The following is a 135,231-nucleotide window of genomic DNA, read 5'->3' as shown; positions in this document are numbered from 1 at the left end:
TATATCGGGGTAAAATATTGCTGTAGATTGGGGAATAAGGGTAATGCTAGCTTAGCATGCATATTAATAACTTTTGTTTTTGTTTGCAAAGCTTCAACTGGACCAGTACTTCCATCAGATGGAGAAAATAATAAGGGAAAAGAAAACCTCATCCAGGATCCGCTTCATGCTCCAGGATGTTCTGGATCTTAGACAGGTACTGATACTTCCACCTATTTTATTCACTGTCTGTGCTAAATTGTCTAGCATTCTTCTGTTTTGCAATGCCTTCTGGGGAAATAAACTTCAAACTTTGATAGTGTAAAAGAAAGTTGAGCTGGTACATTATTAAATGTTGCATTCCAGCCTTTGTTCTGTGTTGCACTTTGGCTAATCACTTTCTCTCTGTTTCTGTTTTTAATAGAATAACTGGGTTTCCAGGAGGGCAGATCAGGGCCCCAAAACCATCGACCAGGTCCATAAAGAAGCTGAAATGGAACAGCATGTGGAGCAGCTTCAAGTCCAGCAAAAGCTGCTCTCCAAGAAACACTGGAGTCAAAGACAAGGAGGCCAAATTAATAAGACTCAGTATAACAGATGGAACACGGCGCCCTTCTGCAACAATGACAAGTCACACCATAGCAAAATCACCAAGGTACTAAACAGCAGAAACAAATGCTTCTATTCTTTCACTGGGTTTAGGATTGGAATGACACAGTTCACAATCATTATTTTTCTCACACACAGCCTGGTGTATTACAGCCTCTGGTTCAAGCTCACAGAGGAAATCGTTCATGGGGAAGTCAGACGAGCAGATTCAGCAATGGAACTAAAGACACCAAAGGAAACGTTCCCTTCAGTAGGAAGCCTGAGGTTCGATCTCAAACTGGGGAGATGCGGGGTGTCTCCAACATGATGGACAAGAGAGGAAACGCCACTCGAGACAGCAGAGAACACACAGGTTAGAGGAGGAGTTTATACTTACCTTACACATGACAAGTTTTCCATGTTTGAGTAGACCAGTAATTATTTATTCCAAATAAATCTTTTTTTTAGTAATTGTGTATATATACATCATATTTAATATATTTAGTATTTATAAAAATGTTTTATATGTTTCTAATGCACCTGAACTGCCATGAACAAAGAAAATTGATGCTTAAAGCTGCAGCTCTGAAATTTCTAATGTATTTTTGTTGCATTTCTGTAGTAAATCATAAATCAGCTCCAGCACCACCTGCTCCTGCCAAACCTGCTCTGAATGAGGAGCAGGTAGAGAAAAAATCAGCTGCTATTGTCGAGGAGTATCTCCACATCAATGACCTGAAGGTAAAATCAAGTACACAGCAAACAGATTCCATGTAGGACATGAAGTCCAATTTTTATTTTATCTAGCTTAAAAGAATAATTTAAACAGTAATAAAAGAATGCTATCATAGAAGATTGCTATCATAAATAACAGCACACACTTATTCACAGTGCAGTTGTAGAACAGAAGTATTTAAGACAGTACAGCTTTAGTTTTTTCCCTTTTCATCTCCCAGTCTTGAAATTTTTTATTTCCAACTGTGAATCCACTGCTGCGACAACCTCTGATCTCTGATATTACGAGCATCTAGATTCACATGCACTAGACTTAATCTAGACCGAGATGTTGAATTCATGAATTGAATGATGAATTTATCTCATTGCTGTGTGTATCTGTGAATGTTTTGCAGGAGGCGCTGCAATGTGTGCAGGAGCTGAACAGTGAATCTCTGCTGTTTGTGTTTGTACGTCACGCTGTGGAGATGACACTGGAGCGCACCACCACTGCTCGAGAGCACATGGGTCTGCTTCTTCGACAACTAATCAGTGCTGGCGTTTTACCCACTGAGCAGTATTATAAAGGGTGAGTGGTGGGCTGATCTATCAGATCTATCCTGAAGAAACACACACACACACACACACACACACAGACACTTATATGTTTAATCATCTGGAAAAGACTAAAATACTCAAAAGAAGCCATTACAGACTTTAGGAAAACTACTGACCAAAAGAAGGACCAGAGCCCAAAAATAATACCCAGGTCTTCAGTACCCATGTTGCTGTGTGGCACAAACACAGTCTTGTAGAACTTTGAACATTGTTAGCAGATCTTTAATTCCAGAGCAATTCATCATCACATTTTGAGGGCACTGAGTTTATTAATATGATATGCATGCATGTGTGTGTGTGTGTGTGTGTGTGTGTGTGTGTGTGTGTGTGTGTGTGTGCTTTGCTCAGGCTTCATGAGATTTTGGAGGTTGCTGATGACATGGCTATTGATATTCCTCACATCTGGCAATACCTAGCAGAAGTAATAACACCGATGCTGCAGGATGGAGGGATTCCCATGGCTCAGCTCTTCAGGTTGGCTTTAAACTATACTGTAGATGTATTTATTAAAACTACATGAACTAAACTTAACCAGGTGCTGGTATAGTACACTTTAACTTCATTCTTGTTTTTGTCTTTGTTGGGACCCCGGCCTGGATTCTTATAATTGGGTGAGATAAATGCTGTTTCTGTCTCCACTAATGTTTATGTAGGACTGTTGTCATGTATTAAAAATATGGTAGTTAATGCTCTCTTTAAGGGTCAGCTACTCTCTGATGTCGTATGTGATCCGGTGTTTCCAAGTGGAACCGGACCTGCCACGATCCTGGCCGTATGGAGGGGTTGTTGAAAATGAAATGAAAAAACGATCAAGGTATTACATAATATTACTGCTTCATTTGCTGTTTATCTGATGTTATTATGTTGTTTCTGTAGAGAGGTTGCTAAGCCGCTGCTGCTTATAGGAAAAGCTGCTGCCCTTCTGGTTCAAATCCTCAACCGGCTTTGTCAAAAAACAGTAAGTGGTGCAATCTACACTTAATCACCCATAATGAACATTATTCAGCCATAATGAACATGAATGAACATTATTTATGCTTTAAAGTTTTACAAATACATATAACCATTTTTGCAGAGCTACAAAAAAGCCAGAGATCTGTGGAATGAAGCTGGACTCAACTGGAGGGACTTTCTTCATGTGGATGAGGACGTCAGCAAGTTTGTGATGAAACACCTGCCTCCAGCATGGAACAAGATTTAAAACAGCAAACAGAAGCCCCAAATTTCAAAATAAATAAAAATAAAAATTCTGCTAAGTAGGTGCCTGTGAAGTTTGTGCTTGAAACAAGGAGCCTGGTTCTCGGGCGGCAGGGCTCTTGCACCCCCTGCTGATCTCGTCCTGTCTCTGAAACAACATTCCTCCAGGACCAGGGTGCAACACAGAACACAAGTGCAAAACAAATCAATACACACAGTGCAGATAAAAAACAGACCTACAATAAATACAAATGACATTTCTAATCTAAAGTAATTGAGAGAGACGAGACTAGAGACAAGTGTAGCGTTGGCCAGCACATGGTACTGAGTAAATGATAAGTGAGGTAAAAAACATATTCTGATATACAGTTTGCAGCGTAGAGTTTATAGCAAATAGCAATATTTCAAGGATTCAAGTAAGTGCAAATATTCAAGTAATATAGTCACTAGGTAGTTGTGTATTTAAGTCCAAGGAACAAAACATTATGACCACTGACAGCTGAAGTGAATAACACTGATTATCACGGCACATGTTAGTGGGTGGGATACATTAGGCAGCAAGTGCATCAAAAGTAGTCCAAAAAAGGAACAGTGTTAAAGCGGCAACAGGGTCATGGGTGGCCAAGGTAGCTGAAATTGCTGAAGAAGTTAATGCTGGTTCTGATAGAAAGGTGTCCGAATACAGAGTGCATCACAGTTTGTTGCGTATGGGGCTGCATAGTCGCAAACCAGTCAGGGTGCCCATGCTGACCCCTGTCCACTGTTTGTGTTTATAGCAAATGACACACAAAGATATGCTCAAAAACAGTGCCCGTTTATTGAAAGCTCATTCCGCTCCAATACCTCGCAACCAAGCGCAACCTGATGACCTCATCAACTTGTGTCACTGATCCACAACTCATCTGTAACATCTCCCTTTTTTTATTATTATTTTTAATTTTTTAATTTTTATTTTTTTATTATTATTTTTTTTATTGTAGAAACGTTAACAATGATAACCTTAATAAAGATAACATTAAACTCTTTGAACGGACAATGATATGAGGTCAATACTCAGCCCTGAGCAACAATCAGTCACTTATAAGTCCATTCTTTGAGGTGGTCGTGACTGACGACCAGAGCGGGTAATGATTGTCTTTTCCTGGGGTGTTGCGCCCCCGTGTGGTAACACATATGGAGCTTGCAGTACCTGGTCAGTAAACCGTTTTAGGTCATTGTTTTGCAAAGAATCATGCTGCCTGCTCTTTCTGTGCATGGTGTTTTCCTCACTGAGCTCTAAAGCATCCGTGTACACCGGTGGTGCTAGTTCGCTATGGTCTTGTGCTGCTCTAGCATGTGCAGGGGAATAAGTATTCAGTTCTGCCTTTCTCAAGTCCACTCGATTACGTCTATAAAACGTGCCTTCCACATCCACCATGTATGATCGTGGGCAAACTTTGGCCACACATAGTCCCCTACGCCACCTACCAGTACGATCCCCTGGGAGAGGTTTCATTCTAATTGGATCACCAATGTTCAGTTCTGGAAGATCTTTTGCTCTAGTGTCGTAATAATGCTTCGCAGTCTGTCGTCTCCACCTCAATTTTTCTGTAACTCCATCAGCAACTCTCGGGAGGAGCAAACTGTCAGCCACCGGGAGCGATGTTTTAAGCCGTCTAGACATCAGCCTTTGTGCAGGACTACTGTCTATGCCTTGTGTAGGCGTGTTGCGCCAGTGGAGAATGGCCATCCACAGATCCATGCCATCCAGTCTGGCCCTTTTGCACAGCGATTTCACTATTTTGACAGCTGATTCGGCCTTCCCATTTGATTTTGGATGCCTAGGAGAGGATGTGACATGTGTGAACCCCCACTGCTCGGCAAATTTTCTGAACTGCTCACAAGCAAACTGTGGGCCATTGTCTGAAATTACCTGAGCCGGCTGACCATAACGTGCAAACTGGACTTTACTGCGTGTGATAACTGTGTCGGCAGACAGATCTGGCAACTGGTCAATTTCCCAGTAATCAGAGTAATGGTCCACAATTATCAGGAAGTCTTTACCGCCATCCGTATAGAGATCCATGCTCACAATCTGCCAGGGTCGCACAGGAATGTCATGGGACATCATAGATTCTTTTTGCTGCGTTTGTGCATACTCGTTACAGGCCGAACAGTTTGACACAAAGTCTTTGATCTCGCTCCGCATGTTTGGCCAGAAAAGTGTATCTTTTGCATGTCTGTAGCAAGCCTCACCCCCGATGTGGGTGGCGTGAATTCGTCTCAGCATTTCTGCTCTCAAAACTTTGGGTATAATAATACATTGTCCTCTGTATAGCATGCCATTTTGCACATTTAGTTCATCCCTGTATGGCCAATACTCACGCACCATGAGAGGTGTATCTTCCTTGCAATCTGGCCAGCCTGACAGGACCACAGATTTTAACTCTTGCAACGTTTCGTCATCCCTTGTTAGTGAAAAAATCTGACGTAGCCTGGAATCAGTCACGTTGAGATGTATGGCCTGGTCAATGTGCGCGAAAGCTGCTTCCCTACCGTCTATGGTGCACACACTATGCTGCGTTTTGTTACACTCTGTGTATTTCTGCTTGTCTATTGTCGCTCTGCTCAACATGTCACTTATGAACATCTCAGGGCCTGGCTTGTAAACAACATCTAGGTTGTAGTTTTGTAATTGCAGCAACATGCTCAGGAGCCGCTTCGGTGCACTGAGTAGAGACTTCTTGAAGATAGTTACAAGTGGCTTGTGGTCTGTTTCAGCTGTGACCAGTTCTCTTCCATATAAATAGTGATGAAATCTCTGGCATGCAAATACAATGCTTAAACATTCCTTTTCGATTTGCGCATAGTTCTGTTCTGTCTTTGTTAGTGCGCGTGAAGCAAATGCCACAGGCTGTCCATCTTGCAACAAGCAGCATCCCAGTCCAGTTTTGCTGGCATCACTTTGCACCATTACCGGTTTCCCTACGTCATAATATTTCAGGACCGGTGCCATGGAAACCATACGTTTAATTTCCTGCATGGCCTCATCATGCTTCGGTAGCCAGTGCCACACAGCCTCCTTGTCCAGAAGTCGTCGGAGTGGCTCACACACCTCAGACAGTTTTGGTAGAAATTTGGCCAAATATGTGACTGAACCAATGAATCGTTGGACTGCCTTTACATCTCCTGGAATTGGCATTCCAAGAATAGCTTGTGTTTTATCTGGGTCGATTTTCAAGCCTTCAGCTGTCAGTATGTGCCCATGGAAGTGAACTGCTTTTAGTTTGAACTGCAGCTTTTTTTCGCCAAGCCGAAGTTTCACAGCTCTGCAGCGTTCCATCAGGGCCCAAAGATTGCTGTCGTGGTCAGACTCAGCCTCAGCGTCCGAGTCACCGCAGCCCACTACTAGTATGTCATCGGCTATTGGTTCTATTCCACGAAGACCCGACAGTAGCTCGTGCTGTTTGCGCTGATAAATTTCTGGTGCTACAGATACTCCAAAGGGCAATTTTAGCCATCTCATCCGTCCCCATGGAGTCCAAAATGTAGTCATATAACTGCTGGCTTCATCAAGCTTACATTGTAAGAAAGCGTCCCGTGCATCCACTAATGTGAATAGTCGTGCTTTAGGAAGTTTGTAAAGAACGTCCTCCAGGGTGGGCATGATGTAGTGTGACCTTTTCAGAGCCTGATTTAGAAACTTTGGATCAATGCAAATTCGCACTTTCTCTGGTTTTGCGATAACCACCATGTTGCTAATCCAGGGAGTGGGTTCAGTGACTGGTGTGATGTGTCCGTCCTGTTCATACTTGTCAAGCTGTGCTTTCACCCTCACTTTCAAAGCCACTGGTACGTTTCGAGGTGCACACTGTACTGGATTGATCTTGTCATCCAGCACAAACTGAACGTCTCCTGGCAAGGACATCACTGGGTCCTTGAAAACATCTTCGTACTTGCTTAACAGCTGCTGTTTCGACAGGGGAACACTATGGCACAGGTCCAATTTATGAAGCTCCTCAGGTATGGTGAATTTCATAAGGCCCAATCGCTCACATGTGGCACCAGAGAGCAGTGGTTCTTGATCTGCATCCACTATCTCGAAGGTGAGCCTGTGTATTATGTCTCTGATAGTGCATTCTGTATGTAATTGTCCAAGTGAGGTCATCAAAGCACCAGAATACAACTTTAATTTTGTGCTGCTCTGCTGTATCAAGCTGTTGGGAAACAATTTATTCTTAGTTTTCCAGCTCATAACATTGCATGTGGCCCCAGTATCCAGCTGACAAGGCTGCTTCCTGCCATTAAGAGTTAAGTTAACAAACCATTTGGGGCCAGGGGACTTAATTGTACCCACACACTCCATAACTGTAAAAAGTCTATCATCAGAGTCTATATCAGAATCTGGCTCTGATCTGACATTTTCCACCATATGCACTTTTCTGGTTATGTCTTTGTTTTTCATTCTGCACACTTTGGAAAAATGGTTGACTTTGCCGCATGACTTGCAGATCTTACCAAAAGCAGGACAGTGATCTCTACCTTTTCTGTGGCTGTATCCGCAGTAACCACAGTTCTGTGTTCTAAGTGACCCGTGTTCGTTGTCCGGGTGTCTTGGCCGCTGTTCACGTGCAACATTAACGCTGTCCATGTGCACACTATCCATCGTTTTCAGGCGGAGATCGGTAGCTTCTGCAAGCCGGCATATTTCCACAGCTTCCACGAGCGTCAGATCACGTTCACGGAGAAGACGGCGTCTGGTGTGCTCACTGGCTATGCCTAACACAAGTCTGTCTCGAATCATTTCATCTTTGAGTCCTCTGTACTCACAAGTAGTTGCTCTCTCCCGTAGCCTGGTAAGAAAGTTGTCTATCGGCTCATCTGTCTCCTGCCTGCAGCAGCCAAACATGTATCTCTCATAAATCACATTTTTAGATGGTTTGAAATAGTCGCTTAATGCATTCATAATAGCACCTGGGTCTTTCTTTTGATCTGCGCTTAATGAGAGATTGTGATTATAAATGTGGCGGCATTCGCTTCCCATCAGCCGCCGTAGCGCGGCCGCTTTCACCACATCAGGCTTATCCTGTAGCTCCGTCGCTAACATGTAGTCCTCAAACTCGGCTTTGAAAATGTCCCAATTCCTCGATAAATCACCAGTCATACGCATGCCCTCAGGGGCGGGAATGTTGTTTAACGCCATCGTTGTCTATTTAATCTTCTGACACCATGTTTGTGTTTATAGCAAATGACACACAAAGATATGCTCAAAAACAGTGCCCGTTTATTGAAAGCTCATTCCGCTCCAATACCTCGCAACCAAGCGCAACCTGATGACCTCATCAACTTGTGTCACTGATCCACAACTCATCTGTAACATCCACCGCCAAAAGCACCAACAATGAGCATGTGAGCATCGGAACTGGACCACGGAGTAATGGAAGACGGTGGCCTGGTTTGATGAATCACATTTTTTTTTACATCACGTGGGTGGTCGTGTGTGTGTGCGTCGCTTACCTGGGGAACACATGGCACCAGGATGCACTATGGGAAGAAGGCAAGCCAGTGGAGGCAGTGTGATGCTTTAGGCAATGTTCTGCTGGGAAACCTTGGGTCCTGCCATCCATGTGGATGTTACTTTGACACTTACGACCTACCTAAGCATTGTTGCAGACCATGTACACCCTTTCATGAAAATGATATTCCGTGATAGCTGTGGCCTCTTTCAGCAGGATAATGCGCCCTGCCACAAAGCAAAAATGATTCAGGAAAGGTTTGAGGAGCACAAAAACTAGTTTAAGGGGTTGGCTTTCCCAGATCTCATTCGAGCCTCTGTGGGATGTGCTGGACAAACAAGTCTGATCCATGGAGGCCCACCTCACAACTTACAGGAGTTAAAGGATCTGCTGCTAACATCTTGGTGCCAGATACCACAGTTCCAAAAATCACAGATCGAAAAATCAGCAGCTCGTTTGCACTCCGTGTCTGGAATATGTCCGGAATTGCCAGCCAGGCAATCGCAATGCGCATGCGTAGAACGTATAGTAATATTTACTAGTAGTTTTTAGTTCTGCTTTGCTTGAATCCAAGAAATAAAAAAATCATATTACATTTTACTTGGTATTTAGAATAAAAATTACGAATGTATTTGATAACAAATAGTTACAAAGAAACACCAAGTAACACACTAAATTATGTGTGAATTTCTTAAGTAGCAAGACTACTTGTATATTCTTGTAGTGTACTGTGGTCAACCTGGACATATTTTGAATCACATTGGGAAGAGGACATTTGTAAATATTGGGTTTATTGTGTATATATGACTTTATTTTTTCTGTTTTGTTTTCAATACACTAATACCGGGTTTTTTTTAACGAGTGGTTTTTAGGAAGGAGTGTTTATTTAAAAAACTTAACACAGGATAAGAAGTGCAGGGAACCTCATTAAGTTTATTTTCTGTGTACACCTCGAAAGGAGGAAGGTTACACAGTCTCTGCTGCCTTTTTTTTTTTTTTTTTTTTTTACAAATTATGCCAGTATTCTCATTAAAGATCAGCTTTTGATCAATAGTTGTCCCCAGGTACTTATAACTATCAACAAGTGCAATATCTGTATCATCAATCAACACAGGTGATGGACACTGAGGTGCTTTACAAAAATCAATTTTCTTTTGTTTTTAAGGTGTTTAATTTTAAGTTTATATTTGTACACCACTTGACAATATCATCAACCACCGTGACATCATGTAGCAGACTGACTATCACTGTGTCATCTGCAAATTTAAGAATATACCTATCATGACGCTGACTTCTACAATCATCAGTGTAAAGGATATACAAAAAAGGAGACAAAACACAACCCTGTGGTGAGCCAGTGGAAAGTCCATGATCCAGGTTACTATAGGCTAGAGCTAATATTAAATTGAGTTACAAGTTTATTGACTAAAATTCGAGGTGTTATTGTATTGAAAGCAGATGAGAAGTCCACAAACAAGAGTCTTGCATGTGTCTTTGGATAAAGAAGGTTCAGCAAAGTAACAGTAGCATTATCTACCCCTCTACCAGTTCTATATGCAAACTGCATAAGATCCAGACGCTCCTCCACTAGACGCAAAAGTTCCTTTTTAACTTTGTGTATTGTAAATTAATAGAAATAAAAGTGTTCAGGTCATAGCTGATGTGGTCAAGGTAAAAAGAACAGTAGAGCAAATTAAAAAAAAGCACGAAAGGAAGAAAAATGGGCAAGGAGTGGTCGGAGCAGTCGTGATGGCAGCCGACCTCACCAGCACCATCTTGAATTGAAAAAAAAAACTCCATTAAACCATTCCAGACAAAAATTGGAATAATTATATATATATATATATATATATATATATATATATATATATATATATATATATATATATATATATATATATATACAGTATATATATATATATATATATATATATATATATATATAACCCGCAACGCACGCAATGGCTAAATGTTCCAGCCAGCTTCCTGCGTAGTGAATTGGCGCTGATGATTGTAACAGAGCGGTAGAGAGAACAGAGTGGCGACACTCCCATAGGGAACCGTTGTAAAGGGGGCGGGACATTTTTTCTGCACAGCTTCCGGCTTGTGGAGCTCTGTATAGTTCCAAACATCCCATAGAGCCCCATTCATTTCCACTACTTCCACTGCATTTTTAGCTGTATGTTGATTTGTTTTTAAAATAATAATGAATTTAATGTCATTAACATACTTAATATTTAGCAATTGTTTAGCATTTGCTCAGCACTAAATGTTACATGTTTATCTTAATTAATAGGTATAACCCAATTTAGCTTAGTCAGTTAAGCTAAATTAATGACACACGAGTCTTTTCACCTAAAATGAGTTGATTAATCAAAAGTCTTGTTACAGAAATTATCATAAAACATTAGAGCCATAATAAATCATGCTACTTTTACTTTCATACTTAAGTACATTTGAAGGTAAATTTAGTTTAGTACTTTAGTGGAGGTAAAAAGTATTTTTACTTTTACTACTACTTTTACTGGAGTAATATGTTACCTTGGATATCTCTACTTTAACTCAACTACATGGTTTGTGTACCTTGTCCACCACTTACATTAGACAAAATGAACTAGTGCATATTCATAATGAATTCATTAATGTCTTACATGTAGGAATCAATGATTAATCACTCATGAAATAAGACATGAATGAATGCTTTTTCATGTACCTGCACTATAATGTTAAAGGTACGGTAGTGTGTTTATGAATCTGTTCATTCAGTGCAGGTAAACCTTATGAATCCAGCACATGACTTAGTGTTTAACCAAAATGATTATTATTATGAATCCTCAGGAAAGTGAAGGGAGGTTAGTTTACGTAAAAAACAAAACATAAAAAACTTTAATCTCTGCACTGTATATTGTCTCTACTACTTAATGATATCGGATTATGTAATGTATGCAAATATAATGTACTGTGTTAACAAGAACGACCTATTAACAAGTCATTATAAACATCAATCTTCCACTTTATATACCAAATTGACATTAAAGCAGATGCAGTAAATGTAAACGCAGTTGAAAATACCCAGAAATTGTACAAATGTTTATTATTTGCCGTTTAATATTTCATTCACTGCTGCCTGTCCCATATGAGAACATGACAGCGCCGGGTTTGTTTGGAACTATTGGAGGGTTACATGAACCACGTGACCGCGTAGCGGCGAGATCAAGGAGTGTCGCAACTCTCTCTATCTACGGCTCTGGATTGTAAGAACTGCTTTCTGAACCAATCAGCCCTTCTGATTTTAATTGTTAGTAAGAAATGCTGTTATTTGCATGTATTTAGTTTGCAGCGTCACACAGATGATGTGTCAATGAAACGCTTGATTGGCTTTCTAACGGGGTCATGTTTTACTTCACAACCGGGAAAAGTTTGGAGGTTTTTAATTATAAGCACATTTACAAAAGAATGGATTCTATTCCTAATGAGACACACGCTTATAAATATAATAGCATCTGGAACAACATAAGCTAAGGTAAGCAGTGGTTATGGATTTTTTGCTGTGTTTTGGATTTTGGCCGCTGTGCCAAAATTTGCAATGAAATCAAAACATCAGTTTAGGCTTTTAACTGGTACCTAGGAAAGTAAAGGCACGAAGTAAAACAGCAAAATACAGTCGCTAATCTATTGTTGCTTTTTATCTGAACTTACATATTATTTGTTTATTTCTACGCTACATTTCCAATTTCTAGCCTAAAGACTTGTGACTTGACTCAGACTCTAGCCTAATCTCTGCTGTGTGTCCTGTTCTTAAAGTTAAATATTTATGTCAATTTTGATGACTTCAGGTGAAGCTTTGCAAACATAAACAGAAGTTATTAATATGCATGCTAAGCTAGCATTACCCTTATTCCCCAATCTACAGCAATATTTTACCCCGATATACAACCATCTTCAACTTGTAAAGTTCCCCCATGAATTTGATGTTACCCAGGGAACGTGTGCGAGCTTTGATCCTCAATTCTTCTAGCTCGTTTTTAAAGTGCTGACGGTCTTTCTCCTAAAGTTAACATCAGCATTTAGTCACTACTCATTCTGGACAAACACATTTCTTGATGTGTTCATACTGTAAGTGCTAAGATATGAGAATTTAGCACCTCTGTAGCTTCATCCAGCTCTTTTTTTGCTTCTGAGCTTGTCGTCCTTTTTGTTCTTCTTAAACTCCTGTTGGCAGCGACTGAGCAGCACTTTATGGAAGCTCCATGTTGATTCTGATTTATCTGAGGTGGGCACTTTGAGCTAAACAAGAACAAAAGCAATGATAATCTACCTCATAAAATATCTAATACTTCTAGTTTTAGACAGGTGGAGTCACTGCTCTTACTTTCAAAAGGCTGTGGCACATGTTTTAATGATTAATTTAATGAATAATTATTATTATAATAATTTCTACCGGCTTAGCCCAGCGGGTAAGGCTGTCGCCTTTGAGTCCGACAACGCCCATGGGGATCAATAAAGGAATCTTATCTTATCTTATAATATTACACTAATAACTGGCTTCTCATAGCAAAGTTCAAGCATAGAGTTTTAACAGACTGAGCTTTAAAACTGTAGGTAACCTGTAGATCATTACAAAATATAAAAAATACTGCTACCAGTATGTTCTTACAGTTGGTGCATTAGTAATTAGAGCATTATGGTAGTAAATGTATGAAATCCCAGCAAAAATAACAATAAGCTGTTTAAGAGCATGGAAAGATCTTTCCACTAACGGACCAAATTCTCGAGTTTAAGTTCAGCAAACTAAAAAGGAAAATATGATAAAAATGAATAAACAATCAAACATCTAAAAACACATTCATGTTGCACCTGTTGCATTAATTCTTAGTCTCCTTTGTTGCCTTGTGTATTGCTTGTTTGTTTTTGTTTTTTTTAATCTGTCTTACCTCTTCTCCCAGTCCAGTGTTACACTAAGGTACAGTGTACTGGAAGTTTTCACAATTAGCAGTTTAACTGGTCAGGTCATCAAGATCGAGTATAAAAGAAGCGTACTGCAGAGGTTTAGTCTTAGCAAGCAAGGAAAGTTCGTGGTTAACCATGTTGTGCCAAATTTTGTAAAAGAATTATCAGTCAGTTTAAAGACAATGTTTCTTAGTGCAAGATTGCAATGAATTTAGGTGTTTCAGAGAAGAATTATAGGCAATGTGACTGGACTGTTGAGCAGTCCAAGTCTTGTATACAACAAGAATGTCTAAAACTTCCACTTGCAAAACTGTAACAATTAGTATCGTCAAGTCCCAGACAATTTAAAAGTATAATTATATATATAATTAGAAGAAAGGGTGACTCAAAATTTTATCCACAGATGTGTTTCAAACTTTGTATGGACACTTCTCAAATATTCAAGTAGGAATGAGTGATATGATAAAGCATTTGGACCACCTGCATAGAACAATAATATACATTAAAAATATTATGCAACACACAACTGATACAAAGTATCAAATTTATTGACATATTATATAAAATACAATAATGTAAACAGAAGATTTTACTGATGACTACACATTGGAGTAAAAAGCAAAAACGGTCTGATTATACAGCCAGCAAACAAACTGAAGAGATCATATAAGGCACATGAACTTTTTGCAAATGTGTGCAAAATTCAATCTAGCATGACAACAGCAGGAATCCATAACATTGTATTTTGGTTTAAACATAAAAACATGTAAACCTGAGAATAAATGGTTAAAATAATAGAATTTTAAATGAGTGCAGTGCAAAGATCATCAGGATGAGCTGCGGCAAGTGTGTTACAAAGTGCAAATGCATATGCAAATGCATCCACACAAATTTGGCTAATTTATGGGAGGGAAGGTGATACAGGGTCTGAGTGAGTGAGGGGGAAGTCACATGGAGCTTAGTGTGGATCTCCATACACAAAACGACATTGTGTGGGAATATTGGCAGGTGATAAGAAGCGGTCACAGACTGGAGATGTGTCGGAAGGTGATTCTGCAAGCAGCAGCAGATTCACTATTGGGAATTGGAAATGACTAGATTGTAAAATAAAGGTGGAACAAAATCCAGAGATAATACAACAACTGAATAGATGTACAAGGCACTATATATAGTCAACTTAATTTGTCCTATATTTTAAATATATAATTTATAATAATAAAATACAGGACAAATAAAATTTATTAGGTACTCTGTGGAGGACAATCTTAACACTAATCTGCTGGACATTTGTCTGCTGGTATTAAATGACAGTTCAGGTAATGTATTGAAACCCACTTTTCCTGCTGTTGGTGCCTTTGAGAATTCACTTTGGTTCATGCAGCTTTTTCATCAGAATTACCTCAACACACACACATAGACACATGCTGTTGAAATCACTCTCACTCCCTCACACACACTTTCACCTTGACGTCTTTATTTAGAGATGCCCAGACCAGTCTTCATGTACTCATACACAACATAGCTGATGCTGACTGCAGGGATGACTTTCATAAAGTTTGGCAAGATACCACGGTAGAGGCCAAAAAAGCCTTCTTTCTCCAAAATCCTCTTGGTCAGTTTTGTCATAGACAACGGCTCTGAGCCTTCCATAGACGCTGCAGACGAGGAGAAAAATCAAAGATCAAATTAATTACTCTACTTGTTTTCTGTTAAAAAATGCAATCGATGAACTAACTGCAAACTTTAAGATGTAACTGCTAAGTAACACTTGTGACACTGAATTTATTGACATTTACATTTTCGGCATTTAGCAGATGCTCTTATTCAGAGCGACTTACAGAAGTGCTTCCATAGTGAACATTACCTTACTCTAGTTTAAGTGGACACCATTACAAGAACACAAATCTGTTTAAACCCTGTTAGAACCAAAGTTAGTTTTGTTTTGTTTGTTTTTTTTGCAAGAAATGAATGAGTGTTAGTAAGTAAGTAAGTACAAGTCAGCTTAAGTGCTTAGTAAAGAGGTGACGAAGGTTTTTAATTGTTTTTTAAAGACAGCAAGAGACTCATGCTTGGACAGACAAAGGAAGTTCGTTCCACCACTTGGGTGCAAGTACAGAGAAGAGCTTTAATGCTTGTCTTCCTCGAGTTCTGGGAGGATCAAGTCGAGAGAAACTAGTGGCTCGGAGGTTGCGTGGTACAGAGCAGGGCATTAGACCATGAGGGTAACTTGGGGCTGGTCCATTTTGGGCTTTGTAGGCGAGCGTCAGTGTTTTAAACTGAATGTAGGCAGCTACAGCAAGCCAGTGAAGAGAATGCAGCAATGGGGTGATGTAGCAGTGTTTAGGTTGGTTAAAAACCAGACGGGCAGCTGCATTTTGAATATAAGCTGCTTTTTATAAACAAAGCATTGAATATTAATGATCTATGTGTGCTCGGGTGGTGCAGAAGTAAATTACGCTAAACCACTACCACTGGGATCGAGGATTCATATCCCCAGCAGTGTTAACAGCCTGTCGGACATGATTGACTACGTCTGATGGGAAAGGCTAAGGCTCAGTGATGGATTGCCGTCCTGTTCTGGGTGTGTTACTGTATAAAACAATTATTCATAAAATGTATGAAAATGAAATTAAAGATGTTAAATAAATGATCTCATTGTAATTGGTTTACTTAAAGAGGGATTTCAACTCCAGGTCTTATATTTATCTATTAGTATTCAGATTCCTTTGAATAGATGAGTGAGGAATGGAAATGGGGAAAATATTGGAAGCTTGGCTGAGATGTTTACCTTGGGCCTGCATGCGGGTACGGATGAGGGCAAGGGGATAACTAGCCAGCTGACCGCAAGTGCTGGAGATGGTTCCACATCCCAAGAGAACTAGCAATCCAGGGTTAGCTGAGTCTTTAGCATAGCGTGACAACCAGGCGTTCTTTAGGGTCTGTACGATGAGAGATATACAAAAAAACAGTTAATTATGTAAATGCTACTAAAGATATTTTAGTGAGTTTTGGTCTCATTCATTAAGAGGTCCAGAAACATTCCTAAATATTAAAGTATAATTATTATTACTATATAGACACAAATAAATCGTGAAATGACAAATGGTTCCAAATATTATAATATGGTAAGGCACTCTCTTTATCTAAGCTTTGACACAAATAGATAAGACTGCAAATGCTGAAATTCATACAATTTGGTGGAAATTTGACAAGAACCCCTGACACATAAAAAACAGTGTAACACCACGACATGACAGAAATTTGACAAAACGCAAGCATGACTTATCAAAACACATGTCAAAACTACTACAGTACCTGCTAAAAAGTATAAAGTTTTTGATCTGTTGGTCCTGGATTCTGTAAAGTTGATTTGAGACAATGTTCATTGTAAAAAGCGCTATATAAATACATTTAACTTGACTTGACTTGATACACATAACTTATTCTGTACAATACCTACACATCTGGACATTATCCTAAATTATTCTAATTCTAAATTGAAACGTTGTGAAATAATACTTGAAACATTTACATTAACGGACTCACAGTAGATTATACTTTAATGCTGTATATCTGTACATTTATAACTTTACATGTATATATTGAACAGACGGTGCTAGTTTTATGTAAAATTTATGTAAGCAAATGTGTGTTCTGTATTTAATGTGTGTTAAAACTGTGAGGGACTATGCACCCAAGATTCACCTTTCAACCCTGTGTTTTTGTGAACGTTTTTTTTTTTTAATGCATTTTCTCCCCATTTTCCTCCCGATTCAGTGCACTCAATTTTGTCTTCTGCTGCTGACGGATACCTGATTGCATCTGAGGAGAGCATGTCGCTGTACACGCCTCTCCCGTGCACAGCCCTCCTCTTCTCGCCCATGCATTCTACACAGGCGTCTCTTCCTCCAATCAAGGTCCTTACACAGCGTATGAAGACCCACCATCCCGAACGTAGTCCGGCCCCCACCCTGCAGATACGGTGGCCAATCAGTATCTGCTGCAGGCACTGCCAATTATGCCCGCCAGATGGCGCCCAGCCGACCGATGGCAACGCTGAATTTCGAACCGAGGAGTTCAGAATCCCGGCACTGATGTGCTAGCGGAACATCTGCTGCGCCACCTGGGCGCCTGTGGAACTGTTTTTGACAGAAGTTAAGAAGGTCAGTAGTAGTCATATTCAGTATAAAATTTAGGGCCTATTTGATTTATTGTGTTACTTGAATTTGTTGTATAAAAGCAACCGTAAGTAACCTTTTCAAATGTGCATTTTAATATGGAGTCTGAATACTTCTTTACTGTTAATGTATTTTTTAAAGTACAAAGTCTAATGACATTATGTCTGTAGGTTTGAATGGTAGGTGTGCAGTAAACGAATATTAAATGACAAAAACAACAAGTAAATACTTATTTTCCCTATTTGTATGTAGAAATTGTATTGACTTGCCTCATAGACAGCCAGATCTATTCCAGCATAAGGAATAATACCAAGGATGTTGGGAATGTAGCCTTTGTAAAAAGCCTTCACTCCTTCCTTCTTCAAAATCTTCTTAGCACAGTCAAACATTCCCGAATACTGACCCGTCTTCCTGAGAGTTAACCTGGTCTTCATCACCTGAGGAATACAACACAAAATGTACTTTATTTACAGTGCAAAAAACCCAAGCAGTTACTTGGTTCTAATTCTCTATGCTCGTACCTCCATGGGGTAGATGGAAGTTTGTGCTGTAGCTCCAGCCAGAGAACCCGCTATAAACCTTTCATGGGTCTGAATTTTTCCTCCCTCTGAGGTAAGCAGCTTCTTATACTGACAAAACAGAGAAGATTATAGGTGTTAATCACAAACACGAAAGTTCAACTGTTCCTTAATTCATTACGGCTCTTTCACCCTAAATAAACAGCAAATTCTGATCATCATTTCAGTCTTATTTTAATGGTATCCCATCCCATACACATATGATGACAAAACATATTGTGATAGTGTGAGCGTGGTGTGATCATGTAGGATAAAAATGTTTCAAGAGTGCAGCTCTGGGATTATGTATAGTTTTATAAGAACAGGATGGGTCACGCCATGCTACAGCGGCACCAGGTGGAACCCTGTACCTGAAAGATATTTCAAGATTAACCGCAATGTGCATGATGGCTAAACAAGGCGAACGTTTCGAACTCGTGAGTTCGAATCTCAGCTCTGCTACCGGCAAGCTGGACACCTATGAACAATGATCAGTATGAACAATAATCGGCTTGTTCATAGGGAGGGTGCCGGAGGGAATTCCTTATAACTGATGCACTTACGACCTCTGCTGGCTGATTGATGCGTAATCAGGGTGCGTCTCTCCGTGCGCAAAACTGATCCACATATGAACTCTCTTCGTGCAGGTGAAAAGATGCAGTTGGCTACTGCACATGTGTGGAAGGGGGCGTGTGTTAGTCACGGCTCTCCTCAGTCAGAGTGGAAGTCAACATCAATAGAGAGGAAGCTTAATGCAATAAGATAATTGGATAGGACTAGATTGGGAGGAAGATTGAGGGAAAATGTGAAAAAAGGGCAGAACTGGATAGCCACAGAGCCACAAAATGGACACTAATATCACAGGTGGCCAAAATATGAAAAACTAAGAACATGACAGATTTTCATCTTCCAAAGGGGAGTATGACAGAAAAAGTTTGAGAACCACTGCTTTAAAGGGTGCTATGAATGAAAAAAGGTTGACGCTGGTCTAAACAGTTAATCAAATGATTTGACTTACCTGTTCATAGGCCATGAACTTGATGGCTGTTTCCGGGGCAATTTTTATCACATTCACTCCATTGCCCCTCCACAAAGATGCGACGCCACCCTCCTTAATCATCTGCTTAAAACCATTGACCAAACTGATCTGGTTTGATTTTGAAGCATGAACCTATAGTGTAGCAGAGTAGATAGATTGATAAATAGATTTAATCATTTGTTGACTAGTACAATGTTTACTTTCAATTTTTATTTATTGCTGTTTCCCCTGCTGCAACATCCCATGCACAGTTTCTGTAATAGCGGCATTTATATAGTGCATCTTTCCTTACTGCTTAGCATAAAGCATGGTACTATATAAATAATACTGCCGCCGTCTATTAGACAGCATGCAAAACTGACTATATATGTGAACATGTCCCAAAACAGTACTGCATAACAGAAACATCAATGTTATTGTTATTCATTACAACAATAACCCAAAACATTAGGACCATTTGCATCATCTGCTGTCAAAACAGCTCTGACCCAGCAGGTCCATCAACTTCTGTATGTTCCATGGTGAATTGTCCAACAGTCCATTCGGCACATGTCTGGCTATCCACATGATTAACCTGTTAACCTTCTTCCATTGCTCTGATGAGCAGTTTCGGAGACTGTTCCACCCACTTGCCTGGCCATAACAAATTGGCTTTATCAAAGACACTTAGGTCTTTTTGTTGATCATAGCGGCTGCATTCAACACATGTACTATGAGTAACTACCAGCAGCCTGACATTTAATGTAACCCTGACTGTCACATGCACAACTGTTAAAAAACATGAACGACAATGCAGATTCTTGGGGCATGGTCCTAATGTTTTGGCTCATCTGTGTATAAGAGTAATAATAATAATAATAATAATAATAATAGTGGGCGTGGGTAGTGCAGTGGTAAAACAAGCTAGCCCAACATTGCTGAGATCCTCAGCTTCTTAGTTTGAATCTCAGCTCTACTATCGGCTGGCCAGACACCAACCCAGACATGATTGGTGTCTGAGGGAGTACAGGCCAAAGGGATTCCTCATTGCTACTGCAAGTGCAGCTTCTGCTGGCTGGTCGAATGTGCCTACATGGAGATGAATAATGGAGAGCAGTGCATATTCTCGTGAAACTGCTCTTTGTATGAACCTGATCATGCAGGTGAAAAGCGCCTGAAAAATGCACACATCTGAGGAGGCATGTGTTAAATACTGCCCTCCTCGGTCAGGGTAGAGGAGAGAAAATTGTGTGACTGGATAAGACTAATTTGGGAGAAAAAGAAAAGAATGCATAAACAGAATAATATTAAATTAGTGTTATTTTAATTATTATTACTATTTTAATTACTATATTAGCATAGTAAATTATTGGGTTTAGTGGACAAGGTAGAATGGTTTGCCCTGGGCATTAGGTGGGCTAGAGCACCACATGCATTGAAATGCTTTAAACCAAATTGGGAACTGATGAGAAAACTTGCTTTGATAAAAAAAAAAAGTTGTAACACTTTAGCAAAAAAAAAAAATCCTAAAGATATGTGTGTTTAATTTATAGTATTAACAGTTGTAGAGTTTTATACTTTTTGGTAATGTTAATACATTTACTATTAAATGTTTTAGAAAACTATTCAAACATTAATTAAATGTGAATTAATACCTCCTAGAGATTTTTTGTACATGCACTATATGACAAAAAAAGTATGTGGACACATCCATAAGCTTGTTGGACATCCTCTTTTGAAACCACGGACAATAATAAGGGGTTTGCCCTTGTTACTGTATAATACTGTACACTATATTCATATTACCGTAAAAAAAAAATTACTGTACTGTACCTGCATAAAGACTTTCATTCGGTCCAGGGGAGCCGTACCTGTGCGTGAAACTGCACCGGCTACCGCACCCGCCACTAGCTGCCTCCACCACTGGCCGGTCTTCTTCTCCTTCTCAGTAAACTCGTCTGGGATGGTAAGACTGTCACCTATATCCAACACCTGCAGCACAATGTAAAAAGTGAGGGCTGGAGTTTTTTTTTTTCAGCAGGATGACTAATGTACCTGCTGCTAAAGTTACAGTGTATCCAATTCTGTAAAGCAGAACCAATATAGCTTTACATTATTAGAACTTAGTTACATTACCATTTGAACCTGAGAGCAGAACACTGGTCAACTATACAGCCCCAATTCTAGTCTTCAAGACTAGCACTATACAGTGCAGGTGACATCATCAGCTATATCTTAGGCACAGGTTGGCCGAAGCCATGCGATGGATTGGTGCGCTATATACGTATATATGGACCTGAAAGCAGAACACTGGTCTGAGATATAATATATGTCTAATGATGGTCTAATGATCACAGACCAGACATGTGTCAGAGAGTATGTGTGGTGATCGACTCTCTTTGATCAGATGGGGGTTGTTCAGGTGGCATTGGATTCTCAATCAGGAACTGAAAATGACTGAAGATAAATTGGAAGATAAATTTGATGCACCCCAACCAATTTCACAAGAAAAAGTGCAAATTCGTAAACATGGCATATAATACTTTACTCTGACATTAGTTTCTCAGTATCAGTGTCTCAACAATTGTTTTTCAGTCTTTATTTGCTAGTCTGTTTCAGGGTTTTTTTAAACCCTGGGTCACGGCTGAAAAAAATGTGTAGCAAAAAAAATAAAATAATAATAATTAAATAAACTTGTATGCAAACTCCCCCTTGTGGAGGCTTTATGTTACATCTTGTATAGAGAGAGTAAGATGCCTGGGTCGCATAAAAAATCATGGACAAAATGTGGGTTGCTTGAAAAAAAGTGGTCTATTTGACACCTAGCATTTTTTACAAATCCAATAGTGTAACACTTTAACTCTAGTGACTGTGTCTCTTTAGTGTATAGGGATGTACTAATCCCCTTTTCACAGTTTAAATACACTACCGACTCAAAGCTCTGAAAAGCGTGTTACACAACATGTGCATCTTCTTATCAACAGAGCCTGAAAGTTTAACATTGTTAGTTTTGCACTCCCTTTTAGCTTCTTGAAACAGCAGTTTGACAGTCCTATGTTTTTGTCTGACACCGTAATGGCATGATTAAGTGTCAATCTGACAGATCTATAAAATCTTTAATTCTATCTAGCATTTCATGCCAACATTGGCCCCAGAACCAATGTTCAGTTCTGGATTAGTGCATGCTTCTCAAAGTATTCAGCCTTTATATGGAATTCTTACATAATAGTTCTATACTACTGTTTCATTTTAAAAACAGAATCAGTTTAACTGTAGATCACCTACCACATTCACCTTCTCTTTAGACTCATCCTTTTCAAAGTCTATGAGAAACCACTCCACTTTCTCCATTTGCTGCTGCTGCTGTAGCAAAGCCATTCCAACCCACCGTTTCAAACTTGTCTGATACGCTGGTTACATTGAATAGTTGTGGTAAAGCATTCTACACACTCTCTTTCGGTGTGTAATCCCATAACAAGAGGCCCTTAAATTAGCTGTGCTGTGATTATCCACACTGTTCTGGTTAAACTTACAGGGAGCAAAGCTTCAGACGTCTAAGGGTCAGCCAGGGCTAGATGTATGTGCATGGAAGGTAAACAGTGTGGAAGGCATTGATTTTCCTGCTGTGGCTTTAAAATCCTGATGACCAAAACCAGGTGGGATTAAACGTTGTACCTAAGCATAGATTAGATTTCCAACCATGATTACTCATACTCACACGACATTTTAAAAGAAAAGTCACTACCTTTTCCTACAAACCCGCTAAATTTCACTAGGCTTGTGTTTGCACACAGGTGGAGTCTATGGAGTCATTTAACTCTCATTTGTTTAACAAATGCATTTTATTTTGAAAAAAGTAAAATGAACAATACAGAGGTCTAAATGAAAAGATAAAAAAAAAAAAATACCCAACTACATAATTAGATGAGTGACAGCTCAGCACTAAGCGCCATTAATAACTGTAGTGTTTATATTTATATGAGGCGCTTGGGTGGCACAGGGGTAAATTATGCTAGCCCACTAAGGCTAGGGATCCACTGTACTGGATACTGAAAAAAGTATCAAGGATCCCTGACACATAAAACAATGTAACACTATGAGATAACAGAAATTTACAGTACAATGACCTAAAACATCATCACTGATGCAAAATGTCAGCGTGATTGATCCGAAAACATGTCAAAACTACTACAAAGCCTGCTAAAATGATAAACTAATACATATAACATCATTTAACCACTCCTTTTTTAGAAAGCAGTTTTGAGCTATATTGGTTGTATGTCAATGAACCGCTGACAGGCTGTTGGGTGACCAGACTCATTGGTATGGATATATACATAATTTGTATATTATGACTTAATTAGAAAAAAAAGGATTAGTCTTTTAAACCTCTAATCATCTAGGTTTATAAATGGCTAGCCAAGCTGCTTAAGAGGTCACTTACCTGTGAGCCTGCCAGAGAAACACCCCCTCTCTCCCTCCATCCACCCATTAAGAACATTTTCTTTCCTATAAATACTTTCTTTTCAGCTATCAAATTAAAATATGGGTAGTACACACTTTCTAAATAATGTTTTTAATAATATTCTTAGCTGGCCAAAAGATACACAATATGGACAAAAGTATTGGGATATACCACTTATTTATCGAATTTAGGTGCTTCATCCAGTACCACTGCCACAGGTACCACTGCTAGTGTAGCCATGCACTTTGCCTTTACAAACATTTGTAAATATAATTATTATTACAACAAAAATAAGCTACCTACCTTCAAGTGTGGTAAATTTCTTCCTTCCTAGATATTTCACATTCAAAAGTGGAAGTTTTTAGGACCCACAGCAACTCAGCCACAAAGTGGCAGACCGTGTAAAGTTACAGAGTGGGGTCGCCGAGTGCTGAGGTGCATAGTGCATAAAAGTCGCCAGTGCTCTGGCAGAGTGCAGAGTTCCAAGCCTCCTTTGGCATTAACGTCAGCACAAAAACTGTGTGCTGGGAGCTTGACGACAAGCCCTGACCTCAGCCACATCGAACACCTTTGGGATGAACTAAAACAGAAATTGCAAGCAAGGCCCTCTCATGTAACATCAGCGGCTGACCTCACAAATGCTTTTCTGGATGAATGGGCAGAAATTCTCACAGTCACACTTCAAAATCTTGTAGAAAGCTTTCACAGAGGAATGGAAGCTGTTGTAGCTGCAAAGAGAAGACCAACTGCTATAGATGTACTATAGGATGTCATAAACGCTTCTGTACGTGTAATGTGTAGGTGTCCCAAAACATTTGTCTTAAGTTAAGTTAATGTGTTTTAAGTTAGGTTCCTTGTTTTTATGTTTTATTGTAGATTGTACAGCACTTTGTTCAACAGCTGTGGTTTTAAATGTGCTTTATAAATAAATTGACATTGATTGACTTTCTTTGCCAAATGTCAAACCAAACTGCCCATTAGTGAGCCCAGACAGCTATCAACAACATAGTTTGATGGTAGATGACTGAGTGTGTGATGAGCTTACAGTGGAGTGTTTCCAGTAGTGTATTATCTCCTGCAGGTCAGTGGCAGGGTTGAAGAGGAAGTGCTGCCTCCATTCATTCCACTCCACTGTCATGGTGCCATCTGCATCGATGCTGGAGGAGACATGGAAGGTGAAATACAAATCCACAACATACATTTCAAGCATCTTTTATTTTGACCTTACTGTATAGTGGCATTTCCAGCATTGACCATAAGGTGTTAAAAATGGACTGAAATGACCTTTTTAAACCAAGCATTACCACAGTCAAAACCGCTGGGACAGAGGTCAAATAAGAGTGAATATTTAAATGAATCAGATTTCTCTCAGTAGTGTGGCTACATGTAGTAAGGCTGGATCAGTAGCTTACAATGAGTTACAGCTATTTAATCATTTAAAAGAGTCACACTGGTGGCTTTATTATAGTATATTGTTTACAACAACATTTAAATATTTGGGATATTTATTACACTTTCACTGTGTGTTTAAACACAATCAGTTACTCTCAATAAAAGCCCTTAAAGATAAAGTACAAGCTGTAAAAAAACAAAAAGATTTGCTCCTTCCCTATTTTATATAACCCAGGTAAACCCAAAATGTACTGAAAGAAAAATTCTGCTTGACCCTCCCTGGCTCTATGTGAAGAACTAATTGCCATCATGTGAAGTTGATACTTATTATGGTACCTTAACAAAATATTTGTAATAATGTAACCTATCATGTATTACCTTTTGAGGATCTTTTCAGCATGTGCCTTTGATACTTTCACTCCCAGCTCATTAAGTGCTTGTTGAATCTCTTTGTAATCAATGCGGCCTATGAAGGAAATTGAAAAAAAAAAAAAAGACATTATATACAGTGGTGGTTCTAGACCATGTGAGGTGGGGGGGCCAGGCAGGGGCCAGAGGCTATGTTAGAGGGGCCAATTACTTTCTGCCCAAATGTGCACTGTTAATGCCTAACAGGTAACAGTCGATATTCGACAGAATTCAACATTTTATTTATGCAGTTTTCAGTCTACATTTTCTTGAGTTTGATGTAAACAGATCAACAAAGAATCACCATTTAAGGCATTTGCTCTGCTTAAATGTCATTTATTCAGTCCTTTTCATTTTCATATTTAATCTGAGTTACATATACCGTATTCCTAGGGGGGGCCGTAGGGGGGGCCAAGCTGGTTGTCACTGACCCCACTGCCCACTACCCCCCCCCAGAACCGCCAATGATTATATAAACTATATGGCCAAAAGTATTTGGCCACCTGACAATAAGGTTGTTAGACGTCCCATTTCAAAAACAAAATAAAGTATTAAAATCTTACCGTCATTGTTTTTGTCCAAGCTCTTGAAAGTCAAATTGAGTTTTTTTTCATGTTCTAACAGGTAGTTGGAAAACTCCAGAAAGTCCAGTTGATCATCCTTATCCGAGTCCCCAGAGGAAACGATTTTCTGGTAAAAGAGAAGAGAAACAGAAATAAGTACTTATGAATCACTTTAGGCTATAGGTGCACCGAATCAAATTCAGTGTGTGCATTTTCTTTTTACTTTTGCAAGGCTGCCCTCATCTGTTCAGAAGTCAATGCTAAAATGGACCTCTGCTCTAATTGTTTCATATATTGAGAGATTAGGTTAAGATTAGTTTTAGTTGTTTCAGCCACACCCATAGCTAACAGTGTAGAACATTGTGACAACAGTGCTGTTCCAGTATGACTGTGCTGCTGTGCACAAAGCAAGGTTATGAAGACGTGCATGGTGTGAAGGAGCTTCAGGGGACAGCAGGCCTGACTTTAACCCTAGTAAAAACCTTTTAAATTGATTGATAACATGAAAAGCCTTTCTGAGCAGCATCAATTCTTGACCTCTATTCTTTAGATGATGGGGGGGGGATTCAAGCAGTAAATAAAATAAATAAACTTAAAAAGAGCCTCACAGTGAAGATAAACCGGAGCAGCGCGCGCGTGTGTGTGTGTGTGTTTGTGCCTTTAGAAGATACGCTTTGTTCACAGTATCGCTATAAGTGATTCATTGATTCACGAGTCGATTCATTTTTCGCCAAGCGTAAGTTTCTCTTCTCAGTTATCTCTCCGTGTTTACTGTTATTAATTAAATGTCGTGGTTTTAAATAAACACCAGCTACTACAGAACATTCTGTGTGACTCTCTTACATTAAAAAGCTTAATTAAAAAGCTTAATTAAACTGCTATTACCACAGATCTGTAACCGAGTCAGACTCGTTCCGTCTAAGGAGCTAAAAGTTTTCTAAAAGTTCAGCAGATGATCCTGAACTAACGAATTTGGTAATGAATAAACTTTTGCCTCGGATTGGCTCTGTAACGTTTTCTGTTCTCATCTAGTACATCACAAGTAAGAACCGCTTACGATTTACCAAAGTGAACCAGGAGTTTATATAACGTGCTGATAGAATCGACTCAGATGTAAGATGTGAATTATCTTTTTAAAGTAAATATTACAATCAGCAAAATTACATCGTATGTATGATGCACAACGTTAATGATGTTATTTTAGGTCATGAAGAGCTTTCACTGTGGTTTCTGTACAATGGTTGATGAATGGTGATGTGATGGTTGGCGCTTCGTAGCTCAAAGTCTGGATCAATCCACTGAGCTGTTAACTTAACATGGTCTTTATATATCACACGATCGGATCGGCTACTTTTAGGAAATATCGGCCGATCGCCGATAGCATATTTTGATTAAAAATCGGCCGATACCGATTCATAGCCGATCAATCATCCCATCTCTATTTATTAATGCCAATAGTTTGGAAATAGGATCCCTTGCAGTAGTGGTTCTCAACCAGGGGGCTACGGCCTACTGGGGGCCTCAGTGAGCCTAGACAGGGGTCCCATTGCATTGAATTAAGAACAGTAAAAATAATCACTTGTGAGGGGATAACAAAATCAATGGGTTATTAGCGTACAGCAGATCTACTGTGATGTCATTAATCTATTTTAAACTACTTATAGCCTTTGAAAATGGAAAATATTTGATTCGTTCACCTCAAGTGTCGGATGGGCACTACGAATGATTCTGATTTAGTTGATTCAAACCACAACAAGCTAAAAGCTTTTGCATGAGAAGAATAGATCTTTGCCCTCATATCGTTATTGTGCTAAGGTTGTCCAAGTCTAACTTCTGTTTTCTACTTACATTATACTGTAGATTTGGATGTCTGTTTATAACATGTCTCGACTTTGAAAGCATTGATTACTTAGTTAGTTGGTAAGAGAACCCAACGGTTGAGAGTTAGCATAAGAGTGTTAGCACACTCTACAGTTGGCATCAGCTAAGAATTTCTAGCTGAGAAGATCTAAGTCAATTAAGGTATACTAAATTAGCTTAGTTATGAAAACTTCTTTTTGCACATGCCATAATTACCTTTTTTATTTTAAGCTTAATAGAATGCATTAACATTTGCAGGTAAATGAAAGCAAGAAGGACCTGGGTTCAATCCCCAGGCGGGGTTGTCTGGGTCCTTTCTATGCGGAGTTTGCATGTTCTCACTGTGTCTGTGTGGGTTTCCTCCGGGAGCTTCGGTTTCCTCCCACAGTCCAAAAACATGCAGTCAGGTTAATTGGAGACACTAAATTGCCCTATACGTGAATGGGTGTGGGTGTGAGTATGTGTGTCTGCCCTGCAATGGACTGGCTCCCCATCCAGGGTGTTACTGTGTGCCTTGCGCCCATTGAAAAGCTGGGATAGGCTCCAGCACCCCCACAACCCTAGATTTACATTTACATTTTCGGCATTTAGCAGATGCTCTTACCCAGAGCGACTTACAAAAGTGCTTCCATAGTATTACCTTACCCTAGTTTAAGTAAACAACAGTCCAAGAACACTAATAACCCTAATAACGCTAATTGAATAAGCGGTTAAGAAAGTGAGTGAGTGAGGTAAATGATATGTTTTATCATTTTTATTACATTGCTATTTTTTAATAATAGATATACAGTATGTGTGCACTGGTATATGTGCATGCAGGGGAAAACAGGGCTTAGGGGTTTGGGGCCCACAGCACTTCTATCAATGTAGGATCCATTGTTGTAAGCTGTATGCATGGGTTGTATTTTCGATCTTGCATTATTCCATATTTGGATAATAACTGACTAGACATTTTGTCAAAAAAAAAAAGAACCTTAACTTAATGAATGAACTGGTGTGTCACTCTTTATGCAGGGAATTATGTGAGTTCAGCTGAGTAGTTCAGAGACCACACAGGGTGTGGAAGGAAGAAGGTGTACTGAGGGAGTGTCTTCCTCACATTCCTCACACTAAAACCTCACCTTTCTGGTTTCACACTAACCATATTTAGTCTACAGTAAAGGTGGAAACATTCAGCACCCTCAAGCACATGGCTTCTGGGCTGGCATGTGTTGGTGTTGTCACTAACAGTTTTGCTATGTGAAAAATATTAGCCAATAAACTTTCCCATTTTAAGAGAATAATGGAAAAGGCAAGGGAAAATCCAACAAGTTTCTTTGCCATGTCCATTGTTTTATATGGAGTTTTGAATATGTCATCTAAGTTATACCACAGCTAGTTATCAGCATTTACATGGTGTTTGTATATGATTTGCTTGCTTATATATGATTTCCTTGCTCATAAACAAATGACATGAAAATGTCTTTACCTGTATAAGCTTCAAGTTCTTCATAACATCCCATTATTGCTGTTTTTGTTCTAGTTCTATTGTTTTGTTCTTTTTTGTTCTAGCGTTTGAGGGGTGTTTATATGATTTGCTTGCTTATAAACAAATTACATGAAAATGTATTTTCCTATGTAAGCTTCAAGTTCTTCATAACATCCCATTTATTGCTATTTTTTGTTCTAGTGTTTTGTTCTAGTTCTACTGTTTTGTTCCAGCATTTGAAGAGTGTTTGTATGATTTGCTTGCTTATAAATAAATGACATAAAATTGTATTTTTCTATGTAAGCTTCTAGTTCTTCATAACATCCCATTATTGCTATTTGTTCTACTGTTTTGTTCTAATTCTATTGTTTTGTTCTAGTTAGAGATGGGACGATCGATCGGCTACGAATCGGTATCGGCCGATTTTTAATCAAAATATGCTATCGGCAATCGGCGATATTTCCTAAAAGTAGCCGATCCGATCGTGTGATATATAAAGACCATGTTAAGTTAACAGCTCAGTGGATTGATCCAGACTTTGAGCTACGAAGCACCAACCATCACATCACCATTCATCAACCATTGTACAGAAACCATCGTGAAAGCTCTTATGATGTAATTTTGCTGATTGTAATATTTACTTTAAAAAGATAATTCAACACGGTCACATCTGAGTCGATTCTATCAGCACGTTATATAAACTCCTGGTTCACTTTGGTAAATCGTAAGTGGTTCTTACTTGTGATGTAGATGAGAACAGAAGACGTTACAGAGCCAATCCGAGGCAAAAGTTTATTCATTACCAAATTCGTTAGTTCAGGATCATCTGCTGAACTTTTAGAAAACTTTTAGCTCCTTAGACGGAACGAGTCTGACTCGGTTACAGATCTGTGGTAATAGCAGTTTAATTAAGCTTTTTAATTAAGCTTTTTAATGTAAGAGAGTCACACAGAATGTTCTGTAGTAGCTGGTGTTTATTTAAAACCACGACATTTAATTAATAACAGTAAACACAGAGAGATAACTGAGAAGAGAAACTTACGCTTCACATAAAAACGAATCAACTCATGAATCAATGAATCACTTATAGCGATACTGTGAACAAAGCGTCTCTTCTAAAGGCACAAACACACACACACACGCGCGCTGCTCCGGTTTATCTTTACTGTGAGGCTCTTTTTAAGTTTATTTACTGCTAATCCCCCCCGATCGGAATCGGCTATCGGCCGATGTCCCTGAAAGGAGATCGGAGATCGGAATCGGTGCCAAAAACCCCGATCGGTCCATCTCTAGTTCTAGTGTTTGAGGGGTGTTTGTATGATTTGCTTGCTTATATATGATTTGCTTGCTTATAAACAAAAGACATGAAAATGTCTTTTCCTATGTTAGCTTCGAGTTCTTCATAACATCCCATTATTGTTACAATGAACTTTGTAATTCTTTTGTCTAATTTGTGTTCTTTTGTCTAATTGTTTTTTGTTCTAGTGCAAAACTGCTACTTCTCATTTAAAGGTTAAAGCTTTCCAAGTTAAAACTGATGTTAAAAGTCAACATTTTTAACAATGCAGATGGTGTGAGGTCCTGGGTTTAAATCTCGCCTTGAGCCACGCTCTGTGATGTGCATGTCCATGTCCATGTTTCATTTGGGTACTCCAGTTACCTCCCACCCTCCAAAAACATGCAGAATGCAGCCTGGCTGCCCTACATTACCCTTAAGGGGGAATAAATAAGTAGGTGAGTGTGCAATGTACTACACTGGACCTTTACAGTGCCTTGCAAAAGTATTCAGCCCCCTTGAACTTTTCAACCTTTTGCCACATTTCAGGCTTCAAACATAACGATATGAAATTGTAATTTTTTGTGAAGAATCAACAACAAGTGGGACACAATCGTGAAGTAGAACGAAATTTATTGGATATTTTAAACTTTTTTTAGAAATAAAAAACTAAAAAGTGGGGCGTGCAATATTATTCAGCCCCTTTACTTTCAGTGCAGCAAACTCACTCCAGAAGTTCAGTGAGGATCTCTGAATGATCCAATGTTGACCTAAATGACTGATGGTGATAAATAGAATCCACCTGTGTGTAATCAAGTCTCCGTATAAATGCACCTGCTCTGTGATAGTCTCAGAGTTCTGTTTAAAGCGCAGAGAGCATCATGAAGACCAAGGAACACACCAGGCAGGTCCGAGATACTGTTGTGGAGAAGTTTAAAGCCGGATTTGGATACAAAAAGATTTCCCAAGCTTTAAACATCTCAAGGAGCACTGTGCAAGCGATCATATTGAAATGGAAGGAGTATCAGACCACTGCAAATCTACCAAGACCCGGCCGTCCCTCTAAACTTTCAGCTCAAACAAGGAGAAGACTGATCAGAGATGCAGCCAAGAGGCCCATGATCACTCTGAATGAACTGCAGAGATCTACAGCTGAGGTGGGAGACTCTGTCCATAGGACACAATCAGTCGTACACTGCACAAATCTGGCCTTTATGGAAGAGTGGCAAGAAGAAAGCCATTTCTCAAAGATATCTATAAAAAGTCACCTGGGAGACACACCAAACATGTGGAAGAAGGTGATCTGGTCAGATGAAACCAAAATCGAACTTTTTGGCCACAATGCAAAACGTTATGTTTGGCGTAAAAGCAACACAGCTCATCACCCTGAACACACCATCCCCACTGTCAAACATGGTGGTGGCAGCATCATGGTTTGGGCCTGCTTTTCTTCAGCAGGGACAGGGAAGATGGTTAAAATTGATGGGAAGATGGATGGAGCCAAATACAGGACCATTCTGGAAGAAAACCTGTTGCAGTCTGCAAAAGACCTGAGACTGGGACGGAGATTTATCTTCCAACAAGACAATGATCCAAAACATAAAGCAAAATCTACAATGGAATGGTTCACAAATAAACGTATCCAGGTGTTAGAATGGCCAAGTCAAAGTCCAGACCTGAATCCCATCGAGAATCTGTGGAAAGAGCTGAAAACTGCTGTTCACAAACGCTCTCCATCCAACCTCACTGAGCTCGAGCTGTTTTGCAAGGAAGAATGGGCAAAAATTTCTGTCTCTCGATGTGCAAAACTGATAGAGACATACCCCAAGCGACTTGCAGCTGTAATCGCAGCAAAAGGTGGCGCTACAAAGTATTAACGCAAGGGGGCTGAATAATATTGCACGCCCCACTTTTCAGTTTTTTATTTCTAAAAAAAGTTTAAAATATCCAATAAATTTCGTTCCACTTCACGATTGTGTCCCACTTGTTGTTGATTCTTCACAAAAAATTACAATTTCATATCATTATGTTTGAAGCCTGAAATGTGGCAAAAGGTTGAAAAGTTCAAGGGGGCTGAATACTTTTGCAAGGCACTGTATATAGTCAACGCTGTATTCCTGCCTTGTGAATAAAAGAATGAACCAGAAATGAAAAAATTTGTAAAATGCAATGCAAGGGCCAATCAGGTGGCGCAGCGGTAAAAACACACGCTGGAACCAGAGCTGGGATCTCAAATACATCGTATCAAGTCTCAGCTCTGCCTGCCGGCTGGGCTGAGCAGCCACATGAACAACGATTGGCCTGTTGTTCAGATAGGGGTTGGATATTAAAAAGCCGGATAGGGACTCTCTCATAACTAATGCAGTTACGACCTCTGCTGGCTGATTGATGGCGCCTGCACAGAGATGAGAAAAGAGTGCTGTCAGGGTGTGTCTCTCCGTACACAGTGCTGATCTGCACTGCACTCGTCAAAGTGTAGGTGACAAGATACATACGGCATGCTGCCCATGTGTCGGAGGGGGGGTGTGGGTTAGCTTCATTCTCCTCAATCAGAGCAGGGATCGGCATTGGTGGAGAGAAAGCATTATGCTATTAGGCAATTGGACGCGCTAAAAGGGAGAGAAAGGGGGAGAAAATGCATAAACAACACCAAAAAAATGCGGCTTTGCCGGTGTTACTTTTTTGCGGAAGCATTTTTGCACGCAGGTGTTTCCAAGTAGTTCTCCACCAAAACAGTGCAGTAATACACTCAACATAAACGTCAACCACCAACACTATTACAGAAGTAATACTTCTACTGAGTACTAATACCAGTTATGAATATTACTTCTTATTAGTTGTGGCGCGCTACGAGTAAAGGCACCAACGGGATATTCGCGTTCCAGTGTTGCCAGATTGGGCGGTTTTCCTCCTAATTGGGCGGGTTTTCTTTTTCAAAAACAATTTAATAGCATTTAAATAACACTTCTATTGAAAATAGAATATTCAGTTTTAAGAAGCCCCAACGTTGTAGAAGGATATTAAAAGTAAAGTCAATTTTCAGTGCTGATTTGGCTTAATAGTGTTGGTCAAAATGTATTATATTTTTGAAATTAAATTAAAATTTCTTTTCCATGCATTCACATGATGATCAAGTATTGCAAAGGAATATCTTTAAAATTCTGTTAAGGTTATAGGCTATATTTTTGTTTTTCACAGGGAAAATGAGAAAAAATAAAAAGCTTATTATGCTAGGCTCGATGTAATTCTACATGGCACTCACTGCCTGTATAGGTAAATGAGTGTGTGACCAAAACACTACTAGATCAACAGCTACTAGCCACATACAAAAAATAAGGTATCAGACAGTTTCTGTGCCACCCCTGTGTGAGCAATGGTCTCAGTTTGGCCACCCCTATGAAAATTGTCTGGCTTTGCCACGGTCTACAGTTGAAAAAGAAGCAGATGAAATAGCTGATAAGAGATGAAGGACTAATTCAGTCGTGTATTCAGCTTGTATTTCTTGCCAGCAACCAGAAAAGAGGTTTGCAGGTAGCGCCATCCAATTTTGGTGTTTTTAGCAGTTTTTCTGACATTTGTATTATTCATATCGATATCGGAATTATATCGTATCGACCGAAATTAGGAGTTATATCGTGATATAAATTTTAGCCATATCGTCCAGCCCTACTTGTAATAATGAAATGAAATGTTCTTTTTTAACTAATTGGCTCTTCTGAAGTTTGGCCCAAGGCGGTGAGCCACCCATCATTGCCTGTAAAGACTGATCCTTTGGTGGATCCACCTTTTATACCCAACATAAATCTCTCACCTGTTACCAATTTACCTGCTTATTGTGGAACACTTTAACCTGAATATTCTATAAAGTTCTCACTCTATTTTCCCTCTGTTCCCACTTGTTCGGAGAGTGTTGCAGGCATTAAATTCCAAATGTGTTTATATTTACAAAATTCAGTGAAGTTGCCCATTGAAAACACTGGAAACCTTTTATTTCTACTTTTGTCAGTTACATAAAGATTCAGTAAAATTAACATATCACTGATTTTACACAATGTCCCAACAAATAAGGTTTGTAAATACTGATATAAGAGATCTAATTACCATGAGCTATGACTGAGAAACAAGCAAACCAGTGGCAACACTGTATCTGTGTCACACAAAGTAGGAACTTAACTATATAAACCTCTCTGTAAATAACCCCAAAGGAGTTACAAAGACACCCAAGTTGTTTTTTGTATTTGTATACAAAGCAGTGCTATCTATATTTGGTATTTAATTGCCTGTGAGTTGAAAACAAAACATACAGTGGGGAAAATAAGTATTTGATCCCCTGCTGATTTTGTAAGTTTACCCCCTTACAAAGACTTGAACAGTCTATAATTTTTATGGAAGGTTTATTTTAACAGAGAGAGACAGAATATCAACAAAAAATCCAGAAAAAAAACATTAAATAAAAGTTATAAATTAATTTGTATTTAATTAAGGGAAATAAGTATTTGATCCCCTACCAACCAGCAAGAATTCTGACCCCCACAGACCGGTTATGTGCCCATGAGGCACACAAATTAGTCCTGTCCCTGTATAAAAGACTCCTGTCACAGAATCAGTTTCTTCCGTTCAAATCTCTCGACCACCATGGGCAAGACCAAAGAGCTATCAAAGGACGTCAGGGACAAGATCGTAGACCTGCACAAGGCTGGAATGGGCTACAAGACCATCAGCAAGAAGCTTGGTGAGAAAGAGACCACTGTTGGTGCGATAATTCGAAAATGGAAGAAATACAAGATCACAGTCAATCACCCTCACTCTGGAGCTCCATGCAAGATCTCACCTGGTGGGGTAAGAATGATTCTGAGAAAGGTGAGGTCAGTCCAGAATTACACGGGAGGAGCTTGTCAATGATCTCAAGGGAGCTGGGAGCAGAGAAATGCTGGATAAGACCCCAAGAACACCATCCCCACCGGGCATTTCTTTGCCTCCAAACACGGCGAGTGGAGTTGATGCCAAAGAGCTCAATTTTTGTCTCATCTGACCATATCACATTCTCCCAAGCTTTCTCTGAATCATTCAGGTGTTCATTGGCAAACTTCAGACGGGCCTGTACATGAGCCTTCTTGAGCAGAGGGACTTTGCGGGCACTGCAGGATCTCAATCCATTACGGCGAAGTGTGTTACTAATGGTTTTCTTGGTGACTGTGCTCCCAGCTCCCTTGAGATCATTGACAAGCTCCTCCCGTGTAATTCTGGACTGACCTCACCTTTCTCAGAATCATTCTTACCCCACCAGGTGAGATCTTGCATGGAGCTCCAGAGTGAGGGTGATTGACTGTGATCTTGTATTTCTTTCATTTTTGAATGATCACACCAACAGTGGTCTCTTTCTCACCAAGCTTCTTGCTGATGGTCTTGTAGCCCATTCCAGCCTTGTGCAGGTCTACAATCTTGTCCCTGACGTCCTTTGATAGCTCTTTGGTCTTGCCCATGGTGGTCGAGAGATTTGAACGGAAGAAACTGATTCTGTGACAGGAGTCTTTTATACAGGGACAGGACTAATTTGTGTGCCTCATGGGCACATGACCGGTCTGTGGGGGTCAGAATTCTTGCTGGTTGGTAGGGAATCAAATACTTATTTCCCTTAATTAAATACAAATTAATTTATAACCCTTATTTAATGTTTTTTTTCTGGATTTTTTGTTGATATTCTGTCTCTCTCTGTTAAAATAAACCATCAATAAAAATTATAGACTGTTCAAGTCTTTGTAAGGGGGTAAACTTACAAAATCAGCAGGGAATCAAATACTTATTTTCCCCACTGTACATGTTTGTATGAATTAAGGACCTTTATTGTCAAATAATGTGGACTTATGGTGCATAAAAAAGGGGTTAGATATTTTGGTGATAAGACAGAAGCTGTCAATCACACACCTAAAAGGCAGCTCATATAAAATCTAAGCCCCCTTTAAGAGGCAGATAAGTTATAAGATGTGTAAATTGAAAGTTATTGTCAGATAATCTGTCATAATCCTCTTTCGAAAAATGGTGGTGTTCATTTGTCAAAAGAATCAGCGTGTCGGTGCAAGCACTAAAAGCTATCAGCGGTGAAGGTATTTGACTAGTAATCAAAAGGTCCTGATAAGTTGCCACCGCTGAGCCTCTGAGCAAGATGCTTAACTCTCGGATTTGACTAAGTATATTTACTTTCTATTGTAAGTTTTATACTGGTGGGGAACAAGACTGTAAATACCTTATATTCCTTCCCCCATGTAGACAGGTATGTTTTCTGCCTTCAGCCTAGTGAGTTCTTAACACAGACAGCATTTTAAGTCATCCTCTGCCCGCTCCAGAGAAGAAGTCTAAATTCTTAGATACCTTAAAAGGCTGCCTACTGAGGTGCCTTAATTCTAAGTGATAATTTGACACATAAACTTTTCTCACAAAAAATTACAAATATGGCGGACGATTAAGGAGCAACAAACAGAGTTCTTTTTAAATGTAAATAAATTCTCATTGATTTTTAATTTGTATAAAGGTGTACGAGTGTAATTTCTTTGCAAATTTGTGCTTGTCAGTGACAATTTAACTGTTTTCGGTACACGGAGGGGGATGTTAGCTGGCATGCTAGCGGGTTGTGTTGCCTCAACCCATTGGTTTGAATGGCCTGATGCTAGCTGTGTTAGCTTAGTAAACGAAAACTGTGGCGACGTAATCACTGTCTACGTTGTGGGTCTACATCAATGGTGGGCAAATTACGGCCCGCGGGCCACGTACGGCCCGTTAGGCTTTTTGATCCGGCCCATTGAGTATTTACAAAATTGTGCTAAAGACCGCATTCATTTCGCCATTTTCCTTCAATACCCTGCATTTCAGTTGATTCCACTAGATGGCACACTCCAAACACTACCGACCCTTGTTAAAGTCGAGTCTATTGTCTATACACACAGACAATTAATTCTTTGATTGATAATTTATATTAGTTCACCCCCCATCTGCTACTGGCCCGGCCCGTTTGTCAAATTTTAAAACCCAGTGTGGCCCTTGAGCCAAAAAGTTTGCCCATCCCTGGTCTACATAATCTGCCTTATGAGTTTGATGTCTTATTAGAATCCTCTCTACTTAGGCAGCCGCTTATGCTTGTAGAGATGGATCCAAAAAGACTTGCAGCTGTAAATGCTGCAAAAGGGACTTCTTTACAGATAAAGTGTCATAAAATAAAGTGTCTGATTGCTTTAATAATCCCCCACAGTTTGTTATTACGGGGGATTAAATATAAATTAATGCGTACAAATGGTTATATTCCAGTTTTTAATTATAAGCCAGTTTCCTTCTTCTTTTAAATGGTTTGGAAGACAAACAATAAAATTTTTTGAAAGACCTTACATTCTTCATTTAGTTATTGTCTGTTTTACAGCCACTTTATCTTGGATAGGGTTGAGATGGGTCTGATTAATTGGGAGAAAGGTAGGAAACACCCTGAATATTCCAGGGTAGACACTCGCACATTAACACACACTCACACAAGGCATGATTTCTAGTGGCCCCAATTTGCCTAGCAGCATGTCTTTGGACTTTCCTCAGAAAACCCTGAGGAAACCCATGCGGAAGGAGAACATGCAAACTCCACGCAGAAAGAACCCTGGTTGCGGCACTTGTCTGGAGCAGCAGTAAAACACGCCAGCACACCAGAGCTGACATCTTGCACACGAGTTTGAATATCAGCTCTGCTACAAGCAGGCAGGGTGGGAATGCTGGAGGGGATTCCTCATAACTGCTGCAATTGCAACCTCTAATGGCTAATCAATGAACGAAGGCTAGTGGAGATCAGTTTGTGACTCTCCATGCGTGATACGGATCCCCATATGAACCCACCTCGTGCCGTTAAAAAACAGGGGTTGGCTACAGCATGTCTCGGAAGGGGCATGTGATAGTCACAGCCCTCCTTAGTCAGGAGTCCAGGTCTGCAGTAGTAGAGGAAGCGAAACGTGATCATGTGATTGGATAAGGGAATCGAACCCAGGCCCTTCTTGCTGTTAAGTGTGCCATCAAACCTTACATTTTGATTTAATTTCTCAAATTAGTTTATCAATATAATGTAGTTTCTTGTGATTGGATAAGGTATTCTTTTTATTATTTCACAACCCCAAATCAGAAAAAGTTGGGACAGCATGGAAAATGCAAATGATAAAAAAGCACATTTACTTTGACTTTTGTAGATAGTATGAACCTGAGATATTTTATGTTTTATCTGCTCAACTTCATTACATTTATTAATCAACATCCATTCCTGCATTTCAGGCCTGCAACACATTCCAAATAAGGTTGGGTTCGTAAAGCATTTACCACTTTGTAATGTTGCCATTCCTTTTCACATGTAACTCGTGTGCATGTAACTCTGTATTGTAGTGCTGGACAAAGGTTTGCCAAAGTAATCCCTCACCCATGCGGTTATACCAGCTATTGTTGAGTGGCGGTTCTTGATGCAGTGCCGTCTGAGGGACCGAAGATCACGGGCGTTCAGCTTAAGCTTTACGCACTAAAATTCCTCCCAATTCCTTAACTCGTTATGATATTATGCACTGTAGAGGGAGAAATATGCAAATCTCTTCCAATCTTTCTTTGAGGTACATTGTTTTTAAACATTTCAATCATTTTCTCACGCATTTGTTGACAAACTGGAGATCCTCTGATCGTATTTGCTCATCAAAGACTCAGCCTTTCCTGGATGCTGCTTTTGTACCAAACCATGATTACAATCGCCTGTTGACATCATCTGTGAAATCACATCATTATTTAGTTTTTTCACCCCATTACTAGCCCTAAATTTGCCTCTATCCCAACTTTTTTTGGAATGTGTTGCAGGCCTTAAATGCATGAATGGATGTTTATTAATGAATGAAATGAAGTTGAGCAGATAAAACATGAAATATCTCAGGTTTAAACTGTCTGCAATCAAATAAAAGTCAAAGTAAATGTAAGGAACACTGTGTTTGGAATTAATTTGCATTTTCCATACTGTCCCAACTTTTTCTGATTTGGGGTTGTACTACAGTGGCATAACCATGGGTTATATTCACATTAGCTGACTTTTTAAGTATGTTTAATGCAAGAAAGACAGAAAAATATATTTGTTCCTATGACTGACTGGGCCAGTCTGAGTCTTGGTAAAGGCAGTAATAAAATAAACTAAACGGGTGCGGCAGACCGGTGCTTGACGGTAAACCTGGCATGAATTATGGCACACTTCTTATTTCATAATAGCAAGAAAAACAAGAAAATGTTCGACATTTTGTATGAGGTTTACCTGAGCAGCGTCCGGCCCCAGAGTAAAGCCCATACTGGCCAGGCCCGCTCGCAGCTCGGCGATGTCCACCTTCCCATCCCGGTTCACATCCAACATGTCAAAAAGCTCCGCGAAGTTCTTGCTCGGCTCGTCATTTTGACACCGAGCCCCGGAGAGAAAGAGGTTTCGCACAGCAGAATACATTGTTATTAAAGCTTTATAACAGGAACAAGCTGCCGCAGAGGAAAATGAAAGATAGTAACCGCGGAAGGGAAAAGCGCTGGGGTTTGTGGTGGCTTCAAGTTCTACAACTGCAGCGCGTCATCCAGCTCTGTTCACTTCCACTTCCTTCTATTGACATTAACTTATCGGTTAGCAAGATGCTAATGGCTGTCACCAGAGCTGCTATTGATTAATACACACACAGCAGTGTAACTGAGGAGAGAGAAAGTGGGCGGAGTCACTGCTGTTTTTTTTCCTTAAAAATGCCTCCTGGCCTCAGAGGGACACACCCTGCGGAATCGACACACGCATCGACTCACTTTCTGCTCAAAGCGACACCGCAAAAATTCTATTAAAACACAAAATGATCGACTGTTTCTTTTCTTCTTGCTCGAATTTAACTTAACTAAGTTTTCTGCACTGTGAAGAATTCAAACCTGTGTATTCATGCATTTACCTCAGTGGTATTTAAGCTGTAGGGGTCCCATGGGGTGCAAATGCTACAAGCTATGTGTGTAAATATTTGGAAGTCAAGGACCCATTAATGTGCAAAAAATGTAAATGAATTAAAAAAAAAAAAATCTCACAAATCCCCATATATTTATTTTATAAAAATAGGTGTATACAAATTATATAAGGTAAATCACATGGTTTTAACATTGTGGAAACAGTTTGGGGAACTTCCCTTATTCTTTTACCATGATTATGCATTTGATCACAGCTGGAGGACAACTAAAAACCTAATAAACTAAAACACGATTGAAGAAAAAAAACCTTTTGGGACCTTTTGTAGAATATATTACTACAAGTATACGGGTTTTATTTTGTTGATGTTGTTATTGGAGTACCATAGCTACTGTGAAGAACCCAAACCTGTGTATTCATACATTTACCTCAGTGGTATTTAAGCTGTAGGGGTCCCATGGGGTACAAATGCTACAAGCTATGTGTGTAAATATTTGGAAGTCAAGAACCCATTCATGTGCAAAAAATGTAAATGAATAAAAAAAAAAAAATCTCACAAATCACCCTATATTTATTTAATAAAAACTATTATTCGTGTTAGGAACATGCTTTTTATCGATTCATTTTAAGGGCAGTTGTAGCCTAGCGGTTAAGGTACTGGACTAGTGATCGAAAGGTTGCTGGTTCAAGCCCCACAACTGCCAAGTTGACACTGTTGGGCCCTTGAGCAAGCCCCTTAACCCTCAATTGCTTTAATGTACTTCGATCACACTATGCCTATGTGTTCTGTGTGCATTAATGTTAATGATCAGTTTGAGTATCTAGCCAAACTTTTATATTGCTATTATAATAGCAAATAACAGTAGTTCATTTAAAATCCTAATTAGTAAACTTTTTCAGACTAGTAACATTCTTAGCACAGTGGGCTACAATATTTTGGTATCAAATTGTTAACTGATATTAAATGAATGAGTTAGCCTGTCTTTCAGTGTGACAGCAATGACGAATAGAATTCACATCTCCTCTCTTTGGCAGTTTGAAATAGTTTCCCATTATTGCTAATCTGGCTATTTAGAAAGAGCAGTGACTTTGCTTGGGTCACACATTTGGCTGAGAGTCATGAGAAAAATATTCGTTTGGCTGCTGAGACGCTTTGGGCAGATCAGCAAGCATCACGTTGAAAGAAAGACAAGCACTGCACAACACCTAGCTAAAAACGTCCCTACGGTGAAAGATGGTGGTGACAGCCTCTACTATACTACTGTGTTGCATCTCTGTAGTAAGGACATAGAAACTAAAAATTGAGGGAAGAATGAATGCAACCAAATACATTATATGACCAAAAGTATGTGGACTGTTTGTTACTGCCACATTCATTGCTAATAGATGTATAACAATTGATTTATGTAAATCAAATGTTTATTAAACATTGTGGCAACAGTTTGGGGACAGTTTACCATGATTATGCCTTTGATCACAGCTGGAGGACAACTAAAAACCTAATAAACTGAAACCACAGAGAACACTAAGGACCTTATCTAGAATTTTCTGAGAGATTTGTTTGAATACAGATATGTTGAATAAAGCCACAAAAGAACTTTTGGGATGGTAATATATTAAATGTATAAGGATTTTATTTTGTTGATGTTGTTTTTATTGGAGTACCATTGTTACTGTATGTCTTTAAGTAATATTCCTAATTATCTAATCATATTATACTAAAACATCTAAAAATAAATGTTGTTTAACTTGGTTGAACACATAATTAATGTCTTTTATATGGTCACATTGTCTTATATAGTTTTCTTTGAATATTAACCACTTACTAAAAGATGATTTTAATATCTGTATCTAGTTCATTGTAAGTTAATAACACTTTGTCACATGCAGGCGCTGACAATTGGTGGGTCAATAGTTACTAAGTATCATATTGTGAAATTGTTTAGCATTTTGCTGAGCAGCATGGTGCAGTGGGTAGTACATTAGCCACACAATAGCAGGGGTTAATAAAACAGACTAGCTAAATTAAACATGGATTTTTGTAATTTTATAAATGATAACATAAAGTCATAACATATACAAATCCCTTTTATCATACATTTCCCTGATAGCCCTAAACACATCTCCTGCTGCGATTGTAAATGCTTAGAGATATGCTTTCTGTTATAAATTAAAATACTTAAAGTAAAAGGACTGGAAATAATTAAAATATCTGTGATAAAGGTCAACTTTACAGAACACAGTTGCATGGTATACAGGGTATACATAGTAATCACTGGGAGCCAGCTGGATTGTTACAGAATAGCCTATATATAGACCTTGAATTAAAAGCACAGCTGACACCCAAAATATTCTCAGGCAGACTACTACTACTACTACTACTACACAATGTTTCTAACACCAGTGTTTATTTTGGGCATTATTTTCTTTACTGATGATATAAGGTAGACTTTGGCCATGTTAGTATATCTACAGTATGTGTTGAAACTGACTTGGAAGGAAAACCTTTTTTCCATTGGCTTAAATAGTTTTGCTCTGAGTCATCTGCTTTATGGCATGTAGGAAAGGCCGTGGTTAAGACTACACAACTGTAGGCCATACTGCATGCCCACACAAAAGTGTGTAATGAATGTTGCATTGAGTGTGTGCGTGTGTGTTGCAGGGGGGTTGAGTTCTAAGGGATAGTAGCAAGGTTGCATACAGGATGGACTGGTTATTAGTAACACTAATTAAAGTTGGTAATGGCTAAGTTATAATATTTATAATACATTTTAGTTGTTTAGTGGTCTATTACTAATTTGTGAATGTAAATAGATACATGAAACAATGAACAGTGAATTAATACATGTGCAGGGTGGCACAGCATGAAGTGTGAATCACACTGGTGCAGGGTCCTGGGGATCTGAGTTGAAACGCATTTGAACAGTGTGTGAAGAGTTTGCTATTTTCTTCTCAGTCACTTTTTTCTGGTGGGTTTTGTGCTCACCATGAACCTAATCAGTATAAAAATGCTGTATAATGTTGCTGGAGCCTATCCCAGCTTTTCAATGGGCGCAAGGCACACAGTAACACCCTGGATGGGGCGCCAGTCCATCACAGGGCAGACACACATACTCACACCCACACCCATTCACCTATAGGGCAATTTAGTGTCTCCAATTAACCTGACTGCATGTTTTTGGACTGTGGGAGGAAACCAGAGCTCCTGGAGGAAACCCTCGCAGACATGGCGAGAACATGCAAACTCTGCACAGAAAGGACCCGGACCGCCCCACCTGGGGATCAAACCCAGGACCTTCTTACTGTGAGGCAACAGTGCTACCCACCGAGCCACCGTGCCGGCTATGGCCAACAGTGAAATGTATTTTCTTTGAGGTAACTGTGAAATAGGCAATTTGGTTTCTGCCGATTACATTGTTTTTTAATTTGATAGCACCTATGGCAGATACTGATGAAGATAAGCGTTAGTGGTGTAGTTGAAGGAGTAAGTTTGGCACATCATGGGTTCTAAAGACCTGGGTTTAATGCATGGCTTTGGTCACTGACTATGAAAAGTTTTGTATGTTCTCTCTTTATCTGTATGTGTTTCCACTAGTTATTCTTATTTTCTTTCTACATCACAAAATATAATTATAGGTGTAACTGAGTGAGCGAGTGTATGAGTATATGGGTAAATGTTTGTTGCCCTATAATTAACTGGCACCTTGTACAGGGTGTATTCCAGCCTTGCGCCTAGTGTTTCTGGGTGGCATTGGACCCACAACAATCATTGGACAAGGTTAAAATCCTGACTATTAATTAAAATTAAGTATCTTTATTTGTTATTATTTTTTTTTCTTTCCATTTTTTTCCCACTTTAGCGCATCCAATTTCTGCCCGTCAATCATCCTCTCATTAATGCTGGTCCCTGCTCCTGATTGGGGAGGACGACGCTGCTCCACGCCCCCTCCAACACGTGCACAGCAATCAAACATCTTATCACCTACACTTGACGAGTGCAGTGCAATACAGCGCTGTGTACGGAGAGCCACACCCTCTACCGCACTCCTTTCCCACCAATCAGCCAGCAGAGGTCGTAATTACACTAGTCTGAGAGAGAGTCCCCATCCGGCTTAATCCCGCCCCTATCTGAACAACAGGCCAATCGTTGTTCGTGTGGCCGCTCAGCCTAGCTGGCAGGCAGAGCTCAGCTCTGGTGAACAGCACCTGAGCGGCTTTGTTATTACTATTTATTTATAGATCCTGGTAGTCATGATTTGTACTTTCTTAAAATGTCTAAAAAGGTTGTTGGTGGCCTTATCTCAAACTATGTAAGTCCCTGCAATGGACTAACATTAATTCATAAAACAAACAAACAAAAACCCTAGGAGTTTGGAATGTTCTCCTCATGTTTCTTCTCCTTATCTCAAAACATTCGATCCTATTCTACGTGTGAGTAAGTGAGTGGATTTTGGTCCTAACTGCCGTCAGCTCAGGCTTTGCGACACTCCGCTGCTTGGCGGTATAAAGCATGGTGACGCTGGTACAGTGGGATGCTAACAGTTTAGCTGTGTTTATGTAGTCTTATTTAGTATTTAGTTTATGTTTTTACAACCTAATTTTTGAAGAAAAGGCTTCTGCTCTAACCCGCTACCAGAGTCAGGATGGGAAAGCCAAAGAAAAAAAGTAAGTACCTCTTAAAGTCGACAAAACTGTAGTGTTTACTAGCTGTAGAGCTAACCTGTCAGCTAGCTGCGCAGTTTTGTCGTGCTGTGTTTTTATAAAGTAGTGTCTCTTTAGTTTTGGTGCTGTGTCAGTTAACCACCTGCTTGTAAAAAGCCCCGATTCACTGTCATTTTTGCTGAGGCTGGATGGCAAAATGTTACAACACCTTAGTGTATAACAGTTGAAAGTACTTTAAAATCTATGCATTATTACCATGAGTGAATGAAAGAACGAATGTTAACAATATGTCTGATTTTATCAGGTGATCATAGTCGAGCTGAATTGATGATGATGACGATTGCAGATGTTATCAAACAGCTGGTCGAGGCTCACGAACAGGGCAAAGATATCAACCTTAACAAGTAAGTTCCTAAACCGTCTGTAGTGTATGGGTTCGGTCCACCTTTTCTGCTGTGACAGCTTGAACTCCATTGGAAAGTCCTTTCACTTGGTTTTGGATCATGACTGCATGGAGTCACAGGTTACGTGAGGTTGTATACTGAAGTTGGACAATAATACCTGTTTGCTGTTAGTGTTTTAATTAATTATTGGCTGTTGGGTAGAGTTGAGATTAGTCACTATTTTCACACGAAACTCTGCAATCCATTTTATTATGGGTCCTGCTTCGTGCATAGGGCATTTAATGCTGAAGAAGGAAAAATTTTTTTCCCAAAAGTTCTGTGTAGGCTTTTTATCAGCTCCACTTACCATATAGAAGCACTTTGTAATTCATGACTTATAGACTGTAGTCCATCTATTTCTCTACATACTTTTTTCACCTGCTTTCACCCTGTTCTTCAATGGTCAGGACCCCCACAGTACAGATATTATTTAGGTGGTGGATCATTCTCAGCACTGCAGTGACAATGACATGGTGGTGGTGTGTTAGTGTGTGTTGTGCTGGTGTGAGTGGATAAGACACAGCAGCGCTCCTGGAGTTTTTTAAAACAGTGTCAACTCACTGTCCACTCTATTAGACACTCCTACCTAGTCGGTCCTCCTTGTAGATGTAAAGTCAGAGACGATCACTCATCTATTGCTGCTGTTTGAGTTGGTCATCTTCTAGACCTTCATCAGTGGTCACAGGACGCTGCCCATGGGGTTCTGTTGGCTGGATGTTTTTGGTTGGTGGACTATTCTCAGTCCAGCAGTGACAGTGAGGTGTTTAAAAACTCCATCAGCATTGCTGTGTCTTATCCACTCATACCAGCACAACACACACTAACACACCACCACCATGTCAGTGTCACTGCAGTGCTGAGAATGATCCACCACCTAAATAATACCTGCTCTGTAGTGGTCCTGACCATTGAAGAACAGCATGAAAGCAGGCTAACAAAGCATGTAGAGAAACAGATTACAGTCAGTAATTGTAGAACTACAAAGTGCTTCTATATGGTAAGTGGAGCTGATAAAATAGACAGTGAGTGTAGAAACAGCTGTTAAGTAGTAAATGTTGGAATTTAGTCCTTTGATATTTTACACTACAACGTTTGTGACCATCCTGCACAATGAACTGCAAGTGGAACAATACTTAAAAGAAGCCAGTAAATCACTTTGTGCATAAACTTTAATGTTTGCTTTGATAAAACACTGTATGTATGATTAACAAATCCAGAAAATGGCACTTATGGGATGCTGTCGCAACAATTGATTCATAGCAAGCATTTTGTTATAATACATGCTTGTTATAATAGTGGACAGAAAATGATTATGTACATTTGAAAGAGGTTTGGTGTGGATTGACCGTTGAGTCGTGCTAAACATTTTTGAAATGTAAAAGTAAGTTGTATTCTGTCTCTTTAGATTGAAGACAAAGACATCAGCAAAATACGGCCTGTCAGCACAACCCCGTCTGGTTGACATCATTGCTGCAGTGCCTCCCCAGTACAGACGTGCCCTTGTGCCGAAACTGAAGGCCAAACCCATCCGTACAGCCAGTGGGGTATGATGACAGAATATCATTGCATTTGTTGGTTGTTTTACAGTGTTACCACTCATTTTGGTGTTGCACTGTGTGTGTGTTTGTTTTTTATCAACCTTAAATTTATAGGTACAAAAAATGACAAGTGTTTAGTGCTTTTGTAAATACTTTTAATCAGTTTAACTAGATAATGTAATAAAAATACTACTCAAAACAGTGGCTAGAAGAGGCTAGAATGCATACTTACTACCTTATTATTTATTGAAAAAAATATTTACATTTTACATTTTCGGCATTTAGCAGATGCTTTTATCCAAAGCGACTTACAGTTGTGACAGTAAGCAATCTAAGCAATTGAGGGTTAAGGGCCTTGCTCAAGGGCCCAACAGTTGCAACCTGGCAGAGGTGGGACTTGAACCGGCAACCTTCTGATTACTAGTCCAGTATCTTACCCACTAGGCTACAGCTGCACTATCAGTTTAAAACCCAATTTATTTATGTCCAGCACAAAATTATTTAAAATAGTAACACAATTAATTTATGTTTATTTAAGGTGGTAGCAAATTGATTCATGTTAAGGCAACATAGTGTTTTGTGCCCTGGCTTCCAGTTCTCCATGTCCACACGTATTGACTTTGGACACTTTAGTTTTCTTTCAATCCTCAAAACTTGCTTATAGGTAGATTGGCTATGTCAAATTGCTCCTATGTATGAAAGAGTAATTAAGGTAAATTATTGATGCCCCCTATTACACTGATGCCTTGTTCAGGGTGTTTTTTGCCTTTGGGCCAGGGTTCTTGGGATACCTTTTGTCCTCATCACTGCTGTCCTCACCAGGTTACTAAAGATAAATAAATGTCTTAAAAAGGTAAATTCATTTTCTTTTACTGCTTCTGCATAGCTACCTGAAACAAAAAGTGAAGACAGTTTGTAAACTTTCGGTGTTGCAGGATAGTATTTGGTTTTGAGGGCGCTCTGGTGGCACAGCAATAAAACAAATTAACCCTAAAATGTCAAAATTATCAATTTTAGTAATGCATTATTTATAACTTAACAATAAATACCACACGCTTTTTTCATATTTATTATGTCCATATTAAATATGCTTGTGATTTTTAAACTATTTTATTTGGCACATCCTAAGCTCATCCAGCACAAATGAAACCTATTCTGTAACATTTTTATCAATTTTTCTGTTTATATAAATGCTTTGTAAACACGGCATAACACAACTAAATAAATAAATAAACTAAGTTTTTAAAAATAAGTAGATTTTGATTCTCTGTCCAGATTGCTGTTGTTGCTGTGATGTGCAAGCCTCATCGCTGTCCACATATCAGTTTTACAGGCAACATCTGTGTGTAAGTGCATATTTCCACTTCTAATTTACACATTGTTTTTCTTTGACTCTGTACTTATAAAAAATGATCTACAAATGTATAGTGCAGTGGAAAGAAAATTAGCTGATCAACTACCGCTGAGTGTAAAAGTGCATATTCTTCTTTAATAGATACTGTCCAGGTGGTCCTGATTCTGATTTTGAATATTCTACACAGTCGTACACAGGCTATGAGGTAAATATCAACTCACACACCCTCCACATTCCTTTTCTTTAACTTAGGATATTTCTGATGTTCTGTTTTCTGTGTGTTTGCTTATTGTTTTTCATTTAGCCCACATCTATGAGAGCCATCCGAGCACGTTATGATCCCTATTTACAGACCAGACACAGGGTGGAACAGGTAAGGCAACCGCTATGTACACATGAGTTTTACCTTTGTTTATTTATGCATACAGTGTATCACAAAAGTGAGTACACCCCTCACATTTCTGCAGATATTTAAGTATATCTTTTCATGGGACAACACTGACAAAATGACACTTTGACACAATGAAAAGTAGTCTGTGTGCAGCTTATATAACAGTGTAAATTTATTCTTCCCTCAAAATAACTCAATATACAGCCATTAATGTCTAAACCACCGGCAACAAAAGTGAGTACACCCCTAAGAGACTACACCCCTAAATGTCCAAATTGAGCACTGCTTGTCATTTTCCCTCCAAAATGTCATGTGATTTGTTAGTGTTACTAGGTCTCAGGTGTGCATAGGGAGCAGGTGTGTTCAATTTAGTAGTACAGCTCTCACACTCTCTCATACTGGTCACTGAAAGTTCCAACATGGCACCTCATGGCAAAGAACTCTCTGAGGATCTTAAAAGACGAATTGTTGCGCTACATGAAGATGGCCAAAGCTACAAGAAGATTGCCAACACCCTGAAACTGAGCTGCAGCACAGTGGCCAAGATCATCCAGCGTTTTAAAAGAGCAGGGTCCACTCAGAACAGACCTCGCGTTGGTCGTCCAAAGAAGCTGAGTGCACGTGCTCAGCGTCACATCCAACTGCTGTCTTTGAAAGATAGGCGCAGGGGTGCTGTCAGCATTGCTGCAGAGATTGAAAAGGTGGGGGGTCAGCCTGTCAGTGCTCAGACCATACGCCGCACACTACATCAAATTGGTCTGCATGGCTGTCACCCCAGAAGGAAGCCTCTTCTGAAGTCTCTACACAAGAAAGCCCGCAAACAGTTTGCTGAAGACATGTCAACAAAGGACATGGATTACTGGAACCATGTCCTATGGTCTGATGAGACCAAGATTAATTTGTTTGGTTCAGATGGTCTCAAGCATGTGTGGCGGCAATCAGGTGAGGAGTACAAAGATAAATGTGTCATGCCTACAGTCAAGCATGGTGGTGGGAATGCCATGGTCTGGGGCTGCATGAGTGCAGCAGGTGTTGGGGAGTTACATTTCATTGAGGGACACGTGAACTCCAATATGTACTGTGAAATACTGAAGCAGAGCATGATCCCCTCCCTCCGGAAACTGGGTCGCAGGGCAGTGTTCCAGCATTATAATGACCCCAAACACACCTCTAAGACGACCACTGCTTTATTGAAGAGGCTGAGGGTAAAGGTGATGGACTGGCCAAGCATGTCTCCAGACCTAAACCCAATAGAACATCTTTGGGGCATCCTCAAGCGGAAGGTGGAGGAGCGCAAAGTCTCGAATATCCACCAGCTCCGTGATGTCGTCATGGAGGAGTGGAAAAGCATTCCAGTGGCAACCTGTGAAGCTCTGGTAAACTCCATGCCCAGGAGAGTTAAGGCAGTTCTGGGAAATAATGGTGGCCACACAAAATATTGACACTTCAGGAACTTTCACTAAGGGGTGTACTCACTTTTGTTGCCGGTGGTTTAGACATTAATGGCTGTATATTGAGTTATTTTGAGGGAAGAATAAATTTACACTGTTATATAAGCTGCACACAGACTACTTTTCATTGTGTCAAAGTGTCATTTTGTCAGTGTTGTCCCATGAAAAGATATACAGGGTGGGCCATTTATATGGATACACCTAAATAAAATGGGAATGGTTGGTGATATTAACTTCCTGTTTGTGGCACATTAGTATATGGGAGGGTGAAAACTTTTCAAGATGGGTGGTGACCATGGCGGCCATATTGAAGTCGGCCATTTTGGATCCAACTTTAGTTTTTTCAATGGGAAGAGGGTCATGTGACACATCAAACTTATTGAGAATTTCACAAGATAAACAATGGTGTGCTTGGTTTTAACGTAACTTTATTCTTTCATGAGTTATTTACAAGTTTCTGACCACTTATAAAATGTGTTCAAAGTGCTGCCCATTGTGTTGGATTGTCAATGCAACCCTCTTCTCCCACTCTTCACACACTGATAGCAACACCGCAGAAGAAATGCTAGCACAGGCTTCCAGTATCCGTAGTTTCAGGTGCTGCACATCTCGTATCTTCACAGCATAGACAATTGCCTTCAGATGACCCCAAAGATAAAAGTCTAAGGGGGTCAGATCGGGAGACCTTGGGGGCCATTCAACTGGCCCACGACGACCAATCCACTTTCCAGGAAACTGTTCATCTAGGAATGCTCGGACCTGAAACCCATAATGTGGTGGTGCACCATCTTGCTGGAAAAACTCAGGGAACGTGCCAGCTTCAGTGCATAAAGAGGGAATCATGTCAAGTCAATTTCAAATATCCAGTGGCCTTGAGGTTTCCATTGATGAAGAATGGCCCCACTATCTTTGTACCCCATATACCATACCATACCATCAATTTTTGTGTTCCAACAGTCTTGGAGGGATCTATCCAATGTGGGTTAGTGTCAGACCAATAGCGGTGGTTTTGTTTGTTAACTTCACCATTCACATAAAAGTTTGCCTCATCACTGAACAAAATGAACAAACTGAGGGTCCTGTTCCAATTTTTGTTTTGCCCATTCTGCAAATTCAGTGCGCCGATCTGGGTCATCCTCGTTGAGATGCTGCAGCAGCTGGAGTTTGTAAGGGTGCCATTTGTGAGTAGCTAATATCCGCCGAAGGGATGTTCGACTGATGCCACTCTCCAGTGACATGCGGCGAGTGCTACGCTGTGGGCTCTTGCTGAATGAAGCTAGGACAGCCACTGATGTTTCTTCATTAGTGACAGTTTTCATGCGTCCACATTTTGGCAAATCCAACACTGAACCAGTTTCACGAAACTTGGCAAGCAGTTTGCTAACTGTAGCATGGGAGATGGGTGGTCTCGTAGGGTGTCTTGCATTGAAATCTGCTGCAATGACCCGGGTACTGCGTTCACCAGACATCAACACAATTTCTATCCGCTCCTCACGTGTTAACCTCTGCGACATGTCAATGGCTGTAAACAAAGAGAAGCTTGTAAATAACTCATGAAAGAATAAAGTTACGTTAAAACCAAGCACACCATTGTTTTTCTTGTGAAATTCTCAATAAGTTTGATGTGTCACATGACCCTCTTCCCATTGAAAAAACTAAAGTTGGATCCAAAATGGCCGACTTCAAAATGGCCGCCATGGTCACCACCCATCTTGAAAAGTTTTCCCCCTCCCATATACTAATGTGCCACAAACAGGAAGTTAATATCACCAACCATTCCCATTTTATTTAGGTGTATCCATATAAATGGCCCACCCTGTACTTAAATATCTGCAGAAATGTGAGGGGTGTACTCACTTTTGTGATACACTGTAATTGCCACATTTCTGTCTAGAGGTATATGATTAGACAAAGTGTATTAAATACGTAATATCATATGCAAGACAGTACCTATTTGCGACGAAAGAATATCATTGTACTGTACACCTGTATATGTATATATGACAAATAAAATATATCTTCTTCATTTATATTTAGTTTCAATAAAGCATTATAGCCACATTATGTCAATGTTTAAATGTGAACCATAATGAAGGTTCAAAATTTATTTATTAGGATTTTAATGTCATGTTTTACACACTTTGGTTTAGGGATGTCCCGATCCGATCTCAAAGATCGGAATCGGGGCCGATCAAGGCATTTTTAACTGATCGGAAATCGGCTTTACTAATGCCGATCATAACCCGATCTTTTGTTTTATGTCAGCATGTCCGCTGTGTGGAAATACTTTAAATTGGAAAGTGAAACGAGTCCAACAGCGGTGTAATGTCTGCAATGTGAGCGTTTCACGAGGCGGTAGGAGCAGAGCTGCGTTCATTACTGTAGAATTTTACTGTTTATACGGTGTGTGAGTCGAGGATCACTCCGGTTTACTAAACAATAACTTTTAATCAGAGTATGAAAACTTCAGGACCATAACATACAGCTTTTACGAGTTTACGTGTTATTACAAGACTGAACGACATCTCAGTATCAAGCTCTCTGATTGGCTTAGTTATGTAACCGAGCGTCGTAGTGATGCACTTGCTTAATAAAGAAATAAATACACGGTATATTCACAAATTGTCGGGAACAAAACACTTTATTAACTTCTTCTGTTACTATACTGAATCGCGGACAGCTAGAGCCGAGCACGCTATCCCATGCACTATGGAAGCCCCAAAGGGTCAAAACACACTCACTTTGCGTAGAAACGTCCATCAAACCATTGTCACAATACAAGCACTTTAAGAACTGGCTTTCCTTCATAACAAAAGAGTGACTTTCCATTTTATTTTGGTATTCAGGTTTTACTGTAATGCTGTTAAGTAACTTATTTGTTTTCTTATATTCAAGTTAAGCTGCTACACCACTTGTGAGTGGAGATTTTTGTTCATTTTTAGTGTATCACTGCATTAAACAGAATTATGTTCTTTGAATATAAAGTTCAAAGTGAAACTGTAATTATCTCACTTCATTTTTACTACAATGCTGCACTAGGTTTGTTTACTTTTATTTTGTCAAAGAACATTAAGCAATAGCTTGGATGCAGGCAATTTTTTTCCTACAGCACTGCAGAGCTATTCAGTTGTTAAACATATACATTGGATTAATTTAAATAACTGTAATGTACTTGAAGTGTGCACTGTGTGAACAGTATTATCTAGTTCTTATCTAGACAATATCTAGAAAATACAAGTATCGGTTTGAGAATCGGTATCGGATCGGGATCAAAATTAAAGATCGGGATCGGGAACAAAAAAACGTGATCGGGACATCCCTACTTTGGTTACATTCATGACAGAAACGGTATTACTGGTTACACAAGATTCATCACTTTACAAGTTTAATGTCAAACACAGTCATGGATCATTTTGTATCTCTAATTTACCTCACTTGCATGTCCTTGGACTGTGGGAGGAAACCGGCACCTGGAGGAAACCCACACAGACACGGGAAGAACATGCAAACTCCACACAGAAAGGACCCAGACCACCCCACCTGAGGATCAAACCCAGGACCCTCTTGCTGTGAGGTGACGGTGCTACCCACTGAGCCACCGTGCCACCCCGAAGGGTCAAAAAAAGGACTGCTCATAGGATAATTCATCAGATGTGTCATGTACATGTGACTTTGTTTGATTTCAATTTTCAAATAGTCCTGAATATGTACACTGTACAGGCGGCTCGGTGGGTAGCACTGTCACCTAACAGCAAGAAGGTCCTGGGTTTGATTCCCAGGTGGAACGGTCCGGTTCTTTTCTGTGCGGAGTGTGCATGTTCTCCCTGTGTCTGTGTGGTTTTCCTCTGGGAGCTCCGGTTTCCTTCCACAGTCCAAAGCCATGTAAGTGAAGTGAACTGAAGATACTAAATTATCCATGACTGTGTTTGACATTAAAGACTTGAACTGATGAGTCTTGTGTAATCAGTAACTAGCTGTCCTGTCATGAATGTAACCAAAGTGTGTAAAACATGATGTTAAAATCCTAATAAATTAAAAAAACATTACCCAAGGGGCACTATGTGATGCTCACCTGTTCCCATTCTCTCAACAAGCCTAGTACAAGACAAGTGCCTAATGCTTATATGCTTATGCTTATATGCCTATGTAAACATATGTACATGTACAGTACATACATATATACAAGTTGATTGGTTGACACAAATGTCAAGTGTTTGTGTTGTTTCACAGGTCAAAATTGTTTCACTGGACATTTTTTCTACTGTACCATCTTTTTGGAATTATTTTCACCAACTTTGTGTATGACCGTGTGTGTGCAGCTGAAGCAGCTAGGTCACAGCGTGGACAAGGTGGAGTTTATTGTGATGGGCGGCACTTTCATGGCTCTGGCAGAAGACTACAAAGATTACTTCATCCGCAACCTTCACGATGCTCTGTCTGGACACACTTCAAACAACGTGGCTGAAGCTGTCAGGTACAAATGTCTCTTGGATGACAATCAAATCTAGTCAGGCCATCAGGTTGCTGTCATAAAGCAGCCAAGACTCATGAGGTGTTTAATGCCACTAGAGGGTAGTATACACCAAGCTGTGTGCTGCACTGAGGGATTAGAGAACGTTAGGAGGAATTACACTTTGTACGGGCTAGAATTTGGCCTGTGCACTCTATAGCTTTTTGGAAAACCAATGACAAGTCTATTATAGCAGATTATATTGGTCTAAAGGGTGTCTGCATACTTATGACCATAGTATGCATTTTCTAATCCCAATGTAATATTTCTAATTACTGGAACAGTGGTAGCCTAGTGGGTAGGGCTGTCAACCGGAAGATTGGCGGTTTAAATCCAGGCTCTGCTATGCAGCCACTGTTGGGTCCTTGAGCAAGACCGTTAACCCTGTCTGCTCCAGGGGCGCCGTACGATGGTTGACCCTGCGCTCTGACCCCAGCTTCCAAACAAGCTGACATATATGAAGAAAGTATTTCATTGTACTGTACACCTGTATATGTAAATATGACAAATAAAGGATATCTTATTATTATTATTATTATTATTAAATCTAACAGGTTTGATTATCCATCCATTAATTTAGTCATTTCTAATAACCACTGTGGTGGGTCTGTCGCCACTTGGCAATTAAGGGTTAAGGGAAGAAACCTACCCTGAATATAATCTCACTTATATTATACTTATAGTTATACTTTCTAGTGCACTATGTAGTGAACATGAATGGTTATCTAATACACTATTTAGTGCACTATGTAGGGAACATAAATCCGTGATCTGATATACAATCTAGTGCACTGTGTAGGGAACATAAACCAATTGTCTAATTCACTGTCTAGTGCACTATGTAGGGAACATAAATTCCTATCTAAAATACTATCTAGTGTACTATGTAGGGAACATAAATCCGTTATCTGATATGCAATTTAGTGCACTATGTAGGGAACCTTAATCCGTTAACTAATACGCTACCTAAAGCATTATGTAAGAAACATAAGTCTATTATCTAGTACACTATCTAGTGCACTAAGTAAGGAACATTAATTATTTTCTTATATACAATCTAGTGCACTGTGTAGGGAACATAAATCTATTATCTTTCACACTATCTAGTGCACTATGTAGTACACATTAATGTGTTTGTGACGCGAACAGTTAGCTTAGTAGCTCAGTTAGCAGCTCCTAAAAGTTCTGTTATCACCCATATCCTTTGGTGTGTGCGAGAGGTTTTTTAGCTTTTTTTTCGAGGTCCGGGTCCAGGGGTACCTCCCTGAAATGAGTTTTTGCAACTTGGGATGTCTGTAAGAATGCAAGCAAAGTCTCTTTCTGATGGCTCTTCCATGCAGATCACGCTAGACTAGCAATCATCATTGAAAAGTGGCCTGATGTGCCATAAATTTTGTTGTTTGTTTTACTGGTTTTCCATTTCCAAATACCATTTTAAAATGTGGTAAAGCCAACTGTAACTGCTAAGCTAATTAACATAGCCATAGGACCTCACGGTTGTGTTAGCACAGATTAGATTTTGGAATTGTCATGTAACAGGTTTAATAAAGTCCATGTGCGTTAAGAAAATACTCTCTGGGCGGTCAAGTGGCGCAGCTGTCTAACGTGCCAGCACAACACTAGTGTAGATATAAGGAGAGCCACTTTCCCGAACAACGACAGAGGCTAGCATTGAACTACCCTACACTATAGCATGATGCATCCACTAACTAACATCCCTCTGTGTTGCCACCGGTCGGCTGGGCGCCATCTAGCGGGCATAATTGGCAGTGCCTGCAGCAGATACTAATTGGCCACCGTATCTGCAGGGTGGGGGCCGGACTATGTGTGGTTGAGTGGGTCTTTATACGCTGTGTAAGGACCCTGATTGGCGGAGGAGACGCCTGTGCAGAAAGCAGGGGCGAGAAGAGGAGGGCCGTACACGTGTCGGAAGAGGCGTGTGCAGCGACGTGCTCTCCTCGGATGCAATCTGGTATCTCTCAGCAGCGGAAGACAAAATTGAGTGTGCTAAATCGGAAGGAAAATGGGGAGAAAATGCATAAAAAAAAAAAAAAATGAACTAACATCCGAAGTCTGACTGTTTCCCAAAACTGTCGTACCTTGTTAGTACTACAGTAGTTTGAACCACGTTGGTTTGAATCACTGTAGTCTACACAACTTAACCACAGTAGTTGTGAACGTTTGATGGTTTTAAGAAACACCTGTCTCATAATGATGTTTTGGACTATGCAAGTTACCAACGTAGTTGCCACAATAATTCGAAGTATGATTTGGGGAAACACTTGCATCGAAGTTGCATTGTTCCAACTACGCTTTTGGTAAACGCACCCCTGGCTGGGCGTCTACCTAAACACAGTTGGTCGTGTTTGAGGGAGGGAAGTTCGGACGGGGTCTCTTCCTTCAGCTTTTGTGTTTTGTGAAGTCCGGGACTGGTTTGGAGTGGAGTCACATGGGTTTAGGTCTGTGAGCAAGTGGAATTTGCTTGTAAGTTACTTTGGATAAAGGCATCTGCTAAATGCTATAAAGGTAAAATGTTATCACATGACTGTTATTTAGTGCTGCTTCCTATAAGCTAGACAAAGTAAAACTGAACAAAATCAAATTAAGAGTAAAATGTCACTCAATGCATGTCCTTTCTATCAGTGCGTTTCAGTTCCAGAGATGAAAGGGTCATGTTTTTTGTACATTTTTTATTTTGTATTGCACTTAGATGTTTTTAATCTAATGGTAAACATGATATACTTCATTAGTTATCAGAACTTTATCTGTGTGTGTGTGCGTGTGTGTGCGTGTGTGCGCGTGCGTGGGAGGGTTAATTGATTTCCTTTTGGATAGGTTGTTGCAATAAGAGCAGCTGTACTGGCTAATAGCACATGCAGGGGAAAACCACTGCTCTTTCTTATTCCTAATTACTGACTCAGCTTTGTAGTGCTTACTCATTGTCTCTTTCCGGCCCTGTATAAGCAAAACAGCAGGCATGGAGTGACTGACAGTGAGATCAGAGAATCAGAACTCATTACACTTGGAATGCTTGCTGTATAGATTATCAGAGGATTCCTTTGGGATGTGATTTTAACAGTGTTAATTTTGACAGCAAATTTTGATTTAGTTTTAGTCATAGTCTTTTGACTAAAATGTAATTTAGTTTTAGTCGTAATTTAGTCATCTGAATTGTTTTAGTTTTAGTCTAGTTTTAGTCGACTAATTATCATAACAATATAGTCGACTAAATCTACAGTCGATTCAGTCGACTAACATACATATTTGTTTGTTTATTAGGATTTTAACGTCATGTTTTTACACATTGGTTACATTCATGACAGGAACGGTAGTTATTCATTACACAGTCATGGACAAATTTAGTATCTTCAATTCACCTCACTTGCATGTCTTTGGACTGTGGGAGGAAACCGGAGCACCCGGAGGAAACTCACGCAGACACGGGGAGAACATGCAAACTCCACACAGAAAGGACCCGGACCGCCCCACCTGGGGTTCGAACCCAGGACCTTCTTGCTGTGAGGCGACAGCGTTACCCACTTAGCCACCGTGCCGTCCTAAAATACATATAAAGGGTGTAAAATGTAAATGCTTTTTTATCACTTCCCTTAAATTATTTAAGTCATTATATACACTTACACAAAATGAAACATTTTTAACCAGTTATGGAATATTATTAATGTTTGAATGTGCAATACACACAAAACCAGATAACTTATTTCAAACATCTTTATTTAACTGACCTTGCTTATTGAGCATAACAATAACAAAATATTAATGACCAGTAGGCCTGCTCTGCCTGAAAAATATATGCATTGTTCATAACAAATTGCACATTACATTCTTTATAAAACTACCATAAAAGCAGCTGTGACATTATGTTGCCATTATACTGCCAGCGGTTCTAGATGTTTCAGATTTGTTATGTTTTTACTCGTCGCCCCACATGGTTTACACATCGTCTTGTTTTTCATGACGTCAAATGAGAAATGTGTCCATATATCGGCTCTCCTCTTTCTCCCTGTTGACATCGTGGAGTTAACCTAGTTCCATGAGTAAAGACAGTTCACAGGCTAGTCTGGTCTTCCCGGGTTTAGATCAAACTCTTACCGCGGTATAGAGCTATCTCTATCTACGGCTCTGCCGCGGTACTGCAAAAGATTAGTACTGATTGGATGGCTACCCGGCTTGTCCCGCCCTTCCACATACGCTAAAGTAGTTATGATAGGATCTCTTTCTAACTTGTCCCTACCTTCCACAAAACTAAATCAGTTCTGATTGGATGTCGTCCCTGCCAAACTTTTTCGTCTCGTTTTTATTCGTTGACGAAAGTGTCGATTGATTTCGTCATAGTTTTTATCTTTTTTTGTAGTTTTTATTTAGTCGTCTCGTTTTCGTTATGAAAAAAAGGTTCGTTGACGAAAACTATGACAAATCATTCGTCAACGAAATGAACACTGGATTTTAAGAGCAGCTGGATTGGCTTTGCTACCTGCTTAAATTCAAACCTGCAACACATTTAAAAAAAGTTGTGACAATAAAGCATTAATCACTTTGTAATGTGGCAGACTTACTTTAAGAACACAAAGCGATGAAGATCTCGATGTACTTTTCTGCATTAATGCTGCCATCACAGAAGTGTAAATGACCTTTGCCAAGGGCACTAACACAGCCCCATACCATGACAGACCTTGGCTTTTGGACTTGTTGCTGATAACAGTCTGGATGGTCCTTTTTGTCTTCGCTCCAGAGCACACAGCGTCCATTTTTTTTTCCAAAAAAAGACCTGAAATGTTGATTCATTTGACTACAATACACATTTCCACTGTGTGATGGTCCATCCCAGATGCCTCAGAGCCCAGAGAATTCAACACTGCTTCTGGACATGGTTAACATAAGGCTTCTTTTTTGCACAGGAAAGTTTTAAGTGGCGTTTGTGCATGTAACTCTGTATTGTAGAGCTTGACAAAGGTTTGCCAAAGTAATCCCTTACCCATGTGGTTATATCAGCTATTGATAAATGACAGTTCTTGATGCAGTGCCATCTGAGGAATTAGAGATCACAGGTGCTCTGCTTAGTCTTGTTCCTTGCCCTTTACACACTAAAATTACTTGAATTGTTTAATAATATTATGCACTGTAGAGGGAGAAATATGCGAATCCCTTCCAATCTTTCTTTGAGGTACATTGTTTTTAAACATTTCAATATTTTTTTCACTCATTTGTTGACAAACTGGAGATCCTCTGCCCATCTGTGCTCATCAGAGACTTGTGATTACTGATTTTGTACCAAACCATGATTACACTCATCTGTTGACATTACCTGTTTGAAATCATGTCATTATTAGGTTTTTTTTTTTACCTCATTGCCTGCCCTAAATTACCCAGTTCCTCTTATTTTGGAATGTTGCAGGCATTAAGTGCAGGAATGGATGTATATCAACAAATGTTATTTATTTATTTGTTAGAATTTTAACATCATGGTTTACACACTTTGGTTACATTTATGACAGGACAGGTAGTTACTCATTACACAAGATTCATCAGTTCACAAGTTTAATGTCAAACACAGTCATGGACAATTTAGTATCTCCAATTCACCTCACTTGCATGTCTTTGGACTGTGGGAGGAAACCGGAGCTCCCAAAGGAAACCCGGGGAGAACATTCAAACTCCACACAGGACCCGGACCGCCCCAAAGGGAATTTGTACCCATTTAGTCAAATGAGCATCAGGAAGATCAGGCAGTGATGTTGGACAAGAAAGCCTGGCTCGCAGAACCCATTTCTATTCATCCTAGAAGTGTTTAGTGGGGTTGTGGTCAGGAGTACCAGACAGGCTGTTAGATTTGCTACACACCAGACAGGAGGACAGCTTTTAGCAACGTGTGTAGGTAAACATCTGAACCTAATTATTGTAACAGGTGTCTACATACTTTTGGCCATATGGTGTAGTTTATGACAAAACTATTCATGTAAGTAAGTGTTCTGAAATGTTGTTTAAATAAAGGAAACATGGTAACTCAAAGCCTAAATGGTACCCCAGTTTCCTGTTTTAGAAAATTAGATATCTGCCTTTGATCTGTCACTCATGCCCTTGAAAAGACCGTATTGATTGACCACTAGGTTAATTCCAGCCTAATCTCATCAAATGAACCTTTTTTGTGTTTGAACCAAACATTGCTGTCTTTATTTTTGCTCATGGTCACAAAGTACAAGATGTTTACTGCATATCTGAGCAAACCGGGGCAAACCTGCAGTTATTTGTGTACAATTAAACTAGATTATTTTTGTGGCAGTTGGCAGTGCTCGGCTTGTTTGCATCCACGCGTTTCATTCATTAGTGTGTTTAATGGGATTTATCTGTGCACACTCTTTCATTCTTTCTGCGTTCGTGTCGTGACTCAGACGCAGCTGTGCCATCAGCTTTATAGAGACGACGAGATGAGTGACGAGCGTAAGAGATGATTGCTAGACGTTCCCAGCCTGTGGCTGCTGGCCCTAGTTAGTTTATTACAGCGTTTGTCAAATAATGTATCCTCTGCCTGCTGATAAAAGCGTGTGTTGGTGTGGGAAGAGGCAGCGTGTCCTCAGGATTACTGGACCACCACGTCTTATCGATTGGTTTGCTGAGATGACACGATTGCAGTAATTGTTCTGGCTGCTAATCAGGCCAAAGATGACCGAGGCGACAGTTCGATTTCAGCTGCAGACCTTATCTCTGCACAGGCTGTGTGTGTGCACGAGACAGAAGTTTGATTTGAGAGGAGCGAGGTGACAGCGAATGACGTTTGGTTCAGCTTTTCCCATCTTATTTTAGAACTATTAGCCCTGGAGATCCATATCTCAAAAGCCCATGTATAATCATGCCAAAATATGAGCCGAAAATCATCCAAGGTGAATGTCCTGACTGATGATTAAATATGCCCAGAATAACAATTGGTCCTGTCAACACATGCCCAAAATCTGAGGTCTGTTCCACCTCTGCATTTCTTCTGTATACATTAAGATGTCACTAGGCTGATCTGCCCTCTTCATTTCGTTTCTGTCTTTTAAAAAATAGTTTTGTTTGTTTTCTTCCTGCAAATAGTAGGTTCAAAGTTTTAGCATCAATCATAGACGTAGACTTAAATAAAGGATAAATCTTGGTTGTCCTTATGACTAAAATACATGCAGTCCAAATCAAATAATTTGATTTTTACAATGGGTGTCTGAATTCTAGGATCAAAAACCCATAATGAGCAAGCTGAGGCAGTGGCAAGGAAAAACTTCCAAAATACCTTGAGAGGAACCAGACAAAGTTTATTTTATTACAACCCCAAATCAAAAAAAGTTGGGACAGTATGAAAAATGCAAATAAAATAAAAATGCAACGTTCCTTACGTTTACTTTGACTTCTATTTGATTGCAGACAGTTTGAAACTGAGATATTTCATGTTTTATCTGCTCAACTTCATTTCATTTGTTAATATACCTCCATTCCTGCATTTCAGGCCTGCAACACATTCCAAAAAAAAAGTTGGAATGGGGGCAATTTAGGGCTAGTAATGAGGTGAAAAAGCTATACAATGATGTGATTCCAAACAGGTGATTGTAAGCATGATTTGGTACAACAGCAGCATCCCGGAAAGGCTGAGTCTTTGATGAGCAAAGATGATCAGAGGATCTCCAGTTTGTCAACAAATGTGTGAGAAAATGATTGAAATTATTAAAAACAGTAAACCTCAAAGAAAGATTGGAAGGGATTTGCATATTTCTCCCTCTACAGTGCATAATATCACTAAACCATTCAAGGATTCGGGAGGAATTTTAGTGCGTAAAAGCTGAGGGCGCAAGCTTAAGCTGAATGACCGTGATCTTCGATCCCTCAGACGGCACTGCATCAAGAACCGCCACTCAACAATAGCTGGTATAACCACATGGGTGAGGGATTACTTTGGCAAACCTTTGTCAAGCACTACAATACAGAGTTACATGCACAAATGCCACTTAAAACTTTACTGTGCAAAAAAGAAGCCTTATGGTAACCATGTCCAGAAGTGACTTCTCTGACTTCAGTGGAAATGTGTATTGTGGTCAGAATCAGCATTTCAGGTCTTTTTTTTGAAAAAATAAAATAAAAATAAAATAAAGACGCTGTGTGCTCCAGACCAAAGACGAAAAGGACCATCCAGACTGTTATCAGCCAGGGTCTGTCATGGTATGGGGCTGTGTCAGTGCTCTTGGCAAAGGTAATTCACACTTCTGTGATGGCAGCATTAATGCAGAAAAGTACATTGAGATGTTAGAGCAACATGTGCTGCCTTCAAGACATCATCTTTTCCAGGGACGTCCATGCATTTTTCAACAAGACAATGCAAAACCACATGCTGCACACATTACAAAGACATGGCTGTGGAAGAAGAGGGTATGAGTATTGGACTGGCCTGCCTGCAGTCCTGACCTGTCCCCAATAGAGAATGTGTGGAGAATTTTAAAAGGAAATATGTGACAATAACGACCCTGTACTGTTGCACATCTTAAGATGTGTTCGCAAATATCTCAGGTTCATCCTGTCTGCAATCAAATAAAAGTAAAAGTAAGAAACTCTGTTTTTTTTTTTTATTATTATTTGTATTTTCCATGCTGTCCCAACTTTTTCTGATTTGGGGTTGTAATTCTACACACTGTAATTTGTACGCTTTACACTTGCCTCCCAACAAGCTTCTAAAGCCTTTGGATAGACTGATAAGCCCTAGGAATAATTGTGTAAAGCAGTTGGGACGTTAAGCCCTTTTTACACACTAGCGTTTACAATTTACAGTGGATATAAAAAGTCCACACACCCCTGTTAAAATGGCAGGTTTCTGGGATGAAAACAAAATTATTAATATGAAAAACAAACTGAAATCGTTGTGACGTCACCAAGTGACGCTACCGAGGTAACATTAAAACCACCTCCTTGTTTCTACACTCACTGTCCATTTTATCAGCTCCACTTACCATATAGAAGCACTTTGAAGTTCTACAATTACTGCCTGTAGTCTGTTTCTCTGCATGCTTTGTTAGCCCCCTTTCATGCTGTTCTTCAATGGTCAGGACTCTCCCAGGACCACTACAGAGCAGGTATTATTTAGGTGGTGGATCATTCTCAGCACTGCAGTGACACCGACATGGTGGTGGTGTGTTAGTGTGTGTTGTGCTGGTATGAGTGGATAACACACAGCAATGCTGATGAGAGTTTTTAAATACCGTGTCCACTCACTGTCCACTCTATTAGACACTCCTACTTGGTTGGTCCACCTTGTAGATGTAAAGTCAGAGACGATCACTAATCTATTGCTGCTGTTTGAGTTGGTCATCTTCTAGACCTTCATCAGTGGTCACAGGATGCTCCCCATAGGGCGCTGTTGGCTGGATGTTTTTGGTTGGTGGACTATTCTCAGTCCAGCAGTGACAGTGAGGTGTTTAAAAGCTCCAGCAGCACTGCTGTGTCTGATCCACTCATACCAGCACAACACACACTAACACACCACAACCATGTCAGTGTCACTGCAGTGCTGAGAATGATCCACCACCCAAATAATACCTACTCTGTAGTGGTCCTGGGAGAGTCCTGACCATTGAAGAACAGCATGAAAGGGGACTAACAAAGCATGCAGAGAAACAGATAGACTACAGTCAGTAATTGTAGAACTACAAAGTGCATCTATATGGTAAGTGGAGCTGATAAAATGGACAGTGAGTGTAGGAACAAGGAGGTGGTTTTAATGTTATGGCTGATCGGTGTATGTATGTAACATTATGACATTGCTTGACAAAGACTATAAACTGCTATTAGATAGGAATAAGGTTTTCTTCATTTGAAACCCCTGTCTAGAAGGTACAAATTGCCACTGTCAGAATTGCTGAATGTACTGTACCTTTTTTTCTAGGTACTCAGAGCGCAGTAATACTAAATGCGTGGGAATCACTATCGAGACACGGCCAGACTACTGTCTGAAGAGGCATCTGAGCGACATGCTGGCATACGGCTGCACCAGGTTGGAGATTGGCGTGCAAAGTGTATATGAGGACGTGGCTCGGGATACAAACAGGTTTTTTTCTTCTTACTGACTTTTAAAATTGAATTTGAGAAAGTGAGAACAAGCAGGTTGCATGTTAATGACTTACATTTCTTAAAGGCCTCCTGAACTCAAAAATGTGATTTCAAAATTAATTACAAAGCAATTGGAATGTGTGGAATGTGTACATACACATATCTATCTTTCTACACACTGTCCATTTGATCAGCTCCACTTACCATATAGAAGCACTTTGTAGTTCTACAATTACTGACTGTAGTCCATCTGTTTCTCTGCATGCTTTGTTAGCCCCCTTTCATGCTGTTCTTCCATGGTAAGGACCCCCACAGGACCACTACAGAGCAGGTATTATTTAGGTGGTGGATCATTCTCAGCACTGCAGTGACACTGACATGGTGGTGGTGTGTTAGTGTGTGTTGTGCTGGTATGAGTGGATCAGACACAGCAGCGCTGCTGGAGTTTTTAAACACCTCACTGTCACTGCTGGACTGAGAATAGTCCACCAACCTAAAAAATATTTAGCCAACAGCGCCCTGTGGGCAGCGTCCTGTGACCACTGATGAAGGTCTAGAAGATGACCAACTCAAACAGCAGCAATAGATGAGCGATCGTCTCTGACTTTACATCTACAAGGTGGACCAACTAGGTAGGAGTGTCTAAAGAGTGGACAGTGAGTGGACACGGTATTTAAAAACTTCAGCAGCACTGCTGTGTCTTATCCACTCATGCCAGCACAACACACACTAACACACCATGTATAATATCTTAGCTAGCTAGTGCATTAGTTGGTTTAATTATGTATCATTGTATATAAAGTATATCACTGTATATAATATCTTTCAATCTCTACTTATGTTTCTTTTATTTTCAGAGGACATACAGTTCGAGCTGTGTGCGAGTCTTTCCATCTTGCTAAAGATGCAGGCTTTAAAGTGGTGGCTCACATGATGCCTGACCTGCCAAACGTGGGCATAGAACGGGATGTTGAGCAATTTATTGTAAGTTCATTTTCTTATTTTCAAAATGTTGATGTTTGTATTTTCCAACTTGACCTAAATCCTTTTAAGCTGTTGGTTTACCCAGCTTTGAATTTAAAGGTCATGTTTCTATTCAGCCCAGTCCCCGCATTTGACTGCAAAGCCAAAAGACCAGTAACTAAGAAGAACCCATAAGACCCCCCTTTTTAAATATACAGCAACCCAGTTTATGCTGTAATGGTCAACAACAAAAACTAAACTGATGTGTTAAACCCAATCACACAAGAAACTTAAACCACATGTAAAACCACATTGGTCGTCTGGCGGGATGTAACAGGTCAGGTTGTGCCTCACCACGGAGGTTCCAGTTGTAGCCTCGTGGCTGCAAGAACTGAAAATAAACCTGATGTGCAAGATGCTTAACCAAAATAGACCAATACTGTGGTTTAAAAGTCACAAACAAAAAATGTAACAGCAAAATAAAAGCAGTGGCCAAAATAATGGAAACGAATGAAAGACGCAAAAACATCTTCAGCCCAAAACGGAGAAAGTGAATAGAAAAGGTATAGAGCAGAAGTAAAACTGATTGTCAAACCTATTGTAAAACCTAGAACAAGCTGGAAATGCAAAAAAATGATGCCCCCCTTCCCAGAAAAGGGCCATCACTTCTTCCTCTGGGGCAGCTTGCTCAACCATGGCAATTCACTCATGAATGGCAGAGAGTGCCACCGATTTTGCTAGAATCATGCGCCAGCAGAACACCAAATTAGATTAAGCCCGGAATCACAGTTTCAAGAAAAAGCAGGCTGCCAACAGAGGAGCTACAAATCTGTGAGTAAGTAACAGAGATAAATGGAATCACTTCCACCTGGAGCAAATTTATGCTTAACGAAATGAAGCAGACTTTCAGTTTAGAGGAGCTGGCGTCTCCATACCCCCTTTGTTGGCCATATTTGGGAAGGCAAAAAGACATAATTCCATAACCAAGCCAAAACATTGATCTTTATGACAGATGGACTTGTTAATCTAAAGTTCTAACTCATAGAAACCTTATATGGCTAGAAGTATGTGGACATCCCTCCTAAATATTGAGTTCAGGTTTTTCAGCCACACTCCCTGCTAATAGCTATATAAAATATTTTATGCTTTCAACATTTTGCCATCAGTTTGAGGAAGACCCTTTTCTGCTCCTGTTTGACTGTGCCCCAGACAATGATTGGCTAGTCTGAGGGCAGGAGAGCCTTAGAGATTTCTCATATCTGCTGCAATTATGACCTCTGCTGACTGATCAGTGGTGCCTTCACAATGATACGGGGAATAATGGGCATCAGTGCATGACTCTTAGGGCACCATATGGATCCCCATAATCTGCACTCTAGCCCAAAGGCTCATGACTTGACTTGGACTGTAACCTAAAGGCTTATGACTTGACTTGGACTGTAACCTAAAGGCTCATGACTTGACTTGGACTTTAGCCTAAAGACTCGTGACTTAAATTGAACTCTAGCCTAAAGGCTTGTGACTGTATCCTAAAGACTCGTGATTTAACTTGGACTCTAGTCTGAAGGCCTGTTACTTGACTTGGACTCTAGCCTAAATGCTTGGACTTGACTTGGACTCTAGCCTAAAGGGTCATGACTTGACTTGGACTATAGCCTAAAATCTTGTGACTTCACTTGGACTATAGCCTAAAAGCTCGTCATTCAATTTGCACTCTAGCCTAAAGGCTCATGACTTGACTTGGACTATAGCCTAAAGGCTTGTGACTGTATCCTAGACTCATGATCTAACTTGGACTCTAGTCTGAAGGTCTGTGACTTGACTTGACTTGGACTCTAGCCTAAAGGCACGTGACTCGACCTAGACTCTAGTCTAAAGGCTTGTGACATGACTTGGACTCTAGCCTAAAGGCTTGTGACTCTATCCTGAAACCTCGTGATCTAACTTGGACTCTAGTCTGAAGGCCTGTGACTTGACTTGGACTCTAGCCTAAATGCTTGGACTTGACTTGGACTCTAGTCTAAATGCTTGGACTTGACTTGGACTCTAGCCTAAAGACTTGTGACTTAAATTGGACTCTTGCCTAAAGGCTCGTGACTTAAATTGGACTATAGCCTAAAGGGTCATGACTTGACTTGGACTATAGCCTAAAATCTCGTCTTCCAATTTGCACTCTAACCTAAAGGCTCGTGACTTGACTTGGAATAAAGTCTAAAAGCCCATCACTTAATTTGCACTCTAGCCTAAAAGCTTGTGACTTAACTTGGACTTGTCTTGGACTATAGCCTAAAAGCTCGTCATTTAATTTGCACTCTAGTCTAAAGACTCGTGACTTGTCTTGGACTTTAGTCTAAAAGCTCGTCACTTAATTTGCACTCAATCCTAAAAACTCGTGACTTGACTTGAACTCTAGCCTAAAGGCTCGTGATTCAATCCTAAAGACTCGTGACTTGACTTGAACTCTAGCCTAAAGGCTCGTGATTCAATCCTAAAAACTCGTGACTTGACTCTGCTGTACATTTAGCATCTTTTCAGGAAATAACAGATTTTTCGTGATGTCAGGCTTATGCTCTAAAGGATTATGGAAATGTGTGTTTTAAATTTCTGCTGTCTCCTTTTTTTTTATTATGTATTCATAAGCTCTTTAAAAAGAAATATCTTGAAACCTCTGATCTGGCAGGCGAGCGAGAGGAGAAAGCCAGCAGCTGTAGAAATGCCTTGTTCTGCTTTGTTAGAATTCTTGCATATTATTAGAATCTGAATGTGTTTAATGGATTATTAATGTTGTTTGCAATCACAGCAACCGTAGATGTAAAATCAACCCCACTCTCTTAAAAAAGAAAAGAAACAAACAAATGTGTTTGAAAGCATCTTATATTAGAGACATTTAATCCCAGTGGAAACTCAGACACCAGAGTGTTCATCTCTGTACGTCTCTGTACTGCTGCATTACGTTGTGAGAATTCCACCTCATGGGTGCGCAGCAGATAATTGGCACTCAGCAGGCTTGACTGCAGAATGTAAATGAAGTGGCGAGTGATGCACCATGCCGGAGGGGGAGTTTGAAGGGGCTTTCTTATGGCTCTCGTCAGTGACCAGCTGTGACGCACCGCTTCACATTATCAGGCGTCCATTACGGGAAATGAATAGAGCATTTTTATTGGGGCTTCATTAGCAAAGAAAGGGAATGCAATCTGCGTCTCCATTGTGCATCGGTGGCTCCCGCTGAAAGCCCGCCTGTTAAACGCCAGCTAAAAGTGCACAAGGGACCAACAGGTTTCTCCTCTCTGTGGCCTGTTATTACAGTGCTATTGTTTTCAAAGCCAGAGGGATTATTAGAGGCTGATGACATTTCAAATCATACATTAAAATGACAATGTTGCATTAGTGTTGGTTTTCTTTATTTTAGTGGGTCACTGTCTGTAGGAAAGCCACAGTTATTTATTTTTTTAGTGTATGGTGACAGTTTATTATCACAAATCTAATTTGTTATGCTAGATACAGTTGTATGGTTTACAGTGGTAAACCGGCGACAGGTTAGTGGGCGGCCAAGGCTCATTGATGCACGTGGGGAGTGAAGGTTGGCCCGTGTGGTCCAATCCAAAAGAAGAGCTACTGTAGCTCATATTGATGAAGAAGTTCATGCTGGTTCTGATAGAAAGGTGTCAGAATACACAGTGCATCACAGTTTGTTGTGTATGGGGCAGCATAGCCGCAGACCAGTCAGAAAGCAACAATGGGCACGTGAGCATCAGAACTAGACCACGGAGCAATGGGAGAAGGTGGCCTGGTCTGATAAATCATGCATCGCTTACCTGGGGAACACATGGCACCAGGATGCACTATGGGAGGAAGGCAGTGTGATGCTTTGGGCAATGTTCTGCTGGGAAAACTTGGGTCCTGCCATCCATGTGTATGTTACTTTGACACGTACCACCTACCTAAGCATTGTTGCAGACCTTTCATGGAAACAGTATTCCCTAATGGCTGTGGCCTCTTTTAGCAGGATAATGCGCCCTGCCACCAAGCAGAAATGGCTCAGGAATGGTTTCAGGAGCACAACAACGAGTTTGAGGTGTTTGAGGAGAAATAATGGCCACAAGGCCGTGAAACACTGGGCACAAGACAGAAATACTTCAGACAGGGTACCAGTCTATCACAGGAGCTAGGAAATATTTAGATATTTTATATTTAGATATATTAGACATTTAGCATCCACCCGAACTCAGTTGGCTGTGTTTGAGGGAGGGAAGGTTGGACATAGCATTCTTCCCTCTGCTGTAGCGAAATGCAATCCCCAGGAGAGGGAGGAGTCACACAGAGCTTACAGTGACTGTATGCTGTTCGGCTCTGGCAGGTGGCAGGTGATAAGAATCAGCTTCAGATTGGATAAGCATTGGAGTGGGCTTATGGTGATTTGGCTTTCCTTAATCAGATCGGGGCTTTTGTAACTGGCAGTGGATTCACAATCGGGAATTGGAAATGACTAGATTGAAAGATAAAGTTGGGAAATATCCAGAAAATGCTTTAACTTGTGTTTATTATATTAGTTCATGTATTGGAATGTTGTCCTGGGGTCAGAGCGCAGGGTCAGTCATTGTACAGCACCCCTGCAGCTGAGAATATTATTAAGGGCCCAATAATGACTGCATGGCAAGGCAGGGATTTGAACTTGCAACCTTCCTATTAATGGTCTAAAGCTCTACTCTCCAAGTAGGGTCTGTCTGAAAACCTAGTGTGCTGCCTACCTAGGCAGCTGCCTATCAAACTTATAAGGCAGGTTATTTAGAAGCACTACTTAGACAGCGATTATGGTGACGTCACCGCGGTTTTCACTTACTAATCTTACACAGTTAGCCTCAGGCCATTCAAATGGGCTGAGGTGGCACAACCCGCTAACATGTCAGCTAACGTCTCCCTCTGTGTAATGAAAATGGTTAAATTGTCACTGACAAGCCCATATTTGCAAATAAATGACACTTGGTCACCCTTATACAAATTAAATATCAGTGAGAATTTATTTACGTTTAAAAAGAACTTATTCGTCTGCCATATTTGTAATTTTGTGTGAGAAAAGTTGTGTCGCATTGAATGCTGGGATTGCCTTCACAGCTAATGCCTAGTTCACACTATACATTTTTTTTTCCTATTTTTATTTATGCATTTTATCCCATTTTTCTCCCAATTTAGCCTAGTCAATTTGTCTTCCGCTGCTAGGGATCCCTGATTGCAGTCGAGGTGGGTATATTGCTGCTCACGCCTCCTCCGACCCACGTGCAGCCCTTAACGGAACCCTTTTTCACCCATGCATTCTGCACAGACGCCTCTCTGTCTGCCAATCAGTTTCCTTACACAGCGTTTGAAGACTCCACCCACATAGTCCGGCCATCCCTCCCTGCAGGCACTGTCAATTATGCCTGCTAGATGGCGCCGAACCGACCGGTGGCAATGACGAGTTTCGAACCGAGGAGTTCAGAATCTCGGTGCTGGTGTGCTAGCAGAATATCCCGCTGTGCCACCTGGGCACCCACACTACACGATTTTTGGCCTGATTTTTGCTCGCTGCTAGATGTGGCAACTCTGAAGCAAATTGGTGTTCGCTCGGGTAATCGGCTCTTGATCTCTGTGTGAACTGTTCAACACATAGCGGATGGCTTGCATACTAAGATATCTAGCATTTTGCGATCAGGTAATTGTTATGAATGCTAAATTCAGAAGGGGAACCCTGTGGCAGGCAAAGTAAATGTGTGTGGCAGGGGCATAATATAGTTTCTATCGGAATACACTGGTACACATACAAGCTTTACAGTATTTGTGACTTGTCGTCCACACCAAACCATAATACCAACGTTGCATTGCAAAAAATAGTTATTTGACTTCCAACTCTCTTTGCAAAATAGACGATACCTTCTGGCCGTGTTGCCAAATCCACTCCTTCAGCCAGATTCATTTATTTTTTCCTACTTACTTTTACACTGCACATTGGTGCACAAACAACTTTGATCGCTCGCTTCATTCTGACTTGCATTTTTGGACATGGTCTCACACACCCCTTGTCCAATTGCCCGATTGCATCATGCTTCCTCTCCACCAATGCCAATCCCTGCTCTGATTGAGGACAACGAAGCTAACCCACACCCCCTCCGACACGTGGGCAGCATGCCGTATGCATCTTATCACCTACACTTTGACGAGTGCAGCGCAGCTCAGTGTTGTGTACAGAGAGACACACCCTGAGAGCACTCTTTTCTCATCTCTGTGCAGGCGCCATCAATCAGCCAGCAGTTTGTTAAACAGTCGTAATTGCACCAGTCATGAGAGAGAGACCCCATCCGCTTTAACCCCGCCCATATCTGAACAACAGGCCAATCGTTGTTCATGTGGCTGCTCAGCCTAGCCGGCAGGCAGAGCTGTGATTCGATACGATGTATTCGAGATCCCAGCTCTGGTTTCAGCATGTGTTTTTACCCCTGCGCCACCTGAGCGGCCTACTTCTCCGTGTTTTTTCGTCACAAAACGCAGTTTGGGAGATCAGACAGACTCGTCAGGATAGTTCTCCTGCTGATTGTGTAGTGTGTGACCCCCTATCGTCGATCAGTCGTGTAGTGTAAAACCACAATGATTTAAAAAACTCCCGATTACAACAGATCTAGTTTTGTAGTGTGAACTGTACAGTGATCTGAACACCTTGAAAAGTGCTGTGTGAAGCACTGGAAGCTCCCTCATTATTGAGTTAGAGCTAGTTTATAGCTTCAAAATAAGGCATCTCATTAGGTAGCGTACAGTTTAGACAGCCTTCTTCTCAGCAGGGTATGTAGGGTGACGTAAAATGCCGTCTATATAGAGAGCTTACTACATTTTCAGACAGACCCATAGTAGCACTTATTGATACAGTTTATTTTCATTCTTGAGGCAGCAAAGCGTACTCACACCATCACACTATCACCTGCTGGGATGATGATGTAAAAGACCCCATGTTTTTCAAAGAGCTTCATTTCAGATCATAATCAAAAGTGAAATCATGAAGGTTGAGCAAGGCCTGCAGATACTCAGATGTTTCTTCTTTTGCAACTTTCCAGCTGTTGAGATGTTGATAGGCTCTTAAAAGATTTTAGTGAAGTCCTAGAGCTTTTGATTTTTTTTAGATTTATAATTATGCCTTGGTTTAGTTATGCCTTGCCTTAATATTTCATTGATTCTGTCATTCAATTTATGAGTGTTATTTCTGTCATGAAATGTGGCACTTTTCTTAAAAAATCTGTGAACTCTGATTTTTGAAAAACGAGGTCTGTGAAATTAAGCACAATTACCCGTGAATTTAGAAGAGCCCTAATTATGACACATATGCACAAATACACTATCTGACCAAACTTACATGGACATGTGACCATGAGGTTGTTGAGCATCCCATTCTAAATTTGTGGGCATAAGAATAGTGTTGGTTACAGATAGTTTACTCTATTCAAGTTTGTCTTTAGGAATTTGTGCCCATTAGTTAAAAAGCATTAATGAGGTCAGACATTGATTTTGGCTCACAATTGTTGTCCTGATTTCTTTCTTGAAGTCAAGTCGGTAGCATTGATGTCAGGGCTTTATATAAGCCACCAACCTAATTAAACCATGTATGTAACCTTTGCTTTGTCAACAGTTTAAGGAATGCCCTTTTTTGCTTCATTTTGACTGTTAAAGAATGCCTTTATTTGTCATATATACAACTCCAAATCAGAAAAGGTTGGGACAGTATGGAAAATGCAAATAATAAAAAAAAACAGAGTTTCTTATACTTTGACTTTCATTTGATTGCAGACAGGATGAACCTGTTATTTCATGTTTTATCTGCTCAACTTCATTTTATTTATTAATAAATATCCATTCCTGCATTTCACGCCTGCAACACATTCCAAAAAAAGTTGGGACGGTAAAGCATTTACCACTTTGTAATGTTGCTCTTCCTTTTCACCACACTTAAGACGTGTTGGCACCGAGGATACCAAGTGATTTAGTGTTTCAGCTTTTATTTTGTCCCATTCTTCCTGCAAACACGTCTTAAGATGTGCAACAGTACGGGGTTGTCGTTGTCTCATTTTTCGTTTCACAATTCTCCACACATTCTCTATTGGAGACAGGTCAGGACTGCAGGCAGGCCAGTCCAGTACCCGTACCCTCGTCTTCCGCAGCCATGCCTTTGTAATGTGTGGAGAATGTGGTTTTGCATTGTTTTGTTTAAAAATGCATGGACAGGCATTGTACGGCGCCCCTGGAGCAGAGAGGGTTAAGGGCCTTGTTCAAGGGCCCAACAGGGGCTGAATGGCAGGATGTAGCCTAGTGGTTAAGGTGCTGGACCAGTAATCAGAAGGTTGCCGGTTCAAACCCCACCACTGCCAGGTATTCACTGTTGGACCCTTGAGCAAGGCCCTTAACCCTCAATTGCTTAGATTGTATACTGTCACAGTACTGTAAGTCGCTTTGGGTAAAAAGCATCTGCTAAATGCCGAAAATGTAAATGTAAATGAATGGCAGAGCTGGGATTCGAACTCTGAACCTTTCGGTTGCTAGCTCTACCCACTAGAAAAATACATTTATATTTTCTGTCACTTTTTATGTACCATTTAGCTAGTAATGTGGATAAAACACCTGAGCCTAATGATTATTTGGGGGTGTTCTCAGACGTCAGGCCACATAGGTAATGCTTTTTTTAAACACTGTACAAGAAATAATGTGTTGTGTCGTGTGTTGACTCAACAGTACAAGCCACGAGTTGGTTTGGTGCCTGCTGGCTGTCATCATTGGTATTCCTGATGTTCCTCTGATTCCACACTGCCCACAGTGCCACTCATATCTGGACTGAAAGTTTCTACATTTGTGCGTAGCCAATTCATATCCTCAAGATAACACTACACTAGGGAGGAGGAGTTCCTTAATCAAACGCATCAAGCACTGTGTGTTCGTTTGGAGTTGGTATAAGTTCCTGCAGTTCCACATCTTTAAATTCAATTTGGGGAAATGTGTGTGTATATAAATATTTAACCCATCCTTAAAGTGGACCATTTTGGCTACACTTCTTATCGTTTGTGACAGAAATGTAGATATGCCCGGCATCTTCAGCCTCATCTGTTTGGCTAGCACAGTGGAGGCTCAGATCTAGCACTGGCACCTCTAAATATCTGGAAATATCAGAGCTCCATTAAGAAGGTGTGTGTCAGAGCGGGAAGGCGAGAGATTAATGGCTGTGTGTATTGCTCTCTAACCCCAGTTCCCGCCTCTATCAGTCTTTGCCCAGGGCCCTTCTGTGTAACCTCACCCGCGTCACCCACCACCGCCTGCGTCTGTTTATCTCTGCTTACCCCAGAGCCCCCCTTTTTTGTCTCCTGAGGGAAGAGGAACCTGTCAGTGCTATCTCCAAGACGACTGTGGTGCTGAAAAGAGCAGCATAGGCTGGCGATAATGGAATCGCATTAGACGTGAGCAGCCCCTGCTTTAGACTTATCGCAGCTATTGCACACTCCTGTACCCATCCCTAAAAACACATTTCCAAAAAATAGAAAACAACAAACAACCTAAAATAGATGCATTATTCAGTTTGGTACTGACTGAGGATTCTGGGTTTAAACACACCGACTGTCAGAACATTAAGTGGGCTAGCCGAAAACAGTGGCATGCATTGTGGAGTCGGTCCATGAAGTACTTGGTTGTTAAATGACCCATTTGTTTTTGCTTTCATCAGGTCATTCTGTAAGTCTTCACAGTGGCTCAGTGAATTCGATTCCCAGGTGGAGCAGTGCAGGTCCTTTCTGTGTGGAGTTTGCACTCCCTTAAAATTAAAGGAAGAAACATTAAGAGGAACCAGACTCAGCAGGGACCCATCCTTCTGAAGGATAATTTGAATGAATGGGATTTACACAATTCATACACAAACTTTTACTCCACTACATTACCTAAAGAAAACGTATACTTTTACTCCACTACATTACCTAAAGAAAACGTATACAGTACTTTTACTTCACTACATTACCTAAAGAAAATGTATACTTTTACTCCACTACATTACCTAAAGAAAACGTATACTTTTACTCCACTACATTACCTAAAGAAAACATATACTTTTACTCCACTACATTACCTAAAGAAAACGTATACTTTTACTCCACTACATTACCTAAAGAAAACGTATACAGTACTTTTACTCCACTACATTACCTAAAGAAAACGTATACAGTACTTTTACTTCACTACATTACCTAAAGAAAATGTATACTTTTACTCCACTACATTACCTAAAGAAAACGTATACTTTTACTCCACTACATTACCTAAAGAAAACATATACTTTTACTCCACTACATTACCTAAAGAAAACGTATACTTTTACTCCACTACATTACCTAAAGAAAACGTATACAGTACTTTTACTTCACTACATTACCTAAAGAAAACGTATACAGTACTTTTACTCCACTACATTACCTAAAGAAAACGTATACTTTTACTTCACTACATTACCTAAAGAAAACGTATACAGTACTTTTACTTCACTACATTACCTAAAGAAAACGTATACTTTTACTTCACTACATTACCTAAAGAAAACGTATACTTTTACTTCACTACATTACCTAAAGAAAACGTATACTTTTACTCCACTACATTTCCTAAAGAAAACGTATACTTTTACTCCACTACATTTCCTAAAGAAAACGTATACTTTTACTCCACTACATTTCCTAAAGAAAACGTATACTTTTATGTATGTAAATTCGTTACTCGTTACTACACAATAAAAGGACAAGATTTTTTTAGCTAAACGATGTAAGATGTGTGACAGACTGCAAGCAGGTTTGGCAAATCTGCGCTTGTAAATTAGGTGGTTAAGCACATTAATGTGCAAGTGCAAACGAGATCGGAGTCTTTAACCCATTAATGGTCTCAACAAGAAAATATGTAAAAAAAAATAATAATTTCTTTGCTTTTCCAATTTTTTTACTTTTTCAACTTTTCATGGATGATTTTTCAGCTGCAGCTTCAAGTTGACATACAAGATAGAAATGGTGTTTTCTTAAAGTAAGAATACCAATATTTTTTTAGTTTAACACATGCCAATCAGGGAGTAGATCTGGCCCAAACAAGATTTTTTAAATACAGCTTATTTTTACCCAAATATTTCGATTTAAACTAATGCCACACGTTTTGTTAAACTCTCTTGAGTTTTGCTTCAAATTAATTCTACCAAAATTCAGTGGTTTTAGGTTATTGGGATATATCTATGACTTGAATGTACTACCCAAATCAAAAAAATGGGACAGTAAAGAAAATGCAAATAAAAAAGACAGTGTTTCTTACATTTACATCGACTCTTATTCCATCTTATATGAACCCAAAATGTTTTGACTGGTCAACTTCATTTTATTTTTTAACATACACATACATGCATTTTAAGCCTACAACATATTCTAAAAAAGTTGGAACAGGGCAGTTTAGGGCTAATAATAAGGTAAAAAAATTATAATGACGTGATTATAATCATGAATTGGCAAATATCATATTTAGATGGAAGGAAGAAAATAGGGTCGGCTCAATTGTTAAGGTGGTTTACAGGCTTAAAAAACAATTCATATTTTTCAAAATGACCGCTTTTGTTTATACTGACAGCATTTACTTGTACTTCTACTTTTAATACTTAAGTACATTCAATATCAGAAAATTACTTTTAATACTTAAGTATTAAAAGTAATTTTCTGATATTAAATGTATTTTCTGATATTGAATGTACTTAAGTATTAAAAGTAATTTTCTGATATTAAATGTACTTAAGTATTAAAAGTAATTTTCTGATATTAAATGTATTTTCTGATATTGAATGTACTTAAGTATTAAAAGTAATTTTCTGATATTAAATGTATTTTCTGATATTGAATGTACTTAAGTATTAAAAGTAATTTTCTGATATTAAATGTATTTTCTGATATTGAATGTACTTAAGTATTAAAAGTAATTTTCTGATATTAAATGTACTTAAGTATTAAAAGTAATTTTCTGATATTAAATGTATTTTCTGATATTGAATGTACTTAAGTATTAAAAGTAATTTTCTGATATTAAATGTATTTTCTGATATTGAATGTACTTAAGTACATTCAATATCAGAAAATACATTTAATATCAGAAAATTACTTTTAATACTTAAGTACATTTAATATCAGAAAATTACTTTTAATACTTAAGTACATTCAATATCAGAAAATTACTTTTAATACTTTTAAGTACATTTAATATTAGAAAATTACTTTTAATACTTAAGTACATTTAATATCAGAAAATTACTTTTAATACTTAAGTACATTCAATATCAGAAAATACATTCAATATCAGAAAATTACTTTTAATACTTAAGTACATTTAATATCAGAAAATTACTTTTAATACTTAAGTACATTCAATATCAGAAAATACATTCAATATCAGAAAATTACTTTTAATACTTAAGTACATTTAATATCAGAAAATTACTTTTAATACTTAAGTACATTCAATATCAGAAAATTACTTTTAATACTTTTAAGTACATTTAATATTAGAAAATTACTTTTAATACTTAAGTACATTTAATATCAGAAAATTACTTTTAATACTTAAGTACATTCAATATCAGAAAATACATTCAATATCAGAAAATTACTTTTAATACTTAAGTACATTCAATATCAGAAAATACATTCAATATCAGAAAATTACTTTTAATACTTAAGTACATTCAATATCAGAAAATTACTTTTGATACTGAAGTACATTAAAAATCAGATACTTTTAGACTTTTACTCAAGTAATATTCTAAAGGGTGACTTACATCTATTAAAGTAAATTTCTTGTAAGATACTTGTAATTTTACTCAAGTATGGTCTTCAGGTACTTTATACACCACTGGTTATGATACAGTACAGTTATGATACAGTACATAGTTATGATGAATTCTTTTATTTAAAAATAACATAACAAAAGCATAGTGTACTAGAACCTTGTGCACACAATGTGCTTTTTACTCGCAATCATATTAAATCTCGGTTTTAGTTCACCTGTGCTGTAACCAAAAAAAACCCCATTATTATTAAAAAGTGCAATTTAAAAATATTTACACTGTCACCCGAATACTTTAATTTGTGGCATTATTAATCTGACTGGACAATGTAAAGCAGAATACAGATATTTTCCAATTCCTCATAGTGCAGTAAAATCATTAAAAAAAAAAAACCCTCCAAACTGAGTCGCTGGAACTAATGATGGTTGAATCATTATGAATTATGCCCATCTACCACTTTCTCTCGAATAGGCATGAGCATCAAAAGTTCACTAGCCAAAGCAATCAGGTTTTGTTTTATGCTCAGAATGATACAGTACATTTAGCAGATTGAATAATTTAGGACCGTTCTCTAATGACTCGTTTAGATGACTCTAAGAACATTAGTGAAGTTTGCTAAATATCACCCCATAGTGCCAGTTATTAGGCTCCCTGCTGTGATAAATGAGACATATTTTTTGTCTTGGACAGGAGTTCTTTGAGAATCCGGCGTTCCGACCTGACGGCCTGAAGCTCTACCCCACGTTAGTGATTCGGGGAACCGGCCTTTACGAGCTGTGGAAGACCGGACGCTACAAGAGCTACTCGCCCAGCTCCCTGGTGGACCTTGTGGCCCGCATATTGGCACTGGTTCCACCATGGACCCGAGTGTACCGTGTGCAGAGGTAAAGAAAAAAAATACTTTTAGCTTTGGAATTTTGATAGACACATACTGGTCGTAGAATGGTTTTACTGGTTTTTCATACGCGGATCAGACTTCATTTAAAGCAAAATATAGCTCCGCAAAAAAGTTTAGAGAAATCCTTATGTTCTTGGAAAGGGGGTGGGGGTGGGGTTTCAATACATCCAACTATGTGCATTTTACTGTAAATTTACCAGTGTAGAGTGTGAGCCTCACAGCAACGCAAGACCCGAGAACCTGGGTTTGATCCTCACCTCTGGATGTCTGACCCTTCTGACTGTGCATACTGCACCAATTGAAGAAGTTAAACTTAGACCTAAACTACCCCACATTGTGATTCCTGCCAAACTCCCCTCACAGTCAAGCATTTATTTACCACCAAGAAAGACATCAACTTCGCATAGCACAAACAATAAAGGACACTGATCAGGTTTCTGTCAATTATAGGACTGAATACATGTACCTGACAACCCCACCCCACCCCAATCCCCAGTTATAGTATCCAACGTCACTGCTTCTGCCAGGAAATCTGCATATGAGCTGTATTGGCCTTAAACTCCAATTAACTAGCCAACCAATGAGCTGTGGAAGACCGAGCGCTTCAAGAGCTAGCCCAGCACCCTGGTGGATTTGGTGGCCTGCATATTGGCACTGGTTCCACCATGGACCCGAGTGTACCGTGTGCAGAGGTAAAGAAATAACTTTTATCATTTGCAATCCGAATCTGGATATACATAATAATAATTAATAATAGTTATAATAATAATGTATACTGCGCCTTTTTCATATCTAAGGTCGCTTTACAGACAGCTTTACAAAACCCACGCTGGCCAAGGAAGGCTACAGGCACATGCATCCTCTAACACCTCAAGCCGTCGGCTGTGTCTTTACACCAGCCAGAACGTGTCATATGTGTCTGTTTGATATGATGTGGTAACAGCGACTCAGGCAGTACAAACAATGCGTAACATGAACAAAGCTTGACTTATGGCTTATTGTATTAAAACAATGACCGAGGAATTTCATTAGTGAAGAGAACTTATCATTATTAATATTTTAATTATAACAATAAATAATAGAATTAATAATATTATTAATAATATTATTAATTATAATTAATAATTGAGAGAGTTGTAATGTTTCTATGTCGTTCCTTTAGTACATTAAGCAACATTAAGCATTTTTTACACTGTGTTTTAGCCTCTCTTAAAAAAGCTGATTCTCACCGTTTCTCAGCATTCTGAGGTATAACACAAGTTTAAAAGTGAAACCACACAGTTAGAAATACAGCTAAACACATACAGTGGGGTCAAAAATATTTAGTCAGCCACTGATTGTGCAGGTTCTCCTACTTAGAAAGATGAGAGAGGTCTGTAATTTTCATCATAGGTACACTTCAACTATGAGAGACAACATGAGAGAAAAAAATCCAGGAAATCACATTGTAGGATTTTTAAAGAATTTATTCGTAAATTATGGTGGAAAATAAGTATTTGGTCAGTAACAAACAAACAAGATTTCTGACTCTCACAGACCTGTAACTTATTCTTTAAGAAGCTCTTCTGTCCTCCACTCGTTACCTGTATTAATGGCACCTGTTTGACCTCGTTATCTGTATTAAAGACACCTGTCCACAGCCTCAAACAGTCAGACTCCAAACTCAACCATGGCCAAGACCAAAGAGCTGTCGAAGGACACCAGGAAGAAAACTGTAGACCTGCACCAGGCTGGGAAGAGTGAATCTAAAATAGGCAAGCAGGTTGGTGTGAATAAATCAACTGTGGGAGCAATTGTAAGAAAATGGAAGACATACAAGACCATTGATAATCTCCCTTGGGGTCAAGATCTCATCCCGTGGGGTCAAAATGATCATGAGAATGGTGAGCAAAAATCCCAGAACTACACGGAGGGACCTGATCAATGACCTGCAGAGAGCTGGGACCAAAGTAACAAAGGCTACCATCAGTATACACACTACACCGAGAGGGACTCAAATCCTGCAGTGCCAGGCGTGTCCCCCTGCTTAAGCCAGTACATGTCCAGGCCCGTCTGAAGCTTGTCAGAGAGCATATGGATGATCCAGAAGAGGATTGGGAGAATATCATGTGGTCAGATGAAACCAAAATGGAACTTTTTGGTAAAAACTCAACTCGTCGTGTTTGGAGGAAGAAGAATGCTGAGTAAACACCATACCTACTGTGAAGCATGGGGGTGGAAACATCATGCTTTGGGGCTGTTTTTCTGCAAAGGGGACAGGACGACTGATCCGTGTTAAGGGAAGAATGAACGGGGCCATGTATCGTGAGATTTTAAGCCAAAACCTCCTTCCATCAGTGAGAGCATTGAAGATGGAACGTGGCTGGGTCTTCCAGCATGACAATGATCCCAAACACACCGCTCGGGCAACGAAGGAGTGGCTCCGTAAAAAGCATTTCAAGGTCCTGGAGTGGCCTAGCCAGTCTCCAGACCTCAACCCCATAGAAAATTTGTGGAGTCTGTGTTGCCCAGCGACAGCCCCAAAACATCACTGCTCTAGAGGAGATCTGCATGGAGGAATGGGCCAAAATACCAGCTACAGTGTGTGCAGACCTGGTGAAGACTTACAGGAAACGTTTGACCTCTGTCATTGCCAACAAAGGTTATGTTACAAAGTATTGAGTTGAACTTTTGTTATTGACCAAATACTTATTTTCCACCATAATTTACAAATAAATTCTTTAAAAATCCTACAATGTGATTTCCTGGATTTTTTTTTCTCATTTTGTCTTTCATAGTTGAAGTGTACCTATGATGAAAATTACAGACCTCTCTCATCTTTCTAAGTAGGAGAACCTGCACAATCAGTGGCTGACTAAATACTTTTTGGCCCCACTGTATAAGGATCTTCATATTTTCGCATTCGTCGGAAACGCTGAGGGTGGGAGGAGTAGTAATTAGTCGTGTCTGAGAGACTGAGAGACTGAGAGACTGAGAGAGAGCTTATAGTTTTACCCTATGATGATGTGAAAGCAGCGGTGCATCAGTGGCTACCCACTCAACCAAAAACATTTTTTGCTGATGGCTTTAAAAAGTTGATACAACACTGGGAAAAATTCATCGGAAGGTGACTATGTAGAAAAGTATATAATTCTTTTTATATACAGTGTATCACAAAAGTGAGTACACCCCTCACATTTCTGCAAATATTTCATTATATCTTTTCATGGGACAACACTATAGACATGAAACTTGGATATAACTTAGAGTAGTCAGTGTACAACTTGTATAGCAGTGTAGATTTACTGTCTTCTGAAAATAACTCAACACACAGCCATTAATGTCTAAATGGCTGGCAACATAAGTGAGTACACCCCACAGTGAACATGTCCAAATTGTGCCCAAAGTGTCAATATTTTGTGTGACCACCATTATTATCCAGCACTGCCTTAACCCTCCTGGGCATGGAATTCACCAGAGCTGCACAGGTTGCTACTGGAATCCTCTTCCACTCCTCCATGATGACATCACGGAGCTGGTGGATGTTAGACACCTTGAACTCCTCCACCTTCCACTTGAGGATGCGCCACAGGTGCTCAATTGGGTTTAGTACATCACTTTTACCTTCAGCAACCTCAGCAAGACAGTTGTCATCTTGGAGGTTGTGTTTGGGGTCGTTATCCTGTTGGAAAACTGCCATGAGGCCCAGTTTTCGAAGGGAGGGGATCATGCTCTGTTTCAGAATGTCACAGTACATGTTGGAATTCATGTTTCCCTCAATGAACTGCAGCTCCCCAGTGCCAGCAACACTCATGCAGCCCAAGACCATGATGCTACCACCACCATGCTTGACTGTAGGCAAGATACAGTTGTCTTGGTACTTCTCACCAGGGCGCCGCCACACATGCTGGACACCATCTGAGCCAAACAAGTTTATCTTGGTCTCGTCAGACCACAGGGCATTCCAGTAATCCATGTTCTTGGACTGCTTGTCTTCAGCAAACTGTTTGCGGGCTTTCTTGTGCGTCAGCTTCCTTCTGGGATGACGACCATGCAGACCGAGTTGATGCAGTCTGGATATGACGCCGAACACGTGGACTCAACTTCTTTGGTCGACCCTGGCGAAGCCTGTTCCGAGTGGAACCTGTCCTGGAAAACCGCTGTATGACCTTGGCCACCGTGCTGTAGCTCAGTTTCAGGGTGTTAGCAATCTTCTTATAGCCCAGGCCATCTTTGTGGAGAGCAACAATTCTATTTCTCACATCCTCAGAGAGTTCTTTGCCATGAGGTGCCATGTTGAATATCCAGTGGCCAGTATGAGAGAATTGTACCCAAAACACCAAATTTAACAGCCCTGCTCCCCATTTACACCTGGGACCTTGACACATGACACCAGGGAGGGACAACGACACATTTGGGCACAATTTGGACATGTTCACTTTAGGGTGTACTCACTTATGTTGCCAGCTATTTAGACATTAATGGCTGTGTGTTGAGTTATTTTCAGAAGACAGTAAATCTACACTGCTATACAAGCTGTACACTGACTACTCTAAGTTATATCCAAGTTTCATGTCTATAGTGTTGTCCCATGAAAAGATATAATGAAATATTTGCAGACATGTGAGGGGTGTACTCACTTTTGTGATACACTGTGTATATATATATATACAGTGTATCACAAAAGTGAGTACACCCCTCACATTTCTGCATATATTTAAGTATATCTTTTCATGGGACAACACTGACAAAATTACACTTTGACACAATGAAAAGTAGTCTGTGTGCAGCTTATATAACAGTGTAAATTTATTCTTCCCTCAAAATAACTCAATATACAGCCATTAATGTCTAAACCACCGGCAACAAAAGTGAGTACACCCCTAAGAGACTACACCCCTAAATGTCCAAATTGAGCACTGCTTGTCATTTTCCCTCCAAAATGTCATGTGATTTGTTAGTGTTACTAGGTCTCAGGTGTGCATAGGGAGCAGTTGTGTGCAATTTAGTAGTACAGCTCTCACACTCTCTCATACTGGTCACTGAAAGTTCCAACATGGCACCTCATGGCAAAGAACTCTCTGAGGATCCTAAAAGATGAATTGTTGCGCTACATGAAGATGGCCAAGGCTACAAGAAGATTGCCAACACCCTGAAACTGGGCTGCAGCACAGTGGCCAAGATCATCCAGCGTTTTAAAAGAGCAGGGTCCACTCAGAACAGACCTCGCGTTGGTCGTCCAAAGAAGCTGAGTGCACGTGCTCAGCGTCACATCCAACTGCTGTCTTTGAAAGATAGGCGCAGGAGTTCTGTCAGCATTGCTGCAGAGATTGAAAAGGTGGGGGGTCAGCCTGTCAGTGCTCAGACCATACGCCGCACACTACATCAAATTGGTCTGCATGGCTGTCACCTCAGAAGGAAGCCTCTTCTGAAGTCTCTACACAAGAAAGCCTGCAAACAGTTTGCTGAAGACATGTCAACAAAGGACATGGATTACTGGAACCATGTCCTATGGTCTGATGAGACCAAGATTAATTTGTTTGGTTCAGATGGTCTCAAGCATGTGTGGCGGCAATCAGGTGAGGAGTACAAAGATAAGTGCGTCATGCCTACAGTCAAGCATGGTGGTGGGAATGCCATGGTCTGGGGCTGCATGAGTGCAGCAGGTGTTGGGGAGTTACATTTCATTGAGGGACACATGAACTCCAATATGTACTGTGAAATACTGAAGCAGAGCATGATCCCCTCCCTCCGGAAACTGGGTCGCAGGGCAGTGTTCCAGCATGATAATGACCCCAAACACACCTCTAAGACGACCACTGCTTTACTGAAGAGGCTGAGGGTAAAGGTGATGGACTGGCCAAGCATGTCTCCAGACCTAAACCCAAAAGAACATCTTTGGGGCATCCTCAAGCGGAAGGTGGAGGAGCGCAAAGTCTCGAATATCCGCCAGCTCCGTGATGTCGTCATGGAGGAGTGGAAAAGCATTCCAGTGGCAACCTGTGAAGCTCTGGTAAACTCCATGCCCAGGAAAGTTAAGGCAGTTCTGGGAAATAATGGTGGCCACACAAAATATTGACACTTCAGGAACTTTCACTAAGGGGTGTACTCACTTTTGTTGCCGGTGGTTTAGACATTAATGGCTGTATATTGAGTTATTTTGAGGGAAGAATAAATTTACACTGTTATATAAGCTGCACACAGACTACTTTTCATTGTGTCAAAGTGTCATTTTGTCAGTGTTGTCCCATGAAAAGATATACTTAAATATCTGCAGAAATGTGAGGGGTGTACTCACTTTTGTGATACACTGTATGTGTGTGTGTGTGTGTGTGTGTGTGTGTGTGTGTGTGTGTGTGTGTGTGTGTGTGTGGACGGTTATTTCAAGTGCATATTCGTTTCTTGCTGCAATTTAATGTTTTACTGCAAATTAAAGTAGCAGTTTGTACAAAACGCTTCTCATGTGAATGCACCCTAATATAGAACAGCATCTTTATAGAAAAGACACCACCATGGTGTGCTACCCCGGTCAACTGTCACACAAGCTTGTACAATGCCTTGTCCTTGGATACATCACTCACGACCACTTTGAAGCACTTTGAACGACACAGCTGTTTGTAGAAAGCTTGACAATTACATTTCAATGGCTGAGCAGCTGCACATTTGCTTATAATCACAGGCCATTTATAAGCATCAGGAGTGATATAAAGCACACTGCTGTTGGACTCTAGAGCTATGAAAGCGCATTGATAAATAACAAAGTGATAAATTCCACTTCATTGTGTACCAGCCTGGATGGTTTAGATTCGACCAACAGGGAATTCTGCCTTTACAATGCCAACTATAAAGTGTAATGGAGGAGGTACAATGGTCTGGGTGCCTACAGGGAAAAGCTTGAAGCTACTTCATGTGATGTTGTTTTAGAGAATTGTGCTTCCAGCTATGTGCTAGCAGTTTAAGAAAAGGCCATTGTCTGTGCAAAAAAATGATTATCATATTGAAACAATTAAGGTTAATGAAGAAATTATTTATCTAAATTGGACCCCATTATGCATCCTTTGATTATTTGATTAAGTGATCCAGGCTTTATCACCCAAAATTATAATCTGAATTCAGTAATGCTCTTGTGGCTATATGGAAGTCAATCAGGTTCAAAGACTTTCCAGAAAAGTGAGGGCTATTCCAGTTCATTATTAATGGCCATGTTTTGGTGTTTTCAAATGTTGGTTTCATATTTTAGTCTATTACATTAGCATCACATAATATTGTCCAGGTGATATCAGCAGACACCAGGACATCAGACATGTAAAGTGGAATGGGCGTCTAAGTGGGGCTGATTCAGCCTGATTCATTTGCTCTGTGTTGTTCTGTTCCAGCAGTAACAAAGTTACATTTGGTGTGTAATGGGTTGCCAGTTAGAATCTACTCATTGCTCTCTTGGTAATGTTTTGCATGTTATACAGAGACATCCCCATGCCGCTCGTAAGCTCTGGAGTGGAACATGGAAACCTGCGAGAGCTGGCACTGGCACGAATGAAAGACATGGGAACTGAGGTAAACCTACATAAAATACACATAAATAAACCTAAAATATATCAAGTTAGTAAAAATGATTTTGGTAAACATTTTTACACTTTTTTTTTGTTCAGTGTCGAGATGTTAGAACCAGAGAGGTGGGCATCCAGGAGATCCATCATAAAGTGCGACCGTACCAGGTAATAGTGTTTTTTTTACCCATTAAGGTAAGTGAGGGTATCCTATATACTGATCAGTCACAACATTAACAACACTGACAGGTAAAGTGAATAATATTGATCTTTTTATGCTGGCATGTGGAGGGATATATTACGCAGCAAGTGAACAATCAGTTCTTGAAGTTGATGAGAGATTGCTATCATTGCCAGCAGTAACATTTTTAGCAAAGTATCAGAACACATTGTGCAACTTTCAGAGTGCTCATGCTGACCCTGTCACCTTCAAAAGCACTTACAATGGGCATGTGAGCATTAGAACCTGACCACCGATCAGTGAAAGAAGGTGATGCAGTGGGATATTCTACTACATTTACATTTACATTTTCAGCATTTAGCAGACGCTCTTATCCAGAGCGACTTACAGAAGTGCTTCCATAGTGAACATTTCATTCCTTAAGTTTAGATAGACAACAGTCGAAGAACACAACTTTGCTAAAACCTGTTAGAACCAAAGTGCTTTTTTTTTTTTTTTTTTTTTTTTTTTTTTTTTTTTTTTTTTTTTAAATGGAAAAGATTGGAATAAAGTGTTAGTAAATAAGTACAAATCAGCCTAAGTGTTTAGTGAAAAGGTGTGTTTTTAATCGTTTTTTAAAGACAGCAAGAGACTCAGCTGTTCGGCCAGACAGAGGAAGTTCGTTCCACCATTTGGGCGCTAGAACAGAGAACAGCCTTGATGCTTGTCTTCCTTTAGTCCTGGATGGAGGCTCAAGTTGAGCTAGACTAGAGGCTCGGAGGTTGCGTGGTACAGAGCGGGGTTTGATTAGACCCCGAAGGTAGCTTGGGGCTGGTCCATTTTTGGCTTTGTAGGCGAGCGTCAGTGTTTTAAACTGAATGCGTGCAGCTACAGGAAGCCAGTGAAGAGAACGCAGCAGTGGGGTGATGTGGCAGTGTTTAGGTTGGTTAAAAACCAGACGGGCAGCTGCATTTTGAATGAGCTGTAAGGGTTTAATCGTGGACATGGGAGCTCCTGCCAGGAGGGAGTTGCAGTAGTCCAACCGAGAGATTACAAGTGATTGCACCAGAATCTGGGTAGCTTCTCTGGAGAGAAATGGCCGAATCTTCCTGATGTTGTACAGGAGGAACCGGCACGATCTCGTCATGTTGGCTATATAAGGAGAGAAGGTCAGCTGGTTATCCAGGACAACACCAAGACTTCTTACCTTATCAGATGGTCTAATCTGGAAGTCATCCAGAGAAATGACTAGGTCCTGGGTTGGAGATTGATCTCCAGGAATGAGCAACATCTCTGTCTTGCTGGGATTAAGTTTTAGATGATGAGCTGACATCCATTGTGAGATATCTCGCAGACATGCTGAGATGCGAGCTGAGACTTGCGTGTCTGAAGAAGGAAATGACAGAACAAGCTGAGTGTCATCTGCATAGGAGTGGTAGGAGAAGCCATGGGAGGCTATGACCTTACCCAGAGAGCGGGTGTAGATAGAGAAGAGAAGTGGGCCAAGTACAGAGCCCTGAGGAACACCGGTTGAGAGAGTGCATGGGGTAGATATGGATCCCCTCCATGACACTTGGTAGGAGCGCCCTTCCAGGTAGGAGGCCATCCATTGCCATGCTGAACCTGTTACTCCAAGGTTGGAGAGAGTGGTCAGGAGAATGCCGTGATTCACTGTGTCGAAGGCTGCAGAAAGGTCAAGAAGAATAAGAACAGATGACAGTTTGGCTGCTTTGGCTGCATGAAGCTTCTCAGTAACAGCTACAAGTGCTGTTTCTGTAGAATGTGCTGCCTTGAAGCCAGACTGGTACGGATTGTGGAGATCATTCTGAGTAAGAAAGGCAGATAGTTGGTTATAGACAGCACGTTCAAGAATTTTGGATAGAAAAGAGAGGAGTGAGACAGGTCTGTAGTTGTTAATGTCTATAGTGTCTAGTGTAGGTTTCTTAAGAAGGGGAATGACCTGAGCCTTCTTAAAAGCAGTAGGGACAACACCTGATGTCAGGGAGTTGTTGATGATGGGTGTGATGAAGGGGATTAGGTCCTGCGAGAGGTCTTTGAGGATGGTGGATGGTATAGGGTCAAGTGTGCATGTAGTGGGATTGCTGGATGAGAGGAGCTGTGTAACCTCATCCATGGTGAGTGGGGTGAAGCTGGTGAGTGTGTTGGTGGGTTGAGGGTCAGTTGAAAGTGAGTCAGTCGGAGACAAGGATTGATTGATTTTGTCAATCTTGTCCTGGAAGAATGTTGCAAAGTCAGTAGCAGTGAGAGAGGCAGAAGGGGGAGGAGGAGGAGGGTTCAGAAGAGAGGAAAAGATAGCATGAAGCTTACGTGGGTCAGCAGCAGATTGTTCAAGCTTGGCTTTGTAAAAAGATGTTTTTGCAGCAGTAACATCAGATGAGAACCTGGACAGCAGATCGTGGTAGGAGTGGAGATCAACACCAAGCTTAGATTTCCTCCACTTTCTCTCAGCTGCCCTCAATTCTCTTCTGTTGCTGCACAATGCGTCTGAAAGCCAAGGAGCAGGGTGAGAAGGTTTTCCTCGTTTGAGGGTAGGAGGACAGAGCTGATCGAGGGATGTTGAAAGAGAAGAAAGTAGAGTATTAGTTGCAGAGTTAAGTGGAAGGGTAGCAAGAGTGTCAGGGTTAGGTAGTGAAGTTAGGATGGTGGAGATCAACAGGGAGGAAGATAAAGAGTGAAGATTGGGGCGTGTTGTAAGGGTGAAAGTGTGGTTGGAGGTAGGAAGAGTTGGGAGACAGAGAGAGAAGGACACAAAGTGATGGTCAGAGAGGTGCAGTGGGGTGACAGTGAGGTCCAGAACAGAAGCTGGACGGCTGAAGACCAGGTCCAGAAGATTGCCTCCTTTGTGTGTCGGAGGGCTGTGATTAAAGAGGAGGTCGAAAGATGAAAGAAGAGGAAGAAGACAGGAGGACTGAAGTGAAGGGAGATTAAAGTCACCAAGAACAGTCAGAGGAGTACCATCTGAAGGGAAGAAACTCAGAAGAACATCCAGCTCTCCTATGAAGTCTCCCAGTGCGCCAGGTGGTCTGTAAATAACAATGACATTAAGAGTAATCGGAAAAGTAACAGTAATAGCATGAAATTCAAAAGATGAAATGTTAAGGTGAGAAACATTCACAGTAGTGAATTGCCATTTCTTGGTCAGGAGCAAACCTGTACCACCACCCCTGCCAGATCCTCTCGGTGTATGAGAGAAGGTGTAGGCAGAGGATAAGGCTGCTGGTGTTGCTGAGTTCTCGGTGGTGATCCACGTCTCAGTCAGTGCCAGGAAGTCAAGGCTGTGAGAAAGTGCATAAGCTGAGATGAAGTCAGCTTTTTGGACGGCTGATTGACAATTCCAGACCCCACCTACCACCACTGTTTGAGACTGTTGCAACAGTTGGGGGTAGATGAGGTTGCTGGCGTTGCTGTTTCTATAATGTGCCCTCTGATGTCTGCAGGGTCTGTGAGATATAAGCACAGGAATGTTTGAGTAGCACATGCTGAGAAAAGTAGATAGTTTAGACAATGTCAGAGACTGATAGTACTTACCCAAGTTAGTTTAGATTAGTAGTAAAAAAGATAGATAGGTTAAACAATTCAGACAGATATTAAAACCTAGTGATAGAGAAGACCAGCGGAGCTTTAATTTTATACTAAGCTTAGCCCTGCCCCTCAATTCACACCTAGGCCTCTAACAACAGGCCTAACAACAGTCACCTGAAACCACTTTAACCAATCAGCAGAACACAGATTAATGCGGCCACAGTTAAGCAAGTTAATAATCAAAGTTGCAGAGATAAATTCTAAGACAAGTTATTCTAAAACAAGTTACAGCAAATAATATACTTTAACCAATAGCCTACCTCACCCAGGAATACCAATGATCACAAAGTTACAAGCACAAGCTTGTTACAAGTTACAAAGCTTGTTACTTGTTACAAAGTTACAAGCACTACTACTAGCGCAGTAGAGCTGGGGTTCTTCACTTGCCAGGTTTGAATCTCTGGCATCATCAATTGTGCTAGCTAGGCACCCCCTAGCTGGCACAATTGGCAGTGCTTGCAGCATACAAAACTGGCCACTAGCCTGCTGGATGGGAAAAAGACCTAACTAAAAAAAGGGGGGTGTTTTTTTTTTCCCCCAATTTTTCCCAATGTAGTCATTATGTCCATTATGCTTCCTGTCTACTAAGAGCTGTGACACACGCCCCCTCTGATGTTGTGTAAAGACCCTGTTTAGTAGCCTAAGATGCTGGAAGGACGTTTTTGTTTACATAATTTGGATGGCCGGAAGTGTGTGCATCATGTACCTGGGGAAGAGATGGCACCAGTATGCACTATGGGGAAAAAAGACAAGCCAGTGATGCTTTGGACAGTCTTCTGCTGCAAAACCTCATGTCATGGCATTTATGTTGACGTTACTTTGGCAGCTACTCAAGCATTGTTGCAGACGAAGTACGCCTTTCAGCAGGATAATGCGCCCTGCCACACTGCAAAATTATTCATGAGTGGTTTGAGGAACATGACAAAGAGTTCAAGGTCATGACTTGGCTTCCAGATTCCCCAGATCTCAATTAGATCCAGCATCTTGGTACCAGGTATTACAGGACACCTTTAGATGCCTTGTGGAGTCCATGCCTTACTGTTTTTGTGGCATGATGGGCCTTGACACAACATAACCCTACGTGATTTTTCCCCTTTTGTCACCTAAATCGCTCAACACCTTATGTTCACACCAAAGCGTCATCATCACCTGTGGGCGTTTGGTTGCCATGGTTTAACAGATGCCAAGAAACTAAAAATGCTATGTTTATTTGTAGACATTTGACTCTGTGTTGACTCAATGTTTGTTTCTCTTCCATCTTGCTGCTGACTCCGCCCACTTCATGGCGCTAATGTTTGCTCCACTTATCGCCAGCTCTAACTGAAAATAAATGGCAACCGGTCGCTTTGTTGCATTACTCCTCTGCCAGTTTGAACCAACCTTAAGACAGGTGTTTAAAACCACCTTCTTGTTTCTACACTCACTGTCCATTTTATCAGCTCCACTTACCATATAGAAGCACTTTGTAGTTCTACAATTACTGGCTGTAGTCCATCTGTTTCTCTACATACTTTTTTTTAGCCTGCTTTCACCCTGTTCTTCAATGGTCAGGACCCCCACAGGACCACCACAGAGCAGGTATTATTTAGGTGGTGAATGATTCTCAACACTGCAGTGACACTGACATGGTGGTGGTGTGTTATGCCTGGTTCACACTACACGATTTTTGCCCTGATTTTTGCTCGGCGGCTGGTCGGCGATTGATTTTCCGGGTCGGGAGTAACTCAGCGTTCACTCGGCGATCAAAACTCGGCTCTCAGTCGCTAAGTGTGAACTATCCAACAACTCGACCCGACCGGCTCGCCGACCGCTCGGCGACCGTATTGACTTTTCTAGCACGTCAGACATCTGATCTCAGATGGGCAACTGGGAATGAGTGACATGTCGAACAGCCAATGAGAACGCAGGATACAGCGTGAAGGGAAATGCAGAAGAGGACATAGTTTATATCAGGATACACCGGCACACACACGTAGTATTTCTGATTTGATCGTCCTCTACAAAATATAACACCCACGCTACATTACAAAATTAGTAATTAACATCCACTTTACTGCAGAACAAGCCATATACTGTTTGTGTTGCCAAATCCACTCAGATTCATTTATCTTTCCTCTTTGATTTTACGCTGCACATCAGACCACAAACAGCTTTGATCTCTCGCTACTTGTTGACGTGCATTTTTGGACGTGGTGTCATTAAAACCCTCGTCACTTCTCACGTGTGTTTTTGTTTAAAAGAAAAAAAAGGAGAGCAGAGAAGCTCGCCTGCGATTCCAGTTGGTGATGGATCGTGTAGTGTGAAACCCCCTATTGCCGATCAGTCGTGTAGTGTGAAATATACACCGACTGAAAGACTCCCGGGTGCAAAAGATTCAGTCATGTAGTGTGAACTGTACAGCGACCTGACGACTTGGAAAGTCGTGTGGTGTGAACTTGGCATTAGTGTGTGTTGTGCTGGCATGAGTGGATCAGACACAGCGGCCCTGCTGGAGTTTTTCAATATCGTGTCCACTCACTGTTCACTCTATTAGACACTCCTACCTAGTTGGTCCACCTTGTAGATGTAAAGTCAGAGACGATTGCTCATCTATTCCTGCTGTTTGAGTTGGTCATCTTCTAGACCTTCATCAGTGGTCACAGGATGCTGCCCACAGGGCACTTTTGGCTGGATGTTTTTGGTTGGTGAACTATTTTCAGTCCAGCAGTGACAGTGAGGTGTTTAAAAGCTCCATCAGCATTGCTGTGTCTTATCCACTCATACCAGCACAACACACACTAACACACCACCACCATGTCATTGTCACTGCAGTGGTGAGAATGACCCACCACCCAAATAATACCTGCTCTGTGGTGGTCCTGGGAGAGTCCTGACCATTGAAAGACAGCTTGAAAGGGGGCTAACAAAGCATGCAGAGAAACAGATGGACTACAGTCAGTAATTGTAGAACTACAAAGTGCTTCTATATGGTAAGTGGAGCTGATAAAATAGACAGTGAGTGTAGAAACAAGGCGGTGGTTTTAATGTTATGGCTGATCAGTGTGTATTACCATAATTTACCAAAATGTTTTACGTTCCTAAATGTAGCTTTCTCATTTCTAGCATACGCGCCTTATATTCATGTATATGTTGTGCACATGCTGCCTATAGGTAGAGCTGATCCGGCGCGACTATGTAGCTAATGGCGGCTGGGAGACCTTTTTGTCATACGAAGACCCTGAACAGGACATTCTCATCGGGCTGCTGAGGCTCCGTCGATGCTCGCCGCAGTCCTTCCGGCCTGAGCTCAAGTCTGCCGTGTCCATTGTGCGCGAGCTGCACGTTTACGGCAGTGTGGTGCCCGTCAGCAGTCGGGATCCAAGCAAGTTCCAGCACCAGGTAGTAAATGAGCTGCAGTTGGGTAGAAAAGTCTGTTCTGATATTTTCTTTCACACGATTAGACCAGTGACTGGTCACTCATAGTTAGATAATATCTAAGCTGAAGATGAAAACACTGGTAGGATGAAATCAATATAGTTTATACAAACTACACTAGTTTTTAGATTACACTAGGTTTAAGATTAGTGATTGCAAAACTGTCACGTCATCGATACCTAAGAACATTGAACCTAGTCATGTTAAATCTTAAATCATTGTATCCTTAAATTTATCTTCATAACACTGAAATAAACTAATAAAAGCTAGAAAATCCCTCAACTATTAAAATAATATACACTATATTACCAAAAGTATTCACTCACCCATCCAGATCATTGGATTCAGGTGTTCCAATCACTTCCATGGTCACAAAACCAAGCACCTAGGCATGCAGACTGCTTCTACAAACATTTGTGAAAGAATGGGTCGCTCTCAGGAGCTCAGTGAATTCCAGTGTGGTACCGTGATAGGATGCCACCTGTGCAACAAGTCTAGTCGAGAAATTTCCTCGCTACTAAATATTATAACAAAGTTGAAGCAATTGGGAATGACAGCAACCCAGCCATGCAGTGTTAGGCCACGTATAATGACAGAGCGGGGTCAGCGGATGCTGAGGCGCATAGTGCGCAGAGGTCACCAACTTTCTGCAGAGTCAATTGCTACAGACCTCCAAACTTCATGTGGCCTTCAGATCAGCTCAAGAACAGTGTGTAGAGAGCTTCATGGAATGGGTTTCCATGGCCGAGCAGCTGCATACAGGCCTTACATCACCAAGTGCAATACAAAGTGTCGTATGCAGTGGTGTAAAGCACGCCGCCACTGGACTCTAGAGCAGTGGAGACGTGTTCTCTGGAGTGACGAATCACACTTCTCCGTCTGGCAATCCGATGGACTAGTCTGGGTTTGGTGGTTGCCAGGAGAACGGTACTTGTCTGACTGCGTTGTGCCAAGTGTAAAGTTTGGTGGAGGGGGGATTATGGTGTGGGGTTGTTTTTCAGGAGTTGGGCTCGGCCCCTTAGTTCCAGTGAAAAGAACTCTTAATGCTTATATATAATATATATATATATATATATATATATATATATATATATATATATATATATATATATATATATAATATATAAAATCCTAGAGATTTTGGACAATTTCATGCTCCCAACTTTGTGGGAACAGTTTGGGGATGGCCCCTTCCTGTTCCAACATGACTGCGCACCAGTGCACAAAGCAAGGTCCAAAAAGACAAAGATGAGCGAGTTTGGTGTGGAAGAACTTGACTGGCCTGCACAGAGTCCTGACCTCAACCCGATAGAACACCTTTGGGATGAATTCGAGCGGAGTCTGTGAGCCGGGCCTTCTCGTCTAACATTTACATTTACATTACATAGACGAGCGAATACTTTTAGCAATATAGTGTATGTAAGACATTTTTCACCACCTTACGTACAGTGTGTACACAAACCTTCACATGATAAAGCAACTACTTAGTAAGCTGAATAAAATTCTACAAATACAGTGGGGTCAAAAAGTATTTAGTCAGCCACTGATTGTGCAAGTTCTCCTACTTAGAAAGATGAGAGAGGTCTGTAATTTTCATCATAGGTACACTTCAACTATGAGAGACAACATGAGAAAAAAAAAATCCAGGAAATCACATTGTAGGATTTTTAAAGTATTTATTTGTAAATTATGGTGGAAAATAAGTATTTGGTCAATAACAAACAAGCAAGATTTCTGGCTCTCACAGACCTGTAACTTCTTCTTTAAGAAGCTCTTCTGTCCTCCACTCGTTACCTGTATTAATGGCACCTGTTTGACATCGTTATCTGTATAAAAGACACCTGTCCACAGCCTCAAACAGTCAGACTCCAAACTCAACCATGGCCAAAACCAAAGAGCTGTCGAAGGACACCAGGAAGAAAACTGTAGACCTGCACCAGGCTGGGAAGAGTGAATCTACAATAGGCAAGCAGGTTGGTATGAATAAATCAACTGTGGGAGCAATTGTAAGAAAATGGAAGACATACAAGACCATTGATAATCTCCCTTGGGGTCAAGATCTCATCCCGTGGGGTCAAAATGATCATGAGAACGGTGAGCAAAAATCCCAGAACTACACGGAGGGACCTGATGAATGACCTGCAGAGAGCTGGGACCAAAGTAACAAAGGCTACCATCAGTAACACACTACGCCGAGAGGGACTCAAATCCTGCAGTGCCAGGCGTGTCCCCCTGCTTAAGCCCGTACATGTCCAGGCCCGTCTGAAGTTTGCCAGAGAGCATATGGATTATCCAGAAGAGGATTGGGAGAATATCATGTGGTCAGATGAAACCAAAATGGAACTTTTTGGTAAAAACTCAACTCGTCGTGTTTGGAGGAAGAAGAAGAACCCAAGAACACCATACCTACTGTGAAGCATGGGGGTGAAAACATCATGCTTTGGGGCTGTTTTTCTGCAAAGGGGACAGGACAACTGATCCGTGTTAAGGGAAGAATGAACGGGGCCATGTATCGTGAGATTTTAAGCCAAAACCTCCTTCCATCAGTGAGAGCATTGAAGATGGAACGTGGCTGGGTCTTCCAGCATGACAATGATCCCAAACACACCGCTCGGGCAACAAAGGAGTGGCTCCGTAAAAAGCATTTCAATGCTCCGTAAAAAGCATTTCGAGGTCTGGAGACTGGCCTAGCCAGTCTCCAGACCTCAACCCCATAGAAAATTTGTGGAGTTCGTGTTGCCCAGCGACAGCCCCAAAACATCACTGCTCTAGAGGAGATCTGCATGGAGGAATGGGCCAAAATACCAGCTACAGTGTGTGCAAACCTGGTGAAGACTTACAGGAAACGTTTGATCTCTGTCATTGCCAACAAAGGTTATGTTACAAAGTATTGAGTTGAACTTTTGTTATTGACCAAATACTTATTTTCCACCATAATTTACAAATAAATTCTTTAAAAATCCTACAATGTGATTTCCTGGATTTTTTTTTCTCATTTTGTCTCTCATAGTTGAAGTGTACCTATGATGAAAATTACAGACCTCTCTCATCTTTCTAAGTAGGAGAACCTGCACAATCAGTGGCTGACTAAATACTTTTTGGCCCCACTGTACATGTTCTTCTCCAATTTCTATATTTAACACATTGTCTGTGCATTCTCAGTGCCTGTTCCAAGCCCAAATAAAAATGCCCCAGGAAAGGCATTCCACTGCACTGTCTAAATCCAGAACTGTTCCTATTATACCTAATGTGTAATTGTCTGTATCCAGCTGCACAATGGTACTTGGCACTCAAGTGGCACAGCGGTGTGTTACGCTAACCCACCACCGCAGAGTCTCCATGGTCCTATTGGCTGGCCAGCCAACTGATGCCATTTTAAGTTTACAAGTCCTCAAAGGCACAGCAAATCCCTGTTTTACTAGCAGCTATTAAGATAATAGGTCAGCGCTTCAAAACAGGTGATGTTGCCAGAAAGAACAGATTTGGAACGCTCAAAGCCTCTTCAAGCAGAGATGACCATCTGCTGAAATAGAATAGAAAAAAATAGAACACAAAATAATAGAATGCCTTTATTTGTCATATATACGTAAACAGCTGTACAGTATAACACAATTATTTGTTGCATGTCCCATTGCGCAGGGTCAGCCATTGTATGGCGCCCCTGGAGCCGAGAAGGTTAGGGGCTTTGCTCAAGGGCCCAACAGTGGCTGAATGACAGAGCTGAAATTCAAACTCAACCTTTCGATTGATAGCCTAACGTTCTTTCCACTAGGCTACCACTGTCCCACAGTGTCTCACAAGTGTACAGTTTTAAAACACAGGAAAAAACTACCATTAAAATTCAAGACCTAAGTAAATGACGTCCTTTCGAGAAGAACAATGCAGGTTTTGAGTCTAGAAGATGTAAAAGCCTTTGCTGTCTAAGAAACACGTCAAGGACAGAATGAAGTTTTTGGCAAAATATGGAAAGTTTGATTCAGAGTGATTCAGTAGAGTAGAGTTGACTAACGAATCACAATTTGAGTTGAATAAAGATGGTCCAGAGAGGACCAAAGATTAAAGATCTGATGAGAAACAGTTAATGCATATCTACTACCATTGAGCATGGAGGTAGTGGTGATGTAGTGTAGAGAGCCTTTTCAACTTCTGATCCTGGTGAGCTGCTTCACTGTTAAAAGTCAATTCATGTTTAGGAGTAGAGTAAAACATCACAAAAGGCTTGCTTCTCACAATTGGAAACGCTTGGTGGTTAGTGGTACTGGGCTAATGGTTAGTGGTACTGGCTTAGTGGTTAAGGTACTGGACTAGTAATCAAAAGGTTGCCGGTTCAAGCCCCACCACTGCCAGGTTGCCACTATTGGGCCCTTTAGCAAGACCCTTAACCCTCAATTGCTTATATTGTATACTGTCACAACTGTAAGTTGCTTTGGATAAAAGCTGAAAATGTCATTGTAAATACAGCGTGAAAACCAAGTCATGTTTTGTCCCTGTCAAAGTCCAGATTTAAACCCTATAGAAAATATAACCAACCGGGAACATTTTTAACTACTTATCAATTGTTTGAAGCCATTGAAAGTTAAACTTCTATCAAAAATGGTTACAGTTTGGGTTATCAATCGAAAGGTTGAGAGTTCAAATCCAGGCTCTGTCATGCAGCCACTGTTGGGCCCTTGAGCAAGGCCCTTAACCTTCTCAGCTCAAGAGGGCACCGTACAGTAGCTGACCCTGTGCTTTGACTGGCAGATAAAGGCATTCTTCTTATTATTAATCTGTTCAATTATTTCTTGCTTATTTCCTGACCAATTATTTGCTCTTGAGAAAATTAAGAGTTGTTCTTACATACCTCTTGATAATTCAGTTTTCCTCATGAGAATTCCTCTGTCTAGGGTTTCGGCATGATGTTGATGGAGGAGGCGGAGAGAATAGCCAGAGACGAACACGGCTCCGCCAAACTCGCTGTTATCTCAGGTAAGGAGATTGTGCATTTTCACCTTTTTTAATGGAAAGGCTTTTTTCATCGTTCGATTGAAACCTCTTGCTCCTGCAGCGGGAGAAAAAAATGCCACGTAAAGCATGAGGCAGCTGCAAGATGGAGATAATGGTGTAGTGTGGGGAAAAAAAGAATAATTTAATTCTTATTGTGCCGCTTTTGACACTTATTGAAGCAAGGAACAGCAGCCCTGGTGCCTTTGCAGTTCTAGTATGGCTATAATATAAGTATGCTTTAATAATAAGTCTTTTATCATGGACAGGCTTGTTTATCAAAGCTTGATCTGTTTTTTTCTTTTAGGTGTAGGAACGAGGAATTACTACAGGAAGATGGGGTATGAGCTGGAGGGACCCTACATGGTCAAACGCTTGGACTGAACGTGTCACAAGAAGATGAATAAACCAAGATTTATCAGATTTCCTTGATGTCTTCAATTTTTATATGTTCTCTTTGCAATATCTGGTCCACTTTTATATCTGTGTAATGTGTGATGCAGTGTTCCAAATTACTAGAAGTCTTGTGGGTAAAAGTCATTTTTCAGCATCACTGTTTCAAAGTACTACTTACTAGTAATCAACATACTTAAGAGTAAATTAGTAAGCAGTTGAGGACACAACCAAAGAGGCTCATAAGCAATCGCATTTTCTTTAAAACAAGAATTGAAAGCAGAACATTCAGGTCATTAATATGTATAAAATACAGAAATAAATAAAAATGCTTATTTATACACTAAACCTTTTTTAATTGTGTATATTTACAGTTTTACTACTACCCCAACCTTTTGGAAGTGGGTTTATTTCCAAAAACAAAAAACAATGATTAATGACCCATATTCAGTCTGTAAAATACACAACAATAAGATACACTATATTGCCAAAAGTATTCACTCACCCATCCAAATCATTGACTTCAGGTGTTCCAATCACTTCCATGGCCACAGGTGTATAAAACCAAGCACCTAGACATGCAGACTGCTTCTACAAACATTAGTGAAAGAATGGGTCGCTCTCAGGAGCTCAGTGAATTCCAGCGTGGTACCGTGATAGGATGCCACCTGTGCAGCAAGTCCAGTCATGAAATTTCCTCGCTACTAAATATTCCACAGTCAACTGTCAGTGGTATTATAACAAAGTAGAAGCGATTGGGAACGACAGCAACTCAGCCACGAAGAGGTAGGCCACGTAAAATGACAGAGCGGGGTCAGCGGATGCTGAGGCGCATAGTGCACAGAGGTCACCAACTTTCTGCAGAGTCAATCACTACAGACCTCCAAACTTCATGTGGCACATCTAGATACTGTGTGATTGTTTTTCTAGGGTTTATGGCCTCCAGAAAAGAAAGCAGTATTGCTAGATAACCAGCAAATCGGACATCTGCTCATCTATTGTTTAATGTCACAAACTCAGTGCACTGCACAGATTTGCAGATTCAGCATTTTCTTTAGTTCATGCACACATTTTATTGCTGATGTCATCTTTGACCTTCTCAATTAATTAAACAATGGACGTCAATATTGATGAGCCTAGCTAATTTGAGTTAAACTGTTTAATGTGTTTATCTTTTTAAAAATCGTTATTTATTAATTTTCTCAAGAACAGTGTGTAGAGAGCTTCATGGAATGGGTTTCCATGGTCGAGCAGCTGCATCCAAGCCTTACATCACCAAGCGCAATGCAAAGCGTCGGATGCAGTGGTGTAAAGCACGCCGTCACTGGACTCTAGAGCAGTGGAGACGTGTTCACACTTTTCCCTCTGGCAATCCGATGGACGAGTCTGGATTTAGCAGTTGGCAGGAGAACGTTACTTGTCTGACTGCCCAATGCACTCAGATTCATTTATTTTTCCTACTTGTTTTTACGCTGCACATCAGTACACAAACTTTAATCGTTCGCTACTTGTTGACGTGCATTTTTGGACGTGGTATCATTAAACCCCTCGTCACTTCTCGTGTTTGTTTGGGAGACCAGAGAAGCTCACCTGCGATTCCAGTTGGTGACAGATCGTGTAGTGTGTGACCCCCTATCAGTGATCAGTCGTGTAGTGTGAAATACACACTGACTTGAAAGACTCCCGATTACAAGAGATCTAGTTGTGTAGTGTGAACTGTAAAGCAACCTGACAACTTGGAAAGTTGTGTAGTGTGAACTTCCACAGTAAACATTTCCCTACTCTATTATTATAAATAAGATGCTTTAGAAAATTACAAAGTGCAGGTTAGTTTTCAGCTTAAGTGCTTTAAAAAGGTGGATCTTTAAACCTCTTGAAAATTGTGAGACTCATGTTCGAACAGACAAGGGAAAGTTTGTTCCACCACTTGGGTGCCAGTACAGAAAAAATCCTTTATGCATGTCTTCCTCGAGTCCTGTGTAAAGGATCAAGAGGAGGGAGAGTAGAGGCTCGGAGGTTGCGTACTATAGTACTAATGTTGGTCTAAATGCTTTGTCAACCCATCTACTCCATTTATCTACGAAAAGGGGCTGCCTTAGGACCCCCACTAAGCAGATATTACTTGGATGGTGGGCTAGACAGAGCACTGCACTGACTTAGCCACTTAGTCACTCCTTTCAGCTATCTGTCCAAAATGCAGCAATCAACACAAAGCAACATAAAGATGAACTCATTTCTTTTAAAATAAATGGAGGTGTGTAAATATGTAGGCGTGTAGCTATGCAACCTTTGCTGATTATTTTCTGGTCTTTTTAAACCTAAACTTTGGAAGTTAAATCAACAAAAGATGCAACAAAGCTGGTTTGATCTTAAAATAACAGTCACTTAATACCAGATGATTAAAAGTGGAGGATTAAATCAAGCATTTGCTCCTTTATTCCCTAAGAAAAATGACTTACTAACCATTGCCTTCTGCTTCTGCGACTAGAGCAGCATTAAACATAGCTGAAGAGCATGAAATCACCCAGAGAACAGCCACTGGCAGCTGAATTCATTAGCCTTGGTAGTGGATAAAAACCATCCTTCTCACAAAACAATCCCCCTCACTACTGGTACTGAACTGAAATTTGTACTTGATGACAAATCTTGATAAAAGCTGTTGTAAATAAAATAAATACAGTTTTTAACTCTTTGATGGGTAATTCCGGTTATAAAAAGTGAATTTCAGGTCAAATGATCATTTTTCAATATAATGCAGTAGATCAAAACGCTTTCAGCAAAGGAAATTCATTAAGGTGGGACATGTATCTTCAGAGTGATGGTTTTGACATTTGGCAAATGTCATGGATGTTCTGGAGGAACACTATCCATACGGCCGGCAGGAGTTCGACCGTATGGAATCGACTTGACAGCACTTAATTTGACAGGCACTTCATTTTCTATGATAACGCCCTGTAAAATTTTACTGCTATGATAATGCTATCATAATGAAATTAGCAGCTGACCTGCTATTTGCTGGCGCAGTACATAAAATCATTTTTTAAAGCGTTTCTCTACTCAGAAACAAATCTGTGAGGATTTAATGATATACGTTGCTAAAGCTTAAAGGCTAATGCCGTTCATACTGTGTACTACATGGTCAATCAGCTGGGAAGCTTTGGCTGGTCAGCTTATACCCAAGTTAAGTCAAGTCAAGTTTATTTATATAGCTCTTTTTATAATAGACATTGTCTCAAAGCAATTTTACAGAATTCAGGACTGACAGATACAAAAACAAAACCCCCTGTTGAGCAAGCCGAGGGCAACAGTGGCAAGAAAAAACTCCCTTAAAGTTACAGGAAGAAACCTTGAGAGGAACCAGACTCAGCAGGGAACCATCCTTCTTGGGTGGCCTGGAGAATAATTTGAATAAATAGGATTTACACAAATCATACAAACACAAATTAAAATGAGCTAAAAGTTATAACTAGCAAAAATAATTGGAGTTATTATTCAGTCCAGTCTGTGATAAAGTCTGTAGTGAGTTCTTGACATTTTTGGTGCAAACACGCCAGGTTTCCATCACATCCGGCAGGAGCAGCATTGTTGGCACAGCAGTCTCGACTTCATTCCTTGACCTCGGGTGGGTAAACTGGTTTCCCCCAGAACCACCTCGGGGTAAAACAACTAAATTTAAATGTTAATTAAGTAAAGTATCAATTTTACAGAAAGTAGCTTTAGACTCCGGCACCCCTGATTATTACAGCATAACTAAAAGGGCGAGCGAGCAGGTAACAAGGTCATGAAGGCTTTCGCAGGACATCAGTGCCCACCTCCCCCACCACCATCAAACCCGAGTGATCGGACAAGAGAGGCAGAATGAAAGCAACATCCCTGATCACCACAAGTTTCTATGACCAAGAACCCCCAAGCTCTGCGCCTTTGTCTATATTCGGGGTGGACAGCTCCGGTCCCAGAGTCCAGAAGCTGGACGCAACCAGAAGCCAACACGCAGCGCCAGCAAATCTGACAAAACATGCGAGCACCGGACCGCCCAGACCCCAGATCTCCAGGACCGGAGCCACACACCCCTAGTCTGAAAAAAACCTAATCAAAGGCCTGAGTAAATAAATGTGTTTTCAGTCTAGACTTAAACATTGAGACTGTGTCCGAATCCCGAACAGAGGCAGGAAGATTATTCCCCCACCCTTCTTTTTTTAAAGCCATTACAAAGATCAAAAGCAGTTTATACACTTATAAAATATAATTAGCATTTTAAGAGTGATGAGTCACATGCCATTTGCAGCTTAGGTTAATGACTCCTTGCCAGCCATGGAGGATGGGTCCCTGCTGAGTCTGGTTCCTTTTAACATTATTTCATGTAATTTTATGGGAGTTTTTCCTTCCCACTGTTGCCCTTGACATGCTCAACAGGGGGTTTTTGGTCTGTCAGTCCTGGATTCTGTAAAGTTGCTATGAGATAATGTCTATACTAAAAATGCTATACAAATAAATTTGACTATTGGAGCAAGAAACACTTGTCTTGAGTTCTTATAATACTCGCATGCTCTGCTTACCTGCATGAGCACATGGGAGTGTTAATTATACAACCCCAAATCAGAAAAACTTGGGACAGTATGGAAAATGCAAATAAAATAAAATGCAGTGTTCCTTACTTTGACTTTTATTTGATTGCGGACAGTTTGAACCTGAGATATTTCATGTTTTATCTGCTCAACTTCATTTCATTTGTTAATAAACATCCATTCCTGCATTTCAGGACTGAAACACATTCGACAAAAAGTTGGGACGGGGGCAATTTAGGGCTAGTAATGAGGTGAAAAAACTAAATAATGATGTGATTCCAAACAGGTGATGTCAACAGGTGATTGTAATCATGGTTAGGTACAACAGCAGCGTCCAGGAAAGGCTGAGTCTTTGATGAGCAAAGATGATCAGAGGATCTCCAGTTTGTCCACAAATGTGTGAGAAAATGATTGAAATGTTAAACAATGTACCTCAGAAAGATTGGAAGGGATTTGCATATTTCTCCCTCTACAGTGCATAATATCATTAAACCATTCAAGGAATCAAGAGGAATTTCAGTGCGTAAGGCCAAGGGCGCAAGCTTAAGCTGAACGCCCGTGATCTTTGATCCCTCAGACGGCACTGCATCAAGAACCGCCACTCAACAATAGCTGATATAACCACATGGGTGAGGGATTACTTTGGCAAACCTTTGTCCAGCACTACAATACAGAGTTACATGCACAAATGCCACTTAAAACTTTACTGTGCAAAAAAGAAGCCTTATGGTAACCATGTCCAGAAGCGGCGTCGACTTCTCTGGGCTCGGAGGCATCTAGGATGGACCATCACACAGTGTATTGTAGTCATATGAATCAGCATTCCAGGTCTTTTTTGGAAAAAAATGGACGCTGTGTGCTCCAGACCAAAGATGAAAAGGACCTTCCGGACTGTTATCAGCAACAAGTCCAAAAGCCAGGGTCTGTCATGGTATGGGGCTGTGTCAGTGCCCTTAGCAAAGTTAATTCACACTTCTGTGATGCAGCATTAATGCAGAAAAGTACATTGAGATCTTAGAGCAACATATGCTGCCTTCAAGACGTCATCTTTTCCAGGGACGTCCATGCATTTTTCAACAAGACAATGCAAAACCACATGCTGCACACATTACATGGGGATGGCTGCGCTAGAAGAGGGTACTGGTACTGGACTGGCCTGCCTGCAGTCCTGACCTGTCCCCAATAGAGAATGTGTGGAGAATTTTGAAATGTAAAATGCGACAACGACGACCCCGTACTGTTGCACATCTTAAGACATGTTTGCAGGAAGAATGAGACAAAATAAAAACTGAAACACTAAATCACTTGGTATCCTCCGGGCCAGAACGTCTTTTAAGTGTAGTGAAAAGGAATGGCAGTATTACAAAGTGGTAAATGCTTTACTGTCCCAACTTTTTTTGGAATGTGTTGCAGGTCTATGGAGGTTTATTAATAAATTAAAATGAAGTTGAGCAGATAAAACATTAAATATATCAGGTTCATCCTGTCTGCAATGAAATAAAAGTCAAAGTAAATGTAAGAAAAAAGAAAATGTGTTTTTTATTATTTGCATTTTCCATGCTGTCTTTGATGAGATTAGTTTAAGGATCTGGAATTGAATTGCTTTCATTCTTATTAGCAGTAAAGGTTCTAACCTGCTTGTGTCACCAATCAGATTTTTCCCAAAAACAGAACAACTCAGAGCATCTGAGTCAGTTGCAACGCTGCCAATCTCCATCATAATCTCCCAGGGTGGTGATGGCTCATTTCTACGTGGGAGACCTCATGATTTCTGTGTTGATGGCTTTTTGCTGCTTCATTTAACACAGCAATACTCAATTACATCTCTCTCAGACGCCGTGAGTCAAGGTGTCGTTCCAGTGAGGACTGAATGGCCTTTAAACTCGAGCATCCCAGAGTTCAATCACATTGCTTCTGAAAGGTATGGCACATGAAAAATGCTTTTCAATAAACTGCTAAATGTTATCCTTCATCAGGCAGTTGTTTTTATATCTCCTTTCTCTTTTCATTGACCCTCCTCGTACACCTTTGTGATTAAATGTGGTAATAATGTGGTAGACTTGTAATTTCCCGGCTGAGGCCTGGCGTCATCACCAGCTCTGCCACTGGAGTAAGTTACAACATTTCTTCCTGTGGGCCTGGTGTGCTATCTTTTGACAACTAAATCTCCAGAACCTTTCTACACCGAGCATGAGACTCTATGTCCTTTGTTTTAAGTGCATTTGTATGGTTACTGTATGAGCACTGATGGACGCGGTACAGAGGACAAGTGCAGATTATTGTCTCTGTCCTACAGTGCAGAGATGTTCACAAGTCACAAAATACGAGTCCAAGTCGAGTCACGAGTCATTAGGCTAGAGTCCGAGTGAAGTCACGAGTCTTTAGTCTAGAGTCCGAGTCAAGTCACGAGTCTTTAGTCTAGAGTCCGAGTCAAGTCACGTGTCAATGTAATATACACAAAACATATACAGTGGGGTCAAAAAGTATTTAGTCAGCCACTGATTGTGCAAGTTCTCCTACTTAGAAAGATGAGAGAGGTCTGTAATTTTCATCATAGGTACACTTTAACTATGAGAGACAAAATGAGAAAAAAAAAATCCAGGAAATCACATTGTAGGATTTTTAAAGAATTTATTTGTAAATGATGGTTGCAAACAAGCAAGATTTCTGGCTCTCACAGACCTGTAACTTCTTCTTTAAGAAGCTCTTCTGTCCTCCACTCGTTACCTGTATTAATGGCACCTGTTTGACATCGTTATCTGTATAAAAGACACCTGTCCACAGCCTCAAACAGTCAACCATGGCCAAGACTAAAGAGCTGTCGAAGGACACCAGGAAGAAAACTGTAGACCTGCACCAGGCTGGGAAGAGTGAATCTACAATAGGCAAGCAGGTTGGTGTGAATAAATCAACTGTGGGAGCAATTGTAAGAAAATGGAAGACATACAAGACCATTGATAATGATCTTGGGGTCAAGATCTCATCCCGTGGGGTCAAAATGATCATGAGAACGGTGAGCAAAAATCCCAGAACTACACGGAGGGACCTGATGAATGACCTGCAGAGAGCTGGGACCAAAGTAACAAAGGCTACCATCAGTAACACACTACGTCGAGAGGGACTCAAATCCTGCAGTGCCAGGCGTGTCCCCCTGCTTAAGCCAGTACATGTCCAGGCCCGTCTGAAGTTTGCCAGAGAGCTTATGGATGATCCAAAAGAGGATTGGGAGAATATCATGTGGTCAGATGAAACCAAAATGGAACTTTTTGGTAAAAACTCAACTCGTCGTGTTTGGAGGAAGAAGAATGCTGAGTAAACACCATACCTACTGTGAAGCATGGGGGTGGAAACATCATGCTTTGGGGCTGTTTTTCTGCAAAGGGGACAGGACGACTGATCCGTGTTAAGGGAAGAATGAACGGGACCATGTATTGTGCGATTTTAAGCCCAAACCTCCTTCCATCAGTGAGAGCATTGAAGATGGAACGTGGCTGGGTCTTCCAGCATGACAATGATCCCAAACACACCGCTCGGGCAACGAAGGAGTGGCTCCGTAAAAAGCATTTCAAGGTCCTGGAGTGGCCTAACCAGTCTCCAGACCGCAACCCCATAAAAAATTTGTGGAGTCCGTGTTGCCCAGCGACAGCCCCAAAACATCACTGCTCTAGAGGAGATCTGCATGGAGGAATGGGCCAAAATACCAGCTACAGTGTGTGCAAACCTGGTGAAGACTTACAGGAAACGTTTGATCTTTGTCATTGCCAACAAAGGTTATGTTACAAAGTATTGAGTTGAACTTTTGTTATTGACCAAATACTTATTTTCCACCATAATTTACAAATAAATTCTTTAAAAATCCTACAATGTGATTTCCTGGATTTTTTTTTCTCATTTTGTCTCTCATAGTTAAAGTGTACCTATGATGAAAATTACAGACCTCTCTCATCTTTCTAAGTAGGAGAACCTGCACAATCAGTGGCTGACTAAATGCTTTTTGGCCCCACTGTACAGTGGACCCTTGAGTTACGAACGGTTTACCATACGAACATTTTGGGTTACGAACGATCTTTTTCAACTTAACGAAACACGTGACGTCATGAACAAGTTCACTCGACTGTCTCTCTCTCTCTCTCTCTCTCTCTCTATATATATATATATATATATATACAGTATATATACAGTGAGCGGAGAGTGGATGGTGTTTTTTCAGTGTTTTCTTTATATTTTGTAAAATTCAATATTAAAATGGCCTCAAAGAGGGTGCAGAAAAATCGTAGTGTTGAGAAAATGAAATAAACCTATTACATTTGTTGTTGTATAAATACTCCTGCCAGTAGGTGTCACTGTGTATCAGACAGGGGGGACAGTTAGTGAGAGAGAAGAAGGAAGTCGCTGAGTAAAGTATTCTTTCTTTTGTGCAATTACACCTACAAAATACAACACTATTGAAATAAAGAAGAAAATAATAGAGAAATATGAGAGTTGTTGTTAAAAAAAAGAAGGAAATGTATTATGGTGTAAGGTACAGCGCACGTACTGGACCGAAATGTAATGTGTTTTTTATGTACAATACTACTGTGTATTGTTGTTTATTATTATTTATTACTAGTTACACAAGATTCATCAGTTCACGTTTGTAATGTCAAACACAGTCATGGACAATTTAGTATCTCCAGTTTACCTCACTTGCATGTCTTTGGACTGTGGGAGGAAACCGGAGCTCCCAGAGGAAATACACACTGACAAGGGGAGAACATGCTCCACACAGAAAGGACCCGGACCACTCCATCTGGGAATTGAACCCAGGACCTTCTTGCTGTGAGTGGACAGTGCTACTCACAGTGCTACCCACTTTGTCTCTGATTCTTATTAGTCTTGCTGAAGCTACTCTTATTTTGACACCTTAGAGTAGTAAAGCAAAAAAACGTAATAAACTGATCAAGAAGGCTGGCTTGGGAAGGTTTCGAGTTGGTGGTCGAAAGGAGGTCTTTAAACAAATTCATTTCCATACTGGACAACTCATTACACCCCCTCCATGACCTCCTAGTCAGACAGCATAGCACCTTCAGTAACAGACTCATCCAGCTCCGCTGTAAGAAGGAACAATACAGGAAATCGTTTGTACCAACAGCGATATCACTCCACTGTGCTAGGACATCATTGCTCACTGAGTCACCACCAGGACTATCAGGACAGACTCATGAGACGTGATCTGTCACTCTGTTAATGTCATTGCACATCTCTGTAATTTTCTATTATACTACATATTGCATATACTGGTGCTGGTCATAAAATTAGAATATCATGAAAAAGTTGATTTATTTCAGTAATTCCATTCAAAAAGTGAAACTTGTATATTATATTCATTCATTACACACAGACTGATATATTTCAAATGTTTATTTCTTTTAATGTTGATGATTATAACTGACAACTAATGAAAACCCCAAATTCAGTCCTGTTGGAAAATGAAATCTGCATCTCCATAAAGTTGGTCAGCAGCAGGAAGCATGAAGTGCTCTAAAACTCCCTGGTAGACAGCTGCGTTGACCTTGGACCTCAGAAAACACAGTGGACCAACATCAGCAGATGACATGGCACTCCAAACCATCACTGACTGTGGAAACTTTACACTGGACCTCAAGCAACGTGGATTCTGTGCCTCTCCTCTCTTCCTCTAGACTCTGGGACCTTGATTTCCAAAGGTAATGCAAAATTTACTTTCATCAGAGAACATAACTTTGGACCACTCAGCAGTCCTTTTTGTCTTTAGCCTTCTGATGCTGTCTCTTGTTCAAGAGTGGCTTGACACAAGGAATGCGACAGCTGAAACCCATGTCTTGCATACGTCTGTGCGTGGTGGTTCTTGAAGCACTGACTCCAGCTGCAGTCCACTCTTTGTGAATCTCCCCCACATTTTTGAATGGGTTTTGTTTCACAATCCTCTCCAGGGTGTGGTTATCCCTATTGCTTGTACACTTTTTTCTACCACATCTTTTCCTTCCCTTCGCCTCTCTATTAATGTGCTTGGACACAGAGCTCTGTGAACAGCCAGCCTCTTTAGCAATGACCTTTTGTGTCTTGCCCTCCTTGTGCAAGGTGTCAATGGTCGTCTTTTGGACAACTGTCAAGTCAGCAGTCTTCCCCATGATTGTGTAGCCTACAGAACTAGACTGAGAGACCATTTAAAGGCCTTTGCAGGTGTTTTGAGTTAATTAGCTGATTAGAGTGTGGCACCAGGTGTCTTCAATATTGTACCTTGTCACAATATTCTAATTTTCTGAGATACTGAATTTGGGGTTTTCATTAGTTGTCAGTTATAATCATCAACATTAAAAGAAATAAACATCTGAAATATATCAGTCTGTATGTAATGAATGAATATAATATACAAGTTTCAGTTTTTGAATGGAATTACTGAAATAAATCAACTTTTTCATGATATTCTAATTTTATGACCAGCACCAGTATATTTATTACCTACCAACATTGTACTGCAATACTTACTTATTTAATTAATAATTTTTAACAAAGTCTTTTACTTTTTTTGTAATGTACCTTTAGCCTTTACTCATCCATCCATCCATCCATCCAAAAATCAGTTTTCCCAATTTGAAATTTAATAGAGCAGCTATTTCAGGCACTATCAACTGTCAGCACTGTTATTATGGAGTGGAAAAGTCCGAGTAAGATGGTAGATGGTTACAGGAAACGTCTAATTGAGGTTATTTCAGCCAAAGGGGGAAATACCAGCTATTAGGGCATAGGGTGTCCTAACTTTTTCCTCACAATAAATTTCCATTTTTGTTCGTTACATTTTACAACTTGAGTTTAAAAGTAATTTTTTCAGTTTTATTTGTTTAATGATATAAGCTCCATCTCTCAGTACTGATCAAATGAAGCTCAAACGTTTAAATATGTTCAAAAAGACAAAGGTTCTCATGAAGTGTCCTAACCTTTTCACATGACTGTACTTTTGAAACATAACATTTACATTTTATTGAAAAACGATTTATTTTAACCTTTTTTTGGTCCTCCCATGTACTTGGTTAGATTTCAAAATCTCATCTAGACAACAGTGTGAATCAGTTATGATTTAGTCAACTTGGTAAACGATAGATTCCTGTCTGTTCCACTTGCTGATATATGAGAGTTCAACAAAAAATTTTTAGGACCCCAGCAGGTTTAATCTTAATCCATCAAACTGGAAGGTTTAATTTCCTGTGGAAGAGTGAGGGCAGCTCCAAGTTGAAAAAGCCATTTGATAATCTGCACTATGTCAGCAAAACCAATAGAAAAGAAACTGAGCAATAACTTCACGGTGACGGCTCGGCAACCTCTCTAAATCTGTGAAAAATACACAGGCGATCACAAGGAATGATACGTATGCTGTTCTCCACAAATGCATTTGGCAGCGTTCAAAAGAGCCCCGGCTCCGCTGCTATAAAAAGGCCGCGCAACATTCGGCTGAGGTGAAGCTGCTGCATCAGACATGATTTGCAGTGAGACCATGCCAAATTCTTAACCCTTTCACTCAATTTATCATTATACGCATTTCATTGTTTAGGACGTCATACATCCTAAATTCATTAGCTAGCCAACTAGGCAAGCAAATTACTCCTATGTATTTGCATAGTCCAGTGTTTAATGGTCCAGAAGCAAAGATGATGGACAAGCCTTTCCAAATAAGACATGGAGAAATACTCTATACTCCTTTTTTTCTCCAATTGCCCGATTGCATAATGCCGATCCCTGCTCTGATTGAGGAGAACAAAGCTAACCCACGCCCCTCCGACACGTGGGCAGCATGCTGTATTCATCTTATCACCAACACTTTGACGAGTGCAGTGCAGCTCAGCACTGTGTACAGAGACACACACCCTGAGAGCACTCTTTTCTCATCTCTGTGAAGGCGCCATCAATCAGCCAGCAGAGGTCGTAATTGCACGTCATGAGAAAAAGACCCCATCCGCCTTAGTCCCGCCCATATCTGAACAACAGGCCAATCGTTGTTCATGTGGCTTCTCAGCCTTAGCCGGCAGGCAGAGCTGAGATTCGATACATCAGCTGATACATCCCAGCTCTGGTTCCAGCGTGTGTTTTCACCGCTGTGCCACCTGCACGGCAATGCCCACAGTTTTGAATTGACTAGTTCCAAGTATGGAATTTTAATTAAGTCGGACAAATTTATTTATATTTATTTTCCTCCCAACATATCAAATCATCTGTGTGTAAACGCCTGGCTGGCCAATAGCACAGCTAGAATTTTAACCCAGACCTCATTAGTGAAGGGTTACCAGAATACTCAAAAAGCCTAAAAGTTGTGATCTAGTGATTAAGATACTTGACTAGTAATCCAAAGGTTGCTGGTTTAAGCCCCACTACTGCCAGGTTGCCACTGTTGGGCCCTTGAGCAAGGCCCTAACCCTCAATTGCTTAGACACTTTTTACAATAAACATTGTATCAAAGCATCTTCACAAAAAATTAAGGTCCAAATTTAATTAACAACCCCAGGGCAATGGTGGCAAGGAAAATCTACAAACCCCATTTCCAAAAAAGTTGGGACATTGTTTTTATTTTAAGACACAGCAGCGCTGCTGGAGTTTTAAAACACCTCACTGTCACTGCTGGACTGAGAATAGTCCACCAAGCAAAAATATATCCAGCCAACAGAACCCCATGGGCAGCATCCTGTGACCACTGATGAAGGTCTAGAAGGTGACCAACTCAAACAGCGGCAATAGATGAGTGATCGTCTCTGACTTTACATCTACAGGGTGGACCAACTAGGTAGGAGTGTCTAATAGAGTGGACAGTGAGTGGACACATTATTTCAAAACTCCAGCAGCACTGCTGTGTCTGATCCACTCAACACTCAAATACCAGCACAACACACACTAACACCACCACCATGTCATTGTCACTTAAGTGCTGAGAATGATCCACCACCTAAATAATACCTGCTCTGTGGTGGTCCTGACCATTGAAGAACAGGGTGAAAGCAGGCTAAAAAGATACAGTGGGGGAAATAAGTATTTGATCCCCTGCTGATTTTGTAAGTTTACCCCCTTACAAAGACTTGAACAGTCTATAATTTTTATGGAAGGTTTATTTTAACAGAGAGAGACAGAATATCAACAAAAAATGCAGAAAAAAAACATTAAATAAAAGTTATAAATTAATTTGTGTTTAATTAAGGGAAATAAGTATTTGATCCCCTACCAACCAGCAAGAATTCTGACCCCCACAGACCGGTTATGTGCCCATGATGCACACAAATTAGTCCTGTCCCTGTATAAGACTCCTGTCACAGAATCAGTTTCTTCCGTTCAAATCTCTCGACCACCATGGGCAAGACCAAAGAGCTATCAAAGGACGTCAGGGACAAGATTGTAGACCTGCACAAGGCTGGAATGGGCTACAAGACCATCAGCAAGAAGCTTGGTGAGAAAGAGACCACTGTTGGTGCGATCATTCAAAAATGGAAGAAATACAAGATCACAGTCAATCACCCTCACTCTGGAGCTCCATGCAAGATCTCACCTGGTGGGGTAAGAATGATTCTGAGAAAGGTGAGGTCAGCCCAGAATTACACGGGAGGAGCTTGTCAATGATCTCAAGAGAGCTGGGAGCAGAGAAATGCTGGATAAGACCCCAAGAACACCATCCCCACCGGGCATTTCTCTGCCTCCAAACACGGCGAGTGGAGTTGATGCCAAAGAGCTAAATTTTGGTCTCATCTGACCATATCACATTCTCCCAAGCTTTCTCTGAATCATTCAGGTGTTCATTGGAAAACTTCAGACTGGCCTGTACATGAGCCTTCTTGAGCAGAGGGACTTTGCGGGCACTGCAGGATCTCAATCCATTACGGCGAAGTGTGTTACTAATGGTTTTCTTGGTGACTGTGCTCCCAGCTCCCTTGAGATCATTGACAAGCTCCTCCCGTGTAATTCTGGACTGACCTCACCTTTCTCAGAATCATTCTTACCCCACCAGGTGAGATCTTGCATGGAGCTCCAGAGTGAGGGTGATGGACTGTGATCTTGTATTTCTTCCATTTTCGAATTATCGCACCAACAGTGGTCTCTTTCTCACCAAGCTTCTTGCTGATGGTCTTGTAGCCCATTCCAGCCTTGTGCAGGTCTACAATCTTGTCCCTGACGTCCTTTGATAGCTCTTTGGTCTTGCCCCATGGTGGTCGAGAGATTTGAACGGAAGAAACTGATTCTGTGACAGGAGTCTTTTATACAGGGACAGGACTAATTTGTGTGCCTCATGGGCACATAACCGGTCTGTGGGGGTCAGAATTCTTGCTGGTTGGTAGGGGATCAAATACTTATTTCCCTTAATTAAATACAAATTAATTTATAACTTTTATTTAATGTTTTTTTTCTGGATTTTTTGTTGATATTCTGTCTCTCTCTGTTAAAATAAACCTTCCATAAAAATTATAGACTGTTCAAGTCTTTGTAAGGGGGTAAACTTACAAAATCAGCAGGGGATCAAATACTTATTTCCCCCACTGTATGTAGAAAAACAGATTGACTACAGTTAGTAATTGTAGAACTACAAAGTGCTTTTATATAGTAGATTGAGCTGATAAAATGGACAGTGAGTGTATAAACAAGGAGGTGGTTTTAATATTATGGCTGATCAGTGTATATTTGCCTAGTCCAGTGTTTAATGATCCAGAAACAAAGAGGTGGACACAATTACCAGACAGCAGTCATAATAAAACTACTCACAACAACTCAAAATGATCTGTAGTCTATTCAGGAACATGTGTTTGCAAATTCACCCAAATTCTACCAACAAACACACGATTTAAAGAGCTCAAAATTGCTGAACTATTTCGGCACTTAACACATCGTCCAGAATTGCTTTTACAATTATAGTACTCATGCAGCTGAACCACGGCAAATACCAAGAGACAGAAAATGAATGTGTTTGTAGTTAGAGCACGCAAAACAACCACTTCAATCATACAAAACAATCATGTTAGGATTTCACAGTGTTATTGTGTGTGGCGGAGATGAAGCTGCGTTTTAGTTCAGGATGGTAAAATGACAGCTTAATTTTCAGAATTTAATTTTCCAGGGTTGTATTATGAATGCAGGTTTACACTCTGATGTAGAAATGACAGATCAGAATTTATCATATTTTCATATTTTGTACATCTTTAATAAATAGAAAAAAACAGTTAAATTTCACTGTAATATATAGATCATGACATGACCAACAGTATGGCCAAGTATTCAATGTATCCTAATTTACATTTCCAGCATTTATTTTTATTACTGATCACTGACAGCATATAGTTATTCTTTCATGACCACACACACAGACACACACACTTACATAAATGCAATATGCACTGTACAATGTCCAGCTTAAATATGGATCCGGAGGTCAGGGCGGCTCTAAAGCCCGACAGACTCTCTCCTGTAGCTGTGACGCAGTGGGCCGAGCGTCTGGGTCGAACGCCATCATGTCCAGCAGTAGGGCACACAAGTCGGGACTAGGAGGTGGAGGCAAAGGTGGTGCCCTTCGTGCCCGCATGGGAATGGTAAGCTGCAGGGCTGGATTTTGACACATAGCTTCTCCCAGTGGCATGAGCCATCGTCCCTTCACCACATAGGCTCCTGTGAACAGATCCAAAAAAACGACGATCATTCATTTGGTTGTTGACTTATTTTTATTCTAAAATTATCTTGCATTTAAAAATTATTAGTGCCCTATCAAATCCGAAACATACAAAACTAACAACTTAAAGTTTTAAAAGGTGAAAAGGTTAAACCCAAACATGATCAATTGTATGAAACTACACCGATCATCCATAACATTAAAACCACCTCCTTGTTTCTACACACATTGTCCATTTTATCAGCTCCACTTACCATATAGAAGCACTTTGTAGTTCTACAATTACTGACTGTAGTCCATCTGTTTCTCTGCATGCTTTGTTAGCCCCCTTTCATGCTGTTCTTCAATGGTCAGGACCCCCACAGGACCCCCACAGGACCACTACAGAGCAGGTATTATTTGGGTGGTGGATCATTCTCAGCACTGCAGTGACACTGACATGGGGCGTTGTGCTGGTATGAGTGGATAAGACACAGCAGCGCTGCTGGAGTTTTTAAACATCTCACTGTCACTGCTGGACTGAGAATAGTCCACCAACCAAAAATATCCAGCCCTGTGGGCAGCGCCCTGTGACCACTGATGAAGAGCTCAAAGATGACCAACTCAAACAGCAGCAATAGATGAGCAATCGTCTCTGACTTTACATCTACAAGATGGACCAACTAGGTAGGAGTGTCTAATTGAGTGGACAGTGAGTGGACATGGTATTTAAAAACTCCAGCAGATTTGATTCACAAGTTTATATCGAACACAGTCATGGACAAATTTAGTGTCTTCAATTCACCTCACTTGCACGTCTTTGGACTGTGGGAGGAAACCGGAGCACCTGGAGGAAACTCACGCAGACACGAGGAGAACATGCAAACTCCACACAGAAAGGACCCGGACCGCCCCACCTGGGGTTCGAACCCAGGACCTTCTTGCTGTGAGGCGACAGTGTTACCCACTTAGCCACCCTAAAATTTAAGTCATTATATACACTTACACAAAATTAAACATTTTTAACCAGTTATGGAATATTATTAATGTTTGAATGTGCAATACACACAAAACCAGATTTAACTTATTTCAAACATCTTTATTTAACTGACCTTGCTTATTGAGCATAACAATAACAAAATATTAATGACCAGTAGGCCTGCTCTGCCTGAAAAATATATGCATTGTTCATAACAAATTGCATATTACATTCTTTATAAAACTGGGTACCGTAAAAGCAGCTGTGACATTATGTTGCCATTATACTGCTAGCAGTGCCAGATGTCGTTTAAGATTTGTTGTGTTTTTACCCGAGATCGTCGCCCCACATGGTTTACACATCGTCTTGTTTTTCACGACATCAAATGAGAAATGTGCCCATATATCGGCTCTCCTCTTTCTCCCTGTTGACATTGTGGAGTTAACCTAGTTCCATGAGTAAAGACAGTTCACAGGCTAGTCTGGTCTTCCCGGATTTAGATAAAATTTGTGCGAGTGTGCTCTTACTGCGGTACCGCAAAAGATTAGTATTGATTGGATGGCTAATCGGCTTGTCCCGCCCCTCCACATACGCTAAAGTACTTCTGATTGGATCTCTTTATAACTTGTCCCTACCTTCCACAAAACTAAATCAGTTCTGATTGGATGTCGTCCCTGCCAAACTTTTTCTTCTCGTTTTTATTCGTTGACGAAAGTGTCAATTCATTTCGTCATAGTTTTTATCCTTTTTTGTAGTTTTTATTTAGTTATCATCTCGTTTTCGTCATGTAAAAAAGGTTCGTTGACGAAAACTATGACTAAAATCATTCGTCAACGAAATTAACACTGGTCATGACGACATACACCCCTATCGACATGTGCTATGGTTCATAAATTCCACTTGTACATCTTCACAATCATCGGAGCGTTGGGTTATAATGTCAGGAATCTAGTCTTGATCATACACAGCAGCTATAAATTGCCCTGGCTGATAGAATAAAAATTCATCTGAGTTCGAAGCTCTTTCAGGTTGAGTGACTGTGAAGCTCATATCCCTTTGTATCCACAGACACTCTCCATGCAGTGAGCCTGCCCTTTTCAGTAGGTACAAATGCATTATCATTTTCAAGATAAGTACGGTCAATGAAGATTGTTCGAATGAGCACCAAAATTAGCATAATTCACAAGGCTAATAAAACCTTTATATAAAAAAAAAGACCATTCCAATTTTTTTAACCACATCACCTCCAAGCTATAACAGTTGTAACCTAGTGGGTAGAGCTTTGGGCTATCAAGTGAAAGGTTGAGAGTTTAAATCCCAGCTCTGCCATGCAGCCACCGTTGGGCCCTTTTTGCTCCAGGGGCGCCGTACAATGGCTGACCCTGCACTCTGACCCCAGGTTCCAAACAAGCTGGGATTAGCGAAGAAAGAATTTTATTGTACTGTACACCTGTATATGTACTGTATATATGGCAAATAAAGGCAATCTATTCTATAACAGTAAAAAAACATCCAAAAATATGTACACCTTTTTTTTTAAGAAACTGTCTAGTCAAAAAACAACTTCTAGATAAACTAGAACTCATACCTAAACTAACCAGATATAAAGGTGACATTTTCCCGGACATCTCCCTACCTACGGATATTCAAACTGCAGACATATTGCCTGCAGGTCATGACTTACTGCACATGCTATAAAACATCAAAATGCATTTTTGCAGACGTTCTGATTTTTTAGACCTAATTTTTTAGTGCAGATGTCAAGTGGCTTATCTACTTGGGGCTAAACACACAAAAATCAAAAGACATTAACCTGACAATGTCATGAATTGTGTACTTTTGCCAAGTCTGTAACTAGGTGACCGATGTGCAAAATATGCTGGATTTTTCCATGAATTGGTCCCCCCAAAATTTCAAAAGATAGCCAGATGGAGGCCTTTTGTCAGCGTGAGCTGGAATGACCCAAATATTCTGCTTTTCAAGTCATTTTAGGAAAAGAAAACTGAAGGATTAAAGTCTAAAATCCAAGGTCTAACCCACTAAGTCCAAAACTATGAGATGCTATTTTTCTATTTTATATGACTATAAGCAGCAAGAACATTGTAAAATAAAGCATGTGCAGTGGATTACAGGCCAGTACTCAACAAAATAACAGCGCCACTACAGACACTCAAACCATCTCTGGAAAAAATGGATGATATTGCGTATTCCAGTCGACCCTTGTTGTGCCTTTTGGTTAAGAATGATGTGTGGAGTCCACCAGTGAAGTCCTGGGTTGCTAAATGGTCTTATGGCGGCCACTGAGACATAAGTATGACAGTGTGAAGGATTCCAGAATCCCTATTTTCTTTAAGGTTGAATATTTATGACTGACTCAGTAAGAACTTGAAGCAATACAGGCACTGTTTTACCACCCAGTTGGATGAAGATAGTGATTATCACAGCAGTGATTTTTATAGTTTTCTTCATTAACCAGATCAACATCGACAGATGTGGGTTAACTGATAAACGACAAGCACACTGCATTCCATTAACATATGAAGAAGTTTTATATCAACAAATCACTTATGTTTAATGACATGAACCGACAGCATTAATCGAACAATTACTTCTTAGTCATTTAGTGGTTAGCCAATTAATCAATAACATCCTTAATTACATGAGCATACTTGTAGAGATGCTTATTTGTTTATTTTTCCAGAGCTGTGCATGCAAGTACTACAAAATAAATGAATGAAATAAAATCCTGCTAAAGCATTTTTTTCTTACTGACTTTATCCTTAAATGCACTTGGCACAAGGCCTCAGATTTACACACAAGTCAAGTGGAAACAAACACAAATAGTGAAGCTCAAATGCAAAGCCACAAGCAACTCAGAATTGACTAAATGGTCCCGACCACTGGCTAAATAGACCTCCTCAGATTTAAGAATCTGCAAATGACCAAGTATGCCTAATTCTACAATGCATTTTTGAACAAAACACCAAAAGCTGCCAAAATAACTGCCCAAAGTGGAAGCTTCACCAAATTATCAAGCATGTACATGCATGCTAATTCATGACAAATAAATGAGCAAACAGCAGTTTAACTTAAGCAGCCCAGGGCTGTTTTGTTCAAAAACATAATTACTAAGTCAAGGGTACTTTAGAAGAAAGGGCTGTCACTCAAGGCAGTGCACCATTCATTAGCCCAGCGCAAACAAAACAAAAGTAGCCTGTAACTTTGCCAGATGGAAAATAATAAAACATGGAAAGCTCTTAGTTTACTTTAATAAATACGCCGAGACATTTGACCTTTGCAGGAACTGCCTCTAAGTAATTACAGTGCCGGCTGAATTGGCTGGCCACTCTATCCAAAGCCTCTCTGCTCAGACCAATTTAGTCCATCACCGATAACGCACCGTGTCAATGGGCCCTTAAGTCAAGCGCTCAAATGCCAAGGTAGCTAAAACTAACCGTAGCAGCTGTTCTGCAAGGCTCAAAATGCGCTGGTTGCCATTAGCAGGGGTGATTTTGGGGACGCACAGAGCAGAATGGGATTCCAAAGACTGTCAGTTTCAATAAACTGGGGCTGTGTCAATTACAAGGAGAGCGCACTGGTAGTTTCCATAGAAATCAGATTATAAGAAAGGCATGGCTAAAGATGAGCAAATGACATTATTTGACAAGGCTTGTGTGGGCCATCCTGATAACACAATCAGTACAATTCACTGAAGTCAGTGAAATGTGAAATTAGAACCAAATGCCCCACTGATCCACAACTGATTGGTTTTTTTTTTATATATTGAAGCTACCTAATTATGAATTTCAAATCCAGCTGAATTAAAAAGAGATAAATGCGTAAGGCATGTCTTTTTAAACAACACAACTAAGACTAATGACTGAAACTGGTATAGATGATTTCCATTTTGATTCTCAAACAAAGCAGGGGTGTAAAGTGATGCAGAAAAGTATCAAATAATTAGAAGCTGCAGAAACACCGTCAACAGTTAAGCAAGCTTTATGTTTGCATCTTATTATCTTCTGCTGTTCCAGAAGGAAGCCTGCTGCATGCATTTCCATGATTACCTTCACGCTAAACTTTTGAAGTATCTGGGTATTCTACTGACCTAGTGAATAAGTCATTAGATATTTAATACAAAATCCATTAAAAAAAAAAAAAAAAAAAAAATGGGACACTATAAAAAAAAAAATGCTTAAAACTAAATTGTTAAATTGCATACACTGATAAATGAACGCTGCATTTTCACTGACAAACCTACAACCCCAAATTATTTCATTTATATTATTTGATTGATTGATGAATCTGAGATATTTCATGTTTTGTCTGGTCAACTTCATTTATTAATAAACATCCATTCCTGAATTTCAAGCCTGCAACACATTCCAAAAAAAGTTGGGACAGTAAAGCATTTACCACTTTGTAATGTTGCCATTCCTTTTCACCACACTTAAGACGTTTTGGCACAGAAGATACCAAGTGATTTGGTGTTTCAGCTTTTATTTTGTCTCATTCTTCCTGCAAACACGTCTTAAGATGTGCAACAGTACGGGGTCGTCGTTGTCACATTTTTCGTTTCAAAATTCTCCACACGTTCTCTATTGGGGACAAATCAGGACTGCAGGCAGGCCAGTCCAGAACCCGTACCCTCTTCTTCTGCAGCCATGCTTTTGTAATGTGTGCAGCATGTGGTTTTGCATTGCATTTGCATCTTGTTGAAAAATGCATGGACGTCCCTGGAAAAGATGACGTCTTGAAGGCAGCATATGTTGCTCTAAGATCTCAATGTACTTTTCTGCATTAATGCTGCCATCACAGAAGTGTTAATTACCTTTGCTAAGGGCACTAACACAGCCCCATACCATGACAGACCCTGGCTTTTAGACTTTTTAGGCTGATAACAGTGTGGATGGTCCTTTTCGTCTTTGGTTTCCACTGTGTGATGGTCCATTCTAGATGCCTCAGAGACCAGAGAAGTCAACGCCGCTTCTGGACATGGTTAACATAAGACTTCTTTTTTGCACAGTAAAGTTTTAAGTGGCATTTGTGCCTGTAACTCTGTATTGTAGTGCTGAAAAAAGGTTTTGCCAAAGTAATCCCTCACCCATGTGGTTATATCAGCTGTTGTTGAGTGGCGGTTCTTGATGCAGTGCCGTCTGAGGGATCATTCAGGTTAAGCTTGCACCCTTGACCTTTACGCACTGAAATTCCTCCTGATTTCTTGAATGGTTTAATGATATTATGCACTATAGAGGGAGAAATATGCAAATCCCTTCCAATCTTTCTTTGAGGTACATTGTTTTAAACATTTCAATAATTGTCTCACACATTTGTTGACAAACTGGAGATCCTCCTGGAGAGCCTTTTTTCACCTCATTACTAGCCCTAAATTGCCTCTGTCCCAAATATTTTTGGAATGTGTTGCATGTCTGAAATGCAGGAATGGAGGTATATTAACAAATGAAATGAAGTTGACCAGACCAAACATGAAATATCTCAAGTTCAAACTGTCTGCAACAAAATAAAAGTCAAAGTAAATGTAAAGAACACTGCATTTTTATTTTATTTGCGTTTTCCAAACTGTCTTTTCCAACTTTTTCTGATTTGGGGTTGTACCATTTGAAGAGACATCTGCTGTGGTCAAGACGTCTTTTGCCAGGAACTGCTGTCTATTTCAGCAGGACAGTGTAAGACATCATTCTGCATGAGTTACAATAGTGGGCTTCTTGCGTGTGTTAGACTGGCCTTCCTACAATGCCCCAACTCTCGTGAAAATGAAGTTTGTACAATACAGACTTTTACTCAAGTAATAAATTGCGCATATTATTAATCTGTCAGAAACTTTTTAGAGCACAAACCTGTTCAAAACTGACAAATGACTGAGCAGAGGCAGTGTTTGTCTTCATTTAAGCTTTCCTGCTGAGGGTTGCATATATTCAGAAAACCAACAATAAATTCCTGAATTTTTTCATTAGACTCTGGCTGTGGAGTTCTTCTCTGAGGCACACAGCAATCTGGGACTCGCTTTATCTGTGGGGATGGTAATGATGTGTTGGCTCGTGTTGGATGCGGAAACTTGCACAAACCGTTTTACAAACTATTAATTTCGTAATGCATGATTTAATAAAAAGTGATTTGCTAACCACTTTATCTATTGAAGTATGAGAATAGCACATAGAAATCCTAAAAACAGGGTGCCTGGGTACAGTGGCGGTCTAATGCACTAGCATCTACTGCTCATGAGTTCGAATTTTGACTGGGCTTTCACATTTGCGGCATTTAGCAGATGCCTTTATCCATAGCAACTTACAATAATGTATGAATACAATTCAAGCAAATAAGGGTTAAGGGCTTTGCTCAAGGGCCCAACAGTGGCAACTTGGCACTGGTAAGGCTTGAACCGGCAACCTACTGATTACTAGTCCACTACCTTAACCACTGTTATCCGCTGATGCAATATGAGATCTATGGGACTGGTCTGGGTACCTCAGGTAAAGTGGGCACATGGAGCTTAGAGTGTCTCTTCGTACAGGCATGTGATAAGAAGCGGCTGCAGATTGACCACGTGTCACACGAAAAGTGTGGTGATCCCGCTCTCCTTAATCAGATCGGGGGTTGTGCAAATGGCAGTGGGTTCACAATCAGGAATTAGAAAACACTAAATTGGGAAAAAAAACGACGAGAAACAGCGCTCCTCATTCACATGGTGTGCACGTCATTTGTCACCACAGATGAGGCGAGTCCCAGCCTGCTGCAAGCCAGACCCAACTCTTTTTTTTAACCTATTACACAGCTGCACTGATGTCTTTACTCATTTACTCGGCCATCTGTATGTCTAAGACTGGGGCATCATGCCCTGTACTCACCCAGCTGCTCCTGGCTGGAGCCATCTTCCAGGAACGTGAGCCTCTCCAGCACGGCCCAGAAAAGGACACCTAGTGAAAAGATGTCTGCCTGGGCTGTGTAGCTGCGGCCATCCCACACCTCAGGTGCCATGTAAAAGTCTGAGCCACATGTAGAAGAGAGGGCCAGTCTGCTCTGTTCTCCATCTGTGGGACCTTCTACCATCTTGCTCAAGCCAAAGTCTGCAACCTGAAACATAAAGGAATTTTAGACAGTGTCTGCACCAAGGTGGATCTATACAAAATGTATACTCAGTGTCACTGTATCTAATGACATACTGTGCTGTGGAAAAGTATCTGCCTCTCACTCGAGTTCATCTACTGTTGATCATTTGTCCGACTGAAATGTTTCAGACCGTCCAGCTAACATAAACATAATTATTTATAAATATCAAAGATATAAAAGTTAAAGATTCATTCAAATCCCATATCACACATGAGGAAAAAGTAGCTGCTACTCTACTTGTGCCACCCTTCGCAGTAACAGCTACAAATAAACACTCGCAATAACTTACAATGACTCTTTTACATCAGTGGTCCCCAACCACCGGGCCGCAGACAGGTACCAATATGTGGGTCATTTATTACACAGAAATAATTAATAATTACAGATCGCTACATCAGCAATGAAAACACTACTTTTTTATTGGTAATATTGTCTCCAATCAGCCCTAGGTGGGATCAGCGTCTCGTTGTAGCGAAAAAAGCTCATTTGTGAATAGTACAGTTATTCTATATTAAATCCCCCCCACCCTTGCTGATCCGTGAAATTATATCTTATATGAAACCGATCCGTGATGCAAAAAAGGTTGAGGACTGCTGTTTTACATCACTGCAGAAGAATTCTGGTCCACTCTTCTGTGCAGAATTGTTTTAATTCTGCTACATTGGAGAGGTTTTGAGCATGAAGTGTTCGTTTAAGATTCTGTCACGGCATTTCAATAGGCCTGAAATTCTCTCAAATTCTAGGTTCTTTTGTTTCTTTTAAGCCATTGAGAAATTGACAGGTTTGTGTGCTTTAGATCTTTGTCCTGCTGCATATTCCAGCTGTGCTTGAGCTTTAGCTCACAAACTGACAGGCAGATATTCTCCTTCAGGACTTTCTATTAGAGAGCAGAATTCATGCGACTGTCGGTATGCAATAGCTTTGTGCCAGATGTAAAAGGACCCATATCTTCCACCTTTGACTTATCAGTTCACAGATGTTTTGGAAAGTGCCAGACAAGACTTTGACCGTAACTGTGCAAATGAGGCCTGTGGTACTTCAGATTTTCATCTAGGTTCTTTTGTTACCTCCTGGATGAGTCATCAATCCAAAATCAAGTTTTTCTATATGTGGATAGTGGCTGCAGTTCACTGTTGTTCAGTGGGGTTCCAGAGCCTTAGCAATGGCTTTGTAACCCTTTCCAGACAAGCAGATTTCAATTATTTGGCTTCACAAATGTATTTGAATCTCATTAGAACGTGTCATTGTGCTGCTTTTTGAGACCTTCTAGCCTGCCTTACATTGCCAGACAGATTCACTTTAAGTGACGTTTACGTAGATTCCACAGGTCTGTGTGACTAGTAAAACTGAACCCAATTGTAAATTGAATTTACTTAACTTTAGAAGCTAAGGCGGCTAGCCGAACAGCTTAGGCATTCGAAGATACACTTGTCAGTGCGTTCTCAGTGCTGCTTAAAGTATTGCATAATTACCCTTAGCTCTCCCTTTAACAAATAAAACGACGTTTGCAAACTTCACTGTACAACTTGACCACAGGTAGAAAAGTGGATGACTTTATAAATCTCCGCTTCCAGTTCACTTAAAACACTGGTTTAGCAACTGACCTGAAGAGGAATCGTGTCCTTGCATATGTAGATTGATACTGCGTTCGTAATGTCGTTGCTTGCAACAGCCGTGGCTTGACAAACCGTACAGCATACAGTGTTTTAGTCTGTTCTAAACTGCCGACACAGCTCAGTTCTTTGGCAGGTTCTTCCGGTGCATATTTGGTCTTCCCCTCTTCATCCTCCATCTGTTTTTGTTTATTTTTTCACCATATTGAGAAAACCTCTCTCATCTGTTAACACAGTCATGCTAACGCTACCTGGCTAACTCGTGAGCTGTATCTAATCTGCACAACGCTCCATAGCACTTGTAGCGGCAAACAATATTATATGATTTGCTGCCTACTGAAGCCTCAAGCTGTCGTATTAACTGTGCTACAGTATGCCAGTATTTGAAAAATGAACACAGTATGAGGAATCAGAGAGGGTACACCGAATGTACAGTCATACCACCCAGCACTATCCGGCGTAAAAACTGTGCAAGGTCGGGTGGACCAGAATGATCGCTGTAGCAACCCCTAAATACGGGAGCAGCCGAAATAAAAAATGTATATAAATAGCCCCATACTGATATGGTTAATGGTTTGAAGCTATGCAGTGGTAAGGTAGGCTTGAATGTAATAAAAGTAGAGATGTGCCGATCGGGGTTTTTGGCACCGATTCCGATCTGCGATCTCCTTTCAGGGACATCGGCCGATAGCCGATTGCGATCGGGGGGAGGGGGGGTTGGGGGGGTTTAGTAGTAAATAAAATAAATAAACTTAAAAAGAGCCTCACAGTGAAGATAAACCGGAGCAGCGCGCGTGTGTGTGTGTGCCCTTAGAAGATACGCTTTGTTCACAGTATCGCTATAAGTGATTCATTGATTCATGAGTCGATTCATTTTTCGCCAAGCGTAAGTTTCTCTTCTCAGTTATCTCTCCGTGTTTACTGTTATTAATTAAATGTCGTGGTTTTAAATAAACACCAGCTACTACAGAACATTCTGTGTAACTCTCTTACATTAAAAAGCTCAATTAAAAAGCTTAATTAAACTGCTATTACCACAGATCTGTAACCGACCGTCAGACTCGTTCCGTCTAAGGAGCTAAAAGTTCAGCAGATGATCCTGAACTAACGAATTTGGTAATGAATAAACTTTTGCCTCTGATTGGCTCTGTAACATTTTCTGTTCTCATCTAAATCACAAGTAAGAACCACTCACGATTTACCAAAGTGAACCAGGAGTTTATATAACGTGCTGATAGAATCGACTCAGATGTGACCGGGTTGAATTATCTTTTTAAAGTAAATATTACAATCAGCAAAATTACATCGTATGTATGATGCACAAAGTTAATGATGTTATTTTAGGTCATGAACAGCTTTCACTGTGGTTTCTGTACGATGGTTGATGAATGGTGATGTGATGGTTGGCGTCTGGATCAATCCACTGAGCTGTTAACTTAACATGATCTTTATATATCCCACGATCGGATCGGCTACTTTTAGGAGATATCGGCCGATCGCCGATAGCATATTTTGATAAAAAATCGGCCGATACTGATTCATAGCCGATCGATCGTCCCATCTCTAAATAAAAGCATATTACATGAACCAAACTTGTGTGAATGTTCAAAACTTCAAGTTCTAAAAGCAAAACAAAACACCATAATCTCAGACAGACAGAGGCACATTTACACTACATAAATGTTAAGAAACAAATATATAAAACATAAGTTTGGGGTAGTTTTTGAGATACTATACTGTTTTATTACAGCTGCTACACACTTTTACTTATTACAAAGCAGTGCTTTTCTACAAAGGATGAAATAGCCAACGCAATATTGCTACACAGGGTTTTTTTGTAATAAATGTTTAAATACATTAATAGAAAGTATCTACTCAACTGACAGCTGTTTCTTTGAACCAAGGTGGTGTAGATTTACATAGTGTGAAACACAAATTTGTCATTTGTTGAGAAGCCAGTAGCTGGCTGCGATTTCTGCCAAATAAACAAAAACAGTAGCCTTTTTTGCCCTAGATGGGAAAGAAGCTAGGCCACTGCATCAGATACAGCCAAACAAGCCTAAAAAGATGTCAAATATGTATAGGCCATCAATAACCTGAACTACCAGGAACCAAAACCACTGTCTAAACCAATATAAAAATGAAGCATTTAATGCAGGATTAAATCCGGGCTGTTATTTCGAGGTAGACTTCCATACGATATTGACACCTCAGTTTGAGTCTGGATACCAAACTAAAAAAGGACTGTACCTCACTAAAAAAGGAAAGGCGTCTGGTTATGACCTGAATGTTCCAGGTTTTGCCCATCGAAATAGCTTTGGTGAATAATAATGATTTTTTTTTTTCAAACGCTCTGGCAATGTGCAACCTTTCTATTGTTAAAAATAGCCAAACATCAGCAGTATCACGGTTAGCATGACAGCTCTAAATCCTCCATCATTTACTTTATTAGGGCGGTGGGTTACTAAGTGGGTAGCACTGTCGCCTCACAGCAAGAAGGTCCTGGGTTCAATCCCCAGGTGTGGCGGTCTGGGTCCTTTCTGTGTGGAGTTTGCATGTTCTCCCCATGTCTGCGTGGGTTTCCTCCGGGTGCTCCAGTTTCCTCCCAGTCTAAAGACGTGCAAGTGAGGTGAATTGGAGACACTAAATTGTCCATGACCGTGTTCGATATAACCTTGTGAACTGATAAATCTTGTGTAATGAGTAACTACCGTTTCAAACAAACATTTACTTTATTAAATACTTAATTTAGTTTAATAAAAAAAAAAAAAAAAGTGACATAATTGTTACTCCAGTGCCAACTTAAACGTTCATTTTCATGTTCTACCACTACCTTATCCTGGTTAGGTCTGTGGTGTTTGTATATCTAGCTGCCCAACCAGATAGCACCGTTGGGGATTTTAACCCTGGATTCCAACAGTAGTGGGCTACTGCTGCGCAACCAGAGAGCCCAAAAAAGCTTAGCAAATCATTTCCTCAAGTATTACAATATGAAACATGGATACTGTGGATTCTTTCAATATTGTGCCTTCTAAAGCTCTAACTGCAATGATAAATGATAAACTGTGCATTACCTTCACCACAGGTCCATTATTGGTGACGCAGACAAGCACATTGGCCGGTTTGAGGTCTCTGTGCACGATTCCCAGTCCATGCAGGAAAGTCATGGCACTACTGAGCTGCCGAACAACCTCATAATTCCTCTGGATATCTGGACACCTAGACAGCATGTACTGGTTCAGGTCTCCTCCGTCACAATATTCCATTACCAACCACAGAGCAAAACACCGTCTCTGCACTGGTTCTGTGGTAGAGTGTCTCCTTCTCGACTTAGCAATGTTAGTTGTTTGACTCTTGGAGTCCTTGTCCACTACTCTCCCTTTAAGTGCACTCTCCACAAGGTCCAGAGGTGGCCTGCCGGACTTTAGAGGCTGTAGAGTTTTTGGGCCGGTCTGTAGCATACAGTTGTAAAGCCCAATAATGTTTGGGTGACTCCTGGCTGTGGCTCTCATAGCCCATAGCTCCTGCAAGTAGAGTTCAATACTTTCTGGGCTGCAGCAAGGCAGGCGCTTGATGGCCACTGTGTCCCCACTCCGGCCCCACCAGCCGGTCTCCATTACACGACCCTCATAGACCACACCATAGCTGCCTCGACCCACCTCCCGCTGCAGGCTGTACATCTGATCCATGACAACTGATTCTATCCTGTGTAAGGAACAGATCTCAGAAGCAAATAGTGATCTGTTTTGTTTGATCTGCAAAAGCACAAAACATATTTATACACATTTACCTGTAATCATGTGCGGTATCAACTGACTACACAGATCATTTACCTCTACATGACATACATTATCAATGAGGCTGGCATAACTTATGAAAGCATTAAATCAGCTCAATCACTATGAGAATGTCAATGTGGCATTAATATAAATATTGGCATTAATATCAATTGAACATAACTACAATACTGAGATTATTATTTAAAACAAGTTTATTATAGAGACCCTATTTCCAACAAGAATCTGTGAGGTGTTAAATCTCTTGGACCTATATTTACCTGACATAATACGAACAAAGATACCTTTAATATTTTGGCTGACCAAATTAATTGTATTTTGTACCTAAGAAATTAAGAAATGCAACCTAAAAAAAAGAACTTGCCAGTTATTTCATCAAGACAGTGCCAACAATCTCCTAACTTTTTGCTTAGTGCTGTGGATTTCCATGTTCTCCAAATCAATCTGCACCTAATCACCCACAATGACATAGGAACACCCATCAGGCATAACATTATGACCACCTTCCTAATATTGTGTTGGTTCCCCTTTTGCTGCCAAAACAGCCCTGACCCGTCGAGGCATGGACTCCACTAGACCCCTGAAGGTGTGCTGTGGTTTCTGGCACAAAGATGTTAGCAGCAGATCCTTTAACTCCTGTAAGTTGAGGTGGGGCCTCCATGGATCGGACTTGTTTGTCCAGCACATCCCACAGACACTCGATTGGATTTAGATAAGGGGAAACTGGAGACCAAGTCAACACCTCAAACTCATTGTTGTGCTCCTCAAACCATATCTGAAGCATTTTTGCTTTACCGCAGGGCACATTATCCTGCTGAAAGAGGCCACAGCCATCAGGGAATACCGGTGTACATGGTCTACAACACTTTGGATAGATACTGACCACTGCAGAGCAGTATCACCCCACAAGAGCTGCAGTTTTGGAGATGCTCTGAGCCAGTCGTCTAGCCATCACAATTTGGCCCTTGTCAAACTCGCTCAAATCCTTACACTTGCCCATTTTTCCTGCTTAACACATCAACTTTGAGGATAAAATGTTCATTTGCTGCCTAATATATCCCACCTACTAACAGGTGCCGTGATGAAAAGATAATCAGTGTTGTTCACTTCACCTGTCAGTGGTCATAATGTTATGCCTAGTCAAAGTGTGTATATACTAAACAAAAACAGTCAATGCAAAAAATGCACACATTAAATACATGTAATGGTACTGCTTTGAGTGGCAATAAGTAGGAGTTAGGACTGCAAAAAAAGCAAATTATTTTCCAGATAAAAATGTGCCAAGACTTTTTACAGTTTTATGTATTTTTCAGTGTGTTAAATTTCGCAAATAAGCAGTAATTATGTATTAAATAGTGTAAACGTTTGTTATTTGTAAAAACGTATTGTCAATATTATATCTAAGTGATTTAATACAAAAATGCTGAAGTTAGCAGGTCAGGAACAATGTTACGTAAAGGTGCTATACATTTGTAACATGAATCAGTAGGTTCTATATCAGTTGAGGGCTGATACAGCAATTAAACTGAATTGTCACTTATTTGTTTTCCAATATCAGGAGACACGATTTTGTTTTAATTGAGATAAAATTCAGCGACAAAATACGACTGCACTGAACACTAATATTATCGTAACAACCTATATTAAAGAAAATAAGAATAATAACCGTATAAATAAGTACTAATGCTTTGTGTTTGTGTAGATTTCAAAAGCAATGTAGTCGGTGACAGTAAAGGATAAGAGCCGGAGGATATTTACACTGTAACGCTGTTTGCTATACTGTATATCACGTAGCATTTTAGCTAAGCAGCTAACTATACGCCATTACACCAAACAAAGCTAACTAAAGTTTAAAGTTTGTCGTGTTAGTTAAAACCACACCTTTACTCACCCATGAACAAACTCGCAGTGAATGATGTTAATAATGTGTTATTTATTAATAGCGTATACGTTAAAACCTACGTAACATTCAACAGTGAAAACAAAAATCAAACATAAACAAAAACAAAAACAAAACTATCCGAGCCCCACCGAACGGAACTTCCGTGTTTGAAGTTTCGCGCGGTAAGTAATCATCCGCGCTCCTATTGGTCACAATGTGTGTGTACCCGTGGAACCAATCACCGTGCAGTTTGTGCGTGACGACGATTTAAATTCGACCTATAAACTGAAAGGCACAATAACGACATCAAGCGCTATGCTGGATGCAGCGACTACAACAAACTGAAGGCGCACGTGCACATACGCACGCGCGAGCTCAGTCGTTAGGACAGTTTTAAGGGCATGTGGCTGACAGAAGCCTTAAAATTATTAGAACGTTATGTGTTTTTATATTAAATTATTCAAATATAAACACTGATACAATGCTTGTTACAAAAACAGAAAGCAATGAAAGTCTGACAACCACCCCATAACTAACCTTTCTTCTTCTCCTTGGCCTTTGTCCCGTTCGGTTGCGGGGTCGGCTCTCGGCGGATCATGATCCGCGCATCGATTTGGCACAATTTTTACCGCGGATGCCCTTCCTGACACAACCCTCCCTAAGCGGCTAGGTATCTATAGGACAATTCAGTGTTTCAAATTAGCCTGGTGGCATGTTTTTGGACTGTGGGAGGAAACCGGAGCTGCCGGAGGAAACCCACGCGGACACGGGGAGAACATGCAAACTCCACACAGAAAGGACCCGGACTGCCCCACCTGGGAATCGAACCCAGGACCTTCTTGCTGTGAGGCGACAGTGCTACCCACTAAGCCACCGTGCCACCCCCCCACCTAACCTTATAAAAACAAGTATATTTTCCCTTAAATGTTAAATATTAGAATAGACATTACTGTAATAAACAATAATAAACAATACACAGTACTGTACTGTACATAAAATAACATCACATTTCAGTATAGTACGTGTGCTGTACCATACACCATAATACATTGTATCTACCAGAAACAACAATAACTCTCATATTTCTCTATTATTTCCTTCTTTATTTCAATAGTGTTGTATTTTGCATCCGAAATCTCATACTTACAGAGTACGTACTAGATTCGAGGAAGTACGCACCGCTCGGCCGGTAAAGAAGTACGCGCTTTCGGTACAGAAGTGTGCAGTATGCACGCAACACCCCCATTTACTATGTCCGCCATCTTACCAACGTCAAGTGATGATGTGAGGACATGATGACGTAATATCACCATAGTTACAGACCGCGTGCTCATTACAAGCCCCACTCGCCAAAACTTTGGATATTTATCGTCTTTTTGCGCTAATCATAACATTATTTAGGGTTGTACGCAATAATAACATTTTTATTTTGTTTATCTTACTTACACTTGTAAACAGAGGACTCTCCGTTTTCCGCCATCGATCTTGTTTCTTCTTCCGCTTCGAACACCTACGCAGCTCCAGTTGAATTATGGGATACATTAGCGGACCAAAAGTGTGCATCATTTGCATACTCAAACATGGCTGCCCAAGAAGTATGTATATCTTTATGTATACTATGTATTCGGACATACTAACCGCTCTCGCGTACTGCTTTTGCATACTATTGAGTATGGAAGTATACGATTTCGGACGCAGCTTACTTCACTCAGCCGACTTCCTTCTTCTCTCTCACTCCTCTCCACTCCCCTCTGTCTGATACACAGTGACAGCTACTGGCAGGAGTAATTATACAACACACCAAATAGTAATAGATTTGTTCATTTTCTCACCCACTACGCTTTCTCTGTACCATTTTTTGGGGCCATTTTAATATTGAATTTTACAAAATATAAAGAAAACACAGAAAAAAAAAACACTGTCCGCTGTCTAAATGTTCGCTCACTGTATATATACGGTATATATATATATATATATATATATATACAGTGTATCACAAAAGTGAGTACACCCCTCACATTTCTGCAGATATTTAAGTATATCTTTTCATGGGACAACACTGACAAAATGACACTTTGACACAATGAAAAGTAGTCTGTGTGCAGCTTATATAACAGTGTCAATTTATTCTTCCCTCAAAATAACTCAATATACAGCCATTAATGTCTAAACCACCGGCAACAAAAGTGAGTACACCCCTTAGTGAAAGTTCCTGAAGTGTCAATATTTTGTGTGGCCACCATTATTTCCCAGAACTGCCTTAACTCTCCTGGGCATGGAGTTTACCAGAGCTTCACAGGTTGCCACTGGAATGCTTTTCCACTCCTCCATGACGACATCACGGAGCTGGCGGATATTCGAGACTTTGCGCTCCTCCACCTTCCGCTTGAGGATGCCCCAAAGATGTTATATTGGGTTTAGGTCTGGAGACATGCTTGGCCAGTCTATCACCTTTACCCTCAGCCTCTTCAATAAAGCAGTGGTCGTCTTAGAGGTGCGTTTGGGGTCATTATCATGCTGGAACACTGCCCTGCGACCCAGTTTCCAGAGGGAGGGGATCATGCTCTGCTTCAGTATTTTACAGTACATATTGGAGTTCATGTGTCCCTCAATGAAATGTAACTCCCCAACACCTGCTGCACTCATGCAGCCCCAGACCATGGCATTCCCACCACCATGCTTGACTGTAGGCATGACACACTTATCTTTGTACTCCTCACCTGATTGCCGCCACACATGCTTGAGACCATCTGAACCAAACAAATTAATCTTGGTCTCATCAGACCATAGGACATGGTTCCAGTAATCCATGTCCTTTGTTGACATGTCTTCAGCAAACTGTTTGCGGGCTTTCTTGTGTAGAGACTTCAGAAGAGGCTTCCTTCTGGGGTGACAGCCATGCAGACCAATTTGATGTAGTGTGCGGCGTATGGTCTGAGCACTGACAGGCTGACCCCCCACCTTTTCAATCTCTGCAGCAATGCTGACAGCACTCCTGCGCCTATCTTTCAAAGACAGCAGTTGGATGTGACGCTGAGCACGTGCACTCAGCTTCTTTGGACAACCAACGCGAGGTCTGTTCTGAGTGGACCCTGCTCTTTTAAAATGCTGGATGATCTTGGCCACTGTGCTGCAGCTCAGTTTCAGGGTGTTGGCAATCTTCTTGTAGCCTTGGCCATCTTCATGTAGCGCAACAATTCGTCTTTTAAGATCCTCAGAGAGTTCTTTGCCATGAGGTGCCATGTTGGAACTTTCAGTGACCAGTATGAGAGAGTGTGAGAGCTGTACTACTAAATTGAACACACCTGCTCCCCATGCACACCTGAGACCTAGTAACACTAACGAGTCACATGACATTTTGGAGGGAAAATGACAAGCAGTGCTCAATTTGGACATTTAGGGGTGTAGTCTCTTAGGGGTGTACTCACTTTTGTTGCCGGTGGTTTAGACATTAATGGCTGTATATTGAGTTATTTTGAGGGAAGAATAAATTGACACTGTTATATAAGCTGCACACAGACTACTTTTCATTGTGTCAAAGTGTCATTTTGTCAGTGTTGTCCCATGAAAAGATATACTTAAATATCTGCAGAAATGTGAGGGGTGTACTCACTTTTGTGATACACTGTATATATACAGTATATATACTGTATATATACAGTACAGTGGGGGAAATAAGTATTTGATCCCCTGCTGATTTTGTAAGTTTACCCCCTTACAAAGACTTGAACAGTC

The 135,231-nt window shown here is 40.4% G+C and overlaps 4 protein-coding genes across 5 annotated transcripts in view; 2 read left to right on the top strand and 2 right to left on the bottom strand.

Moving 5' to 3' along the window:
* Window positions 1-3,155, top strand: part of LOC134319969 (eukaryotic translation initiation factor 4 gamma 3-like) — a 6,904-nt gene extending 3,749 nt beyond the window's left edge. The window contains exons 15-22 of the mRNA XM_063001254.1: window positions 92-196; window positions 404-634; window positions 742-940; window positions 1,190-1,308; window positions 1,698-1,870; window positions 2,248-2,373; window positions 2,776-2,857; window positions 2,975-3,155. Coding sequence (XP_062857324.1) covers window positions 92-196; window positions 404-634; window positions 742-940; window positions 1,190-1,308; window positions 1,698-1,870; window positions 2,248-2,373; window positions 2,776-2,857; window positions 2,975-3,100 — 1,161 coding nt within the window. The 3' untranslated portion in view covers window positions 3,101-3,155. The remainder of the gene's footprint in view (window positions 1-91; window positions 197-403; window positions 635-741; window positions 941-1,189; window positions 1,309-1,697; window positions 1,871-2,247; window positions 2,374-2,775; window positions 2,858-2,974) is intronic.
* Window positions 3,156-14,071: 10,916 nt separating this feature from the next.
* slc25a24 (solute carrier family 25 member 24) lies at window positions 14,072-40,415 on the bottom strand. Its single transcript, XM_063002057.1, has 10 exons — window positions 40,025-40,415; window positions 26,123-26,249; window positions 25,530-25,617; window positions 24,805-24,916; window positions 21,128-21,286; window positions 19,295-19,447; window positions 18,241-18,348; window positions 17,989-18,156; window positions 16,330-16,480; window positions 14,072-15,196 (listed from the first exon to the last, which is right to left on the bottom strand). The coding sequence occupies exons 1-10, from the start codon at window positions 40,205-40,207 to the stop codon at window positions 15,015-15,017; spliced, it is 1,431 nt and encodes a 476-aa protein (XP_062858127.1). The 5' UTR covers window positions 40,208-40,415; the 3' UTR covers window positions 14,072-15,014.
* A 4,797-nt stretch (window positions 40,416-45,212) lies between these two features.
* On the top strand, window positions 45,213-99,936 carry elp3 (elongator acetyltransferase complex subunit 3). 2 transcript variants are annotated; one of them, XM_063001252.1, is made up of 16 exons: window positions 45,213-45,355; window positions 45,657-45,756; window positions 47,201-47,339; window positions 48,609-48,679; window positions 48,829-48,892; window positions 48,992-49,060; window positions 54,849-55,003; window positions 64,953-65,114; window positions 65,391-65,447; window positions 65,974-66,100; window positions 79,620-79,813; window positions 87,270-87,360; window positions 87,456-87,521; window positions 94,267-94,494; window positions 99,417-99,498; window positions 99,821-99,936. In XM_063001252.1, exons 1-16 carry the CDS (start codon window positions 45,334-45,336, stop codon window positions 99,895-99,897), a joined length of 1,704 nt encoding a protein of 567 aa, XP_062857322.1. In that variant the 5' UTR covers window positions 45,213-45,333; the 3' UTR covers window positions 99,898-99,936. The 2 variants fall into 2 exon arrangements, with proteins under 2 accessions (XP_062857322.1, XP_062857323.1); XM_063001253.1 differs by lacking the exon at window positions 65,391-65,447.
* Window positions 99,937-115,640: 15,704 nt separating this feature from the next.
* si:ch211-63o20.7 (Serine/threonine-protein kinase pdik1l-B-like) lies at window positions 115,641-131,582 on the bottom strand. The gene is made up of 4 exons (XM_063001251.1): window positions 131,506-131,582; window positions 128,892-129,572; window positions 123,943-124,168; window positions 115,641-116,117 (listed from the first exon to the last, which is right to left on the bottom strand). The coding sequence occupies exons 2-4, from the start codon at window positions 129,504-129,506 to the stop codon at window positions 115,885-115,887; spliced, it is 1,074 nt and encodes a 357-aa protein (XP_062857321.1). The 5' UTR covers window positions 129,507-129,572; window positions 131,506-131,582; the 3' UTR covers window positions 115,641-115,884.
* Window positions 131,583-135,231: the final 3,649 nt, after the last annotated feature.

This window comes from Trichomycterus rosablanca, chromosome 9, assembly GCF_030014385.1.
Source record: "Trichomycterus rosablanca isolate fTriRos1 chromosome 9, fTriRos1.hap1, whole genome shotgun sequence".
Lineage (NCBI taxonomy): Eukaryota > Metazoa > Chordata > Actinopteri > Siluriformes > Trichomycteridae > Trichomycterus > Trichomycterus rosablanca.
Note: the sequence above shows the minus strand (reverse complement) of the source record. Positions and strands in the feature narration are given on the sequence as shown.

Bases quoted from the DNA above. Each gene is read 5' to 3' on its own strand.
- slc25a24 (XM_063002057.1), bottom strand. From the start codon at position 40,207: ATGTATTCTGCTGTGCGAAACCTCTTTCTCTCCGGGGCTCGGTGTCAA. The intron at 16,481-17,988 runs GCAAGTCAATAC...CTCATCGTACAG, and splicing joins TAGATCTGGCTGTCTATGAG to ACCCTAAAGAACGCCTGGTT. The intron at 15,197-16,329 runs GTAAACATCTCA...CCTCGTCTGCAG, and splicing joins TACCCGCATGCAGGCCCAAG to CGTCTATGGAAGGCTCAGAG.
- elp3 (XM_063001252.1), top strand. From the start codon at position 45,334: ATGGGAAAGCCAAAGAAAAAAA. The intron at 47,340-48,608 runs GTATGATGACAG...TTCTCTGTCCAG, and splicing joins CCATCCGTACAGCCAGTGGG to ATTGCTGTTGTTGCTGTGAT. The intron at 66,101-79,619 runs GTAAGTTCATTT...TGTCTTGGACAG, and splicing joins GGGATGTTGAGCAATTTATT to GAGTTCTTTGAGAATCCGGC.
- si:ch211-63o20.7 (XM_063001251.1), bottom strand. From the start codon at position 129,506: ATGGATCAGATGTACAGCCTGCAGCGGGAGGTGGGTCGAGGCAGCTAT. The intron at 124,169-128,891 runs GTAATGCACAGT...TTTATGTTTCAG, and splicing joins ATAATGGACCTGTGGTGAAG to GTTGCAGACTTTGGCTTGAG. The intron at 116,118-123,942 runs GTGAGTACAGGG...ATCTGTTCACAG, and splicing joins CTCCAGCCAGGAGCAGCTGG to GAGCCTATGTGGTGAAGGGA.